The 141,998-nt window shown below is 48.2% G+C and overlaps 6 protein-coding genes across 10 annotated transcripts in view; 4 read left to right on the top strand and 2 right to left on the bottom strand.

The window, feature by feature from the left end:
- Positions 1-5,281, top strand: part of ak9 (adenylate kinase 9) — a 20,276-nt gene extending 14,995 nt beyond the window's left edge. For both annotated transcript variants that reach the window (XM_035421998.1, XM_035421997.1), the window contains exons 31-38: positions 725-871; positions 1,413-1,630; positions 2,548-2,744; positions 3,220-3,389; positions 3,921-4,019; positions 4,141-4,243; positions 4,688-4,802; positions 4,946-5,281. In XM_035421998.1, coding sequence (XP_035277889.1) covers positions 725-871; positions 1,413-1,630; positions 2,548-2,744; positions 3,220-3,389; positions 3,921-4,019; positions 4,141-4,243; positions 4,688-4,802; positions 4,946-5,157 — 1,261 coding nt within the window. In that variant the 3' untranslated portion in view covers positions 5,158-5,281. The remainder of the gene's footprint in view (positions 1-724; positions 872-1,412; positions 1,631-2,547; positions 2,745-3,219; positions 3,390-3,920; positions 4,020-4,140; positions 4,244-4,687; positions 4,803-4,945) is intronic.
- A 1,099-nt stretch (positions 5,282-6,380) lies between these two features.
- ppil6 (peptidylprolyl isomerase (cyclophilin)-like 6) lies at positions 6,381-10,801 on the top strand. Its single transcript, XM_035422002.1, has 8 exons — positions 6,381-6,537; positions 6,861-6,956; positions 7,294-7,482; positions 7,815-7,877; positions 7,962-8,109; positions 8,578-8,637; positions 9,425-9,560; positions 9,853-10,801. The coding sequence occupies exons 1-8, from the start codon at positions 6,454-6,456 to the stop codon at positions 9,962-9,964; spliced, it is 888 nt and encodes a 295-aa protein (XP_035277893.1). The 5' UTR covers positions 6,381-6,453; the 3' UTR covers positions 9,965-10,801.
- Positions 10,802-11,950: 1,149 nt separating this feature from the next.
- cd164 (CD164 molecule, sialomucin) lies at positions 11,951-21,934 on the top strand. The gene is made up of 6 exons (XM_035423091.1): positions 11,951-12,171; positions 13,587-13,658; positions 19,384-19,476; positions 20,185-20,352; positions 20,474-20,563; positions 20,951-21,934. The coding sequence occupies exons 3-6, from the start codon at positions 19,462-19,464 to the stop codon at positions 21,125-21,127; spliced, it is 450 nt and encodes a 149-aa protein (XP_035278982.1). The 5' UTR covers positions 11,951-12,171; positions 13,587-13,658; positions 19,384-19,461; the 3' UTR covers positions 21,128-21,934.
- A 15,243-nt stretch (positions 21,935-37,177) lies between these two features.
- On the bottom strand, positions 37,178-43,057 carry cep57l1 (centrosomal protein 57, like 1). 3 transcript variants are annotated; one of them, XM_035421128.1, is made up of 11 exons: positions 42,902-43,057; positions 42,044-42,221; positions 41,556-41,735; positions 41,275-41,396; positions 41,040-41,156; positions 40,578-40,655; positions 40,204-40,296; positions 39,497-39,568; positions 38,934-39,163; positions 38,211-38,355; positions 37,178-37,796 (listed from the first exon to the last, which is right to left on the bottom strand). In XM_035421128.1, exons 1-11 carry the CDS (start codon positions 42,920-42,922, stop codon positions 37,557-37,559), a joined length of 1,476 nt encoding a protein of 491 aa, XP_035277019.1. In that variant the 5' UTR covers positions 42,923-43,057; the 3' UTR covers positions 37,178-37,556. The 3 variants fall into 3 exon arrangements, with proteins under 3 accessions (XP_035277019.1, XP_035277021.1, XP_035277018.1); XM_035421130.1 differs by having other exon boundaries at positions 37,178-37,802; positions 41,556-41,723; XM_035421127.1 differs by having other exon boundaries at positions 37,178-37,802; positions 42,902-43,056.
- A 1,556-nt stretch (positions 43,058-44,613) lies between these two features.
- sesn1 (sestrin 1) lies at positions 44,614-96,999 on the top strand. 2 transcript variants are annotated; one of them, XM_035421757.1, is made up of 11 exons: positions 44,614-44,743; positions 45,057-46,204; positions 89,813-89,878; positions 90,109-90,309; positions 90,459-90,641; positions 91,294-91,524; positions 92,084-92,231; positions 92,756-92,868; positions 93,003-93,193; positions 93,583-93,727; positions 93,963-96,999. In XM_035421757.1, exons 2-11 carry the CDS (start codon positions 45,935-45,937, stop codon positions 94,047-94,049), a joined length of 1,635 nt encoding a protein of 544 aa, XP_035277648.1. In that variant the 5' UTR covers positions 44,614-44,743; positions 45,057-45,934; the 3' UTR covers positions 94,050-96,999. The 2 variants fall into 2 exon arrangements, with proteins under 2 accessions (XP_035277648.1, XP_035277649.1); XM_035421758.1 differs by lacking the exons at positions 44,614-44,743; positions 45,057-46,204 and adding an exon at positions 88,481-88,754.
- An 87-nt stretch (positions 97,000-97,086) lies between these two features.
- armc2 (armadillo repeat containing 2) lies at positions 97,087-126,620 on the bottom strand. The gene is given in 19 exon segments (XM_035421756.1): positions 97,087-97,453; positions 97,946-98,100; positions 98,869-99,001; positions 99,601-99,714; positions 100,320-100,442; positions 102,760-102,832; positions 102,834-103,070; positions 106,011-106,110; positions 106,443-106,588; positions 115,645-115,868; positions 116,393-116,495; positions 116,994-117,175; positions 118,225-118,323; positions 119,713-119,771; positions 122,212-122,368; positions 122,585-122,750; positions 124,285-124,357; positions 125,161-125,463; positions 126,365-126,620. Coding segments are annotated over 18 exon segments (2,514 nt in total). The 5' UTR covers positions 125,376-125,463; positions 126,365-126,620; the 3' UTR covers positions 97,087-97,298.
- Between the last annotated feature and the right edge of the window lie 15,378 nt (positions 126,621-141,998).

Here is a 141,998-nt window from a genome sequence, read left to right as displayed (position 1 = left end):
GCCTGTTTCAGTGAATTAAGAGACTATTCAAATTCACATTCAGGACTCAGCTTTCTCGGATTGGTTCATTTTAAAGCTTGCGGCTTCATTCCAGAAGGTTCTGTGGGCCTTAAAGTTGGATGCTCTCTCATCTCTAAGGGTTGAGTCTTTATGCTACTGAGGTCTGTTCTGATAAACAGAAGACGACCATTTTATGGTAATTTACAGAGATGGTAAAGGCCACAAGGCACTGAATGCACTGAATGTATTACTTCTGTTTGACTGCGTACATGATTTTTATTAATTGGGATCTTTATTCGCAGTCATTTTGTTCACAACAATTTATTTGATCCTTTATCTAATTGGAGCTTGAATCAAATTATAGATTTCTGGAGCAAGTTAATAAGGTTTAGCTAATATAAATGTATATTTTGTCGGACATGTTAAGTCAGTGGCCTTTACAACAACAAGCACAGCTTAGTGCTTCCAACAGTACATTTTCTCTTGATTTTCTTTTCTCACAAGAACTATCATTTGTTTCCTTTTGAACAAGTTTCATTGAGCCTGTGTCCTCTAGAGGGAAGTAAAACACAATGTGAAAGAACAAGACTTGATGCCAGGAAATTTCACAAAAGCCCCCCCCCCCCCCCCCCCCCCCCCCCCCGAACGTCTCGGTCTCGGTCTCGGTCTCGAAACCTAACAGTCACGGCGGGCGTCCCTGTGGCAACGTGTTTCTTCCCGGCAGGTTCGTCCTTGACGGTTATCCAATGACACAGAAGCAGGCGGACCTCCTGGAGGGCTGCAGCATTGTGCCGATCAGGGTGATGGAGCTGCAGCTGGACACAGTAGACGTTCTGAAGAGGGGACTGTCCGACAAGATGAAGCACCCCAGGTCAGCTGTTCACAGTCCGTACAAGCCACTGCATTCATCCTTCAGCAGCGTGTGGCAGCAGTGTAGTGTAGTGGGTAAGGAACAGGACTTGTGGCCTAAGGGTCGTAGGTTCGATTCCCAGGTTGGACACTGCTGTGCTTAAGGTACTTAACCTGCATTGCTTCAGTGTATATCCAGCTGTATGAATCAATGTAAAAACAAAAAGTTGTGTGAGTCGCCCTGGATAGGAGCGTCTGCTAAATGCCTGTAATGTAAGCATATCATGCAAACCCTGGGTGTTTGTTCAGCTGGTCTTTGAACCATGAACTATCTTTATGTTCCAAAAACCATCATGCCACGCTACTTTTTTGTAAGGATATGTATCATATTTTGTTATATCGCATACAGTATTATTTATACAGACTGCTATAATAAGCATCCTACGTTTGCTTCAGTCGTCGTCCGTACTGAGCAAGCCGTGTGTCATCTGGGTCATTTCTATTTAAAAAAAACGGCGGTGCCGAGACCCCATTGCGTGCCCAACCGTGCGTGTCACACGCAGGCCCTACCCAGTGCCGGACAGTTCCCAAATCCTCAACGTCCGCACCTCCGCCTACAAGCGGGAGCTGGCGGACCTGAGGCAGCGCTACCAGCAGCAGTACCAGAACTGGGCCTCCGTGGACGGGCCGAGGAGCAAGTGGTGGGTGTGGAGCGCAGTTCTGGAGGAGGCCAGGGCCAGTCTGAGACAGATTGAGGCCTACCTGGAGAGCGTCAGGGCAGGTAGGGGGCGCGCGCTCTGGGGCCCATCGGTGTCCAGCATGAACAGTCACGTTTTGCTAGTCCCAGAAGGGGAACTTGAGAAATTTGGGGAAAAATAAGAATTTTGTAAGAGTACTACACAGTGTGTGCGCTTGCTGGTGTTTGTAGGTGTGTGCATGTGACTGTCTGTGTGTGAGCATGTACATACGTGTGTGTGTGTGTGTGTGTATGCACATGTGTACATGTGCACCACACACAATCCTCCTGGTTGTGCATCCGCTGCAGCTAACCCTGGGAGAAACCGCACACTCTTCCTCTTCCCTCACACTCTGTGGTTTCCTGACATCTGTCTGTGTTTTCCAGGGGTGTCACGCTTAGTTTAAAATGAATTTCACAAGCCAGAATACTGCAGGTCAGGTCAGCCAGAACACTGCAGGCAGGTCAGCCAGAATACTGCTGGTCAGGGTTAGGTCAAGCACTTGACAGCAATACAAGATCATACGTGTAAGGTGACATACGCACGCAGGTACATATGGATACATGCAAATGTGAGGTAGCATGTGCAAAACAACAAGCAAGACTACAGAGGTGAAATTAATGCGGAGGTATAATTAGTGCAGGACAAAATGTAATCTTTCACACGTGTGGTGTTTGGTATGCATGACTACTAATTTAGCTTTGAATGAAGTTATACAAATAAAAGACTCAAGTTTTAAGTGTTATCGAACTGAAGCTCATTCCAAGGTGTAGGATCAAAATAACCCAGGATTTCCTTTCCAGATTTAGACCTGGCACTCCGGATAATGGATCTGGAAAAGGCTATTAGTTCTGAATTGTGCTCGGTTCGAAAGTGGTGCAGCCCGTTCATTATGTAACTTCGCAATCTGCTTTGTGATGTGAAAGTGTTCCCCCCTGATAACGCCTCTAATCTGCCGCAGGACGGGCAGCCAGCATCGACAGGCTGTGCGTCACCCCCAGGGAGCTGCAGTGCAGGCTGGGGGAGTTCGGCCAGTACTGCCCGGTCAGCCTGGCTCTCCACTGCCACCTGGTGGACTGTTCCCGCTCGCCCTCCCTGGCGCTGGCGGCAGAGTTCCGTGGACGCTACTACAAAATGGCCTCCAAGGAGTTCCTGGAGGTGCAGAACGCCCTAGTCCGAGAGATTGGAAGGCCTGGTCCTGGCGGCCTGTGGTGTATTTTTTTACATAGTCAACCACCTGATTTACCGGACCGTAGTCTTAATTAATGCACAGGAATTTGATATGCTACTGTAGTGTGCGAATATGTGGAATTTAAAAAAAAAATGTATTAAAATGTATAATGGTAATTACATTTCATGTCAGTGCATTTTAATATCTTGATATGTATATTTATATATTTCAATATATTTTGTGTATATTGCATGAACGGCATTGGCTTCCTTTGCTTAACTTGTGTTAGCATTTCAGAGATAGTTGGAAATTTTGCTGGTGTGCTGTGAATATGCAGTCAAACCTTAGTTTTAAAACTGAAGGCACAATCTATGCTTCCAGTAGTAGTAAGGGCACCTAACGTTTTATCTATGTTGATTTGAGGCTCCATCAAGATTCACTTCATTTTCAACTTTTTAACAGAAATTTCTGGAGAGTCCGGAGCAGTACACACTCCCGGGGTGTCCCCGTCCTCTCCCGCCCCCCCACCTGCTGCCGAAGAGTCTGTCGGGGCCGCAGGTGAAGGCCAGGTTTCCCCAGCAGGTAGAGATGAAGGGATACTGCCCAGTCACCTTCATGGACGGACAGCAAAGGTACACCTGCCCACTCACATTATGACGTGGCGGCACTTTGAAGTATTAAGGGATGCCCCTTGAAGTGTTGTAAAATGTTCACATGATCCCAGAAACTGCCGGATGTGTTACAGATCAATTTCTCAACTTCTCAGCTTCTTATCGCTAGCTGCACATTTTCACTAAAAACAAAGTCAAGGCTTGCTGTGATGGTCCCCCAATTTGAGTGTCGCCCTTGTTTACACGGCATTGATTTCACTGAGAGTACACTAAAGCATGAGTTGCACTGAATCTGCCAGATTGCATTAAAACTCACTAAGTGTAGCACAGTGGGTAAGGAACTGGGCTTGTAACCGAAAGGTCGTAGGTTCAATTCCCGGGTAAGGACACTGCCGTTGTACCCTTGAGCAAGGTACTTAACCGAAGTTGCTTCAGTATATATCCAGCTGTATAAATGGATACAGTGTAAAATGCTATGTAAAAGTTGTGTAAGTCGCTCTGGATAAGAGCGTCTGCTAAATGCCTGTAATGTAATGTCTTCATTCCTCCTAGATATGAAGCGCTTGTACGGGGAAACCCAGACTACGCTGCTGAATACAGGGAGAAAATCTATGTTTTTGAGAGCGAAGAAAAGCAGCAGAAGTTCCTGAGGTAAAACGTTTTTGCTTTTGATGTCTTGTTTTTATCGTTGTTGGCGGAGGTGGTGGTGGTGGCGGTGGTGTCACGAATCTGGTGCAGCGGTTTGACCTCAACCCTGCGTTCGCGTCACTAGGTCACCTGAGGTCTACTGGGACCAGAAACTGCCCCATAAACTCCCTCCGATGAAGGAGCCTGTGCACCTGACCTCTCTCCCAATGCTGGGGTACCTGGAACAGGTGAGGTTCCGCTTCTGGCTCTCACACACCAACAGGTAAAACGGCCATCGTAGATACGGTTGGAAATTTGCCCACGTTACACACAAGCCATAAGGCAGACGGTGTGAACGTCGAGCAATGTAGGCTAACCTAGAAGCAGAGTTCAAGCTAACAATGTAATCGCATTAAAAATTCATCACAGTAGGATTCAGCATATTTACAATGCAGTGCAGCATATTCCATCACAGTTGCCACTTCCATCACAGTTGGGAATGTATACTGTTAATATACTTAACATATCAAAACTATTTTTTTGTGCAATATGTATAACGGCTAACCTGGGATGCTTCATCCTGCCAGACAGGTTTGTTTTTTGGACTTGTTTCGGCAATAAATATAGATAGTGCCTCTTAATGCCCTTAAACCCTGTTATTTTGGCATAAATGTTATTTTCTTCCCTGTCAGGGTGTAGCCAGAGAAGTAATAAAAGCAATGACTGCCGTGGGGTGTTTCAAACCGAAATTTCCATACCTCAGCATCAAGAGATCAGCTCTGCTTTACCTGGCTTATCATCTGAAAGGTACGCATAGGCCTACCACTTCCGTGCAGTTGCACCCACAGATTCTGCACCAGATTCAGTTTCACATACACATACTTTTGGCTCCAAACAGGTCAATGAATAACAACGAATGACTTTTTTTTTTCTTCCTTTCTCTCTCTTAGCATTCAATCCCAGGAGCTCGGACTACGCTCGAAAGAAGTACAAGAGGGAACTAGCCAGGTTTGAGGAGAGCTGTGAACTGATAGCCTACCTGGGCGCAACAATGACTCAGACATACAAAAACCCTGAAGAGCAGCCCATTGACTTTGATCACAAGCTTCGCAAGTTCCTGTCACTGAAAGACACTGTGGAAAATGCGGCTGAGGATCTCTAACAGGATGTGACTCACTATTGTATCCCATTGCTAATGGAAATATCTTCATTTTTACCACAACCCATTTGAAGGCAGAAATAAATATTTTCCTGGTACTCAGTTATCAGGGGGGAAAAAAAATGTTCTCTTGAGTTTCCTGTTTTGTGTTTCTGGTTTTTCAAGCTCTTATCTCTTATGATACATGTCGATATTTCCAAGTGCAGTTTATAATAAACAATGAAATCTATGAATTGTCAGTTTCTGCTTGTTAATTTGATGGCATTTTAAAGAGCATGGTGGTAATGTTTTTAAATGGTCACCAATGATAACTCCCTGGAGTCCAGAGACACTCAAATCCGGCCTTCAAGGCCTGTAGCACTGCTAGTTTTCTTTTCTACCCGATGGTTAATTATCAATCACCTAATGCCACTGACTGGCCAGAGATTTAACTCACCTGGTGTTCCAGGTCAAAATCGATCCCGATTAGAGGGAAGAATGAATACCAGTAGCATTACTGACCTTGAGAGTCAGATTTGATCATCTCTGTTCTGTTCACATGTCAACAGAATGATTCCCTCCCACCTCAGCCTTTCACCCCCTACTCCCCTCATCCAGTTACTCTTCCCCACATCACTTTTTTTTGGAAGAGTACGGTAAGGGACGTTAGCGTTAAGAAGGGCCCATCATCATCTTCTTCGCCTTTAGGCAGGCACAGTATGCGGTGAAATTGTGCAAAATGTACCGCTGGTTCTTTTCTGATAAATTACCAATCTGCAATATCTAACTAATCTGAGCAAAAGCTTGCAGTATACTGAAATGATTGTTACTGTGTTTATTTAGACGGCTACAATTATGGCTTACCAACCAACCAATTTAACAAAATTATATTTGGATATATAGTTTTACAAAATGTGCAATTGAATTAAGTTTACCATGTGTCTGTACGTGTGTCCGCGAGCGGGGCAGGTGAGAGTCTCCAACGTTGTGGGGCAGTTCTCTGATGTCAGGCAGCAGATGGTACTTCTCAGGATCACAGCAGTCAATGGCTTTGTTAATTTAATGAATACTCCTCAAAAGTGAATGTTCTTTCCCTCGTGGAAGACAACGTTTCTTTGTTTTCAGAATTAATCTTACCTTACTGAGTTGTTGTTTGGAAGTTGGATGTTGCGCCACTCGGAGTGGCTGATCTTGGAACGATTCACGACCTTCGGTTCTGCTGCGACGCCAAACTCGCGCAGTCATTGTTGCTATAGAGACCGATACGTGTTTGCAGCTCAGGCATCCACAGATTTTCCAAACAAAAAGTATGAGCCTGACATGGTCATGGACTCTGAAATGCAGCTTGAGATAGTTGGTCTTTTGAAAGAGCACAACTTTCAAATCGCCCTAGGGACTGCAGAGGTAACGTGTTAGCTTGTCATCAGAATTTTGTTTGTTATAGCTAATATAGGCTATAGTCTAATATCACCAGCCATTCAAGTAAAGTGATGTTAACTGGCTAGCCTAGCTATCTGTCCAGTTTATAAATACGAGTGCAGGATGCTTGTCAGCTAGCTGAGAAGTGATTTTGCTTACGTAGTCCTTTGTATTAGCTAATTGGCAAGATATATTAACTATTGTACCAGCTAATAACATTACTGGCGAAATGAACACAAATCCTACTGTCACCAGACCTGGCTAACTGACGTTAACTAATGGATCCGGTCTTTGCCTGTCGCCAACAGGGTTTGAAACAGAAGTTTCCTGCGTCGTTCTCGGATGTAAAGATTCGTCCGTTGCATGAGTGTGACTGGCACGAATATTTAACCAGTAAGAAAAAGGTGGGCTAGCTCAGTTTATACTTAGTTATTTCATTCGTTATATAGCTACCAATTATCAAACCAACAATCACCATTCTATGTGTATTTAATCTGCCAATGTCCTGTTGGCAAGCATTATTAATATTTTCTGTTGTGCTACTCTTTTCATTCATTTGTTAGCAGTTCATGTGTATCTGATTTATTGATCTCTACTGCAAATATAAAACTTTGTTTTCTGATATAGTGTATCCCTATTGGACTCATCCTACGAGTTGCATTATTTTTAATTAAGCAGCAAGATTTAGCCTATCTGATTAACAATGATGGTTCCTTTGACCCTATCCACGTTCTTCACTAGGAACTGAAAGGTGAGGTGTGGGAATACAAAGGCAAACTGATGTGCTTTGTCAACTCTCAACTTCTCGGTGATGAAAGAGACTTGTCAAGGTGGGCTGTGGAACAGTGGGGGTTCACCTTTCGGAGACCGCACGCACTGTACCTGGCTCTGACCGAAGACTACTACACCAGACACCTACGGAGCAGTGGGGCAAGTCTTCCTTTGCCCAAATGTGTTCTCCAAAACACAACAGTTAGGATAGCGCACATTAGAATAGTCGTCACATTTGGTTCATTCACTGACTTCCCTGACTAGACTCACTCGTTGTCCTCTTGCCCCTATACAGAAATGTCACTTTGAATGTCAACCATTAAAGTAATTAATAAACAATAAAATATTAATATTAATATGTTGCTCCACAGTCCATTTGGTCAGAGATTTAGCTTTCACCACGCACACTACATGCTTCTCTCCGTTTAAAAGGATGTGCAGAAATGTTGAAGTAATACCCAGTTTTCCCCCTCTCTGATTCATTCCTGCAGCACACATTTGTATTCATGGATATTGAAATCGAAGGAGAGCCGGTTGGAAGGTTATTGTTTGAGGTGAGTGGGCGTCACGTTTTCTAAAGCAAACATTTGTTTTTTGCGAATGCACGTGTCACGGCTGATCACGGTTATTCTCCTCAGCTCTTTTCAGATCTGTGTCCGAAGACGTGCAAGAATTTCCAGGCACTGTGTGCCGGAGATGCGGGTCTGTCAGGGCGCAACATCGCGCTGACCTACAAGGGATCCGTATTTCATCGGGTCGTCCCCAATGGCTGGATTCAGGGTGGAGGTAAGATGTGTGGGGAATGATCTAGGGTCATTTTTATGTCTGTTACATGGAGAATAACAAAGCTTGCTGTGTGCAGTGTTAAATATGTGAGATTCCCACATGCAAGGGGGCGAACAAACACATTATTTTAAAATGAAGCTGGTATTCATGTTATGCAACTATATAATTTTTTTGAGATCTTTTACTATGAATAGTTATAAATTGAAAAGAAAAATTCCCAAACATAGTGTAATAACCCAGTGGAAAAAGGACAGTTATGTTTCTAAATGGCTTCATATGGTGTTTTTGAAATTCACTTTTTAGAGCAATATTAACTCATTAATAAGTGTTTAAATAGTACAGTTTATCTGTCTGTAGTCTGAATACTACATGCCCATTTGAAAAAAACTAGCAGCCAGTCATTTCTAAATCAAGAATGGGGATCACCCATTTTTAAATCTTTTCTTTGGGTGAATTCCTCTTTTGCAGATATTTCACCTGGGGCAAGAGGAAATGGTGGAGAATCAATTTATGGACCAACATTTGAAGGTACTATTAAGAAAAATAGGCAAGGAAATTGAAAGGTCAAATACATTAAAAACCCCCATGTAGGGTTGTGAGTATTTACCTCTCAGTGGTTATGAATCCTTGGTTAACCAATTCTTTAGCAGACAGACAAAAACCTACAATGCTGAGATCTCAGAATTACCAAAGGTATGTGAGACACGTTGCATTAAAATTCAATAAGTGCCAAACAAGCTAAGAAACTTAGCTGGCATCCATATAGTGCAGTCTTGACTGGACGTAAAAGGAAGAAACAATTGTGGCAGCTGTGCTTTTGGGCCGATTCTGCGTATCTATGACTCTGATATTAGGCAGAGGATCGGAATCCGGGTCAAGCTGCTGATGTGCTCCATTGGCAGGTTTTTTTTTTTGTTTTTCGGCTCAGCTGTGTGAACAATGCAGGCCATGCATGTGAAAGTACGTGGATGCGACAAGAATTTCTGGGGACAAAACTATTTAGATTAGATCCCCGTTTAGAAACTATCCCGCTGAAAAAGAAAAAAGAATCTGGCAATGCTGTGAGTTAGGCAGGGAAACGAGAAAGAAAGGGGGGAAGGAGAGAGAAAGAAAGAGAGGACCAAAAACAACAGGTTTTCAGAAATTCTGTTTTGTTAAGTAATTAATGATAATTGAAAGTAAATAATGGTAGTAAACTGCAAAAAAACATTTGCCATTCTTGAAGGCTGCCATAAACTTTCACAGTCAGTGGGGGTTTTTTGTTGCTTTTTTGTTTATCAATATGTGAATTCTGAAGTAACGTCTGTTCTCCCAGATGAAAGCTTTGCAGTGCCTCACAGTAAGAGAGGGATCTTAGGAATGGCCAATCAGGGGACTCACACCAATGGATCCCAGTTCTACATCACCCTGCAGCCTGCCCATTGGATGGACCGGAAATATGTGGCTTTTGGGTGCGTTTCCTGGCAACCTCATTCCAGCTACTACTGAATGGAGAATCTTGGTCTTTTTGTGTGTGTGCATGTGCGTGTGCGTGTGTGTGTTTGTCTGTGTATTTTTATTTGGTTTCTGAGAATGAGCAGCAGGTGATACTCGTGATTTAAAATAACCGTCCAAATACCTATGTGTGATCCAGATTCAGAGTTCTTAAAACCACTGTCCCACTGCAGTAAAATTCAGTAAAGCGAAGACGAAACAAACTGCGAGGTGAACATGTATATAACTGATATACCTCTTTTGTTCTAGACAAGTGATTGAAGGCACAGAAGTACTAAAGAAGCTGGAGGTTGTCCCCACCTACAACGAGAGGCCTGAGGACGAGTGTAAAGTCGCTGACTGTGGGGTATTTCGGCCTTGATGTTAAACTTATTTTAAAAAGCTATTTTTTGCTATAGAAAGCCAATTAAGCGCAATTACACTCAACTGCATTGCACCTTTTTTTTGTATGAGATCAAGGTAATTACACAGTAACGCTGTTTTTTATGGATTACACCAAGATGGTGTAATCCATACTGGAAGAATGATAATAGTAAAGTAATAGTGTTTTCATGACTTATGGTCTTTGGGGAAACACTATGCATGGAAGCCATTACTCGGGATTGAGAACTGACCGTGAACTTAAATGAATAAAAGTGGCAAATAATAATCCTTTGAAAGCTTTGGGTGAATAAACTGCATAAGGTTTCATGCTACACAGAGATCAGATTATGGGAAACAAAGAGGATTATGTTAATGCTAAGCTATTTGTGTCACAAATCTGGGGTAAAGGTTTCAAGTGGTGCCCAACGTTTGTCAGGGAAAAGGATGTGCCAGGAAATCAGTGACTTGGAAAAATCTGTTCATCTGAAATTGAAAGTTGTACAACAGTGCAATACGCCATTGGGCAAGTGACTGGCAACCACAGCAGAATACAAAATACAACTGCAAGTATGGAATCTGCAGATGAAAGTTTATAAAGTATGGTTATTTTACTGAGTACCTGCTTAAAGTGTCTGAGATAAAAATGTGTTCTTTGTACAACAAGCGATGTCTTGTTCTTTGTATTTGTTTAATTCATATTTTTCTCCCTTGTTCTGAATACCCACTGGGTATTCAGGCCCTACATTGTTTTCCTAACACTGTAATATGATATCATTGTGAAAAAACAAAGCATGTGGTGCAAACATTCAGTGTTAAATTAAACTTTTTTTCTTTGTTGTGTGTGTGTGCGTGAATGCTGCATCTGAAAAGGGTGATTTAAAAAGTATATTTTAAAAAGTGTAAAATCCAGGTTACAATAACGCTTGTACAGAATTTAAAATGAATCATTTTAAAATGTTAAGCCCATTTAGATTCATCGTATGGAAGGGGCTGTCAATCATAGATGACAGAGCACAGAAATAAAAAATGAATTGACTGCATGTAACAGTATACTGCACTATTGATGGCTCTGTGGGTATCCGTATATATATAGTGAAGTGTTGAAATGAGGAAGTGCTGCAGACAGCACTCAATGTCTGGTTTTCATTCTTCATCTTCTTGCATAATTGAGTTCCTCTTTTTATGCCAACCTGACAGGTTGCTTATAAGAACTGAATTCAAACTGTCTGTTCTTAAAACGGCACAATTACAGGGCTGAATTACTGATTCACTTCTTTCTTTCCTTTAGCCTCTCAAAATGTTTATGCTTTTTTCCCCCACAGACAGTTCAGGGTAACTTTAATAACTTGAATGTTTTTCACGCTATGTAATGACACAGATTGATGCTGGAGTAGTTTAGATAACGTATCTAATTTGCGGGTACTACATTTGTGCCCCAACCAGGCTTCAAACCAGCAACCAGTCAACTGTATTATAAACAGAATTATCTATGTACTTGTTTCTGGTTGTCTGTGCATAACTTATTTGTGGGAAGCCCAGAGCTTTTGCGGTTGAGTAGCCAACACTCCCATCATCCATCACCCTTGTTCTCTCTCGTCAATTATTTTTTTGTTTTTTTGTTGAAACATTCAAGTATCTGTTCGGTATGTGACAGTAAGGAATTGCTACACGTTAATATCTGCTAAGTTCGTATACAATTACGATTTGTGCCATAAAAATGGCTGACGGATGAAAACCGAGGTGACACGCAGGCTGGTGGGCAATTTAATGGCAATTAAGAAATCTTTTGAAGCGAGGCCTCAGCTAAACTTATGTTCCTCTGGGGGAAATTATTTCACACAGCACAGCTACTGTTTCTTTTATGTTGTAAATCCACGCAACAACGCAGACTGACCCGAGGAACCGTCTAGTCCGTAGCCACGAATATGTTAAAACTGCGGGGCAGGGCAGCTATTCATAAAAGCACCTATCTTCGCTGCCTCCTCCCAGTATCAGTAAAAACTGCCACATGACCTGTATAGCAGGAAGTTGAGTGGACCCACAGAAACCCCGTATACAGCAGAAATTAGTGTCTCTCACACTTTTCGGCACTTGTTACCTAGCGTGCTGTTGTAGGAAGAAGAGAAAATAGAAAGATGTACTGGAGACTTTTGTTGGTTACATTTTCACTTGCCTTGCTGCGTAGTACGACAGCTGGAGATAGTGGTAAGTTGATGTGTTGGCCCCATCTGTGTTCGCTACGTAACTAGCTTGCTAGCGCTAACTAGTTTTTCCTCTGCTAGCTAGTAGCAATCGCGCGCAGTGACAGCTAATCTCACAATATTTTCTTGGTTTTCCACGTAGTATATTTGCAACCCAGCATTTTAGCAAGCTAGTAACTGCATTTATTTAAATATTAAGTTATAATTTAAGTTTTTTTCAGTGATTTTTTTAGGCAGCAACATAGCTACGTTGCAGTTTAGTTCTCCGTTCGTTAGCCTGTTTGCCACTAGCTAGCGTTAGCTATCTTACCAGATGGCCAACAACATTCATTCATGAAGTGAGAAGTAGCTCATGCTAACTGTCCAACTAGTGATATTGTAGTATTTATTATTATACATTATTACTGTCTTGTTACAAAGATTAGTTAACTAGCCACCTTGGTTCGTCAAATTTCTTCCTAACAGCTTCCTTGCAGTTTATTAAGCATTATGTAATATATACTGTTAGCTAACATTGGCCATCGAAACAAACCAATGCTATTATTAATGTGAATTTGTAATTTAGTGTTGGCTAGCTAGCCATATCAGATTTCTCATTGCTTTTTTGGAAAAATGCGTGTTCATTAGATTGTCCGACGCGCGTGATGACGAAAACTAACACCAATAGCGGGCAGTATTTTACAAGTCCTCCTGAGAACAGGCATTGACGTAGTTCGCTAATCCCCGATGGCTGTGTGAAAAACACCTGGACAGAGTTCAGTCTGGGATGGTGGGATGGGAGGTGAAGTCCGGACGAATATTATTGTACATTGTGTATAAAGCCAAGGCTACTCAGAACTCCATTTCCCAGCAAAACTGATTTGTTGGGACCGTTTTCACGAGCACACTATAACCATAATGTGAAGGCTTCTGCTGTCACCAAGCACTGAAATCGGCCATCAGTGGGTTCAGATATGTTTGTTCGTTTTCCTGTCACAGTTGTATTAGTCATTGCTCTATCATTTAGTGGTTGGCTGAGTTGACTGGTGTGCTCTCAACAAGCATTTCAGTTATTAAACTGCAGTCTAAATAGTACAACTATGCTTCCAAAACGTGTGTTGGTTTATGAAAGGTCACACGTTATTGAAGGGTTTGCATACTAGTGGAAACATAGTCTTACAGTCTTTTTAGTAGCATGGCATATGCTTGATCTATAAGTCTATGCAGCAGACCAATTTTCTGTCAAGTGGTCTCAATTTAAACAATCACTTTAAAAATAAACCCCTTTTAAAGTGCTTTTGAGTGTTTTTCCTTCTCACGGGAGTTGGATTCTGGGCCTGTACGTTTTCCGTGCCCGTTGTTAATTTAATTCCTTGGGGTTACCCCTAAAAAATGGTGACTTTACCTGCTCAGGTTGTGTGTGCTGTTCATTTTTTTCAGGTGGCTGCTCAGTGCTAACAAGCTGTCCAGAGTGCCAAAAAAACACAGACTGCACCTGGCTTCAGTGCACAGGTAAGTGGTTTTCTTCCGTGGCAGCCCTGCTTGCGGTTTGAACGTTGTTTGCTGTGGAGGAAGAAGTGGCACTGACTGTGCTCAACGGTCGTGTTGTCATACTGCAACACGGCGCTGGTTTGAAGTGATGTGCCATAAATGTGGGACTATCAGTGGGAATACGGAGGCTCTGCATCCTGTTACATTAAATGTACAGTATTTATTTACTGGCAACGGAACCTTCCGGAGATGTTGCAAACCGTTTATCGCGTTACCTGACAGCCGCGCGGCTCGTTATCAGCATAATGTGTTTGTGGGTTGGGCCGGTGTTGCCATGGACTGGGTCTGTTGTGCAAAGCAGGGAAGTCTGAAAACAATTTTTGAACTGTGTTAAGTTGTGTGCGTTTTTTTATTTCTTACGATGTCTAATAGAGCCTTTGACAGTGGACCTTGTGAAAAATGAAGATACTCTGGTATCTGCCCACGTTAGCAAATCAAATAAATACATTTTACACACTGTGTGTAAACTGTACAATGTGAAGGTTGAGGACAAGTAATGAAAAAGGATAACACTGGTAGGAGTTGTTGATTGGGTGTTAATAACGCACACCAAGCACAGATATACTGCTTTCCACACCACTTTCTCTGGCGTTCATGTTGCTGAAATAGATTTCCCAACCACCCCCCCCCCCCCCCCCCCCCCCCCCCCTCATATTTCCAGAATATGATTTTACTCCGGTAACCATGACAACCGTAGAGGTAGATCACTGATCCTGGGGATCACCACGGGGCGGTCATTCCGGAACGCTCTTCCCGCGTTCCACCGCAGGGAGTATGAAGAAGCGCAGCTCCATATCCCCCCCCCCCCGCCCTCGGCCACCCCCTCCTCCAGAGATAGTACAGGAAGCGCAGGGATGAATAGCAGGAAACGGTGATATCCTTAAGAAAGTGGCGGAAAGAAGAAAAGAAAAGTGTGAGCAGAGAAGAGCGGGGCGCCGGGCGGGGTTGGGGAGTGGAGGCGGGGGGGGGGGGGGGGGGGGGTCAGTCAGTCAGTCAGGCTCCAGCTGGGGGAGGAATGCGTATCCCCTGGAAGCGTCTAAAGCCCAAAACGTCCAACGGGAACTGGCGAGGAAGCCGAGGTGTGCTGAGGTTTGTTTGGCGGTTCAGGTAGTTTGAGTAGTCTTCACCCAAGCAGCATGTACATTGAATACGCCCCCCCCCCCCCACCCACACACCCCCCAACCAGTTCTGCTTGTTCAGGAAAGCACATTGGTTCTGGAAAGCCCGATGCACAGTTCAGCTCTCCAGCGTCAGCTGTGGGTCACGCCTGGGTCGCCCTCGGTACTTTCAGAAGTCATTTCCTCTCGAGCGGTGTTGCATCACACCACGGCTTCTAAGTCCAAACATCTTTCCTTCACGCATGAGCTGAGAAACCTTACTGAGCTGAAAGGTCATGCCTTCAGCTGGGCTCGGTCTGTACACAACCTTTGATTGATTTAGCTGTACAGATATCGATCCACGTGGTAATTGTGATAAGACTAGGCGCTCGTTTACTCCGCGAATAAGGAGTTGCCTTAAATTTGAATATTGAAACCAGGCAGCCAGTGTTTTTGCGCACAACACAGTGAATTTGCAGATTTGAAATGAGCGATGACAGAAGTTTTGTGAGTAACGCATGGGGAAAGCTTGGCTAGCACTCGATCGATTGGCCATCGACTGTCCAGGAGGACCAGCGTGGCGGTTAGACTGAAACCTAGGAGCTGTGGCTCCAGTCGGACACGTTTCTGTTGAGGAGCTGCCTCAGACTCGTGTTAGCTGGGCGTTTGTAAGCTGGGAATTGCAGGGTTAAAGCCCAGAGTGGGTAGTGTTGGCTCACAGGCTGTGCTGAAATACCACGGCTTTGCTGTTTGTGTGCGTGAGTGTGTGCGTGAGTGTGTGTGTGTGTGTGTGAGACTGCGTGTGTGAGACTGCGTGTGTGAGTGTGTGTGTGTGTGTGTGTGTATGACTCTGTGTGAGACTGTGTGTGTGTGTGCGCACGCGCGCGCGCGCGTGAGACTGTGTGTGTGTGTGTGTGTGTGTGGTAGGGAGGTCTTTTCCCTCATTGGCTCTGCTACTTCAGTGTGCTTCTATGGATAAACTGTTGTTTGAGTGCATAGACAGATGCCCCAGGTGACCGGTGGTTTCATTGCTTTCTTGCCCGCCGTTCCCAGAAGGGCGGACTGGAAGAGGACAGCTCGCGGATGGCCGCTGTTGGAGAACGGGGCTGTTCTGCCAGTGCTGTTGCGGGGTGTGTGATTGAATCGCTCGTGACTAAGCGCTCTGCGAGACCGTGAATAATTAGCACGTCCTTTGCTTTGTCTCACCCGCCACTGTGCTTGGGTAAGGTAACCGTGGCGGCGGGAGGATGAGCCCGGCTGGGGTGAGAGGGTGTGGTAAACGGGTCGCACGCCCGCGGGATGGCGGCGTGCCCGCAGCCCTGGCGCCGGTCTCCTTACCGCCATGCGTTGCCGCGCAGGGACACACGAGGCTCAAGACCAAGGCCCCGGATTCATTACATTACATTCAGCGTTTGCCCGTTACTTTGACTAACAAATAAGCAAATATGTTTCGCTTTTTTTTGTCTTCACAAAAGAGTTGAGCGATCGCTAAAGCTAGCTTGCCAAAGTGAGTCTGTGTAGACATAGTGTAACGCTTGCAGTTACTTGTACTGTAAGTCAGAGTTAAAGACCCGTGTCTGTTGACTGAACGGCAGCAGGTGTGTGGAGGGCCATAAACGCGGGAGAGCGAGGCCTGGTTTTGTGTATTTGCTCTCGGTGGTGTCAGCCCTGTTTTGCCGGCGGTAAAACTTTTAGGGAGGACCTTAAGTTTGAGTCCCGCCTGTGCAGAACCCGTTTTCCCAGGTTGGGGGTGGGGGGGGGTGACAAGGGCAGCCTGAGGCCCAGGCTCTGCAAAATTAAGGAAAATTAGACTTTTTTTATTTTGAGTACCAAATTGAGAGTGTGCTGTGTGTTTCCCGGCAACTGGGACTTGACCCTGTTTCATGGTCACACACACACACACACACACACACACACACACAATTTGTGATCTCTGCTACCTTTTAGCAGCTGTGTACGTGTTCTCTTCCATCCACGTCGCAGCTGACTGATAGGGGGAAGGAGGGCCGTAGAGCTGTAAGAGACCGTGCCAAGTGCCAAGTGTTCCTCTGCAGCTGACGTCATTGGAAGCTAACCCCACTGACACAGAATGCCACAGACTTTAATACCGTCCCGTCGCCAGTGTGTGTTCCTGCTGTGCGATTTGCTTTAGGTCAGGGCGTGACTGAACTGGGTGATGTTTATTCTGCCCAACACGCACACGTGTACGCACACACAGACTGTGCTGTGAATCTGTAACCTGACGATTGTATGGAGTGGGAAGGACCACAGGTGGTGCATCTGGGAGGGTCATGTGACATGCTGCTGATGTGCCCGGTATTGGGTGCCACATTCCGTTTGTTCTGGACGTACCCCTCATTGGGCGGGGGGGGAGGAACAAGGAACAAGGAAGGCTGACAAGGAAGCAGACCTTCAGAATCCTTCTCCGGCACGAGAACAGACTTGCTAGCTGCTGTATCCCCCATTGCAAGGGTAGCTGCGACCTTGTGTAGCTATGCATTTTTGCCACTAAGAGATTTCACTCATGGGTAACTCTCTCAGTTTGATTTCAAAGTACTGAAATGCCCTGTCCATTACAGTTGAATGTCCATTACAGTGGACATTTTCACAGATTTTAGCCTGGCCGTTTTGAGCTGTGTAATTTGGAGTTTATTAAGGCGTGCACTACTACTACTACATAGGGCCACTCTTACTGCGTTGTGTCATTCTTTCCTTCAGTCGTTATGCTGCGTCATCCGGGCTTCTCGACCGACGCCGCTCAATTCCTATTTTTTCGGACGTGTGACTCATCTGGCGGTGGTTTAGCGGTTGCCAACGAAGCCACTGGGACCGGAGAAATGAGTCAGACGAGGGGTTAGGCAGAAGGGGGGTGGTCTTCTGCTGCGGGGACACTTATGCTGGCCCAGGCTGTGCCGTTACTCTCGATTATTCTCCTTAAGACGGAAATACTAGAAGAATGTCCGAGGAGGTACGTTTCATATTCGAGTTTCCGCGGAATGGGCGGGGGCGGAAAGATCCGTTTGTTGGTTTTTGCAGTTTTGTGACCGAAAAAGCTGGGCTATGATTTGAAATTGTGATTCTGGGAAAACGTGACGTGAATTTGAATTTTCTGGCAAATGTGGGTCAATTTCGGATTTGAATGCAGGGCCATATTTTGTCTCAGGTAAAATGCAAATGAACCAAAGTCATATTACCGACTGCTTCACGTCCCCATCAATGCTAAATGGCCATAAATACAGGGTTGCTTTAAATAACACATTTTGGCAGTTGAAAGATCGGTGTAGTCTCTTTTTTTGCCTCTGTTTTGACAGAAGAAAATGAGAAAACTTGTACTAGGCTTTGCTCATTTCACCTTGAAGTTTCACCTTGATAAAGGCCTTGTTGTAACTCCTCAAAGCCTTGCATCTTTTCCTCACAGTTCACATTACAAAGTGTCAAGTTATACTGCCCTTCTCACCTTCTGAGATTCAAGACTTGCAACAGCTCCATAGTGCTATTTTAACCAAACTTTCATCTGTAGGAATACAAGCTGGTTTTAATCTCGGGAGTACCAGTTTTAAACACGAAGAAGCAAAAGCCAAATCTTTGTAATATTGGCTAGCTAGCTAAAGTGAGTTGCACTACATGGCCAAAAGTATGTGGACACCCTGACATCCAACATTTCATCCAAAATAATGGGGATTAATAAACTAGATGTTGGAGTATTGCTGCAGCGATTTGTTTCTATTCAGCCGGAAGAGCATCAGTGAGGTCAAGCACTGATTGGGCAATTAGGCCTTGCTCACAATTGATCAATTTCCTGTTGATCCCAAAGGTGTTGGATGCGGTTGAGGTCAGGGCTCTGTGCAGGCCAGTCAAGTTCTTCCACACTGTTCTCTTCAAAACCATTTCTGTGTGGACCTCACTGTGTGCATGGGGGCATTGTCATGCTGAAACTGGACCTCCCCCAAAGGGGAAGCACAGAATCGACTAGAATGTTATTGTATGCTGTAGCATTAGATTTGTGTCACATGTAAGATTTGCCTTTACTGGAACAAAACCCAGCCCAAACCATGAAAAACAGCCCCAGACCAAGGGGTCTCCAGATGCTTTTGGTCATATAGTGTATCTCTCTGCTTATTTAGCTGGCAGCCAATGCTGACCGTACTACAGGGTTTGCTTCCCGCACATACCGTGGAGCCTGTGTGATGTATTATTATCCTGTGTGACTCATTGCAGCGCTTCCGTCCGATTGGTGCAGGCAGTACAGAACCCACTTCCTGGTTTATGAAGTGAGAGGTTCCCCCCTGTTCACGTGTCAATTGCTCTTGTTTCATCCAACATCGGTCACTGAGATATGCGAAAAGGAAATCTTCAGACTTGTAGCAAAGGCTTATCGTGAATGCCACTGTTCGAGCTGCAATTTTAGTCGTAAATCGACATTGCAGTCGGCCTGCCCTTCATTTCCATGCCCAAATGGGACTGTATAATTTCTATTTGCAGTTCTCAGACAAAGAGAGAGACTTAAATAAAAATGTAAAAAAAAAAAAAAAAAAGAATGTTTAAGTCTGGCTTGCTCTTTCTGATTAGTGTGTGTTCCCTTTGCACAGATTCAAGCCCCCAAAATGGTTCCTGCGTGAGCGCTGTGAATTCCACCAGTGTGAGCCTGGGCTGTGAGCCAGTCGCTAATGGATCCTGCTCAGGTGAGGGAGTGACAACATTTATTTATTTACTTCTCAGAAATGCACTAAATCCACTGGAGTTTGAGCTGCAGGCATTTGGCTTCTGTCAAACCCAAGGCCTGGTAACCGGCCCACAAGGTAAAGAGGAGATCCTGTCACAGGATGTAAACTAGAGACTCAAAGGGCTGTAGTACATTTATGAGTATTGTATATCTGACCTGATCCTAAGAACGTAAGACTACATAATGACATCATGTAAGACTACATAATGACATCATCAGGCCATTTAGCCCATCCGCCTGTGTGCTAAAGTGCCTAGCGCTCGCCATTTGCCTACAAACTAGAGCGTGTAGTGCTGCATCAGGCCTGGGCTTGAGCACCCCAGGGGACTTTGCCTGTACTACATTACCCAGCAGGCTGTGCCCACACAATGACAACTGTGTACGTGGGATTTAACTTTTACTAATTTCCGTACTAATGTCCCTAGTTCTGCTGAGGGAGCACAACCCTCAGCAAAACAGATCTGTTGTAGTTCTACTGCTTTGTAAATCCCTTTTATGAACTTACAAACCCCAGTCAAATCCTAATTATATGACTATTGATATTATATTGACAAGACATTATACTTAAGGTAATCACGCAGCTGAAACGCACACTCACACACACACTCACACTCACTAACTCACTCCTCCCTCCCTCCATGATTTACTTTTTGATTTTTTTTTCCAGGCGACCTCGAACCAGTTGTCCCTACGAGCGTCAAACCCGCTGCCTCTACCACTGCCAAAACGACGGACGCTCCCACTGCCAAGCCAGCTGTCACCACGGCCGCCCCCGAACCGGCAAACACTACTGCTGTCGTCCCGAGCAACGCCACCACCGCGGCTCCAACTGCAGGTAACGCTGGCGGCAGTCTGACCTTTGACCTGCAGACATAGTCTTAAAAAAAATGCTTTGAAATGACTTGTCAAACCTAAATTAAATTTTATTATTATTTATTTATTTTTTTTCCTCCAAGCTCATACAAACGCATCTACGACAGCGGCGGGTCCCACCAAGGCCCCGACTCCGCCCGCCAACACCACGGCAACGGCCGCTCCTCCGTCAAGTACGTTCACGACCGTAGTCGCTGGTTAAAAAGCGCTTATTCGACTAAAATGTGCCCATTTCAGTCCGGTTTGGATGAACCACTCTCTCTCTCTCTCTCTCCCCCTCCCTCTGTCTCTCCCCCCTCCCCCTCTCTCTCTTCCCCGTCTCTCTCTTTCTCCCCCCTCTGTCTCTCTCTCTCTCTCTCTCTCTCTCCTTCTCCCTCTCTCTCCTTCTCTCTCCCCCTCTTCCTCTCCCCCACCCACCCCCCCTCTGTCTCTCTCTCTGTCTCTCTTTCTCTTTCTCCCCCCTCTCTGTCTCTCTCTCCCTCTCCCCCTCCCTCTCCCTCTCCCTCTCCCTCTCTCTCCTTCTCTCTCTCTCCCCCCCCCACCCCCCCTCTGTTCCTCAGACTCCACCCTCACCACCCTGGCCCCGGCCCCCCCCCACCGCCGCGCCGCAGAAGAAGTCCACCTTCGACGCGGCCAGCTTCATTGGAGGCATCGTGCTGGTGCTGGGCCTGCAGGCCGTCGTCTTCTTCCTCTACAAGTTCTGCAAGTCCAAGGACCGCAACTACCACACCCTGTAACTACCACACCCTGTAAAACGTTCCTCACACTGAGGCCCGCAACTACCACACCCTGTAAAACGGGCCTCAGACTGGGGCCCGTAACTACCACACCTTGTAAAACGTTCCTCACACTGAGGCCCGTAACTACCACACCCTGTAAACAGGCCTCAGACTGGGGCCCTTGGCCCTTCGAACAGTGTTTCCGAGCAGTTTCCTTTGATTCCCCAGCACTGTTACGCATGCCGACTGTAGACTCGAACCTTAACACCCCCTAAACCCCCCCCCCACACCGCGACCCACCATTGCCCCCGGGATGTGATCTCCACGCGCTTCTGGAGGGGTCATGAGGTCCTCCGGTTGGACCGTTAACCGACTATAGATTCAAATATTCAAACTGATGGGCGGGAGCGAGTTGCTCTGCAGCCTCCCACGCCTTCCCATGGTGGTCAGTTTGAACGGCGAAGCCTCGGCCGCATTTAAACCGAACTGAAACAGTGACTGAAAAGGGTTCCAAAAAAAAAAATTTCATTTGCAGAACAGGGATTTGAATTAAATTTTTTAAAGTCACCTGCCGAAAAGGAAAGTGCAAGTGCTGGAAGAAAAGCATATAGTTCAGTCTTAAGTCCCCTGGCTCAAATTGCTTAGGAAACACTGTTTGAATTCCCTCCCTCCCCCTAGCCCCTGGTTTTTGAACGGAACGGAAGATACAGCATTGCTTGCAAGGCCCTGTCATGTCCAAAAAAAAAAAAAAAGGCTTTGAGATTTCTATGCAAAATCGGTAGATTTTTGTCAGGCCGCAGAAGTGCGTTTTTTTTTTTTTTTAAATACTGAAAAGCGATGCAGCAATGCTTTATCCTCCCTAACCGAACTACCGAATAAAACCGATGTAATAACAAAAAAACAAAAAAAAAACTGAAAAAAAGGAATGTAGGTGATATCACGGCAGATATTTCTCCTGCCTGGGAGTTGAGCTTGAAAAATGATAAATAAATAAAATTGGCGTGTTCCATCAGCACCTCGTTGTGCGCGGACTGCACGACGGCCCCACAAGCGGCCGCCTCGATGCAATAAACACAGTTTCACCCCCCCCCCCCCCCCCCCCCCCCCCCCCCCCACCACCACCACCACCATTTTACGCTCTGTAGTCAGTTAGCCCTGGCCAATCCGCTCGCAGAGAGCACCGCGAAACAAGACGCCGCCCCGCCCCGCCCCGCCCCGCCCCGCCCGACCGCTCATAGCCCAATTTCGTAAAAAAAAGCCCTGCGCCAAGGGCATCCTGGGGCAAAAATAAATTAATAAATTAATAAATAAATAAAAATAAGCATGCACCTTCTGTATGTGGACAGTGATGTGAGAAAAGTGCCTTAGCGGGGGGTGTCAGTCAGGCTGGTGATTGGTCAGTTGGGCAGGTGCTGTCCCTCACCCACCCCCCCCCCCCAAACCACCCACCCCCCCACACATACCCCATCCCAGTTCCTTTGGGTTGATGGCTCCTGTGTGGAGCTAGTGTTCTAGAACACTGACTCCAGATTAAGCGGATATCGCTGTGCTGATATTGGTAAATATATAGTGGAGAATCCCAGCTGGACTGATTTGTTTTATTGCTGATAATCATAATGATGATGAGAGTGATGACCTCTGTTGGATTTCTCTTTTTTTTTCTTTTCTTTTTTTTAACCCCACCACCATTTTCTTTTTGTTTTGCGACTGTTGACTCGTTTATCCACGGGCCAAGTAAAAAGGCACACGTGGATGCGGCTCTGTGTTTGCAGAGGGGAAAATCAGAGCAGGACGGAGGTTGGGGTTTTTTTTTTGCTGTATTGATATTTTGTTTTTCTTTTGGTTCCACCCCCCGCACCCCCCCACCCACACCCCCATGCACTTTCCCATCCCTTTGATTGGTTGAAAGTCTCAACATTTCTCTGGTCCATGAAACGGAAGCAGCTTACCTTAGTCGAACCATGTTCTGGATGCCTGCACGGTAAGCAGTTTGCCATAGAATTTGCCCAAGCATGTTGCTAGTTTTTCTGCAGGTCACATTTCAATGATAAACCCAAGTTATTTTTTTAAAATGAGGAAAAACTTTAATTTCAGCATTTCTTGTTTAAAGCAACTGAGCCTGAAAAATGGTGCGGCTTTTCAGTCGATGAAGGTCTAATTGTCAGTTGAGGCCCACGTTTGGGTGGAAGTTTTGCATCTTGATTTCCTGCACATTGTCTTTGAATCATATTTGTACATTTTCCCGGATGTGATTGTGAAATGGACAGATGAAGAATCCTTTTGAGGAGGTTGTCAGTAGAATGGCTTTGTACTGGTGTTGAGACAATCGACTCAGGTTTGTATTTTATTTTTTTTTGTTGCTTTTTTGCGCAAAGGAGCAAGTTAGGTGTTTTTGAATTCTAAGATTTCAACTGTGGATGTCTTTGGGTTTCAAACATTTTGTGAACCACTTTCGTCAATTTAGAAAATATAGAGATATATATATATATAAAACACTAATGCTTTGAAACGAAAGGCCAATGCTTAGCATGTTGAATGGAGCGTTGGCCAAGCCTTGCATCATATTGTTCTCGCGTATTTTTCTTATGTGGCCAAAATTTTACTACAAAAGCCTGTCGGAAAACTCTTTGCTAAACAAGTTGCCAAATGAAAATGTTTGCCTAGAATGAACACCAGTATAAAAAATTAATGTTAGTGCATGGTGTCTCTGTGCCAATAACAGCAAGATTGTATTGTTTATTATTAAGCACCTGGAAAAACAATTTGTGATTTTTTTTTTTATTCACCCCCTCAGTGTTTACATTGAATCAGCATTGCGCTCCATCCAAAGAGTCCCATCTGCAGCAAGTCAAAAGTACAAGAACACACTGCCGTAGATTCACCTGTAGAGTTCCACACACGCGCGTTGATGTCCTCCGCCAAGTCGCTCGTGCTAAAAGGGTTTCCGTTGTTCTTAAGAGGTAGGGTTTTATTAGGCGCTGCAGGTGCTGTATTGAAAAGTGTTGAAAGGCTTGAGAAGTTGCAAGTATACACAAGGAAATGGCTTTGTTTCCCTTTGTCACCGTATTCAGAAATTGTCGGTGTAATTTTTGCTTCTAACCTAATTGTGCTACGCATCCCATTGCCAATGTTTTTTTTTTTTTTTTAATCACAAAAAGCTCTTAAAGCCAGCGTTGGCTCTTTGTCCGAAGGTGCTGGTCAGCGTTTCGAAAACCTTTTTTCTGCTGCTTTCTGTACGTGCGGGTTTTCCTTCCTGGGCTTTGAACGTGCGGAGCACGCAGCGATTGGGTGGAAGTTTTTGTGCGCGCTGATTCCCATGGCAACCGCAGAATCGTGTGCTGTTTCTCCGAGCTTAAAAAAAAAATAAAAAATTTTTAAAAAGCCAAATAGTGGACAGTGCCAACATGCCCCCCCCCCCTCACGCCTCCACGCTGGAAAGTTAGACCGTCTCGCACGTAGTGAACGACCGTAGTTCTGTAAGTCAGGTCAAAAGTGCCTTCGTCGGCTCCGCAGGCTCGCCCTCGTCTTCTTCGGTGACGTCACAGTAGAAAACGGAACTTAAAAAAAAAAAAAAAAAAAAACGCCTTTTCACCCCCCCACTGCACCCCAAAAGAGCCCCCCAAATGAACGGGACGGGTCACGTTTTTCCGCTGACTCCTTCCAGCTGAAATTCTCTGCATACTGCATTTCCCCGCTCACCCCCTCTCTTTAGATCTCTAGTGTATGCACACGCTAACGTTGCACACTTCGCTCAGCCGGAGTGGGGGTCGGACGTAGCCCAGTGCTAGTTAACTGCCCGGCATAGCTTTGGCCCCCGCTCTTGTTCATATTTGGACACTTGACGTTGCATATGTAGCCTCAAAGCCCGCCTTACTGTTTTATGCTTTTTAAGTGTACTTTTCCATGTTTTTTTTTTTTTTTTGTTTTGTTTTTTTTTTTTTTTGGTTTGCCTTTTGTTTTTCTAGTTTTGCAATGAAAGATTGAAGATGTTAAAATCAGTAATAAAGATTTGGATATTGTTAAACAACCACTCTTTGTTTCTCATTTTTACCTTTATTGCTTGCATCACTTGATCAGTGAACTGCGTACAGACATGTTTATAGCCATTCTCTCACAATACATTTGCACACATTTACCACTCTAATTTAATGGCAATGGCGGAAGCCTTATAATCGGCTGTTGATTATCTCAGTAAAGGTACAATAAATAGTACGTATAGCAGTATTCAGAGTGAAGGGCCATTTTGTTTGTTACTAATTGTAACTGAACCTGATTTAACTGTTGGGTCTCCCACAGTCAGCCCTAGTGCCAGTCATGGGTATTAAAATGGGGAATAGACAGTAATATCACCTGACTAGAACAAAAGGGAGCTCCACCAATCGCAGAGCTTGTTGGTAACAAACAAAACAAAGCCTATGCTGATTGGTCGGTAATTGGTGTGGCTCTGTTGGTTTTTTTCAAATGTTTTGTTTTTGAACAGATACTCTCTTTTGTGACATCACAGCAGGCTTATCTTTACTGTATCATTCCTAGTGCCAGGCCATCATTGGTTTGGATCTATTTTGCAACTGAGACTCTGCGAACATGCCAAACTGAAAGGCCATAAACACATCTCATTTCTGCACACCCTTGTGACCGCGGTGTTCTGGGTGCGCTGCCTGTCAGGTGAACTCCTGCCGCGGTGTACCGTGGCAAAACCAAGCAAACATTACTGCAGCCCGGGGGCTGCCAAGAAACAGTAGCAGCAATATTTGGAAACGAGAAAAAACAGTCAACAGTGAATTTGGGGGAAATCGCTTATTAGCTTGAGGCTCTCAACTCCAGTTGTTTATTCAGCTCCAGCAAATGAATATTTGCAAGCCTGCTTGAAGGGAGGGGGGGGGCACTTGCTACAGTGCTGAGAAGCCAAGGAGAGCAGCAGGTTTCCCAGGAAAACCTCTTATGAGCTGGGTGAGAGAGCTGTCACTTCCCCTAACCTGAGAATGACTAACATGCATTCCCACAGAAGCCAAATGCCTGCCGCTCAGTCACTCTGGAGCAGCAGTGGACCACTATCAGAGCTCTGTTGCTATGGAGGACACGTGCACGGCTATCACCGCTCTGTCACTATGGAGCACCTGTGCACAGTTATCACCGCTCTGTTGCTATGGAGCACCTGTGCACAGTTATCACCGCTTTGTTGCTATGGAGCAGCTGTGCACAGTTATCACCGCTTTGTCGCTATGGAGCACCTGTGCACAGTTATCACCGCTCTGTTGCTATGGAGTGCCCGTGCACAGTTATCACCGCTCTGTTGCTATGGAGAACCTGTACACTGCTTTCACCGCTCTGTCGCTATGGATCGCCCATGTATGGCTTTTGCCGATCTGTTGCTACGGGGCACCCGTGCAGGGCCATCGCTGCTCTGGAGCACTGGGTGCGTGGCTGTAACCCCTTTCTGGGAATTAGGGGAACGGACGCAGTGCTACACCCTGAACAGTCACCTCTACCTCTGGCTTCGAATTCGTTTTTTTTTTGTGTGTGTGTTTTTTAAACAAATGGACTAATTTATGTGGACAGAAAGTGTAGCCCCGGGGGCTGCGTGTCATCCGATTACGCTGTTATTACGAAGCAGACGATTTCAATGACTCCGCACTGCGAGCCAGTAACCGAGTTGGAGGCAGGCTTATTGAGTCAGCTCCGTCTGGCGCAGAGCGTGTGTTTTCTGCGGCGGGTGATTAACCATCCCCTGCAGAGCACCGCGGAGAAGCACTTCCGTGTGCAGTCAGCGCGTGCATCTCGCTCCAAAATGGAGTCCGGTGGAACATGCAAAAACTCACCGAGTGTGAAAATTTGAAAACATTTTTTTTTTTTTTTAAATAACTGCCATACTTGATATTGGCTATTTATATATCTGTGCATAAATTGCAATGTGTTGCAGTGTCTTGGTCGCAGTACCTCAAAGACTATTTTAGTATATTCCATTTCTGTAAGGGCTATTGCACAGTTACAGTGTGCACCATCGAAAAGATTAAGAACCATGGGACTGCATCAGGGCTGAGTGCTTTAACTTGGTTTGCCATCCACCAGACACTGAAAACAGAGTCTCCATACTGCATTCTCACAGGAGCAGGCCTCTTATCTCTTATCCAGGGGGAGTGCAGGACGCGCACTTAACAGCCCGAGCTGTTATAGCCACCTCTGACAACCCTCTGCTTCTCAGTGTCAGTTTACCCACACACTTTCCCTGCTTTTATTTGTTTCGTCCTCTTCCTCCCTGCCAGTAGGACTCTTTCTCATCCATGACATCCACTGCAGCACTGCAGAGGTTTGAGACTGGCGCTGGCTTCCTCCGACGCCGGCGGTGCCAGCTCTCCCCCCCAAGCCTGGTTTGTTGTGAACTAGACACCGCAGCACGCTTGCAGGACAGCGCCATTTTTGACCCATCGCAGGTACAACTGGGCAAAATGACCCGGCGAGATTCAAACCAGTGCTGGATCGGTCAGCTTCTGTACCCAGAATTCAGTGCCTCCCTTACGGGCAACCACTCACTTCTCTTCTAACGGAGAAAACAAGTCGAAAACAAGCCGCAATATGGGACAGAGTTCACTGTGTCTTTGCGGAGAGAGAGAGAGAGAGAGGCCTTATTTGTAATATATTATGTTTTTTTACGACCAACAGATGTTATCGCTGTTCTCCTTAAGGCTGCGTATCTGCGGGACGTTATGTAAGCTTTCGCGGGGAACCCTGCCCTCCCCAGGCAGGGACTGTGTGTGTGTACGTGTGTGTGTGCGTGTGCGTGTGTGTGTGTGTGTGTGCGCTGAGTCACCGTTACAGCCACCTGCCTGCCTGCTTCTGCGCGTCTCCCAAGGCTGAGCATGCGGACACATCTCATGCCTGCCGAGTTCAGCCACAGCGGCTGCATCACATGTCACTGAGACGCTAATGCTAACTTTAAGAGTCAAGTCGCTGGAGCCGAACACGCTCCACGAAGCTTTTGCACACAACTCAAATCAATTTGTATGGTGCATTTTACAAAAATGGCTTGTCAAAATATGCATCACAGCAGACCCCAAACTATAGACCCCCCCCACAAACGCAACCCTGGGGAGACAGTGGCAAGGGGAAAAGCTCCCCAGGTCAGTGGTTTCTGTTCCTGGAGATCTACTATCATGTATGTTTTCACTCCAACCCTAACAAAGCACACCTCATTCAAGAGTTAGAGACCACATTGAGCTGCTAATGAGTGGAATCGGGTGTGCCAAATTAGGGTTGGAGTGAAAACTTGCGGGACGGCAGATCTCCAGGAACAGGGTTGGGAACCAGTGCCCTATGCTAACAAATAATAAGAAGCCAGATTCAACGGGGGAGCCTGTCCTCCCCTGACCAGCTTAGGGTTCATGGGTCAATCGGTCAATTTTGTCACGTTGTTAAAACTGGGTGTTTGCAGTAGTAGTTTACACACTTTGCATGAAGTGAGCTGATTGGATAGCCTTTGGCCTTTTGGACAGGGTAGTGCAGCGTGTTGCAGACTTCCAGACCTGTGTGCGGCTCGATTGCCACCAGGCCTCTACCGGGGACACAGCGCCAGATTTCTTGTCCACTAATTACCATACCTATCATCAGGGTGACCTTTCGGTGGAGATATCTGTCATGAGCCGCGGGAGGGAGCGCTTTTTCCCCAAAACAGAGGCCAGCAAACAAATTACATGTTCAGCAAAACGAGATTAACGCTGCCGACGGAACAGAGAGGAAAAAAAAGATGCTGTGTAGGTCGATGAGTCCCTGAATAGCAAACAATTTTGTGTGCGTGTGTGTGTACCTGTCTGCATCTGTGCACGCTGGTGCATTTCAGTGAGTGTGTGTGCATGCACCTGTCTGTATTTGCATATACTTGTGTGTGGATGCGTGGGACTAATATGTGTATGGTGTACCTATTTTTGTCTGTAAGTGTGTGCTGTGCATGTGTGAACAGGTGTGTGTGGTTGTGAGGTCATATAACTACATATGTACAGGCACACACAATTGCTTGCACGTACACAAAGGTGTGTGTACACATGTAGGTATGTGACCTCCCAAACACACACTGCAAACACAACCCATTGCTTTGTACCCAACTAGGCCCCTGTTTCATGAAGCAGGCTTACTGAGTTAGCTGGATAACTGCACTGAGTAAAACCCAGAACCCTCCCGAATCTGGAACATGGACTGAAGGAGAAAGAGCTACTCCGGGTTTTACTTGGCACAGTTATCCAGCTGAGTAATTCTGCTTCCTGAAACAGGGCCCAGGTCAGATCATACTATACATGTTGTGCATGCTGCAGGCAACGTTCAGAGAACTATCCCGTCGCTCTCTCAGCCAAACTAGCCCATTCGGTGGCTAGTAAGATTTGTTCATGTTTTTCTCCACCTCAGATTCTCCTTCAGGTTGTGGTGCTATTTTAAAGCCCCCCTTTTTCAGCTAAAAATGTCAGAATGATCCCCCAACTGGAGCCGAGGAACACAGACGAACCGACGAGAGAGGCAGGGCAGAGATCGAAAGTTCGAAAACTTGCCAGACTGACTTTCGGCACGTTATCATCGCACTGACACACGGCAACGGGAACAGGACACCTGTCTAAAAATAACCGCGGCTCAAGGTTGCCGGGGCAAAAACGGCGGCTTTATTGCCGGTTGTCCAGCGATTTACGATTTCGTCTTGGACGGGCAGAGCGGGGGATTACGGGAAACAATGCTCTCTCTTTCTCTCTCTACTTATTGCACCCGAGACGGGATATTAAAGCGGAAGCTGTAATTGGATTTCTCCTGCCCCCGATTCATTAGCTGAGGGTTCGCAGTCGACACAACCGCCGCTCAGCGCAGTAAAAAGGCCGGGGCTGAGCTCTGTTTGCAGATTCGCTTCCCTCCTCCCTCCCGCCCTCGCTCCACCTGTATTTGCAGGAACGAACGAACGAACGAACGAACGAACGAACGAACGAACGAACGAACGAACGAACGAACGGAGTGAGCGAGCGAACGAACGAACGGACGAACGAACGAACGACCGAGCGAGCGAGCGAACGAACGAACGAACGAACGAACGAACGAACGAACGAACGAACGAACGAACGAACGAACGAACGAACGAACGGAGTGAGCGAGCGAACGAACGAACGGACGAACGAACGAACGACCGAGCGAGCGAGCGAACGAACGAACGTGCGAAGCCATCGGTAACCGCGTTTTAAAAGGAACTTCCACGGCGGCTTGTTGGAGACGAGGCCCCGTTCTCGTCTGACGAGCAGGAAGTGTGCGCGACCCCGGGTCACACCACGTCCTGCTGACAGCGCTGACGGTGCACATTTTTAAGACGATAACGACAATAATCACCCGTCTGCATGTTAGAGAGGAAGCTAAGCAGTGCGCACGGGCTGTTTTTGTGCCCTTTAAGCACTGACATGGCGACTTTTTTTCTTTTTTGTTGTCCGTCCCTGAGACTGCTTCTTTGCTGACACCCAAAGACACCATGTACCAAGTAGACTTGCCAGTAACATTTAGTCACTTTGCATTCCAAGTGAGATACGTACAGTACTCGTTCTCACACTGGCTGAGGCCAGAACACACACACACACACACACACACACACACACAATCACACACACACACACACACACACAAATCTCATTCTCTGACGCTTTTTATATTCCAGGGCATTTATTCACGGTCTAATGCGAATTAGCCCAAGTAACTGGTAGGTCAGTGTTTTCATCAGATTTTTTTTTCCTCCTATAGAGACTAAATAAAAGGGCAGGGAGGTTCTCTTGTGACATAATTTAATGTAATTAGGCTAGGCTATGGGGCAGGTCAATGTTCAGCAATTAGATACGCTAACCGCGATCATTCTCCCTCCGAGCCTATTGCAGTGGAGCAGAGGTGCACGCAGGTTTTCTTTGTTGTGGTTCACACTGTCCTGCAGTGACCCCCGAGGTTCGCCGGAGCGGGTGAGGTGGGTTTTGAAGGTTTTCCGTTCGAGCGACACTGAAGCAGGTAATGACCCGTTCCGCGGCGAACAGTCCGGCCCCCGCAGGACAGGACACCGCGGGCACAGAACGTCTCCACCGCGCAGTACCGCGCACGAGGACCCTCTCTGCCAGAACACTGCCCGCCTTTGTTTTTTGCGTCAGTGCGCGGTGAGAGCGCTCAGGTTCGGCCAGAATAATTAGATTTTTCTTTCCAGCGGCCGCCGCTGTCGCCGTAATCCGGTTACGCTCGGAAACAAAGCCGGGGATTCAGAGCGTTCTGGCGCTCGCCAACGCGGGACGGAGAACCCACGACCGCCTGGGTTCCTCAGGTACGGAACCAAACAGTCAAGGTGAGCCGAGTCGGGATCGTGCAGTCCGGTGACATCACATGACCTTTTTTTTTTTTTTTACTCTAATGTTAAATTTCAATGGTCGATAAAGTGGAGTTAAGAAGTCCAGAGATACGCGCCTCACTGCTGTCAGACAAGGAACGGGGAATGAGTCACAAATTTAGGGAGTGTCTTCGCACCCGCGGAGTCCGTTTCCCCGAAGCGGGGTGGAAAACTGAGGGGGGGGGGGGGGGAACCGATGACTTTTTTCCCGCGTTGACTCCCGGAACTCCTGACGCTGTGTGTGCGCCCCCCCCGCCCCGCTCCTCAAACGGGAGGGTGCCATCGGCGTGTCAGTTACGCATTTTCGCGGGGAGGTGTCACAAGTCGCCCCTGCGTCATTGACAGCCTCCCGCGGCACCGATGCACGCTGGCAAATATGCGCCGGGGACGCGCGCGGGGGGGGGTAATTTAAAATATCGCTTTAATTACGGACGGTCAGACCCTGGCCTCAGTGGTGGGGTATCTCTTTTGAATTATCTCTCTTAATAACCGTGCGAGTGCACATGGGGCGAACGCACGTGCAAAGTCGTAAACAAATGGGATCCACAACTGCAAGCTGGACACACAGCGATACAAGCTGCAGGCTGCCCGTCCCCTTATTATGCGGTTTTGATTAAACTGCATACTGTGTGTCTGTACGCTGTGTTCGGTAATTTCCCGCATGTGTGTGGGGCAGGTCAGCGAGCAGCGCAATGGAGATTCATGGCTGAGCTCCCTGTAATACCCGTTGCCCTTCCTCTCGTTTCGATGTATCCCAGCATGCAGTGGGCGAGTCGAGATGGCCTGTAAATCCAGCGGTGCGGTCCGTGCCATAAATTTATCCCGTTAACGCGCGCGGGAGTCGGGAGACTGAGGCCTGACCCCGGGGGCAGGGCTTACAGGGACATGGGCAGCGGGGAGAGGAGTATGGGATTTGGGCACCTGGCTGCAAGAGAGGAAGGTTCAATACATGCAGCTTTCCCTGAGCCTTTTTTTAAAAATCCTCACTCGTGCACTTTATTTATTTTGATTTTCGATTGCCGTTATTGCCATGGCGATACGGGCGGGTTCAGAGATTTGTGTGCCGTGATGAACCAATCAGAGAAGTAAGTTTGCAAATGCTTGTCCATGCCAGAGAGAGAGAGAGAGAAAGTGAGAGCAGGCGGGCCTTAGAAAAATGAGGTGCAGAAAGCAAGTCAGCGTGAGCACATATCATTCCCGTGTCCTTGGGGCGTTACATCAGCTCTGCCAGCAATCCCGCATTCCTCACAAAATAATAAATATAATAAAATAACAAAGCTCACCCACCACTTTCGTTTCACATTTTCCGTTTTTTTAAAAATATACAAATCAACAAATGATGGGGCAGCTGTGTCAAAACATCCTTTTCGACAAAATTCCAGAAACGAACCGCCCGGCCCCCTTCTCAACTCCCCCCCCCCCCCCCACCCCACCCCACCCCCCCCACCCCCCACCCCCCGCTCCCCATTGACCTTCTCAGCCTAATCCCGCTGCACAGGAAACGGCGATGTTTACACGGCTGGAGAGTGCATGAGGAATGCGAGCCTGCCCGTTGACAACGATTGGCTAAAGGCTTCCCATAAAAAAAACAAGGGAGACATTGATCGCTGCTTTACATGACCCACTCATATTGGAGGACAGGCCTTATGAAACTGGTCAAGGTTAATCCACAAAACTACGGATTCGTGACCGCGGGCAAGAGGCAAACCTCTACTACACACTTCCTGGTTTCATAAGAGAGCACGAGTTCAGCCTGTGGAGGACTTGCGATTACAGCAGATGTGCAGGTAGCAGAGGAAGAGAGCATTCTACTTGGTGCTTTAAGACCAAATTAATCAACACTCTGATCAGCAGATGGGCGATGGTAGTTTAAAGCAGAGGTCCTCAAACGCAGTCCTGGGGCCTCCCTGTGCATTCTGGTTTTCGCTCCAACCACAATCGTAATCCCAGAATTTTACCAGGCTGTTAATTTTTCTTAATTAGGTGCTTTTCATGTTTTGAGGGATTCTTTTTCATGGCATACAGCCTGCCAGCATTCACAGGGGAACCCCAGGACTGCATTTGAGAGCCAGTGGTTTGGAGAAGGTCTAAGCGTTGAAGCTTCTCTTCTTTCTGCAGCCCTAATGAACCTATGGCTCAGAGAATGGCACAGAAACCAAAACAAAACACTGCAGACATGGTCCAGAGGCAGGTGATTAATCTTGCCTGGCTGTTGCATGCTGCTACTGTGCCGAAGATAGCCGAGAAAGGGAAAACAATACAGAGATAAAGAGGGACGTTATCTATCTGGGGTTCTCGCTCTTTGTCCTTCTGTGACCAGCCGTCAGCCGAGGATTTTTAACGATGTGGCGACTTGCTCCATGTTTTTTTTTTTTTCAGGGGTCACAACTTTTTTGCCAAAGCGACTTAAAAAATAAATGAAAAAATGTATTTAACACGGTCAGCAAGCACCACTAGAGCCAGAGGTGGACAAAGCTGCAATCAAATGAATGGCCACAGGGTCGAGATTCACCCCTCAATCCCAGCAAAATAAGGGAGAGAAGGCTCGTTTTTTCAGGACTAGGACGTAACCGACAACAGACCTAACGACCGTTTTAACTTGCAACAACTTGCCCTTGACCCAAGAGGACGAAACCCTAAAAATGTTCCCCCCGGAGAAGCAGTTCAGTGCTCGCAGCCGCGGCCGTGAAGGTTTCACAAGGCTTTTTCCGCAGCGGTGCTGGTTTTGCATGCGCAAAAGGTGGAGTCCACATCCTCCCAGGATCGACCGGTGCCTGGAGGCCTCAGACGGAGCCAGGGTGCGGCATTTCTTCCACGCCCGCAAAAACAGCCCCTTCTCCAGGGTCGCCCCCTCCAGCGGCTTCCCCCCCATGGTGGCCTGGGTGTGGGCCTGAAATGCATGGGTGGCCAAAATGAAGCAGGTGGGTGGTAGGTTGGAAGTGGGGGGGGGGGGCACTTATTGTACGTCGCTTTGGATAAAAGCGTCTGCCAAATAGATGTAATGTAATGTAACAGGTGGGGCAGGAACTGAAAAGCGTTAGGCCTGCATTCTGACAGGCGGGGCTGTTATTCCTCAAAAGCACGGCCTCAGAGAGCCAAACAGAGCTCTGGCGCGTGGGTGGTGCAAACGCTTACAGCAAAGAAAAAACGGGGGCGGATGTTTTCAGGTAACTGTTTTTTTGTTTGTGCGCATTTGAATCAGACGGCATTCGCCAGTCAGGTTGCATAACAGTACAGGACATATATTTAGCACGAGCTAAATTTAGTACAGGGGATGGCCGTTTCGGGGCGATATCTGATATGTGGTCTCATGACAATTCAGGAGATATAAATTATTGCTGTTGCTGGCAGAAGCTCGAGGTTCATAATGTGAATCATACTGAATCATACAGGATACAGAATTTGGCAGACACGGGGAAATCAAACGTTGTGACTGTGGCAAATAGCAGTGTTGGGCAGGGTTACTTTATGAGAGAGACGAAAACCCAGGGAGTATAATATGAAACGAACTTGGGTGCAATAGTTAACCAAAGTCTTCATTTCTGGAATGAAGAAAGGGCAAATCTATGTTTAGGGACACCATCCTTACAGACTTGCTGCAGCCTAGCAGCAAGCAAAAAAAAAACAAAAAAAAAAAAAACATTTCAGTAATGCTTGAACATTCCAGCAATGCACCACAGTGAATATATTCCCTGTGACAACCTGGCAGAACTCATAAGCGTAGGTTTCGTTTCAAGTTTGGAGGTGACACACTGCAGGACCACCTTGTCTCGAGTCAAATGTCAAAAGCATGCTGGGTAGTCATATGAAAATATTGGGGGTGACATGTCTCCCTGTCTCTCCCATCAAAGGCTACGCATGTCAGGACCGTAACATAGCGACAGGACAGAAACAGCAGCACTCCAGTAGCAACTGACACACAGCATACTAAAATACCGCACACTAATGCAGATTATGATCGAAATAGCCCGGCATTGCTCTGGTAAAGATACTTTGTTGTTGCGTTATGTCCTGGGGTTTTTGGATGGTGGATTTTAATTTTGTGATTTGCACCTCAAATGGATTGCCCAACGTGTTGTAACGTTTAGCAGAGACGTTAAATCGACCAACAGGGTTAGTCATGTACAGGAAGTCCATTCCAGAACAAACTGTGAGTTCCTCTGGAGAGTGCTGACAAAATAATAAAATTATCATAGATAAGACAGGATTCACAGAAAAAAAGCTTCAGCCACATGCAATCCTAGTCTTAGCCCAGCACAGAAAAAATGCTTCTCCACATACGCGAATTCCATGCATCCGGTAAATCGGCTTTTACAGCAGTAATGATCCACAGACCTTTGGACATACCGACATTACTTTATCTGGTGTCCTCAAACAACAGACTATAACACAGAAACATCATAAACTTTCCTTGGGGGGGGGGCGTAACGTAATTGGCACAATGACGGGTTGGTAAAAACAGATTCGTCTGAATACTCACAACTTTTGATTTCAAAAACAAAAGCTATTTGATTCCAAAATCCCACTGCAGCCTGCACATCTTTTCTATAGGCCAACGAGCAGACGCGCTGTTCTCAGACGTCCTCCTTCTCCTTCAAGTATTTGCGATGGGGATATTTTTATCCACGTATGTTTGCTTTGGATCAAGACATTTCTGCGCCTAACCCTCTGCTTGGCGGGGGGTTCTGTCTTTTCGACCTCAACCGTCCCCTTTCACATCGCTCCCACCGGCTCAAGTCAACTTCACCACGCAACAAAAGCGTAATCGTCGAGTGCCCCTGGAAACGGGTTACCGTGCTCTTCAGCAGTGTAACGTTCGCTCTCGTGCCCTCGCCATTGGGAAGCTAAATTACGGAAAAATCTCATATATTCTTTATTTATCCGCGTGAGTCCAATTGAGACAAATGTCTCTTTTTTTCAAATGACCCCTGGGAAATAAATGTGCACCATTTCATAAATGACTTATGTTTAAAGATTGTTCAATGAGCATACGTTTATTGGGATTAAACTTTTGACACTGGAAAATCAATAAATCATTGATCACTAGCCAGTGCCAGCTAGCAAGGGGCAGCTTCCCAAAAAAAATGTATATGACCAAGCTCAGGTATCGTGTTTATTTATGCTATACTACATGTATACATACACACACGAGTAGGCTACAACCACTGTGACATTTGGAAAAGAGGTTGTTTTTCTTTGATCAACATATCGTGTTGGACTACACAGCGCCATCTACTGGATAGCAAAAATATTTATACGGTAATAAATACTATTTATATCATAAGGGACCCATTTCAAAAGCAGTTGTTTCCAAGCAGAATGTTTTCAAGATTGAATCAAGATTGTTTAAATATAAAAAAATTATTTTATTTAATATCCATCCCTGCCAGTCAGTGGTCAAATAGCTTCAACTGCATAATTTTGCCCAGTCTGAAATCCCAGCCAGGTGAAATGATACACCCCAAGGAAAGATAAATCACTACCATTTCCTTTTTAAATAAAGCACCTGGATCTTTAACGGTGAAACTTAATTTACAGTCGTACAACTCCGTTACTATGTCTAGTGGAGAGAAATTGCTTTAAAATTTTTACTTATTCAGCCATGTTACTTCAATTATACTATGTGCAAATAAGTCAATGGCAAATGTCTGTACTATGTGACCACTTACACTACGCTAATCACTTCAGGACAACATTTATATTTTTAAATAGGACTTTTTATTAATTATTAACATGCACATGAATAAAACTCTGCCATACATGCAAAAATACACCCGTAATTGTGATGGATGGATAAAATAAAAATAACGACACATTCCTGGCGTTCTTACGGAGCTCAAATGGAAACGTCCAGAATGGCTCAGAATAAAATCGTGAGGCTTTAATCCGCCAGCTTTCCTGAGCAGCGAGATGCATTCGCAGCGCAGGACGAGGAAGCAAAAAAATTCAATTACCAAACTCCATTATTGATGTTGGCCCCACACAGGGACAGCACTCCGGAACAGTGGCAAACAGCCCCCCCCCGTTGCCGTGGCAGAGTGGGGTGGATGGGCGGGGCTAATCCCAGAACAGCCTCTAAGTCTCCCATATGATGTCATCTTTCTGCAGATTGGTCTGGAGCCTCACCGGCCCCTTCAGCTGCGGCCGCTCGCTCCGGTTGCCCTGGCAACCCCCGCTGCCTCCTTTGCCCCGGGGGCGCCGGGGGGTGGTTCTGGGCGCCGGGGACGTGGCCCCGCCCCCGGAGGGTCCGATCCGGCCGTCGGCGCTGGCGGCCCTCGGCTTCGGGGCCCCGGACCTCCGCTTCAGCTTCAGCTTCTGCACCTGCCCAGTGGAGCCAGAGCGGTTCTGTGCACAGCTGCCCCGACGCAGGCAAACGCAGGCATAACGCATGTGGGGCTCCTGACTTTTAGTGCAGATGCATTATGGGTCGATAACCGCCTCGTCATGAGATGCTTCCATGGCGGTTTTGGGTGATCTACCTCTTTTTTTTGGGTCTAGTTTGCCATAACGCGTGTGTGCTTGTGCGTGTGTGTGCATTTGTGCGTGTGCAAGTGTGTTAGTGTACACAACGTGTCCGTGCTGTTAAAGGGACGTAGTGAATGGAGAAATAAAGAGAGCGGCAGTGTAAAATGCACCCCTGGAGGACCCGAACAAACCCCAGAGCCATCTCACTTGTGGGTACCTGGGACTCCCCTGCAGGACAGAGTGTGTGCCCCCCGTGTGACTCACCGCTAGCTGGTGCTTCTTCAGCTGGGAGATCTGAGCTCCCTTCTCCTCCATGCGCTTCACCAGGCAGTCCAGCTCCCGCTCCAGGTCCTCCCTCAAACCCCGCTTCTGCGTGTCCTCGATCTGCTGCACCAGCTCCTGGTGCTCACTGCAACGGCAGCGTGAACGTGCACAGGCACACGCGTGTGCACACGCAAGCACAAACATATAAAGTAATGCTTCTCCTCCTGGTTCCAAAACAATAGCAGCAAAAAAAAATCCACTGATGGCAATCGTGTTTAATTATAATTGTAAAGACTTGATTTCTCAATTCAAGCAAGACCCAATAAAGCAACAGGGCATATACTGAATGCAGAGACAGAGGCCTAAGGCCTACACTGAATGACTATTCTCAAAGAATGTTACTCGAAGTCAGTGAGAGACAAATTTCTAGCAGATAAGCACAGCACATTCATTTCACAGCACATTCATTTTTTAGTGAAGGAAAATCAGCATTTGAAACGGAGGAATCGGGACAGAGGAATCCAGAACCGGTAAATCAGCTTGCAGCTCTGCTTCGGCTTCCATCCCTTTCCTGCATGAGAGGAACCCGTGCAGCGTGTCTGCAGAGGCCCCTTTCGACCTTTACACCACGATGACCCGCACAGACCGGCTACTATGTCCCGTGACAGTTTAAGGGGAGGGGGGGGGGGAGGGGCGGGGAGTGTGACGGCAGGGGGCGCTTACAAACTCATCTGTCCCAGCTCGTCCTGCAGGGCCAGCAGCACCTCGGAGAGGTTGCCCAGGACGGGGGCCCCCTTGCTGCCGGACGGGGCCCTTCGGGGGCCGCCGCGGGTCTCCGAACCGGACCGGCGGAGGGGGTGGGCGCGGTCGCAGAGGTGGGGGGGGTGGTGGTGCTTCAGCATGTGCAGGACGCTCTGCACGTTGGCGCTCACCGAGTGACTGGGCCCGGTGGACTGGCGGGACGGGGGAGAAAGACAAAAAAATAAATAAAACAGAGCCGCCGTTTAGCGATGCAAAAGCGCCAACGACAATGGTGGCGGTATCAACCGCGTATCGCGAGAACAACAGGAAACAGAGACAGAACAGTACAGTACAGTACATACCGGCATGCACCTAGCACTGGCAGCACAGCACGCAAAGCCTCAAGATAACAGTACAGATCACACAGAGGGGGGAAAAAAACGCAACAGGGCAGCCCCACGCCACCGACGATGACGCTTCAAACACTCATCCTTGGACTGTCGGGACAAGGAACACGACACCGTTTTAAACGCGGCTTTACGTACTGTTCCAGCTACGAAGGGCATCTGCTTGGCCTTGGGGAAGGGGTGAGGCAGTGGAGCGACCGCAGCCGTTTTCTGACGAATAAAAAAGCACTCGTTATAAAACCCCGCATTAAAGGCCGTGTGTGTTATTCATCTGTTTATTTTTAGCCTTCCTCCAGTTTAGCATTTTTTTCCAGGCTATCGGACAGAAGGAAAGAGGCAGTTTCAGACACAGGGGAAGTGCCATGGCCGGGCATTGAGCTGTTGGCAGCACCGAGGGGGGGGGGGGGGACTTCTGTATGGACCGAATTGCGAGTCCGACCCAATGGACTGGATTGTCACAGGAGCACACTGGTCTGTGGGTGTTTAAACATGAGAATTCTGTTCAACTAGGATCACAGGTCTATTTTAACTGTACAAACTACTCAAGTTTTTAAAGTAAATAAGCTGAAACTATGTTTATTCTTGACCCACAAATGTGAGGTTTCCTAGGCATGTACATCTTGCAATTTAGCTGCAGTTTAAAAGCAAGCTGTTTTCTTGTGCCATTTGTCACGCACCGAGTTTGTAACTGAGGCGATGAAACTGGAGAAGTGCAGTGCCACCTACTGGTCATACAACAAAATACTCTTCTGACTGGGGGGAAAGAGCTAAGGAACTCATTTCTCACATCTCATCTTAAATTAACTAAGTAATCCGACATCAATGGTTAGCACTTCAGGCCTTACCCTTGGAAGGGGCTTCTTTGTTTTTCTTTTCTGTTTGACCCCAGCAGAAACAGAGGAATACAGAGCGTGGTTCTTTTCCAGGCTTCTTTGTAGCTTGAGTCCAGAATGAGGAACAAGAGATTAAAATGAACAATAACAATGATGCATTTTATCATGTACATTTGAATTCTCATAACTGAATGGAAAATAGTTTGAGTGGAGGGGGAAAAAAAGGGCGAAAACATTCCACACACGATTTTACAAAAATGCATTAAACTCTTAAAAACTTGCTTAAATTTCAAACAGTTGAGAATCTCACAGTGGTAGTTTGTGTGTGTGTGTGTGGTGGTACACACTGACAGTCCGTGTACACCATTACCTGGGTGAAAGCTTACCTCAGCCGCCTTCTCCTGTACGAGCTTTCGCTCGTGCTCCTCCTGCTGAAGCTTCTGTTCCAGAAGCTCAATCTTCCTCTGAGAGCAGAAGTAATAGCGATAATATGAATAAGCACAGCCAACAGAGTGTCAACCTCCCTCATCATATTCTAACAGTAGCACATGACAGCTTTTACATTTACTCCTACACAGGACACTAGTCCCTCGGCGAGTGAAAGAACCGCATTTAGCATTGCAAATTCCTATTAACACACCACGTTTGGACGTTGCTGGGAGACGAGAATCACTTTCTGTAGGAATGTCAGAACTGAATTTTAAACAATCCACACTCTTCAAAATGATTCAAACTGCCATAAACACAAAAGATCATTAAAAAATGTGGAGGATTTTTCATTTTCTTTGTGAAGACACAGAAAGCATAATAACTGACTGGTTTCACCACTGAGTGAACATCTTCTCTACCTCTGCTACAGACTGGGTGCTGCTCAACTTCAGACACTCTCTTTCAAGCATCTCCAGCTTCTGCAGCTGGACCTCAACTTCCGTTTGGTCCTTCCGCCTGTCTTTATGAAGAGACTCCTGCAAGGAGAGGGGAGAAAAGGCAGACAACAGACTGGAATTACACCCTGTGGAAAATTTGGCTCTGAGATAACCCTATGATGACCGTGCTGTGAAGCGCATGGTCAGCGGACGGCACCTGCTTCTGAACGACGGCGTTTCGGTCCTGCTCCGCCTTCTCCACCATCTTCCTCATGTAGTCCAGCTGCTTCTCCAGGAGCGAGCAACGGGCCTCCGCAGACTGCAGCTGCACAGCCAGCTCTACAGGAAAGCAGATACAACAACGCAGGCCGCTAACTCCTCAGAGCCGTGTGCACGCGGGTGCACGGAACAGCACCTCTCATTAACGCAGAACCGGGGGAAAAAAAACGAACAATCCGCAGCCCGCGTTCTGCAGAGCAGCAGAAGATTCCGCGTTACCTTGGTGCGGCCTGCCTTCCCTTCCCCCGGTGTCCCGCCCTCCCGGTTCTCGCTGGGCGGTTCTTCCGGCGTCCCTGTCCGCGAGCCGGCACAACTGATTGACGTTCCTCTCGGCCTGGACTCTCTCCAGCTCAAGCCGACGCATCTTCTCCTGTAGAGTCTTCAGGGCTGCAATCACCGCTGTCACATAACCGTCGCATTCATGGTCATTCCACCCAGACAATCCAGGAACGAATCCCTGTACTCATTCTAATTTATTTATTTATTTATATATATTTTTTTGCAATGTGCACTCAGAACATGCACTCTGAACATTCTTGGGTTGATTTCAAAACCATACACATTCTGTGAATATTTGTGTATACATTTTGGAATCATTAAATACATCACAGTGCTAGCCTGGGATCAATAAATTAGCTACTTGTTCCCAAAGACACTTTGCACTAGAGGGAATGGTTTCCGGTTGCATTGAGGCTGACCAGTCTCACCTTTGCTACCAGCGTCAGGTGATGCCCGATACATATGTATGTTGAATTCCTGCAGGTTCACGTTGTTTGTCACGGGGGCCGTTGGGACATCCTTGACAATTGAAGGTGACATTCTCTCCGGAGGGAGATGGAAACTTCCAAAGTAACTGTTTTTAAAGGGGGATCCTACACTGACGTTCTGAGAGAGGGAATAGTAACGCAGCGAGGGCATACATTTAAATTAGCTAGCGCATCATCTCATAAGCAGCAATAGCTAACCAACTAGTCTAAGTTAGCTGGTTAATGAACAAGATGAACATTTGTTGTAAACGTTGATTACAATAAAAAGTGTACAATTCGTAAAAACTATGAAAATGATAGAAAAATGCTAATCAAGGAGAAACCAAGGAAACCCTTGTTTTGGATTCACAGTATTTATGACGGTAACGTTAAACATCATTAGTATCAGCTGGGAAAGTAATTCGCTAGCTAACTTTTATCAGCTCTCACACTATGGAAAACAAGCTGACGTTACTTTCTTTGTATAGCTCGTATTTATAAATTATTAGCTTGCTAACCAGTACATCCTACTGTCTAACAATCTTTGTTTACTTCCGAACTTGTTTATAAGCTAACCATCCAATAAGTTGGTAACACTGGCCAGTGATATCAACATTAAACATGCTGCCTCGATGATGGTAGCTACACATCAAGCTATGGTTAGGTAAATACCTGAAGCCATCTGTCGGAGTCAACAAATTTAGCCGGCTAGCTAGATAACTAAAAAAATGAATTTAGTCTAGCTAGCTAGCTAGCGATTAACCAGACAACTCAGTAAAACAAGAGTTGATAGCTGTATAACTTCAAGAAAGCGCTTACTTGATCCTGGAGTGGTTCCATGGCAATTTTAGGAGATCTGCTAATTTGCAGTCCTCTAGCTGGCTAATTTAGCTGTACATACAGATCCAAACAGGGCACAACGACGTTCAAATTTCCCTCTTCTGCTGCCGCTCTTGAAGTTCAGCGACAAGGAACCGACTTCCGGTGACGAAAAAGGAAGGACAAATTCAAAATAAAAGTAATACGGTGCGGCGCTCTTATTTTGTTTATTATCACTGTTATTATTTCGCCAAAATTACAGAAAGCTTTGAAAATAACATGATCCTCGGTCCCAAAATGACTTCAAAAAATGTACCATTGGCATGTTGAGCTGCAAACATATAGAAAATACATAGCCTATATATAAGGTTAAGTTACAAGTAGAAATCAAGGACATGGTGAACAAATACAGGGGTCCTATTATGTAGCTAGCATTAATAATCTAAGTGAACTACTGTAGCAAGCATTTCAAGTACCACATCTTAGAGAGCAAGCATTCGCTAGCTACACCACATGGGTTCCAGTTCAAATGTCCATTATGAGCCCATGGCCAGTGCCCATCATTGCACGAATCGGGTCCACATAGTCAACACACAAGGATTTTCCAATGTAAAACCCACAGTGCTGGGGAAACTACTTCGAAAGTGTAGATGTAGAAACTATCAATTACTTAACACTGAAAGTAGATCAACTACCCATAAAGTCTGATTATGAACCATCCGGGCCTCACATGGTCATATTTGATTGGCTCATGTTTCAGAAATGAAAGTAACTGAATGAAGACGTGTCAGTAGCAAGAAAACAAGATACTATCACTCGAAATCACCATAATAAATGTAAAAAATAAATAAATAAAATAAATGCTGTGGCATAATTTATCTCACCTTCATGCCCTGCAGTTAATCGCATAAATTATGCAATTTTGCATGACACCAAGGATAGCTCAGTTGTGGAAATTCTAATGTCATGTGGTATAAAGAAATGCACATACACTCTCTCCATTTACGTTCTTCAGCATGATCATACCAACGATATAACGCACTGAACCTCAAGAATAGTGTATCCCAAAGCCCAGGTACGCAACACGCATGTGCATGTAAGCTTTTCCGTAGTAATATGCAATGTACAATAACGTTACATAACGTTACATTAAGTATGCATAGGCCAGCTGCTGATCGGGAAGCATTCTCTTACATAATAAAAAAAACGTGAAATATAATGCAGCATAACATTTCCAAGGAGTTTGTTGCGGTTTCATTCGTGAGTGTAACATCATAACATAATTCTATACATTTCGGTAGCCTACGTTTATGGTTGCATAATGTAGTGATGCTTGTTTCTGAAGCTGTTGTCTAGCTGTTTTGAAACAATGCCACTTCTCAATCACCATTTTACAGCATTTATAAGAAAAGAATGAAACAAAAGATTGATAAACGTGAAACGGTGGGGGGCGTGTACCCTTGCAGAAAACTTCAGCTTTCCAGATAAACAAGTTAAAGGAGGGTCTCCATAGCGGACGAGCTTACATTTTTTAGTGAGCTGTAGTTTTAAGAAACGCTTTGTATCGTTTCATCTTACGGATACTGTTGACCAAATAAACCCTAAGTCCCAGCGTTCACTTTAACCCTGACCGAGAAAAACGCAACGCCCTTTACAGCGCTAATTGGTTCAGTGGCACAAAACGCCCGCCTACGATGCATTCTCTGAAGCGGTATTGGACAAATGAAACTGTCGATCCGACACCAATCTCGTGCACCACGCTCATTCTGAACGACTGCACACTGCCAGTGTAGAAGGTAAAGCGAATAGGCGCTGCCAATGAGTTCGTGGTGAAAAGCAGAGGTGAGTGGATTAGCTAATATTGATTGAATAATGCTTGTGCCTGCTTTGTAGTGAAAGTTTTGGCGATGTTCACTAATGAAAACAGCGCATACAGTTAGCAAATGTGCTAACGTTAACCTTCTTAGCTTGTCTCAGAGTTTGTTTGCGACTGAATAAAGTTGGTAGTCTAAACCATATCTTTCTGACTCTAATTGTTAAAATTGGATGAATTGATAGCTAACGTAAATATATTTATTTTGTTGCATGCTTAAATTGTGTGTGGTTTCTTTTATGTATCTGCATTCACATGCAAATCATTTGTTTTTCTCCACAGGAAAACGTGTTGAAGCAAGCCTATCATGCAAAGTGCAAAACATATCGACTATATTAGCGAACGTTAGTTCTGTTATAGTCTACTACAGCGTTAGCTGCAGCAAATTAATCGTTAGTTGTCGGCCGTTATAGCAAGCTATCTGACGTTATACACGACATATCAACCAGCCAGACAAGTATTCTAGCTTGTTAATGCACTGATATGGCAAACATTGATTTTGCAGGAATATTCATTCTACTATGTTTGGTTATTACCGAATTTTCTTGAATAGTCGAACTCTTGTGTATTTTTTTTATTTCAAATAATTTGGTTCATCATTTATCAACACTGTAATTTAAGAAGTGGAATTAATAGTAGGTGGTTTCAATCCTGATTACTCCCCGGTCATAGTCTTGGAAGTTTTAAGATATGTCCGTTATTGCAAATTCCTTGCTATCGATAGCCAGTTAACGTTTACAGAAGGCGGACAATTTTGGCCGAATGCCTTTTACTCGATAGCCTATGGAGCAAGTCCAGTGAACTAGCCGACTAGCTTAGTAAGTTAGCTAATGTGGGAAATATTAATGTTCGAGATAGACTGTTAAAGTTAGCGTGATTGTCTTGGAAGATAGCTGGATGCTGTACCTAGTCTCTTTTGCTGTGTGTATTATTACTGTTAGCAAGCGACTTATGTAACCCGATAGCAGTGACAGAACATCTAAAACATTCGAAACGTTGAGATATTTGCTAAGATTTGCATCCATCTGCACACGATTTGATGTCGACCAGCAAAAAAACGAATACTATTTAAATAGTAAAGTTAGTGCTGTGATCGCTGAGAAACTGTGAAGAAGAACAGCGTTAGTTTTTGTTAGCTTGGCTGACAGATCGCAAGCAGGATGGATGTTATTGATCCTGCGGAGCGGTGGGGCGCATTGGCCAGCAAAGACGAAAACTCCCGAGATCTGGCGATGGAAACAATAAGGCAAGAAGTGATGAGGTGCGTCGAAAACATAGGGCCAATCGGAGAGGTATCCTCGCCTCCCGCCTCCGCGGCCGTCTCTCAGTTTGAGCTGAACGCCGTGCTGGCCCGTCTGCTGATGTTGTCCAAGAGATGTCCCTACGCTGACGTCAGAGAGAAATGCGCCTGGGTGCTGCAGAACGTCCAGGTAGGAGAACAAAAACACCGTTGAGATGCATAGGGATGCGGTCTGATAGAGCATCAACACGTCATGTCCTTATTGTGCATGGCATTTTCATGTGTTTGAAAAACAGTGTTGCTGTTTTTATTTTGTTCGTGAAATAACGGTAAAGTGGGCGAAGGAACAAGGTACATACAGAGTGCGAGTTTTACCTGTTTATTCAATAAAGATGGGAAATGTACATGTTAGTTTAACGTTTGGTAACACAAATGGCACTATGACAAAACAATAGTAGAGATTTGTGTAATATTGTGTTGTGTATCCTACAACAAAGTCTCTCTTGGAGAAAACTGAGTTAATTCCTCTCAGCATTTTCAGAAACTTCTGTGTCACATTTGGCAACAAGATCATTTTAAATGAAAAAAAAAGAAACAGCCATGCTGCCCTATATTAAGGGTGTCAGGCACAATGATTAATTTATTTGAGTGTCTCTACAGTGTAGCCCAATTGCAAGGGAGTGAGAAAGAGAGAAAATGAAGCTGCTTCGCTAGCTGTAAACAGAGGGCATGCTAGTCACCAGCTGGCATTCGCAGATGATGCTCAGCCGCTGTAGAGTTTTTTTTTTGTTTTTTTTTGCCAGCAGTCATAATTGTGAACCATAGTGTATTTCTGCGTCAGATCTGACGGAGATCGCTCGCCCTTTTACACAAGGACCTAGTTCAGAAGAGCACTACAGACAGCCCGTTAGAATCATCTCTAATATGCCTCTTCTGTCTTCTGCAAAGCCCCCTATGGACATGGGTTGTGTGCGTGTGGGTGTGCGTACATGTGCGCGTGTGCGGCGACTGTCATAACGGCTTTATCTTGATATAAATGCGCACTCTCGCATTCTCATATCCTGACATTGAGCACCGCCGTCAGATCCTTTTATCTTTCAGACTCATAACTGCAGGCTGTGGGTCTCTCAGCCAGTGAAAAAGCAGGCGAATGTTACTGGCCGAACGTCAAATCCGTATTAACGCGCAGTTCGCTTTCCGCTTCTCTGTTGTTTGGATTTTGTTCAATGTCAGCTGAGATGTTCCTGTCTAGTCATACTGAATATATCCAGGGTACACGCCCCCCTCTCCCCCAAACAGACACACACACACACACGCTGTATATGCAATGTGAACCTGGCAGCTGTGGCTGTGAGCTTCGGCTTGGCTGGAATGCACCAGTGGGTTTGTCCTCCGTTTGGTGCTCTGCATATTCAGGGAGGGTTTTTATTTATTTATTTATTTATTTATTTATTTATTTATTTATTTATTTATTTATTTATTTTATTTATTTTTGTAGGCCGGTCAGAGTCTCTGGCGTGTTGTCTTCCGAGCTCCTTTGCTAATAAACACTCATGTGCGATTCATTACCCGCATGCTGACCATTCTCATCCTTGACCTGCAGCTGAAATGGAACACAACAGACTGTTTACCAGTAAGGCAATCTGAAGTCTTTGGAGCAGTCATTTCTCTGCTTCCGTCAGATTTATTATTATTGTTGTTATGTTATTATTGGTATTAATTTAGTGTGGAACATTTTAGCGTGCATTGCAATTTGTAAATGTCTGATAGAGGTATTAGGGTTTCAGGATACAGGACAGCGCTCACGGTTGTTTTCATAACCCGGGCTAACAGAGACTCTGCAGAGAAGGGACTGAACTGTTTGTTCATTGTTTTTTGCGTCTCTCTTGCTTACTGTATCGGTACCCAAAAAAATTCTGCAGACTGCGCTTCTGTCCCGTGGATTATGCGATCTGCGGCTGGAGATTGATGAAATGAGGTCGGATGTGCACTGAGAAAGGGGCTGCTTTTTTAAAAAAAAAATAAAAAATTTGCCACTGAACCCCAGAAATTCTGTGCAACATCAGGTGATGTGCTGTGACTGGATTTTGTAAACAACCTGTGATACCTAACATTTGCCATGCCATTCAGTTCATTGCTTGTGGATGTGTGGACGGATGCTAATGCAGATTTAGCATAGCATATGGTTCAGCCGCACAACACACAGCACCCACCCGCTACCTCCTCCCTCCCTCCCTCCCTCCGTATTCTGTATATTAACGGCACATTCTAGGTGTCTGTTCCATGACCTATATGCAGTTCGTACGGATGGCGGAATCTCATAATGTGTGGCACGCATAGAGTTACCGGAGACCTCCTCGCAATCCCACAATGCACTTCTCCACAGACCAGCCCAGTCCAGTCAGAGCTTAGAGGAGAAAAAAAAAAAAACTAGGTCAGTTTCAGACTGATGAAAATTATTCATAGACTTTTTAATGTTGTATTTTTAAAACTTTTATTTGTATCGCAATGCTTCTCTGAGAGTCACAGCTGTTGACCATTGGCTGTTCAGCGAAAGGTTGAGACGTTGAGGAGAGAAAGAAGTCCGCTTTATTTGGGGCTTCCTTTTTTTGTTTTCACGGATGAAGTCATCTCCAGGACCAGCTGAATTTTTTAAAACTTTGTAGTCACCGAAAGGAAATGTCACATAATATCATTAATCATTAATCAAGTACGTGTCTTCCATTTTATCACTGTTCTGTACACACACACACACATAAATATACTGACATATTCATGACATAGGAATTCTGTATATAGTGTGTGAATAGAGATTTTTTGTCATTTTTGCTAACTGTGAGCACAATATAAGAAATAAAAAATAAACCGTGTGTGTTTGCCTGTGCAGTACTGTGTTTGCCTGTGCGGTACAGTGTTTGCCTGTGCAGTACTGTGTTTGTCTGTGCAGTCTGTGTTTGCCTGTGCAGTACCTTGTTTGCCTGTGCAGTCTGTGTTTTCCTGTGCAGTCTGTGTTTGCCTGTGCAGTACTGTGTTTGTCTGTGCGGTACTGTATTTGCCTGTGCAGTACTGTGTTTGCCTGTGCAGTACAGTGTTTGCCTGTGCAGTACAGTGTTTGTCTGTGCAGTCTGTGTTTGCCTGTGCAGTACTGTGTTTGCCTGTGCAGTACAGTGTTTGCCTGTGTGCAGTCTGTGTTTGCCTGTGCAGTACTGTTTGTCTGTGCGGTACTGTATTTGCCTGTGCAGTACTGTGTTTGCCTGTGCAGTACTGTGTTTGCCTGTGCAGTCTGTGTTTTCCTGTGCAGTCTGGGTAGGCTGGGCGTTTCTAGGCAGTGCATAGTTACAGTGGGGATCTCTTACCATTAGCCTAAATACCGCACTGGCTTATTTATGGCACTGTTAGACAAGACCAAATGTAGCACTTGTGTTCCATGTTTCTTTATTTGAAAGTGTGTGTGCTTGTGCACCCCTGAAACCAATCAATTAGATGTGAATTATTAATTATTGCAGAGCCCATCACAGTAGTATGTTGGCAGCTGTTATTCATTTTTTTTAATTTTTTTTTTTTACATCCAACACAAAGAAAGAGGTATGTTAATAAGCAAAGACAAGACATGATAATGTAGAGGGTGACATTCCTCTTTGGGTCAGCAGTTGATCCTGGGTCCCAAATGCCTTTGCGAACTTTCATCGGGTAGCGGTACAAAAACACAGCGGGGGCCAATCTGTACCTGATACGGTGGTCCCGTGCAATCTCTCTGAGGGGTCCTGTACAGTCGGAGCGTGTTTGTTCAGAACGCACTGATTTGAGCTTCGCTGTAGAGGAGCGTTCGGGGCAGGAACGCGTACTGTTTTACGGTCGATGTTTTAAAAAGTCTCGAAAGTCAGCCGTCGCCTTGGGGACTGCACTGATGACTCTTTTAGAATGACCCCCTTTGTCCTGTCAGTTTATTTTTTTTCTTTTTCATGTGTGGAATGTGTTTTCCGTCAGCCGTCTCCTGTTTGATTGACATGTAGCGTCTATGACACGGTGCTCAGTGGAATCCTTGTCTCAAACCTTTTTTTGTCTGTCGAATGTTTTTCTCGGCCTTGACGTAAATCCCGCGAGTTGGGAGGTTGGGAGTCGGCCCAATCGCGGATCCCGGTCGCCGGCGAATCTCGCCGAGCGGATTATCGCCCGCACGCGCGGTGCCGCCGCGGCCGGGGCGATGACGTCTGTCGCCGGGGGGGATATTAAAGCGGCTTGACCTTCACTCTCCCTGGAAAGCAGAGTCGTAAAACCCAGAGAGCGCTCCGCTTAATTTCCGTATCCGTCCACTGGCTTTTGTGACTGTGAAAGTGTCAGTTGCGCTGGTTCTTCTGGGTAGTATTTGCTGAGCTCTGTAGCTTTGCTAGCTTTGGTTCGCTGTGTCCCGCAGGATCGTTGATGTCCCGGCAGGCCCGAAGGCCGGCGTGCATCCGGGCCGGTCGGTCAGGAGCACCTCGGCGGCCTGCGGCTCCACGATTCGCTCGGGCCAAAACGGCGGCGGCTCCGTTTGGCGGCTCTCGAGCGCCGACGCCCTCTCGCTCAAAACTCACTCCTGAAAGCGCTCCTGAATCGCGCAGGCTCCCGTGCCGAGCGGCGCGACGCGGCGTGGCGTTCCCGTCTCGCCGTGAGCCGCCTCACGGGAAGTGCGTACGTCTCTAACGCCGCTGTCGCTCGTCTTCTCGCTTGCTCGCACGCGGCGACTCCCGTCAGCGGCTCCGGCGGCCGAACCTGACCGCGGCCGCGCGCCGGTCTCTGGAGGACAGACGCAATCGGCGCTATCTTTAAAAACGAACAAACAAACGAACAAACGGCGTAAACGGGCAGGCCCCGCTATCCGCTGAGATAGGACACGCAGGGGGCGGAATGTCGGGAGGGGAGGGGAGGGGGGGGAGGGGGGGAAGTCCCCCCCCCCCCGTGTGTTAGCGGTGTTAGTGGAGCGCTAGCGTCTGAGGCTGTCCCTCCTGGCCTGTGTGTGATGTCATGTTTTCATGCGCTTGCATCGCCTTGTCCTACGACGAGAGAGTTTACCATCTTAGCAGTGCGTAAATGGATGGACATCTCAAAAAGGGATGTGTTTAATATCCAACACACTTTTTGTGTTACTACTTTTGTGTTGCTTTCAGCAGGTTTTATGTCGAAGTCACTACTTTCGTGATGCAAATATACAAAGGGAGACTTTTTAGCACAGGCTGTGTTGAAAGTAACACAAAATGTGTTGTCCTTAACTAGACACGGATGTGTGTTTAAAAAAAAAATAAAACGACACATTTTGTGTTGCGTTTTTTTCCCTCCTGGGTTTACGCAGCGAAGTGACCGTGACCTCGTCGGATCGTCTGGGTTATTTGTCTGTGTCGAGCGCAGGGAAGGTGCGTGAGGTTTGGCAGTCGGCCAAAGTCACCGCACCGCACCGCCCGCGCCTCTCTCGGGTCTGTCGGAGTGACGCACGTCGTCGCCGCCGGTTACGAGGTGAACTGGAATACCAGCAGGCCCGTGCCCGAGATAACGGTCCTCTACTGTCTGGTTCTCGCCCCCGAGTTGCTCTGTGTGCGCTCTGCTTCACGTCCGGTTCTCTTCGCACGTCGCTCGCGCGGATGTCTGCGGTGGAGTCGCCCGTCTGTGAAGCTTTAGTCCGGAGTTTAACGAGCTGTCGCCAGGGCCGCGGTGCCCCTGGGTCGTGCCTCGTGGTGCTTGTTGACAGGTCCGTGCTCGAGGCTTATTTTGGGTGCTGGGGGAAAAAAGGCGAATGGCCCACCCCCCCCCCCCCCCCCCCCAAGCTGCCCCCCCTTCCCTGGTGGCTCAAGTGGAAAAACACTGTGGATCCCCCTCAGCTGCTCAGTCACCTCTTTTCTGGGGGGGGGGGGTGGATTAAAATCTGTGTGTTTCTGGGAAGTCATTTCTATACGGGCCCCTGCACTGTGTAGTGTTGCAGTGGTTTCTTCATGCCTTAATTTCAGTGTATTTTCAGAATGTCCCTGTTCTGCAGGGGACGGTTCAGCTCAGCTACAGTGCTGCCGACCCCTGACCCCTGACCCCCGACCCCTGTGTGGAGACTGGGGCAGTGGTAGGGGTCGCGTGGCTCTCCTCCTCGGATCAGCCCCCACCCTCCCCGTACTGCCCCAATTTAGGTCACTACGGTCTGCACTGACCTGGAGGCCCCTTAAGTCCTTTAAATCGTGTGTGTGTGTGTGTGTGTGCGTGCCCATTAGGGGCCACAAAATCTGCAGACTCAGCATACTGATGTGTGTGTGTTCATGTGTGTGTGTATGTATGTGTGCGTGCGTGTGTATGTGTGCGTGTGTGTATGCGTGTGTGTGTATGTGTGCGTGTGTGTATGTGTGCGTGTGTATGCGTGTGTGTGTATGTGTGCGTGCGTGTGTATGTGTGCGTGCGTGTGTATGTGTGCGTGTGTGTATGCGTGTGTGTGTATGTGTGCGCGTGTGTGTGTGTGTGTGTGTGCGTGTGCGTGCATACACGTTTCTCCCCCCTTCCCCATAGAAGTACTATCTTAGGAAGTCCTAATGGAAATCGAAGGAATTCCCTCAGGACTTCTCTGCTTTAGAGCGTCCTCTTGTTTTGACGGCTACTTATCCTTGTATCTGTTTATCTTTTTTTTTCCCCCCTCCAAATGGGATAAGTACCGCTTCAGGCTCCTCCTCCCACCTCCTGCAACAATTCCTGGGAATTCCGGGCGTGCATTCTGGGGGGAAAAAAGCACGCAGTGGCTGGGCTGGAGGACTGAGCAGCTCACTCGGGAGGGGTGCACAGACTTAGGGCGTCCGATCAGCCCGGAGAGAGAGAGAGGCGAGCGAGCGCCCCGTCCCACCCCGCTGTTCGCCCATCCGCCCCCCCCCACGGGACCGCCAGACGCATCCGCGGCGGGGTTAGCCACCGGATCGCGCTGATGCGTCCCTGCTGTTCGGGCTCCGGGCTGTTTTCCTTTCCCCCGCCAAAGCGCCGCTCCGATCCTCCGGGGTCCGTCCGTCCGCGGCGGCGGCTTCCGCCCGTCCCGCCGAGCCGAGCGGCGCTCCCTGTATGCGGAGCGCTCCCTAAAACAAAACTTACCGGTTCGCCATGGCCACCCGCCGCACACCTGCTCAGAGCGCTGGATTCAGGCTGTCGTTAAAAAACACATTTTAAATACCCTGTCAGTTTTTTTTTCCCCCTCCTGTTAAACATCGGTACTTAGTTTTAAAGTCTATTCAGTCTGTGTTTATTGAGACGTTTTATGTTTTGGACGGTGTCCACGGCTATTAAGAGTGAATGTTTTATGCGCTTGGAGCAGGGATTAGTCTGCTGACTCGGGGGCGGGGGGGGGGGGGGGGGGTTTGGGGGGGGGGTGTAGGTAGACTGTAGCGTTTCCGTGGCGCTCTGTCTCGGGCCGGGGGTTAAAGGTCAACTCGGGGTGCGTCTGTGGTCGATTAACTCGCCTGTGCGCACCTGGAATCGTGGGCGGGGATCCTTTACGGAGATTTGATATCTGAAATGGGCTGGGATATTAAACATGGGAGAAAAGAAAAAAAAGAAAAAAATCCCAGCATGCCCCAGGTTTCCACGGCGCGTCCAGATGGTCGGGGGCCGGCCGCGTGCGGTTCGCGCAGGTTTTTTTCCACGGCCCGGCGCGGTCACATGACCTCCCTGTGCCGCCCCTCTGCTGAGTGTTTTTTTTTCCCTTGTGTACATGTCAACTGGACTGCCCTGGCTAAATATGCCTCTTTTTGCCACCGTGGGCTGCTTACACCTTGTCACATCCTGTACTGCCTTCTCATTGGTGCTCTGTGTGGGCCTGTTTGTCTAGCACCGCCCTCTGTTTATCTGCAACGAAGACACAATCTAAGGAAGGCTAATTTATCTGTTAGTTACACGGGTGCAGTGTGTTCAGTTGCTGAAGTGCCTTCACTTTCCAACCTTAGTGAAAAGCAACTCCATGGTAAAGTTCAGATAACGTTAGCCCATCATAACTCTCCTTTCTCCACAATTGCTAGCACTGTTCCAACTGTTACTAGCATTGTTCTGACTGTTAACATTACTATTCTAACTGTTATTGTGACTGTTCCAATTGTAAACATTGTTGTTCCAGCAGTTACTTTTACTTGTTCTCACTGTTTCAATTACTGCTCCCACTGTAACTGTTATTGTTCCCACTGTTACAATTGCTGTTCCTACCGTTATTGTGTTCCCATTTTACTGAGCATGCTTGCAATGCAGATATACTGGATAAGCGCAGGCTTACGGTATGTTTAAAAACAGTTATTATGAATAAATGGACTATTGGTGCTGGTGCTGCTGATCAGGGCAATGTCAGCATCAGCGATTTGAATTCATTCCCTCGTTTAAAGAGTAAAAAAAAAGAAGAGCGGTGTTCTGTTTCTCTTTTTTCTCACTCCCTCTATCTTCGTCTACTTCTGGGTTCCAGCTTCCCGCTGGAAATTTTAAGTGTTGCCTGAAGGGTTCTTGGCCCGAGCGATGGTGTTTCGCGCGCTCTGCCAGTCGCGAGAGAGAGAGAGAGAGAGACGCATTGCCTATTAATAGGCTATTAATGCATTCTGGGGCTTTAATCGTGACGAGATTCCTCAGGAGTCATCCATTTTAGATGCGTTCGGATTCATCTCGGCCGACTTTATGAAGCCTGACGTTCCTGTTAGAGATTCAGTGCGTTTCCTGCCCTCTGTTCCCTTTGATTGGGATGTTTCCGAAAAGTCAAAGTGTCTTTGAGGACTGATGATTGATGTATGTTTGTTTGGCTTCCATTTAATTAAGGTCTTTATATTAGAGTTCCCCAATTTTCAAATTGGATCAAGTCCATTTTCTTGGTATAGCACTTTTTTATAGAGAACCGTCACAAAGACGCTTTACTGTGTAACAGATGCGACATATTTTGGATCCAAAATACTGAGTGTGGGCACAGTTTAACTAAAACCAATATATCTGTGGAAAATGAAAGGCATTTGTGGCTAATGGCAATAGTCTAAACATCCAATGTATTTTTTTAAAAAATGTTTAAGAAACTGGAAACTGCAAGCACATGCTTTCAGTGATCTGAATTGATCAAGGGATTTTCTGTAATGAAAACCAGCGTGCAGTAGAGAAGGCTTCCAGGACTAAGTTTGAGAACCTAGTGCGCGAAGACACTGCAGTAAGCAGATTGTAACACAAGGGGGCGCCAGAGCTCTATGTGAAACCCTCGCCTTGCACTCGAGTCTGGAGCTGGAATTTTCCACACCGCACTCTGGCCTTCTGGTTTTAAGTGGGGGGCGGGGGGGGTGGGGGCAGCAGGGAAGGCCGTGTTCCTGCTTTCGGAGAATACCGCACGACCCAACCGATCGAATTGCAAAACAACTTGCACTGCGGAAAAACACTGGATTAACCCCAGTTTAGCCCGGTGCCTGAGGCCGCGTGGATAACCATGAGCCTGAGCAGGGAACCACCAACAACCCAGACGGACGCTGTGCTTAATTCTCCCTGTTTCCTGAGTGTTTCAACTCACCGCAACACACGTACAATAGGGGGAGAACATGGCAACCCCTTGCTTGCCCTCTCCCCCCACCCCCCCTCCCAGTTCTCTGCATTGGTGATGCGGTTGCCAGGTCCAGGGTGGGGGGTTAAAGTGCACTTTCGGGTCGGTCTCTCACAGGTTTACGAGTCCCACGGGCACCTGTGACTTCATCAGTTGGCGGAGGTTTTCCCGTTTATTATCCACCTGAGAACGAGACGTCGTAAGGTCGAAGGGCTAACGAGAGGAAGGAGTTCCAGGGCCTTCTCAGAAGCGCCTTGCGTTTCCAAAAGCTTTCGCTGGAAAACAATAACCTTATTGTTCAGTAAAGCCGTTATCTGTGTGCCTCTTCTAAGAAGTGCCGTGGACCTCCTCCCTCTTGCGTCTTTGTCGCCTCCAAAACAGCCTTGAAAGTAATTAGTTTAGTGTCAGTTCAACACCACGTTTATTTTTTAATTCAGTTCAATGCATGACTTTATTCGATACGTTTTCGAGGAATATTGTAAACCGTAGGTTGTTATCTTTATAGACTTGGCCTTGAACCCTTTTTTTTTTTTTTTTTGGCAAAGATTAAGCCCTGGTCTGATGAGGCTGTTTTGGTCAGGCAGGCCTGTGTGTATTGGGAGTGTTACAGCCCCGTGGAGAGAGGAGTGAGGGAGGGAGGGAGGGAGGGAGCGAGAGAGCGATAAATCACACACCACTGACCCCGGACAGTGTCCCAGTTTCCCATCTCTCTCCTCCCCATCCTGCTTCACACGCTCAAACAGAAAGAAGGGAAAGAAAAAGGAAAAAAAACAAAAAACTGATGACTCTTCAGACCTGCGCTCTACGGGACAGGACCGGGTGGAAAGTCCTGTCTCTTCGGGCCAAGTCTCTCTGTGTTTATAGGACGGCCGCGTCTGGGCCCGACCGGGGGCCTTCTGTTGTTGTAAATACCGGGCCGGCTGCTTGGCTGGCACGAGCCTGTCTTTTGTTAGACGTGCCTGTCTTTGCTTTGCGTGTTCGTACAGCTGCAGATGCAGCCGCTGGTGCATTTTGGTGCATGTTTTGGTGCATGGCGGAGACTTGGTCTGGAACGATCCGTTCATGCAGCTGGGCGCTTGTACCGAACGCGGCCCAGGCTAAGCTCCTTATTCCCGGGCACAGCTGTAAACGCTTTGCCCTTTTACCCAGTTCCTGGCTGCGCTGTGCCGCCTTGGCCGCTGCTCCGCACTGCCCCCGCTGGCCATGTGGAGCCACTGCATAATGTGCAGCGAAAATAATGCCTCTGAACGTCCGTTTTTTTCTGAGCGTTTCAGAATGCTTCTGTTCAAAACAGTGAGCAGTAGCGTAGAATGTTCTGCTGTATGAATGAATGTAATGTTGTGGAAATGCATATAGTACGCGGCTGTCTACAACTGTGTGCATTTTGTGTTTGCGGCGGCTTACTTCAGGAGCTGAGAGATGTGGGGGCCCTTTGTTCATTGTTGCCCTGTAAATGCCTGTGGACAGGAGCGCGTGCTGATTGGGTGTAATGCGATGTGAGGCGATGTAATGTTCCGACAGCGGCGTAGGTGGCGCCGCGCCCCTGTGTACCTGCCGAGCAGCTCACACCGCAGGTCAGGCTCGGGGCGGGGGGGGCGGGGGGGGCGGGGGGGGGGAGGAAGCTCGGTACCGTGGCGTGATCAGCGAGGCCTTGCGCACGTGCGCCAGGGAGAGGGGAAATCACTGGGTTCCTCTTTTTAAAGTTCTGCCGTTTTTTAAAACTAAAAGAAAAAGAGGAAAAAAAAAAACAGAAGCGCTCCTTCGAGTAGCCGGTGTCTGTTCTTAAAATAGAAACGGGCTTGAAGTACGTTCTGCAAGTTGCTCTGCCCGCAAAGGAATGCACTAGTGATTAATCCCAGGTCTCTGCCCTGGAGGTTTCCAAGACCGACTGTCGCTGCAGAAGCTCTGTAAATTATAAAATAGCTGTCATTTTTTAAATAATAATTTACAGTACTGTTTTTACTGCCGTACTGTATTTACATGAAAGCCTTTGAATTGATGCTGCGGCGTCCTGGGCTCCGATTGGCTGTATTGTGGGATGGGTGCGGAGGGGAGCTATGTTGGTGTTTTTGGTAAAGGTGGCGTGCGTGCCGCGTGGCCCGAAACCGCTTCCTGCCGCGTGGGAGGCGCCCCCCCCCCTCGCCCCGCCCCTCGCCCCGCGTCCCGCACGTCGGGCACGAGCCGTCTCCAGCCCTCGAGTTCAGCCGTGTGTGTTATTTTTTTTAGTGTTTTCATTTCGAGCACGGTGGTCCCCGTGTGTGTGTGTGTGTGTACGCGCCAATCCCCCTGTGTGTGTGTGTGTGTGTGTGTGTGTGTACGCGCCGATCCCCCTGTGTGTGTGTGTGTGTGTGTGTGTGTGTACGCGCCGATCCCCCTGTGTGTGTGTGCGGCTGTCCCCCTGTGTGTGTGTGTGTGTGTGTGTGTGTGCGTGCTTGTGTACATGGCTATTCCCTTGTGTATATATATGTGTGTGTGTGTGTGTGTGTGTGTGTGTGTGCCATTCCCCCTGCGCGTGTGTGTGTACGCGTAGCTGTCTCCCTTGTGGGTGTGTGCGGTTGTCTGTGTGCGTGTGTGTGCGGTGGTTCCCGTGTGTGTGTGTGCGTGTGTGTGTGTGTGTGTGTGTGTGTGTGTGTGTGTGTGTGTGTGTACGCGGCTGTCCCCCTGTGCGTATGTGTGACTGCCCCCCGGGGGCAGCAGCGGTGTGCAGGGGGACGCAGAGCGTGCGCCACTGTAATCGCGATATTGACAGCGCTGGGGGGTAGTGCACCTCAGTGACCCCAGCACAGACTTATGAGCTGATGAACAGGAGGAGGAGGAGGAGGAGGAGGAGGGGCGGGCGGTGTGGGGGGGGGGGGGGTGTAGCACGGTGGAGCTCGTCTCTTCCTTTGTTCTGCGCTGAAGGGGCTGTAAAATGGTCTGTCTGCAGTACAGTATCCCAGCACCTCCTCACCTTTCCTCCTCCTGCTGTTGCTCCATCACCGTCCGTCCCCCCCCCCCCGCCTCCTCCCTGCTCCTTGGACTGAGTCCTATGTTCCTCGAGCACAGCCCCCCCCCCCCATCCCCCCAGGATGTAATCCTGCACCTTTTTCACATGTCCCTTACTTGTGTGGACACAGGGCTGAAACGCACACACGCAAGCACACGCGCACACACACACACACACAGACACACACACGCACACACACAGACTCACACGCGCACAAACACACACACACACACACTACCACTCATGCGCACACGCATGGAACACAGTGCTGGAACAGTCTCTGCTGTGTCCTTTGTTCTGCTTGGGTTGTTTTTCTTCGCTGTCTTTGTGTTTAATGTGTGTGCTGATGTTTGCTTCTTACTGTCAATGCAGCACACGTGCACGCAAGCTCATGCATGTACAGCCCTGTGTACACACATGCACATGCTCTCTCACACACACACACACACTCATACACACACATACATACAAACACACATGCCAGTCATATCATCAAGGATAGTAAAAATGCTGCAGTGGGTGTGTGTGTGTGCACGTGTGTGCACGCGTGTGTGTGTGCGTGCGTGCGTGTGTATGTGTGTAGAATTGATGTGTTCGTCATGCTTCTGTAGTTTGTGACTCATAGCTGTGTCTCCTCGGGAAGGGGGGGGGGGGGTGGTGGGGCTGAACTGTGCATGTGTCCCATTCCTGTACGGGTAAGTAATGGGTGCTCGTGGGAAATGGTGTTTTTATTGAAAGCAGCCCTCCTGCTCTGCCGAGCGGCGGTGCAGTGTGAAACACTTCCATTTTATTATTGTGTTATTGTGTCTCACCCGCGTGTTTTATGGGGCTGCTGTAGGGGAGCCCCGCAGCGCTGGCCGATATTTACATCAACAGCCGGCCAATCAGGCAAGCAGAAAGCGGACCTCTCCGTGGGGCCGTTAAACGGAAGCCCGAAGCCCTTCCGGAAAGGTTCTAAATGGACGGCGCTTTTATGATTTCATTTGAAGGAGAGCGGGGACGCTCTGCCATCCTTTTGTGATTTCTTTATTTTTATTCAGGCGGAGAGAAAAGCAGGGCGGGGGGGGGGGGGGGGGGGTTTACAGATGGAGGTTGGGTCGCGGTATGGAGAGCGCCGGGGTGGGGAATCGAACCCCCCGAACCGGGCGGAGGAACTCGTGTATCGTAGAGAGGGGCGGTTCTGTGGACCGCTCTGCGTGGTCCTCCCCTTACGGGCTGGTTCTCACACGTTTGGATAATCCTTTGTCCGAGGCATCACGGGTCAGCCTGAGTTACTGTACTGAGTTTCCTCTGCGGATGTGTGGGGAGATCCGTTTGTCTGATGGGGTGACTCTGTCTCGCTGTCAGATTCAGCCTGTTGCCAAAAACAAAAAGAAGATGACAATTTTTTTTGTTTTTGTCTGAAGACTTCATCGGGTCTGATCCAGACCAAGGCTGTTATGAGCAGCTGCTATCTGAAGGGTGTCAGTGATGTGAAAAAAAAGAAGAAAAAAAAACAACAAAAAAAAGAATTTGTCCTCAGAGCAGCCTCCACCCCCCCCCCACCCCCCCCGCCCGAAACCCGGAATGATGAAATAATCTCAACCGCAGAAGGTGTTCAGTAGATAAACAGATAAACCCCTTTTTCACCTCGGTGTTTCTCTGTGGGTATGAAATGAGGCTGAGGTATTGGAACAGGACCCAACAGTAAACACGCAAAGCGCTTACAAGCTTACCAGCATGCTAAAATGCGCCATTCACTGATTTAATATTTTTACTATTTTTACCCCCTCCAAAGTGGTCTATAAGCATCAGTTTGGCGCTATATAAGCTGCGCTCCTCCCATTTAAGGATCGATGCCTGATGAAGGATCTTTGTGACCGAGCCTTTGCGTTGTAAACTCAATAAATTCTCAGGAGCTTTTAATTTCGGTGTGCAGATATTTTTTTACCCTTTCTGTATCGGCATTAAGTAAGGCCTTTTTTTTTAAAAACGACAGCGGTTCTTCGTGATGTTTTCCACGGCGGATAGACGTGCAGTCACTCGGGCTGAATAACCGGTGGTGGAGTAGCGGTGTGGTGAGTGTGCGTCTTGCACGTTTAGACAGACGGCCCTTTCTTTAAACGAGTGAGATAAAGGTCTTTGGCTCCGGTTTCGCCCGCCTGCTGGAAGGACGGTGACGCCGTTTGTTTCTTCTGTAACGTCTCGCGGTGGAAGAAGAAGGAGAAAACAACTTTCCCCTCCCTCGTTCCCTCCTTCCGTTCATAAACCTGGCTATCTGCCTGGAGGCTGGGAGCGGGGGGGGGGGTTTGTTTGTGTTGTAATAAACATCCGACTGTCGACTCATGACAAGCCTTTATTTAAAAAATACCGTGCGTTAGTGTTGTTATTATTAGTATTTATGATTATTGTTACTGCTGTTATGGAATTAGCAGTCATGCGGCTGGATGTTTCCACCTGCACGCGTGAGGTGCTCACGAGCGTGAGCGGGCGAAGGTGCGGGACCTCGTGAAGGGGAGCGTCTGTGTCCCGAAATTACTCGAGTGCGAGAGTCCCGAGCCTGCGGCAAGGCTTTAAAACGGGACTCTGGGGCGGGGGGCGGAGGGGGGGGGGATAGGGAGGGAGGGAGGAGGAGGCAGCGCCTCGCTGTTTTTACGACTGTTTGGGTCCCAGTCCGGTCCGCGGGCGTTCCCGTTCTTTTACGCTTTCGTGGAAGACCGCGTGAAAAAACGCACGTATGAAAGAAGGCCTCTGACAGCCGGCCTGTTCGCAGAAACCCAGCTGCCGGCGCCTCCCGGGCGGGACGGGGCTCGCTGCCCAGGCCCTCGGACCGCTCCGCGGGATTTTGGGGGTGTGGGAAGCGGGCCGAGCCACAGTCAGCCACCGCCCCAGCCTTCCAGAAGGATCCAGGACCACCAGAAAAAAAACATCTGTTTTCCCCCTGCCCTCCTCCAACCCTTACCAAAATGGAATATGCTGAAATATTGCAAATATGTGGATGTTGTAGTAAATATAATGATAAATATATTTAACAGTGGTGTATATATATATATATATATATATATATAAAGAGATATATTGCAGTGTCTGAAATATCCAGAAATCCATATCTGGCGGGGGGGGGGGGGGGGGGGGGATTAGCTGCAGCTCTCAGAACCAACAGACATGTTTCTACATTTTGATTCACTGTGAAGCACTACCTGACGGTCAGGTAGCACATGACACTGCCCAAAACACACATTGATTGATTGATTGATTGGTGTGTGCTCAGACAGGTTTTGTGCCTTTTGTTTTGACGCCCCGTTCCAGGACGGGCCGGTGAGCTAGGTCAGCTGCCGACAGAGGCGGTTGTATTTTTGGGGGATCGTTTCCACCGGGACGAGGTCACTCAGCGGCGCGTCTCATGATACTCACGCGGCATTCCGAAATGTCAGGGCGACAGGTCTCTCCCCCGGAATAAATTCTGTGCTCTGAGTGGCCGTGAATTCAGGGGCAATAAAAGAGTCCGTTGTGACCGCTTGTAAACCAGGGGAGCTTCGCCAGTCATGGAGCACCTGTGTAACTGCCATCAGAACAATGCCAACAGTGGTTGGCTAATGCCCGCGGAGAGCTTAGAAGTAAGCCAGAAAGTATCCACCAATCACCGCCAACATTGTTGTATTGGTTGCCACCAGCGTACTCTGTGATTGGTGGAGCCCCGCATTGGTTTCTACGAGTAAGGTGTCATCACAGCTGTCACATCTCGATGTAACCCTTTAAGGTGTGAAGTCAACAATATGTGATTAGAATGTTCTTGACTGAACATTCTAGTGCTGATGTCACAATCACTGCTGCTTATTGCAAACAACGGAGTTCTAGAACGCTATGACTCAGAATTCTGGAAACAAAACATTCCAGAAAACCTACTCTCTAAATGGTATTCCTGCGCTTCTGAGTGTTGCTGCCTGGCAGTCACAGTGGTTGTCTGGGAAGAGACATTTTGTTGGTTGTCTCTGTCCGTCCCTCACAGAAAAACAGTCCAGCTGCATGCTGCAGGCCAGGCTTGCTGATAGGCAGGATCAGGGCTCTCGCAGTGCCGACAGAAACATAACACGTCTGTGTGTGTTTGTTCTCTGGTCAGCATGGCTTTGGGAAGAGACCTTTGGGTGCGAGTTCTGAGACGTTCCTCGAGCACGTCGTCATCAGAAGTTTAAGCTCCAGGGTGCTATTTAAAACAAGAACATGAGATCAAGTATGTTAAGAAGATTTAATGTGTTCAATATGTTTACCGGGGTATTGTCTGAACTCCTTAAAGGGGCCGGTCTGGCTTAAGACATCTGAGAAATCTTAAGAAATCTTTCAACCTGACTCTATTTCACCTTCGTATTTACATGCATGTGTATATGTAAGTATTTTATTAAATGAATGCAGAATAGCCACGATTGAAATATGCACCGCGTCTGCTTGAATGTGCAGGTTGCCGTGGGCGGTGTAGTTTTATTTGCGTAATATGGCGGTTGTTCTACATCCCGGAGAACGGCTCATTTTGACCCATTACAGATCCGCTGTGCTTCATTGCTGACTGCCCTGGGGCCCGGGCCGCCAGGTGTTTATTTGTCCGAACAGCACTTTTTGCGGCGGGTACGCAGAGTTATGAATGACCTCCCCCACCCCTGCCCCCCACCCCCACCCCCCCGCGGTCGCTGAATAACCGGTGTGTTCCCGTGCGGCATCCGCGCGGCGGTGGGGGGGGTGGGGAGGGGGGAGGAGTCCCGAGCTTAATTACGCGGAGGCCTGACCTTCCCGCCGCCGAGCCCATCCATCACGCAGAACGGCAAAAACAACAAGCCCCTGCACCCGCCCTCTCCTCGCTCCCATTGGACCGGGGGGCCGGGGCTGCCGCTCCGCGATTGGCCGAGAGGAGACACACCTCCTCCTAGAATCTGTTTGTGTCCCGAGCGGTGTTCTGCCTGGAAAAAAAAAAGAACATAGCAGTCTAAGGATGGGTGGGTTGTTTTTTTGGCAGGAGTAAAGATTTGGGGCGGGGGGGGGAGGTGGGGAAGGGGGTGGGAAGGAGGGGGGGGGAAGGGGGTGTGCAGTCTACTGGAGGCATTTCAAGACTTCTAGGAAACAGAGCTGTTTGTTTGCCTTTTGCTGCGGCGACCGAATCGGCTAACCTAATTTAGCCCGCATCGTTGATTGAGGGCTATGTTTAACGGTGTTTTTTTATTTACCAGGGGTTGTGGAACGCTCTGTACCGCAACAGTGTTTTGCTTTAAAATTTAAAGTTTATGGCCCAAATGGGGGGGAAAAAAAAGTAAGTGCACCTTTTACCATATTTTATCACTCTGAAATCATCGCAAGGTTAAAAAAAAAAACTGCTTTCTACTCGTTTGTGCGAAAACACTTTTTTTTTTCTCCCCCACGCGGGGGAACACTGAGAGGCAGCGCCGAAGTGTCTTTCACTCAACGGAGGATACAAATTTCCCAGTGTGCATTTCTTCCCCCTGGCTAAATGAAGTGTGAATGACGCCTGTTTTTAAAGCTCTGCGGGGCAGCGGCTCTCAAACGTGGAAAGCTGTTATTTTCTGATAAATGAGAGCAGTGTTGACTATTTTATTTATGTATTTTTGCGCGTGTGTGACGTTGAGCAGTCGCTGTGTCAGACGGCTTGAAGTGGAAAAACACCGCCTTGCCCTTACCTGAACAAGGCTGAGTTATAGCCTCCCCCCGCCCCCCCCCCCCCTTTCCCCCGTGGGCTGTGAAACTGTGGTTATCTAATTCGGGTCCACCGCTCGGCCTCCGCTGTCTGACCGCGAACATCGCGCACACCCCTCCCCCAACTGCGTCCGCACCCCGCCGCCTGCCCGCCCGCCCGCCCGCCCGCCCGCCGCGACGCCTCTGACCTTTGCCCCCTTCAGCACGGCCTTAAATCATTAACCCTGCTTATTCACAGGCCGTTCTGTTCATCGATCTCCCCCCCCCCCCCCCGTGCGTTAGTGGGACGGTGTTGCATAAAAGGCCGTGTTATGCGTCCGCGTTATGAAACCCAAGAGCAGCGCGGTGTTCAGCGCCTGTTTTTCCAGCCCGTCCTCACGGCTATTAAAAGCGGCTCTGACGTGCCCCCCCCCGGTCCCCCCCCCCCCCGCCGTGGTCATCGCTGGTCACGCGCCGCGCGATTCTGCAGACGCAAGGGTAGCGGAACCTCGGGCCCGGCTGCTTTGCAGCTCTGCAGCCCAGACCCACTCCCCCCCCGCCCCCGGCTGCGCAGCTGGGTCTGCATGCCTGACCCAGAGCTCTGCAGTGGAGAACCACTCCCCCCCCCCGGCTGCGCAGCTGGGTCTGCATGCCTGACCCGTGATGTGTGCTAACTTGGGGAAAAATGTAAACTAGGAGTGCGTCTGCTAATTTGGATGCTGCGGCGTGCTCCTTAAACTTTTCAGCTCGGGGGCACGTGCGCTCCCGGGGAAAGAGTGTTATCGCCATAGAGACCTTCAGGCAGTTAAAACCGCCATTTCGTTTTAAAGAGTGGTGCTGTGCTGGCGGTCGCTGTCACTATTAGCCGCTTGTAGCCCCGTTAGCGAGGGCGGAGTTTTTAATGGGACGTTTTGTGCGTTTTGTGAACTTCGCGGTAGCCGCACGCTAACTGGGTAGGCCGTTGGCGCAGCTGCTGTTTTTCGGGTGGTGTGAAGCCTTGGGTGGGAGACAGGGAGAGGGGCAACGCTGTCCTCTCACATTTTGTTTTTTTCTTTCTTTCTCTTCACCTGTCCGGCAGCAGGAAGTCAAAGGGGGGGGGGGGGGTTGTTTGTAAAGGATTGTGAGAAAGATAAGGGGCTGAACAGGGCCGGTGTGGGGGGGGGGGGATGGGATGGGATGTTTTCAGAGATGAGAACTTTTCTGAGATTCAGCCTGCTCTTGTTTCCTCATTTCACTTGAGATTTATTTATTTATTTATTTATGTTTTTCTCCTGTTTTAGGGGTATTTTTTAAATTCTGTTTTCTTCCTCTTTCTCCTGGTCTCCTGATTTATTTCCTGATTTGCATTTGAAGCGAAACTGCTGATAACTCGGATAAGTGGCTGTTTTTAATGAGGGCCTGACCTATATTTAGCGAGCGAGAACAGGGAAGGTCTCCCTCTCTCTCTCTCTCTCTCTCTCTCTCTCTCTCTCTCTCTCTCTCTCTCCCTCCCTCTCTCTCTCTCTCTCTCTCTCTCTCTCTCTCTCTCTCTCCCCCTCTCTCTCTCTCTCTCTCTCTCTCTCTCTCTCTCTCTCTCTCTCTCTCTCTCTCTCTCTCTTTGTCGTTTGCTGTGGAAGAATGCACTTGTTCAAGGGACAGGCTGCGCAAAGGTTGCCCTGCCTGAGCTCTTCAGGGGGAACTGCTGCAGCTGAATTGTAAGCGTGTGTTGTGCGGTCCCACCGAGTCCTGCTGTTCGCCACGCCGGGTCCTGCTGTTCGCCACGCGCAGCGTGCAGCAAGTCTGCACTCGCCTCAGATCAATGCCTGTCACTCTGTTCCCTCTGCCGCTGATTTATACTCGGTTTGCGTTTCTGAAACTGACATTCGTCTTGGTTGTTGTTGTTTTTTTAAAGTGTGTTTTTACGTTCTTTTTGTTCAGAAATGAGTCCATACTTGACGGCCCGTCATGAGTCACGCAGGTGAAGATGAGGATGGGTTTGGCACGACGGGCTGCCGTAGCGGCGAACGACATCCTCTCGTACAACGGCGTTCGCGGCTTTCATCGAGTCTAGGGGACCCGGTCCCCCAGCCGCGCTGCTCTTCCGGTGAACCCCTGAAATCAGCTTTCAGGGGTTCTGCCTATTTCAGATTACATTACATCATGGGCAGCAAGAATTGGTGTTGACATTGTTAGCCCTTTGTCTAAGGTGTGCGATGACAAACATGTCATTAGAATGTTCCTTAACTGAACATTCTAATGCTGATGTCACAATCACTGCGCAGTGGAGTTCTAGAACTCCAGGAAAAAACATGAAAAAAAAAACTCTTCGAAAGGGATAGCATTTATAGCTTTGTTTTTTTGCGTGTGTGGTCTGACTAGTTCGAAAGCATTTGAAAACAGACGCTTCGAACGCTGCGCAGTGTGCACTTTGTTCACTTTGAGATCCCTCACACGTTTTTTTTCCCTCCTCAGTGTTGAGCGGGGGAATTCCGGAGGGGAAGGGCGTCAGGAGGAAGCGCCCGCCGATCGCAGCGCCCGGTGGCGCGCGCGCGGGGTGGGGGGGGGGCAGGCAGGCGCTCGGTTACGGGACGGGGTAGCGGGCCTAACGGGAGCGTACATTCGGGCGTTTGCGGAGCGTGAGAGCCTGCAGCCCCGCGGCTCTGGCGGGAGGGAGCATTGTTAGCCTGCGCAGGAAGTGGGGACGGGTGGGTGAGAGGGCGACCGCACCGCGGGGGGAAGTCCCAGCATTCTGTGCGGCTCGGGCGCAGTCGCATGGGGGTGACACCAAAACGTGCCGGAACGCATACACACACCCGCATGTATGCACACCACACACACACACACACACACACACACACACACACACCCGCATGTATGCACACCACACACACACACACACACACCCGCATATATGCACACCACACACACACACACACACACACCCGCATATATGCACACCACACACACACACACACACCCGCATATATGCACACCACACACAGACACACACACCCGCATATATGCACACCACACACACACACGCACACACACCCGCATATATGCACACCACACACACACACACACACACCCGCATGTATGCACACCACACATACACACACACACACACACTCGCATATATGCACACCACACACACACACACACACACACCCGCATATATGCACACCACACACACACACACACACACACCCGCATATATGCACACCACACACACACACAGGTGCATTATATGCACGCAGACACACAAACACTTTCATATAGACACACAAGTTCACGCTCCTACACACAAACACAGGCTTTCGTACGCACACGCACAAACTTGCTCTTGTACACACACACACATCTTGCACCATCTCTCTCTTACACACGTGCACTGTCATGCACACGCTACCGCACACGCACATGCACTCTCGCATGCTGTCACACCCACACACACACGTGCACTCTCGCACGCTGTCACACCCACACACACACACACACGTGCACTCTCGCATGCTGTCACACCCACACACACATGCACTCTCGCACGCTGTCACTCGCACACACACACACACACACACACGCACTCTCGCACACTCTCACTCGTGCACACACACACACACACACACATGCGCTCTGCTCAGACGCGCTGTTACACACACACACACACTCGCGTGCGCACACGCCCACTGCTCCATTGGCTGGCGAGCGTGGTGACGGAGGTCTCATTGTTATCGCGGGCAGCTGGCCGGAGCCCTTCCTGGAAAAACGGCGAAATGCTGAGGTAGCAGGGGCCCGGGCCCGGATGGAGCAAGTGGTCCTCGGCCTGGGGGGGGGGGGGCGCCGGGGGGGGGGGGGGGGGGGGGGGGGGGGGGGGGGGGGTGGGGGGGGGGGAGGGGGTGAAGAGAGAGATAACAGGGGGGGAGGTGGGACAGGAAGGAAACTGTGACCGAGAGGCTTTCTTCCTTTCACGCCCCCCCCCCCCCGAGGGTACACAGCCCCATCCATCATAACACAGCTGATACACACACACACACCCCCCTCCCCCCCCCCCACCTCCTCCAAAAACACCCTCCCAATCAGTGTTCATCAGGCCTGGGCACCACCAGAGGGGCGCACCCACCACCCAACCACACCCCCCCCCCCCCCCCCCCCCCACCCCCAAACCACCACCACCCCCTCCCCTCCCCCCTCCCCCTTCCTCTGTGGGCCCAGACTAGGTCAGAGCACACAGGAGGCCCCTTGCTGGGAGCAGCAAGCAGGCAAGTTGACAGCTGGTTAGAGTCATGTGAGCTGACCTGCGATCCAGGGCCCCCTTGCGCTTATGTAACAGTAGCTGTGACGACCATGGAGGTTATTTTGGAAACTCGACGTCTGTGTGTGACATTCCGAATGGTTGAATTACATATTAGTCTTTTTTTTTTAACCCCCCCCCCCCCCCCCCCCATTTCTATGTTCTTCTCTTTTCTGTCTTCTTGCAGGCATTGATGTGCTTTTTGAAGGCTTGGATTCTGTACTGGGGGGGGGGGTAATAATGCACTTTGGTTAGATGTGTATTTCCCCCAGAGCTGCAGGGATTTGGTGTTTAAGTGCAGTTTGCAAATCCAGCCGCGCTGCTCAAGTGCTTCCTGATGGGTCTTCTTTCACCCCCCCCCAAACAAAACGAGAATGTATGCAGCGTTCTTGTAAGCCTTTAATGCCAGGGTCGTTAGATCTGATGTTACATCTTCACGTCTCTTTACAATAAACTGCGCCGTCGGTGCGCTTTGAAAACTATCGCAGCGTTTCCTGAAGACGCGTTTGCGAAGGCAGAAGCGAATCAGTTCTGCTCACAGACGAGCTTCATTATTCACTGGAAAGAAGTGCGTCCTGTTCAGACCGGCAGGTTCATGGACGCATTTTCCTTTGTCTTGAAAGACAGACAGACTGTTACTTATAACGGCTCCAGTTTTTTTTATCTGCGAACGCTGGAGTTTCCGGGGTCACAGCAGAGCTCGAACGGTGTGGGAGAATGCCGTTGGACCAGCTGAAGTACAGGGGGGAATGAAATATTTGAGCCTTCGGTTAAAGGAACATCTCACAGACGGGTGAGAACGAATGGCAGCGGTAGAGAAGTTTAGCCTTAGAGAAGAACGATAAGAATAAGCGCTCCAGAATAAACGGTGGGGCTCCCATTCTGGAAGGTGTATGGTAAGGTTAGGGTTCTAAAAGGAATGATGAGGTTAAAATTCTAGAAGGAATGGGAAAGTTGGCATTCCTGAAGAAATGGTGAGATTAGCGTTCTAGAAGGACTGGTAAGGTTAAAACTCTTGAAGGAATGATCGAATTAATAGTGTATGCTGTGTGTAGTTCTTTCATTGGAATGAAGTTCTCCCCCCCCCCCCCCCCCCCACCCCCACCCATCTCTAGTGGCAAAAGCATTGTGTTCAAAGTTTATGCACGTAATGTATTTCGATGACTTGGTGTAGTGCTTGAATCTTGAATTCTAAATTTCTGTTCCTGTCTGCCCTGTTCCAGTGAGGGTTTGCTGTTGGTGTCAGCAAAAAGGAGCTCTGCCAAGTGAAGAAAGATCACTGTGGAAGTGGAACTAAGAGTTGTATATTAATAACAAAGAAACACACACACACACACACGTACATACGACCACACACACACACAGACACACACGTACATACGACCACACACACACACACACACACACACACACAGACATTAAAAGGGATTCACGTGTGTTGGCAGCAGGAATGGGAGATGTCAGTGAGTCTCGTTGCGATACGGTTTCCATGTAAACCGGCCCGTGGGGCGTGGCTGGTCGTGGAGGAATGGGGGGGGCGGGGCGGGGGCGTTGGGGGGGCGGGGCGGAGGGGCGGATGGGGGGGGCGGTGCGGACCTGGCAGGTGAAAGTGTGCAGCTGTGGCGGATGCCCCCGCTTTGCGCAGTCCAGGCAGGATGTGGCTGCCTCTGTCGCCGCTCCGCCAGCCAACCAGGAACTCCAAGAACGGAAAGCACCGGGCCTGCCCCCAGCTCCCCCCACCCCCGCTGGCCCAGAATGCATCGCTCTGTGGGCTCTGAACTCTGGTTACCCCGCTGTTGGGCTGTGCCAGATGGGAGCCGTATGAAGATATCGGCTTGTTAAGCATGTGGGCCGCCGTGTGCTCTCTGGAGCGCGGTGTGATACGGCGGTCACTGCGCGCTTATGAGAAAATAAACCAGAGTAACCTGAGAACACTGCTCCTGCTGCTGCTGCTCCTCCTGCTACTGCTGCTCCTGCTCCTCTTGCTCCTGCTGCTGCTGCTCCTGCTGCTCCTCCTGCTCCTGCTCCTGCTCCTGCTACTGCTGCTCCTGCTCCTGCTGCTGCTCCTGCTCCTGCCGCTCCTGCTCCTGCTGCTGCTGCTCCTGCTGCTCTTGCTGCTGCTGCTCCTGCTCCTCCTGCTCCTCCTCCTGCTGCTGCTCCTGCTCCTGCTCCTGCTCCTGCTGCTGCTGCTCCTAGTGCTGCTGCTCCTCTTGCTCCTGCTCTTGCTCCTGCTCCTGCTGCTGCTACTGCTGCTGCTGTGACTCCTCCGCCTGCTGCTGCTACTACTCCTCCTCCTGCTTCTGCTCCTACTGCTGCTGCTCCTGCTGCTCCTGCTCCTGCTGCTGCTGCTACTGCTGCTGCTGCTACTCCTCCTCCTACTTCTGCTCCTACTGCTGCTGCTCCTGCTGCTCCTGCTCCTGCTGATGCTGCTGCTCCTCCTCCTCCTGCTGCTGCTGCTACTGCTGCTCCTATTCCTGGTCCTACTGCTGCTCCTGCTGCTGCTGCTGCTGCAGCACCTGTTCCTGCTGCTCCTGCTCCTCCTCCTCCTCCTCCTCCTGCCGCTGCCGCTGCCCCTGCTCCTGCTCCTAAATATGTAGTTATATTGTGCCTTGTGTGTTACGAGCATATTCTGCCGCCCCATCGCTCGTTAGGGGCGGTCGCTCGCATCGTTTTCGTCGCCTCACTCTGAACGGCCCCTTCCGTCCAGCGGGATCAGAAGCGCCCCACCGGGGGGGCCGAAGGTCGCGGGCAGGTGGCAAAGACACGGACCAATCGGCAGCTTCCCTTTTTTCTTTTTCTTCTTTTAGTCGTTGGCAGGGGGTGAAAAGTTTGTGGGATGGGTGGAGGGCCCCCCCGCTAGGCCTGGAGGGGGGGGCTCTGTTCCTGCGATTCGGCGGGCTCGAAGGGGGTGTGTCCGGACCCGGCGTTCTCACAGCGCGCGGATCCCGCTGTAGCGCTAACGTGCGGGAGCACAAGGCCTCTCTTATCCAGCCCCGTTATGTAACCGTGGGCACGTAGACCGGGCCTGTGGGCGGGCATTCATTTTCGCTGTGTCATTATTTTTTTTTTTAGGTATGGGGTGGTTTCTGTGCTCCTGGTCCCTACAGATCTTCACTTTTGGGTGTGAGGTGATGGTAGGGTGTGCCCCTTACCTCCAGGTATTTGTGTCATATTTGTGGTTGGGAATGGAGTGCAGGTTGTAATGTACGTTCAGGTTGTTATGGAGGAGAAGGCTGTAAAGGGAATACAGGTTGTAATGTACATTCTGGTTGTCATGGAGGAGAAGGCTGTAAAGGGTGTACAGGTTGTAATGTACATTCTGGTTGTCATGGAGGAGAAGGCTGTAAAGGGAATGCAGGTTGTAATAGAATTGCAGGTTGTAATGGAGGTGCAGGTTCTAGTGGAGGTGGAGGTTGTAATGAAAGGAGAAGGCTGTTTTATTGGGGAAAGTAAAAGGCGCTCTATTGTTGCAGTGCCCTGGCGATTGTTCGTCCCGGGGAAAGGGGGGGGGGGGGGGGTTGGTTTGGGAAGCATCACGCCTCCCCGCCCTCGGCCGAAACATCCGCCCCGGGCCAGCTGGTGTCCTTTCCCTCCATTCTTCTCTTCCTTCCTGCTTTGGGCGGCTGTCAGAGCCGCATGCGCTCCTGGCTGCAGAGCTCACTGGCCGGTTCCCTTACAGATCTGGCTGTACTGGGGCACACTGCATAGCCACACCCCCCCCCCCTCCGTATTCTGAACGAAAAATAGGTGTGGATGAGGAGTTGAGACACCCCCTTCGCATGCTGTGTTAAATGCTACCCAAACGCGGGTTATTCTGCAGTACAAAAAAGAGTTCCTGTTCGCGGAACGGTGCAGGGGTCGTCACGGCGACTCCAGGCTGTGACGACCGCCGTCGGGTCTGCGGCGACGCCAGCGGGAATCCCGCCGGTGCGGAGCGAGCCGCTCGCGCAGCGCAGAGCGAAGAAAGAACGCGTCGGGGACACGCTGTGGCGTTGAGTCTTCCTTCTCTGAACACTGCCACAGGTCAAACCCTGCAGAGCCATCACTTCATTACATTTTGTTACATTGCAATAGATTACATTGTTACATTAGATTGCATTGCGTTATCACTACATTACACTAGATTCCATTACATTGTTACATCACAATACAGTACATTACAATTTGTTCCACTGCATTGCATTACATTGTTATATTAAATGGCGTTACATTTCATTACAGTACATTACACGATGCTACAGAGTGATTGACAGAGTAAGTGCATCCACCTCACTTGTAAGAGCAGCTGAGGACACTGGCAGGCTAGCGAGTGAATAGACAACACCACCGAAGCGCTAAACGTTAGCTAGCCGTGTTAACCTGATACCGTAATAAAAGTGGGAGCACGTACAGAGAACAGCCGTGATGATTCATACAGCGCTACAGTTATGAGTCTTTAGGCCGGCTTCTTAGAGATGTTACGAGGCTCCAGACTCCTGCCGACTTTCTCGCCTCTGGCCCTTAGGAAAGTGTTGCGGGTTCATGGTTGGGGAAGTGAAACCACAGACAACAGCTTGCAGGTTTCAATTCCAGGCTTGAACGTACATATTGGCTGTTTTGTGTTTGTGTGTGATGGTGTGTGTGTCTGTGTGTGTGTGTGTGTGTGTGTGTATACTGTGTGTTTGTAAGTATATAAGCTATATTGTTGAATAAATGAGTCTAATGCTGAACTAGATGAAGTGGCTACTCTAGCTGTGTAATGATATTGCACTGTACGTGTAGGAGGAGGACCTGATGGAATGCACCTGGGGGGTCTAGTATGTGACAGTCGCAGCTGCTTGTTCGACCTACCTCTGCTGTGTCACACACGATTCCGTCCCCTCTGGGGGAACTCTGCATACCCCCCCCCCATGAGCGCTCCGAGCCTGGGATTGTGAGGAGGAGTGCGAGGGCGTGGCAGGTGAGGGTAACCTGTCCTCCCCCCTGAAGCCGACAGTCGCCACATTGTGCTCTGAAAGGCCCCCCCGCTAACTGCTAGCTGTCGATGGCAGAACAGTGGCAGTCCTGTACTACCCCCAGTGGGCCTAGCCTCGCGCTGCTGAAAGGGCCCACACACACACACTGGGGATTGTTCCTCAAAGTCACTGCCAGGGGGGTCAAGGTGCTGCCAGCCCTAATCTATACAGTGCCCGCCCGCCGGGACAAGGTTCTTCAGCGGGACCGTCCCGTCCCATCCGTCTTTTTAAGCAGCGCCCGCTCATCGTTTTCGTCTGGGCGTGACGTTCGCGCGCGCGCTCCTCGTCTTCGTCTTCCTAAATCGCCCCGTCGGAGAGAGAGTCCGTTGCCTCATCTCAGCGTTAAAAAAAAAAAATAAAAATAAAAAAAAAACACGAAAAAGAACTGCACACCCCCCCGCCTCCTCCCCCCCCCACCCCCCGCTGCACCAAACACGCCACACGCGTGTATTTGTGCGGTTTGATTTTAATTTTTTAAATCCTTGCACCCCCCCACCCCCCCCCCTCCCACTTTGACTGCCTGTCAGTTTTTTTTGTATCTGTGTAATAAACAACTCAAGTGTGTCACGCAGATGGGCGGGCGGGTGGCCAGAGGATGTGGAATCTTAGCTCGTGCGGCGGGGGGGGGGGGGGGGGGGGCGGGGGGGCTGGCGGCTTGGCCGCGGCGGCTCTGTTGTTCGAACGCTCGCCCCCCCCACGCGTTCAGAGCCCCTCCGTGTCTCGGGTCTACACACACCGCAGTGGGGCTGTTTGTGTAAGTCAAATATTTCAATGGCCTCTATTGGAAATGAGGTGTAAAAAAAAACAAAAAGAATGTGTGAGTATGTGGTAGCTCTGTATTTCCACGTGGAAAGATTTTATACTTAGGACACTTGATGTAAGCGTTAATTATACATCAAGTATTTATAAGTAGTGCAAAACGGCGTACGTCAGCACACTGTTTTTCCACACGGGTTTAACTACTCTATTTTCGCTTTTTTTTTTCTTTTGTTTTGTGAATGAAACTGTCATGTCGGTACAGTCTGAGGAATGGAACTGTAATGGGCCTCAGGGGCAGGACTGGGGCAATTGGCACAGGGCTGCTGGCACAGACTTTAAAGCTCTCGTGTTTGATGAAAGGAGGTTACGTAACTCTTTTAACAGCTAGCTTTCCAGTTACCTTCCCTCAAAAGCAGGCCTAGCGCCTGAGAGCACCAGGGCAGGGGGGAGGGCAGGTGTGCCTTCATCCCAGCCAGCAGTCTCTGTCGGTCTAGGCGAGCCTGAGGCTTCTGGATATATGGCCTGACAGGCCTGCGGAGAGAGGGAGGAGAGAGAGAAAGAGAGAGAGAGAAAGGTTGTGATAGCTGTCTGTGTACTGGAATGTTCTTCCCCCCCCCCAGCTAAGGGATTTGTTAAGACAATGTGCCAGATTCCATGGAATAATCATTATATATTTTTTCCTCATTATAAATACATATGTACTTTAACAGAGTGCCAAACTGTAAGGTGCCATCGTCTTCCCTGTTGTTATTTTTGGCACCTGTCTTGCAGACTCATAACATTTTTATTTATTTTTTTGTAAAACACGGAGGACTTGGCCGATTTTTTTTCTCCGTTGTCGAGCCGAGCAGCGTTTTGGCTCTTGGGGGGGGGGGGGGGGGGGAGCCTGGCGCACCGCCGCCGATTTACCTGGGTGTCAGTCACCGTGACGCAGAGAACGTTCGCGGAGCAAACAGGTGCTGCCAGGAGGCAGGTAAACAAGTCCTTTCGCCTGCGGGGAAGGACAGTCGCTCTGAGTAAACAGCCAGGGAGAACATTCTGGAGCCTTAAGACTTCACCTGACCTCACAGAATTGTTATTGTCTGTCATAAAAAACATGTTTTTTTAATATTAAGATCCGTTTATGGCTCCTTGCATAGCGACACGTATTTTCACAACTCGTTCTTTTTACCTGTGATTATGTATTTTGAATCTCGAAAGAGAACTTAATTATGTTCTACATTTACTGCCAGATTGCAGAATCAACAATATTGTCCTTTTAAAAAACAATGTACTTTTGACTGAAAGTGCCCTAATCTTTTTTATATTTTATGGTTCCAAATTCTTTTAGGTGAAGGAGACAAACTCTTGTTTTGTGTTTTCGATGTTAGCTTTAGCCTGTCCCTCTGCTTTTCCTGTACTTTACGTTAGTTGGCACTGATTTTTTTTTTGAGTCCTGAACCAAATGAGGTGTATTATTAATGAACCATTTTTTGCTATTTGAGTTTGTAGTTTTTCTTTTGTTCCCTTTAAACGACCTTTAAATAGAAGCCATTTTTTTTATTAGCAGCTAGTTTCGGTGGTTTTCACTGGACGCAGCAGGCTGTGGATGACTATGAGGTAACGGTGAACTCCCCGTGGGAGCAGGTGAAGGTTGTATGACCAGCACCAGTTCACTTAACAGCGTCTGGCGCCCACAGGCAGCTGTGACCAGGGGGATGGCGGCCATCTGGCGTCCCAGATTGTCTTGTCGAACGGCGGGCGCTTTTTGGCCTGTACTGGGGGAAGCCCTGGGAACGGTAGCGTCCTGCGCTCAAGCACTCAGACAGACTGGCCGGGCGAGCGGCTCCCCCATCGTAGTGACAGTACCTGCGTTTGGCCACTAGGTGGCTGTTAACGTTCTATAAAGTAGAAGCAGCACTTCGGACAGCACAACAGAGGTTAGACTGGGTCATGCGGTCAGTGTAGGGTCTGTTGAATGGAACCCTTTTTCTCTGAAGTGGACTCAAATAGGCCCTTCGTCGTACCCTTTTTATGTGTGACCTCTTCCCCCTTCAGTCAGAACACGGTGATGTTTAGGGATCATAAGTAATTTATTCCTCAGTAGCTTTTCTAGGTGACGGTCTTTCATGGGACAAATACTTCTGAAATGTTTTTTGACTCCCAGCAGCAAGAAACATTTGAATTTTTGGGTTCAGTTTTTGCATCTGCCAATAGCTTGAAAACAAGCCTTCAATGTATGTGGCCTAGAATGCTGATGTCGGGATGATATTTTTAGTCAGACAGAAGCGCCCCCCCTCCCCACCCCCCATCTCTGTCCCTCATTGGCCTCCAGCATCAGCGGCAACAACAACAACGTTTTCGGGCTGAAGACCCATGACTCCGGCTGAGCTGGCAGGAAGCATGAGGCGGCACAGCGGGTCTGGAGTTGGCAACCTCCCCGAAACGTCGAGACAAAGCCGTCCGTTTGACAGGGCCCGAGAATAACACCCGCCCGACCGCAGAAATGTTCACCGATTGGACGATGTGAACCCAGAGGCATTCGCTCGCGCTGTTGACCACGCGTGCAACGGTCTGACACCGACTCCCTCTGTAGGAACAAACTTGTTTTCCACAGCCCTGTTGTTTCAGTTGAAAGCACTAGCTCCCGGAACCTGTTCTACTCCTCTGTGTTTGTCGGGGAGGTCGAGAGAGTTGAGTAGCTGGCAGGCTCCTCGCCTCTCTCTTCGTAAATAACCTCTACCTCCAGTTATTAATAGTTATTTATTTATTTTAACTGCTCTGGCTTGTCGGTGAACTCGTAGTTTGCGTAAATTTCTTGGATAGCAAACGCGCTGCAGTTAAACGATTTTTAGCCCCTTTGGCTAAAATGAGTCAGTTGGACCCAACGCCGAGGAGTCCTATCTGAAACTCCCAAAAAAAAAAAAAAGAATACAATTGAGCGCGGATGAAAGGAGGTCTTTTTTTCGGGTGGGGGTGGGGTGGGGGGAGGGCATTGTTTGCAGTTGGTAGTTATGTGCTACCTAGCTCTGATAATCTCATATTTTTATTTTGTGCTGTCACCTCAAGACCATGGCACAGAGGGCGGGCTACATTTTGGTCAGATTCCTTTTCGGTGCGTGTGATTCAATCGCGCCTGTGACTCACCGTTTAAGGAAAATCGCCGCGATTACTGTGATGCGCCCAGGGCCGCCCGGAAGAGGGCCTGGCGTGTTTTTTTTTGAGGTGGCGTTTGAGGTTTCGCTAAATCGCTGTACGGTAACTATTTGCACGTGTTCACTGGGGAGGCCGGGGAAGAGCGAGCCTCAGATGAAAGGCCTAGGTGCCTTTGAGGCGTTTGTGTTGTCGCGTCTGTCACACTTGCTTATGCCTAGTGCGTGTTACACGATTTTAGCAAGGCTTTTGTAGTCTCTGACTAATTTTCAAGGTCTTAAGAGATCGATCGCACCCGTGACCGACAGTCTTCTAGTGTGATGTGGTCAGAGACTCGGCCGATCCAGTCGTAAGCTCGTCTACGACTCTCGTGAGAACATCAGACTGGTTTTTTAAGTCTTTTAAGATCTAGTTTATTACGATCATGAATCCTCTGGTGTGTGAGCCCCTGTGATTTACCAGTCTTTTGTCAGTCAGTGCAGTGTGAGCGTTTCTAGGATGAAAATACCAGCGATTTTTAGGAAAGATGGTCGCTAAGCGCGACATGCTCTCCGTTGTTAGGATGGTGTTAGGATTTTAGAAGTTGTGTAAGGAGCACTAGGCATTAGCCGTAGACTGAGGTCGGGGCGGGATGTCCCATTTTAAGACACGCTAATTTCACCTGACGGGTGGAAATTAACTTCACGTTTCTGTTACACATCTCTGGGACAGCTGTTTTTATTCTTTCTCTCTTTCGCTCTCTTCCTCTTCCTCTCTCTCTCTCTCTCTCTCTCTTGTTTATGGCTTCACAGCTTCACAGGCTGTTAAAATCAGGGACCTGTTGAGTTCAGTGTCCCAGGCCGCCGCAGATATAATTATCTGGGAGATGATAAAATCTTTTCTGACAGTGCCCGGAGAGGGGGGTGGGGTGGGATATGGGAGAGGATGGGATAGGGTGGAAGGGGGTGGGAGGGGCAGGGAGGGGGGGGCGGGGTGTTTTCTTCGTTCTGTTGAAACAACGCTGCTGGACCAGAGGCTGATTAAACCGGCTGCAGCCGCGCTCGTATCGACCGGAAGGTCCCGGGAAGGAGAGGGAATCGGGAAGAGAGGCGCTGCGCACGCTGGGTTTTTATTTATTAAAAAAAAACCAGTTTCGTCAGCCGCCGCTCGCGTCCACAAACAAACCGCTGCGCCTTATTTTTCTCTCTTCCTCTTCCTCGTCGTCTCCCGACAGGCGTGCAGTTTAGCAAACAAGAGGCTGTGAGAGCGAGCGATCGGCCTCTCTTTAATCGAGGTCGCTTCGTCGAAACCACGCAGAGCGGCGGTGTCCTGCTCTGACCCCCGAGCGCGCCGGGGGTCGCGGTTTTCGTTTCCTTTCAGCGTCGACGTAACCCCCGCTCCTGTTTACCGAGCGATAGCCGGCGACGCTGTTAGCCGCCGCCAGTTTTTTTGTTTGTTTTTGTTTGTTCGTCGCGCGCGCTGTGAAAGGACTCGAGCGTGTCGTGCGATCGAACCCCCAAAAGCCGCCAAGTTCTGTTCCTTTCAGCGAGGTCCCGCCGCCTTCCCGAAAAGCACAGCGCAGCACGGGGTCTTTACAAGCAGAACCCCGCATTACACAGCAGGGGTAACCTTGCGTTTTGATTGGAGGACGCATAAACTCCTATTGCATGGCCTTTTTTTTTTTTTTTTTTTTACCTGTTTTAACTGACTTTAAGTCATAAGGTCACTGAAAATTGCCACCCTTGTTCGTTTAGACACAAAGAAAGTGTGAATAAAGCTGAAATACTGACGTTGTATCTCTTTTATTAGTGTTACATTAACATTGTGACAGGGGATTGTGACATTTAGTGCTACATGTTAACCTTCTGAAAGAGTTCAGTTTTGTTGTCTTCCTCTGATTTCCGCCACCTTCTGATCTTCTGTTGATCATCAGCCTGTTTTGTGGGTTATGCGTCTGCGTCGGTTTGCATGTTTCAGGTGTGCGGGTGTTTGTTCTCGCGCTGCAGGTGTGCGGCTGCCTCTGCCTTCGCCGCCCTGAGCGAAGGTCGCGAAGGGGAAATGGCCAATCTGTCTCGCGCGCGGCCCCGTGTGAATTATTGATCCGCGTGCTTCCAGACGCGGGTGATGTCATTTTGGCCGGAGCGGAAGTTTTTCGGTTATGGAGGCCGGTGCTCCAGCGTCCGGCCGGACGGGGCTCCCCAACCCCCAGTGGAAAAACACGGTGTGCTGGTTATGGGGGGTGGAGCTCCGGTGTTCGCCCTGCCGGGGGCGTCTCGATGGACCCGTCAGGAGCTCCCCAACCCCCAGTGGAAAAACACGGTGTGCTGGTTATGGGGGGGTGGAGCTCCGGTGCTCGGCCTGCCGGGGGGTGTCTCGATGGACCCGTCAGGAGCTCCCGAACCCTCAGTGGAAAAACACAAGGCCGAGCCGCCACGGCATTTTACAATGGATGCAGATTTCCTCACGGCACGTGCAAGAATTTACGGACCCCGTTGTTAATTAACCGAATGCCGACGTCTTCGTTTAGAGCACTTTCCTTGCACAACGCCCCCCCCCAAAAAAAAAAGAAAAAGAAAATTGAGGGTCTAGATTTAACCGTTTCACGGACGAGTGAACTAGGAACAGAAATGTTCTGGTCTTCCATGGCTGCACACATCTGGTGATCTTTTCACCCTTTGTTCAGTGGGTGACGTTCGTGCTTTTTTTTGTGGGGGATCTAGCTCTATAGAGGTATGCTAAAAAAAGGTTGTACACGACTGTGTGTGTGCGTGTGGGTATGTGTGTGTGCGTGTTCTGGTGAAGTGTGTGTGTGCGCTTGCAAGCGTGTGGGGCACGGGTGCACAGATGCGTATCTGTGCTGGCGGCGTGCAGACGTTCGCTTCAAAGCGCTTGTGGGTGTTACTGAGAACAAGTGAAAGTTCCTTGCGAACACTGTGTCCCCCAAAAGGTGAATGTCCTCAGTTGCCACTTCAGGAGCCAATAGGGCGCCTCGATTGCTTGTTTCCTGTGCCCCCGTGTTTACCGATAGCAGGACGAGGGCGGATGGTTTTATTTATAAAAAGCAGTTTATTATAACAGTGTTATTTCCGGGCCCGCCGAACAGCGCTTCATAGGCGATTCAATTATTAACGGCGGCCATTCAGTTTCTCCGTTGCCGCGGGGATTAGGTTCTGCGAGCCGCCTTTGTGACGACGGGCGGGCGCTCATCTGGTATTGATGAGGAAACGGACACTGGGAAATTTCCCAGGGGGCAGCGGGGCGTATCGCGCCTCTCTCTCCCTCTCTCTCTCTCTCTTTCTCTCTCGCCCGCCCGGCCGTTTCCGTGGTCAGAAAAGGGCTTGACGTAACCCCGGGTGCTCATGCCCAACGGTGCCACTCTGAGGCGGGGGGTATGGCGTGTGCCAGTACCGCTGGGGCATGGGCACTGGAGTCTGCCAAACGCCCTTCCACGGTTTCAGTGAAGCGGGAGGCTCCTGATGATGGAACATACCCATCTGAGCACCAGCCCCAGTGAAAGATGGCACGTCATCTCCCCATTTCTGCTAGGAATCCAAGCACTCCGTTTTACCTTTCTATGCCTCCGCGACGGCACAGCCGTGGGTCAAAGGTCAAGGTCACTGTGACCTCACAAAACATGTTTTTTTTGCCTTGGTTGACGGAGGCATACAACCGCGAGGCGGTATTTATTTTTATTTTTTTTCCCTTCGTCCTTGATGATGGAAATGTTGGAATGTGGACTGCACTTTAAAAACTCTGAAGTAGGGAATATCCAGTGCTTGGCTCTGATTCACTCGACTCTGTTGGAGTCTTTGAGTTGATGGGATCAGCCTCTTTTTGAATGACTAGCAGTTACAGATGCCCGGCTCTGTTTGTCTTGGTTGACTTTGATAAATATCTCTGTGCTGCTGAAGCTAATTGGGTGATAATACCTTTCCTGTACACTGTGGTGGCGAGGGGAAATCATATGAGGAACAAGGGATATTATTGTCTGCAGTGATCCAAGCAGTTCCCATATTTATTCATTATGATTTACAGTATCCTTAAGTGTATTTAAGGAAGATAAATGTGACTTTTAAACTAGCCGTGGGTTCATTTAAGTACAGAAGCCCGTATGGTCCAAAACAAAGAAATAAATTTACTGTCCCGCACCTCTCATTAGAAATCGCACGTGCAGACTAACTGGAAAACATGCTTACCGGAATCATTTGAGTGGACTGGCGGAGAGCTGTGGAATTTGGGTGGATTCTGAAGGTGAGGTTTAGCCTCAGTGCCACGGGGCAAGCTTCACTGGCGCTTCCTGTAATGTACCTGACCTCACCCCCCGCAACCACCCACCCCCCGCCCCCCCGCCCCCTGCCTCCCCAGCCGAAACACCTCACCTGGGTCACCTGCCGCCCAACAGCGAGGGGGCGGCCACCCTGCCCCAGATGCCGCCCGAATCCCGAAACGGGCGAGCCCCTGGGCCGGCCTGCCGAGAACCGACGGGGCTGCTGGGAAGTTTCACTTTTTTTTGTTTTTTTTTTAAACACGCGTTTCTAAAGATAGCGGAGCGGCGGTTTTATTTCTCCTTCTCAGTGCCGTTGCTCCGGGCGCCCTGCTGTGGCAGCTGGGAGCCCCTCCCCCCTGTAATAACATCCAAGGGGAACCGGCGCTTCCTCGCGTGTGGGAAAAACCTCTGGAAGCACACGCCTGGAAACTTCCGGAAGCTTCTGGAAACTCCACATCGGTAGCCAGGGAAAATGGGGGGGGGGGGGCTGGAGCACGAGAGTGTGTTTGTTCTCCTTTCGCACTGTTTCTTTTTCCTCTTTTTTAAGAAAACGTGTTCATTTTATTTTTTGTAAAAATACGCCCGACCGTGTGGCGTGGGAAGCAGGTCGCGTTCGTTTCGGGGAGGGGGCGGGGGGGGTGGGGGGGGCACCTCTGAGGCGGGCTGAACCAGAACCCCGCGTCCAGAAGCCGATGAAGACGAGCTCAGATTTAGAGAAGAGGGGGAGGAAGGGAGATGGGGGCAGGTTGGGTATGTGGGTCAGCCACAGACACCAGAGAGTTTCAGTTTGAATAGGGCCCCTGCGCTGTGTCTTCTGCCATTCGTTTACAGAGGAGCCCTGGTGGGCTACAGGTGTTCTGCCGGAGCTGGGGGGTCCTGTGGGGGCTGTGGGGGCTGTGGAGTGGGCCAGGGAGACAGCTCCCACCCCCTCCCCCGACCTGCACAGGAACAGCTCCTCTCATTGGCTGGGAGTCTGCATCAGCTTCCCAAGTGACAGTGACTGTTGGGATAGATTGTTAAATGAAGGGGTGGCCAGCAGGGGGCACTGCAGAGGCCTGCACTCATAAATAGGCTGAGGAGGGTCTGATGTTGAGAGGGGTGCAATGGGCTCCAGTCCCAAATGGACTGAGGAGGGGTCCCATGTAGAGAGGGGTGCGATGGGCTCCAGTCCCAAATGGACTGAGAAGGGTCCCATGTAGGGAGGGATGGAATGGTCGTACCAACACTCTGGGGCTTTGCAGGTTGTCAGAAAAGAATAAAGGGGGATTAAAAACTGGTTGGGCTTTTTTTTCCTACATTTACAAAATCTTGCTCAGAAAGGCTTGTAGTGTTACAGGAGGGAGTTTTCTGAGTCAGTGTTCTTGGCTGCTGCAGCGACGGATCGAGCTTGAATTTCTGGGCTTCACTAATGTTGTCCTCCAGTTATAAACTGCTTTACAATCACATACTTAACTTTTAATCACCAAGTAAACAATTCATAGAACTTGGGGACAGAGGGACTGTTTTAAACGAGGATACAGTTTAAAAGTGCTCTGTCATTACACTACATTTTCGCCAGGCTGGTGTTTTGACATAACATATCAAACATATCTTCAGTTTTAACAATAAGAAAAAAATGGGAAATTTAATAGGATGATGCTGGATATGCTATCCTTGTGGGAAAATATGTTGGTGTTTTTTAGTGACAGTAGAGCTTGTTTGTTGAAGTTTTATGCATAAAGTGCGTGGAGTTCAAAACAAAAACAGGGGTCTACTAATTATGGCTCTGGAATAGGTGTTTATATAGCAGTTCCTGAATTTTCTTGTAAAATAAATTGCCTGCCTTGTTATGAAGATAGTCACTGCCGCACAAGTTTGTGCTGTAACAGAGGTTTTCAGAGTGCAAGGGGAACAAAAAAAAAAAAAAGGGTTGGACCCTGTAACTGTTATTCTGCACTCTGATTGGTCAGCGCTTGTTGCTAGGCTTATGTCATTGTTTTTATTTTTTCTGCAAAGTGAAAAAGTCAGGTTTGAACTGGTTGAGACGACTGTGTCAGGCAACTTCTGCCACTTGTTGAACACCCGGCTTCTGCGGTTTCGCTTCGGTCCTGTGTGAAAAAACGGCTGAACACCATCAACTCACTTCAGTTTTGCCAAAGATTTTTTGTTGTTTGTTTGTTTGTTACGCCTTTGATTAAAAAGCATATACATTCATACGTCTTACAAAACGAAAGCACTGCATTTGAACCCGTTTGCCATTTTCCTGAAATGATTGTTTCCAGGCAGCTTAGAAGTGCCTGTAGGAAAACGTATCGTTTTTGCATGCGTTGCGTAAACGGTGTAAATCAAATCAAAGTAGCGCTGGGCATGTAAAGCTTCTGTAACATGCGTTTCGCCCTTTTCCCCGCGAGGACGCACGCAGCAGCGCCGGGGATAACACATGCATTTCTCTCACCCTTTCTCTTCTCTTCTTTTCTCTTTGAGGCGGAAAAGGAAACGGGTGACCCCCTTTAAAGTCACATGACCCCCCCAACCCCCCCCCCCCCAGAAGACTGCTGCTGCAGCGGCGGCGGCGGCGGCGGCGGGGGCGTGCCGTGGGATTCGCGAAAAGCTTGCAGTGTGGCGAGGAGCCGCTGTGACCTTGTGAAAAGGATGCCGGTCCCCTCTGGCCGTACCGCGAACTGGTGAATCTGCATATTAACCGAGAAGGCCGGTGGAGCCAAGAGAGGAACTCTACATATTCAAAAAAAACTCCCCTTCCCTTTGTGTTGTTTGAAAGCTGTTCTGTCGTGTTATCCTTGGGTTTTATATATATATACATTATCTTTTTCCACTTGTTTGTCTCATTTGGACGCTTCTCGAAGTGTTTCCCCTATGAGCACTCCGGAGACTGGGGAATTACAGAGTGCGTAAGGGTTTGTTTCCGCAGCTTTTGGGAGCAGCTTATAAGGGAACGCAGAACGGGGATTTTATTAAAGCTGCGCCCTCGCTTGATGTGGGTTAGGGCATGCGAGCTTTAGTGCGCACTGTAGCTGCGTTTGAATCGAGACCGCGCTGCGTTTGAATGGAGACTGCGCTGCGTTTGAATCGAGGCTGCGCTGCGTTTGAATCGAGGCTGCGCTGCGTTTGAAGCGAAACTGCGCTGCATTTCGTATTGTTCCGGGGTGTTCAAATGAGTATTACCGAACAAAACTTTTTAAGTTTCACAAGCTTCCTTGGACGAGAGCACACCTACTCCTCCCCCACTGGCTGGCATCCGTCGGCTGAAATAAAAGTTCTGCACTGCAGTGAACCCGAGTCACGTTATCGAGTGATTCACATACCTGTTCGAGCAATGTTTGGCACTGTGGGCTGTAATGTTTGGCTGAGGTGACCAGGAGGAGTGTCACAAGGTCATTTAAAGCAGGGCAGGTGTGTGAGCTGCTCTCCATCTTGATGTACACAGGTGAGCTTCCGTTGAGTGTCAGACACTTCATGTAAATGATACTCAGCAGGCAAGTGGAGTCGTAGTATCGTTTTGAGTACACACACATACACACACACACACCGGACACAGTGCTGAAGCACTCTCTTTGGTACAAGATTTGTGCTCCTTGGATTGTTTCTCTTCACTGTCTTTGTGTTTGAGATGTTTATTTCATCCTGTCCTTATTCATCCACTACACATACACACACATTTTATATATATATATATATATATATATATATATATATATATATATATATATAATTACATAAACACATACACACAGACACAGAGTTGATCTAAGAGGAGCCCTGATATTGTAAGTGTCAACCTACCGGATTATCTGGTTTCAAATTGGGATTGACAGCCTGGTGCATTGACAATTTTAGGAGAATACCGTGCATTAATGGTTCGTCCATACTTCCGTTCTTGGTGTAAGCAGGGACTGTTGGACCCCCCCACCCCATTTGCAATTGATTTTTAGATACCGTCAAACGATGGATTCATGAATTTTTTGAAATTCGTTTTTTCACATTCACATTTTGAAACTGGGTCTGCTGCCAACATTTTAATTTATATCTGTTTATCTGACCTTGTCAGCCTCCCGCCCCCACCCCCCTTCTTCAACCCAAGAAATTCAGCACATTCGTGATGTAAGAAAAAACGTTTTTTCTTCGACAACAGTATTTTCATTCACCACGCCCCCACAGTGGGATTTCAGTCTGGGCGTTGGCTGGACCATTCCAAAATAGTGACCTTCTTGTTTTTGCACCATTACTTGGCAATTTTTGTAATGCCTTTGGGGTCATATTCCTGTTGGAGCACGAATAGCCATCCTAGTTTTCACCATGTAGACAATAAAGTTACCTATTCGTATCTGTGTTTGTATTCTAAACATAGCTATCGCTCAGACTGAAACAGCTACTCCTTTAGGGATTTGCCTGTATTTGTCTCCATCCATCTTGTCCTCGATGGCAACAGTTTTCCCGGTCCCTCCTTCTGAAAAGCAACTCCATAGCATGATGCTGCCCACTGCCGGACTTGATGTTTGGGATGGTGTTTAGCTGGGTGATGGGCTGGGTTTGGTTTGTGACTTTGCTTCCAGGCCTCAAGAGCTCAACGTTAGTCTCATCAGACCACAGAAGGCCCTCAGGGTCTGTCACATGGCTTCTGGCAAACTGCTGGTGTGGCTTAATGTCGGCCTCTCAGAAGTGGCTTCAGACTTTTTACCTACTAACATCTTTGTTACCGCCTAACATCTTGGGTCTTGAAGTTCCACAGGCAGTTCCTAGGTCTTTATGACTGTGCGACTGATCTGATCTGATCTGATCTGCTGTTTCACTTGCGCGAGACCTCACAAAGTTGGTGATGTTTCTTCTGCAAACACAATCACGCATTTGAACACAGGTGAATTAAATAATCGACATAGGTGGACCTCATTATCATATTTAGTGTGATCTCTAGAAAATACACCTGGTCCAAATTAGGTTGTTAATGTAAAGGGGGTGAATAATTATTGAGGCATAGTCTGGTTTTTAATGTTATTTGGAACACCTTTAAAGAATGTATTGCATTTAGACGTATTTGCAAAAAGAAAAAGGAGAGGGAAACTGAAGATACTGTGTGTGTGTGTGTGTGTGCATGCGTGCCTGTGTGTGCTATAACTATATATTGCTATAATCATGCATTATAGTTCATTTTCAGCTGAGCATTTCAAAATGTTCTCACAGCGTAGCACTCCTCCCAAAGTGTCAGGTTGGTTTTGTTCCCCGGGCACAGTAAAGCTCCCGAAGTTTGCCACTTGACAGTAATTTTGGCAGGGCTTTAATAGGCCTAAGCCTGGTCCACACCAGCCCATCCTTGGTTTGCTGAGCCATGGAGCTTAAAGCTATTTCCCAGCATAGTGCTGACTGTGGTTCCCCAGGCCCGTTTACAGCTTGGCCAGCGGTACACAATGAACTTGCTGAATGGCGACTATCTGACTTGCAGCCCGTGCCAAACTGACGAGCTCTTACAGTATGTGGCTTGCAGCGGTCCGTCTAAAAACCGGTTTCTCGCATAGGGTTGTTATTACTATTCTAGTAGACCTGCGCACGTTATTTGTCCATCCACCTTGTTTTCTCTTATTGTTATTGGCTACATTACCTTCATTGCACAACAAATTCAGTATCAGCAAGCTGCGATGTACTTTAATGTAAATTAAGAAGATGGTCTAGAACCTCTAATCGATTCAGATGTATTGTTTTTTCCTTCGGTTTTTAAGTCTGCAGTAGGCTATGTTGAAGTAAATGAGCGTTTGCCAACACTGCTCAGTCTCCGTTTATGAAAAGCGATGTGAATGTTGATTTAATTGCACAAGGAGATTTTCACCTGCAGGGTTATTTCGCTCATACGCCCTTGACAAAGCATAAAACGTGCATATCTGCTCTGGCCAGACGGCTGTTCATGACAATGCATATAGCTTACTCTTGTTTACTGACATCGATTTCTCTGTGTAAGATTGAACACTGAACATGCTGACCAAACAATAAAATTTACATTTGATAGAGTTAACATGAGAGATGGGGAGGTTGATGACGGATAGAGCAACCTTGACATTCGTCCCAGGGATCTAAGTAATATGTTTTTACAAGGCACTTCAACTTTGGAATACGGACTGACACTTTTTTTAAAATTATTATCTGGGTTTAATTCTGAGCAGACTAGTCCTATCGCGTTTAGCTAACACGCCTGCTTGCTAGCCCAGCTGGCTAAACCGTTGTCGATCTGATTCCGTTATTACGGTTATCTTGACTCAACTGCTTGCTCAGGGAATATGAATAGACTAGGGGAAATGTAGCCTCGCGCGGACTTGTTTACACCTTTCTCGGCTTGCCAGGATTTGCAAGCGAGCTCAACTTTCGACGGTGACGTTACGAAAAGGCAGTTTGTCAACTATCCTCTGCAACTGTTTATGGTAAATTAGTTGGGACTACAGCAGCTATAACTGCCAATAGTAAAGTAGTGCGCTTTTAAGTTGTTCAATTAAATATGACGGAATACGGATCCGAGTGAAATAAACGACGCCAGCTAAACTGTTCTTTATTTAGCAGCTCTTTGGCGAATACTAGACTAGATTGTTTGTTATCTTGGTTAGTTTATGCCGAAAACGAACAATAGTTACAACAGTTTTTGAAAGCCACATTAAGTATGTTATGTAATATTTTAATGAGGACGCAATACATGAGTCAACAACCATTTCGACTACTGTATTTTCAATAAGCAGGAAATGAATGGGCACTTATTTGTCTTTTTCCTTTACTTTGCAGTGCCCCGGTAATGAGCCCGTCCCTTGTACCCCTCCTCTTTATCTAATTGGATGAGTACGAACACGCGTGGCTGTGATTGGTTATTCGAAACGTCAGTTGTACCGACTGTAGCTTATTTACCCAAGAAAGGCTCTGAGCCACCAGTGTTCTGCTTTATTATCGAGCTGCCCGACCAACGAACAGCTGAGTGTGGACGCTGTCACTGCTCCATGGATCAAAGCCGACTCCAGGAACTATTTTAAAACAGTGTTCGTTTTGATTAGAAGTAACGAAGAAACAAAAATTCCGGGTAAATAAGACGCATAATGAGACACGCCACATCAGCCAACGAACCTACGGAAAACGGATCTTTTACAGTGTCACAGTTGTTCAACATATGCGCTCATTGTGAACGTCTCAGTAAAAAGGTAAATATATTTGAAAACGCATTTCAATGCTTCGGGAAAGGAATATGTACCTAGCTACGCCGATGCATCGGATTCTTTGTTCGATTGTCAAGTTCAAGAGTCGTTTCATCGAGAACTAAGGAGCTGCAGTCTTCTCTTTGTGCTAGAGACGCGTATGCGTCCCTTAAAATTTGCTTGGAACTTCTCTGCATTGAATCAAGGAAACCTTGTTTTTTTTTGTCACTTTTTTATTTTTATTTTTTTGCTACATGGTTCGTAACTTAATGTTGTGAACGTCCGCTGTGGTTCAACTGCAGCATAAGAACAATGGTCTGCGCTCCGGCTCGCCGTTCGTTCATTCATTGCCTTGGAAGGAATGCGTAATGCATTTGAAAGAAACGACCGTGTTGCGCCTTATTGTTTGTGGCGTTGTGGAATCAGACAATTAACTTGCATGTGCACATAAATGCCTGTCAGTTTATCGGTTGACTGTCATTATCTGAATACCGTGCTGTTGTGCTTGGTAAGCAAGGACAACGGAGCTGATGTCGCCTTAGCAGTACACGTACAGTATAGGTTGCTGTAGGTGCACGTATCAAATCATCCGTCATCACTTTGTGCATCGCAAAGCTGCTACCAACTGTGACCGCAGTTCGGTTGTACAGTCTGCCTTAGCTTCTAAACAGATGTTAGTGCTAAAAATCTGTCCAAAATCACCCGAGGAGTGTAGCGGTCTGTGGAGACGAGTGAGATTTGATACTCCTTGAGAAGTACAATACTTTATGTTCTGGGCATACTGCCAAAATGTAACCTAACGCACATTTCGGATTTAATTTTATTTTTCAAAAAAAGAAAAAAAAAAGAAAGATTGATTATAATTTCACAAGGATAATTTCACCAGCAAGGCTAATTTTCTTATACACCCTTGACAAAGCATAAAAAACAGGTTTTTAGGCTAAACACAAATGGGTATTTTAGAGTTTGGGTTGATTATTTTTGACAAGACAATCACCTGGACCATTTGACTCCAAAGTATGGTACATTTAAAAATAAAAAAATAAAACTGTTTTGTCTTACAGGAAATCGGAGTGAGGATCCCAAGACCTATAGGAAGTGGACCAAGCAGATTTATCCCAGAGAAAGAGGTACTGCAACATGCACACCTATTGTCTTGGGACAGCAGGTATTCAGGGCATGCTGTAATTCAGTCTAGCTCTGTGGGCTTTTCAGGAGTTTATGCACAGGAATGAAAGCTCTTTCATATTTGTTTTCCACACTTTTGTCAATTTGCCATCGCACAGACGAACTCGGGCATTGGTGGATTTTCGTGCGTTCCGTTTCACTGACCCCCCCTTGCCCCTCTCTCCCCCGTCAGATACTCCAGGTTAGCAAAGTGGATGCTAGGACGCAGTCGATATTTCAGGACGCGTTTTCCACGATGGGACGCCTCGACAACATCTCCTTGGTGATGGGCTTCCACCCCCGCTACCTGGAGAGCTTCCTGCGGACGCAGCATTACCTGCTCCAGATGGACGGCCCCCTCTCTCTGCAGTATCGTCACTACATCGGCATAATGGTAAGGGCTCTTCGGGAGGTGGGGCGGTGATGTCACAATGAGGGGCACGATGTCACAATGGAGCGGGGGTTGGACAGGTTCCACATTATGACATCACGCTTAACATTTGCACCTGGTTAACTGTGTGTGTGTGTGTGTGTGTTTCCTAGGCTGCAGCCCGGCACCAGTGTTCCTACCTGGTCAACCTGCATGTCAGCGGCTTCCTGCACGTGGGGGGGGACCCCAAATGGCTGAACGGCCTGGAGGGGGCCCCGCAGAAGCTCCAGAACCTGGGGGAGCTCAACAAAATCCTGGCTCACCGCCCATGGCTGGTGACCAAAGCACACATAGAGGTACGTTCCTGACGCACGCGGCTGTCCGTCCTAAGGTTCGCTGATGTCACAGTGACCTGGCTAATTTATCGCTGGCTCTTTACATACGTGTAGCTATGCTACATGTCTGTGAACATGTGGCTTTCATAGAAGCTTCTGTGTAGATCAGGCGTCTGCTGCCCTGCTCCTGGAGAGCCACAATCTCCTACTGGTCTTTGTTTTCACCTTAAAATCAGCACCCAGTTCAGACCCAGGTAACCAGGTGAGGTTAGTTAACTTTAATCAGCTGCTCTAATTCATTAATTAAGTGCAGAACCTGTGGTTCTCCAGGACCAGGGTTGCAGACCCCCGTAGATCTTCATAATTGTGACAGTCTGTTTTTCACAGTCAGTGTTGAAGACCCTTGTTATTTTTTTGGCTGTCGCATTGATTGGGCAGGGAGGTTGTGAAGACCATGGTCATTTTTTTGGCTGTTGTATTGATTTGGTGGGGGTTTGAAGATCACAGTGATTTTGTTGGCTGTTGTATTGATTTGGTCGGGTGGGTTTGAAGACCATGGCTATTTTTTTGGCTGTTGTATTGATTTGGGCGGGGGGGGAGGTTTTTTGAAGACCCTTGTTATTTTTTATGGCTTGTTGCATTGATCCATTTTGGCGACCCCTTTCTTCCACAGCACCTGCTGAAGACCGAGGAGCACAGCTGGTCGTTGGCCGAGCTGATCCACGCGGTGGTGCTGCTCACACACTACCACTCCCTGGCGTCCTACGCCTTCGGCTGCGGGATCACCCCGGAGATCCACTGCGACGGGGGCCACACCTTCCGCCCCCCCTCAGTCAGCGGCTACTGCGCGTGCGACATCGCCAACGGCAACGGGGCCATGGTGGAGATGCACTGCAACCACCAGGTGAGCGGGGCCGTCCCAGTGGGAGGGGCCTCTGCAGCGGCGTCCCTGTCACTCAAGTGTCATTCCTCGAAAAAATGGAAATGGAAAAAAAGTGAACCATAGTTCGCCTGTCCAAAGGGAAGATGCGTTACACTGGAGAGCTTTAAAAAATCAAATCTATATCTGGTCTTGATAGCATTCCTATAGATTTTGTGGTGTTTTTCCACACAGCATCTATTTTTATCACTGTGCTGTTCATTAATTGGCTTTACATTTTTAAAGTGCTTTCCAAAAAGGCGAGCTTTTTCATTGCATCTGTCAGGACTGAGAGGGGTTCTTGGCGCTTGTGACTCTGGACGGGTGCTCTTGTGAGTGGCCATTAAATGGCGCTCGCTGATGCAAGATTTGCGGGAGGGCGTCCAAGCCAGTGCCTTTTTTTTTGTTTTTTTTGACACTGGCGGCGAATGGACAGACGGCCTATTTTTGGCGGAGGGCCTGGCCCGTAGCGCACGTCCCACACAGCCCCCCCCCCCCCCCCCCCGTCCACAACCGAGCTGACCCTGTTCTCTGTCCTCTCCAGGGGACGGAGGCGTCGTGCGAGGTGGAGGTGCTGATGGAGAAGATGAAGCAGCTGCAGGAGTGCCGGGACGAGGAGGAGGCCACGCAGGAGGAGATGACCACGCGCTTCGAGCGGGAGAAGACGGAGAGCATGCTGGTGGGTGCCGCAGGTACGCACCCCTCCCCTCTCTCTTTCTCTCTCTCTCTCGCTCTCTCCACCCCCCCATCCCTCCATCCCTCCATCGCCACCGCTGCTCGGCCAGACCATCTGCTCCCTTTCGCACCTCGGTCGTCCTCGCTCGCGCCGTGGTCGCATGACTCACGGGCGAGAGAAGCCGCCGCACGCCAACTCTCACCACCGAAATGGGGGGGGATAAAATAGCACCTCGGTTATTTTTTTTTAGCCGAATACTTTGGATCCAGTGAGCATCAGTCATACGTAACGTTAGGCTAGGTAATGGTTACGCAAGAGCTTTTCTCTTCATGTAAACAGCGTTCTGATTTTCTGCTTTTCAGAACCAGGAAATGAATAGTAGATGAGTTTACGCTCACAAAAAAGAGCTTTAGGGTTACACAGCAAGACCTCATTCCAAGCGCCGTCTTAGTAGACGTTCAGCTCGTGTTCAGCACTGTCAACAGGTGGATAGGTAAGTCTGTGTGCTGACCTCCCCCCTCCTCTTCCTCACCCCTGCAGAGGATGAAGAGATGGTGCCCTCGAGAGACGTTTCCCGCCATTTTGAGGACCCCAGTTACGGCTACAAGGACTTCTCCAGACGAGGGGAGCACGTGCCCACCTTCAGAGTCCAGGTACGACCTCGGGGCGGGGACCGGGCGCTGGGCTTCAGATTCGCTGTTGTCACAAAGTGGGGTTATGGGGGGGGGGGTGAACCCCCCCCACAAAGTGCCATTCGGTCAGGTAACCTGTAGTCCGTTCTCCTCAGGACTACAGCTGGGAGGATCATGGGTACTCCTTGGTCAACCGCCTGTACCCAGACGTGGGGCAGCTACTGGATGAGAAGTTCCAGATGGCTTACAACCTGACGTACAACACCATGGCGACGCACAAAGACGTGGACACCTCCACTCTGCGGCGGGCCATCTGGAACTACATACACTGCATGTTTGGCATCAGGTCAGCAGCTGAGGGTACTGATGATTTGGGGCATAAGCGATAAGGGTGGTTTCAGCTACCTCGGCTGTAAACCAGCCTGTGTGAGAAGAGAGAAGACGCAGACAACCTGGACCTTTGTTTGCATGTTTGACTGTTTACCTGAATCTGAAGTCCGTGGTCATGCTAAAGCAAGAACTCTTCTTCTAGTATCTCTACTGCCTGACTTGGGAATAGTTTTTAGCAATAATGTCAGTGCATGTGCTGTAATGTCACTTTTACCTGACCCCTTTCTGCTACTTTGAGATGATGCAGTCAATATAAAAGCATGAGGAAGTTTAAATGGAAAAAATATCCATGATCTGTAGTGTCAGTGCCAAGACTAACAGGCCTGTTTCTCCTCTCTCCCTCAGATATGATGACTATGACTACGGGGAGATAAACCAGCTGCTGGATCGCAACTTTAAAGTGTATATCAAGACGGTGGTCTGCAGTCCGGAGAAGATCACCAAAAGAATGTATGAAAGCTTCTGGAGACAATTTCAGCACTCCGAAAAGGTAGGCGGCGTATGTCCTGTGCACAGGTTTTAAATGACAAATATTTCTGGTAATGGGACTATTCTTGTATTTGGAAAAAGAAAATGGCTCTCAGGCAAAGACTGAAATGCATGATCGTAACAGAAGTTGCTCTCTCTCCCCCCCCTCCCTTTCTCTCCCCCCTCCCTCTCTCTCCCTCTCTCTCCCCCCCCTCCCTTTCTCTCCCCCCTCCCTCTCTCTCTCTCTCTTTCTGCAGGTCCACGTAAATTTGCTTCTTATGGAAGCGCGGATGCAGGCTGAACTGCTGTATGCTCTGAGAGCCATAACTCGCTATATGACATGAAGTGCTTTTTTGTTTTTGTTTTTTGTCCTTTTGTTGTTATCCGTTTTTTTTCCATTATTTCTTTGTGTGTGCTCTCGTGGACATTTCAAAGAAGCCTGAATGTGACGTAAATACTTTCACGACGGACGGCGAAAGCAAAAAAAAAAAAACAAAAGACGAAAAAACAACAAAAAAAGTCATTTGAACCTACAGCTGGACAAACTGACTTGATGGGGCTGCTCCAATTGTGCCAAAACCCCCCCCCCCCCCTCCCCAGCATCAGGGGGAGGCGCCTCGGCCCGAAGTCCACCCGCGGCTCGTCGCCTGAAGTACGGGAAGCTGAAGGCTAGCGTACGCCGTTCCTGCGCAGCGGCGCTAGCGCGCGCGTGTGCGTGTGAACCCGCCGCGGCGTCCGCGCCAGCGCGCTAGGCTAGGCTAGGCTACGCTACGATGTTTAGTCTCTTTATTCGTATTAAAAACAGTGTGACGCAGTGGCAGCTGAGACTGAGAGGCGCTACCTGGCTGCGCGGCGCGGCGCGTGCCTGAAATAGCGCACGGCCGGTAACGAGACGGGAGGAGAGAGAGAGAGAGAGAGAGGGACTCTGGGACGGGATGCTGCCATGCCCCCCTCCTCCTCCCCCCCCCCCAAAAAAAGCACAGCTGCTCATGCTAAGCTAAGCTAACACAAGAGTGTAAAAACTGTCTGAGCCTACCCTGGTGGTTTACTCCTGAGAAACCACCCGCCCCCCTCCCCCTCTTGTTTTTTTTTTTTTGAGTCTACATTGTGATCCAGTTTATATTTGACCTTTGTAGCCTTTGGAATTTCAAACGCAAAACACTTTTTGCGGAGGAAGACTGCTCCTGCTGTAGAACGACAAACAACAAACTTTTTTTTTTTTTTTGTTTGTTCTGTTATATTTTGTTCTTTTTTGACACAAAGCTTTAGTCCTGTTAAACAGTCTTCCTGCGTAAGCGCTTCCCTCCTTCGTCCCTATCCTCACTTGTCTTCCATACGAGGGGGGGGGGGGAGTGTGGGATGGGGGGGGGCATCTAACATTTTCAGTTTTGCATTTGAATATAAATACCTCTGCGAGTGCTCGTGAGCACTGTTTTTCACCCTTCAGCACCCTGCCCACCCCCCCTCGAAGATGCAACGGGGGTGGCGGGAGCAAGGGGGGGGGGGGGGGGTTCGCTGTTCCTTATCTGCATAGCTGCAGACAGGGGATAACGTGCTAGTTATTACTGTTGAAATGTAACCAGTATATGCTGTTTGTTATTGTCTTGTTTACTTCACCCGGTAAATTACTGGATTCAGACGAAGGTTGAAATGGTTGGATGGAAAAATCCAAGAGGAGGAATGTGGGGAGATGGTACATTTTTATCAGAAGGCTTTGTGTGGAGCATTGAGGTTTTCACAGAGGATGGTGTCAGTTACTGGCGTTTTTATAAAGAATAATAAAGTGTTTTCATATTTGGTGCAGAGCTCAAAACTAATTTTCTTTGATCATATCAGGTTACATAATATATCCCCCCTCTTGTGTGCAATAACACTTCAATGAATACACAAGATCTACCAAACGTGGATTCACGCACAGACATCTTCAAGGCCAAAAAGTATTTTTTGAACAGTCATGCTTCCAGTCCCAGAGTCATACCCTTAACAGTTAAATTTTGTCATTGCCTTAATTGCATAACTGGGGGACACAGAAATAATTGGGAGCGTTCATGTGGGACTGCCCCATTGTCTTTGCCCCTTACATCGGGTGTCAGTTTGTCCATCCCGTTTCGAACACGCACACTCTATACCTTCAGACCACAATTACCAAACCGTTCTATGCCATAACATATCCATAATGTAATCATAGTCATTATTCGTTTTGATTGTAGTACTGTAATTTTAATATTGAAATATAAAATACAGAACTATTGGAGTTGAACGATTCGTGATGTCTGCGTTTAAAACAATTGTAAGGACTGCAACGCTTACAAAAGCAAATGGCCTATTGGAAATTAATTTTGATCAAGGATGTCATTGTACATGAGAAAATATTCTCAAGTGACACACCTTGCCGTTTTAAAGAATACAAGCGTATTTCCAAAATGTTAAAATACTCCACAATGACAATGGTGCAACACCTATTGCATGCATTACAATAGGTTTAACCTTCACTGATTTTTTTTCTTTTTTTACATCTATGGGCAATTTAAAAGTTGAATGTGTTTTTTGCTGGGAACATAAGCCAGTTGTGAATTTCTATATCCACATAGTATATCTTTAAGAACTCGTAAGAGATATCACATGACGTCTGAAGTGGCACTGTAATAAACTGGGCACTGGGTGACCCGTATGGGTGTAATAGGACCAGAAGTGTTTGTTTTTTTTTTGGGTCCTGAGTGGGTCTCAACATGTTCCTACTGCGGTCCTAGCCCAACAACATAGCACTCTGTAGTTTATTATCCTTACAGATCAGGGAAGAACGCAAATATCCGGGAATTGGATACCTCTGCAAAAGCTACATCTGTACACTTCCTTGGCGCTGTTTCGCATTCTTATTGGCTGTTTCCAAGAACACGGTGTTAAAAACATGCATTCTTATTGGCTGTTCAAAGAGAACTGGATTAAAACACGCGTTTCATTGGCTATTCCAAGGCAAATGGGGAAACGCTTGGCAAATTATCTGCTTTCTCATGATTGATTATTCCATGTAAAATTTTTAAAATATGTGAAGTGCATCATGAGTTTGTAATTGTGGCTTTGTGAATTATATGGAAAACGTATTGTCGGATTACTGTTAGTTACATTGTAATTGCGGCCTATTACTGTGTTACTGGAAAGCAAATGCATTTTAAGTAGGGGAAGGGTGCCATTTTGTGTCATTTGATGTGATTAACGGATTATGAGGCTGTCACGAGTTTGTGTTCTGGTGGCATCTCTTTGCCATATTTGTGTAATAAAGCTTTTAAAAAGTTACGATGTTTTTAAGCGTTATTATTCAATTCGCAATGTTCTGTCACCCACACAGAAATCATTTTAAGTTATCGCCAACAAAATAAAACATTTTGAAAAAAAATGTTTATTTGTAATTTTCCCATTTTCCATTTTTATTTATAAAGTGCAAACAGTCATTTTTTGTTTCTGCAGGATATGATCAAGGAGACTGGACCCAAACACATGCCTTGTGCCGGGCTCCATACAGGACGCTAAAGTGCATAATTACTGAAGGACATGGGGGGATGGCTGTGGAGGAGCGAGCTGTATGTATGAGGCTGCTAAGAGGGGGCACCGAGGGGCTCCAGCAGGTTCCCCTGGCTCTGGATTCTGTTCCTCAGCCTCTGCGCCACAGGGAAGAACTCCAACTCCCAGCATGCCTGGTGGACCTCTCTCACATCCTCACTCATGTTCAACTGATGCATCAACTCCTCATCTGTCGATAAGCGAGAAAGCATATACAAAACCATTCCTTAAAACAGAGGAATCTGCCAACTGAATCAAACACCAAAAAGCTACAGTTGAGCTCCTAATATATTTGGCTTGCCGTGTAAAGACCAACTGAATTACAACAAGCAACACTTGAATGGATTTTCTTTTCCATACACTTCCAGTAGAACACACATAACCAATAGTATTGCACAAGCAGATTTGAGGGATGCACAGTTTCCATTTACTGAAGGCCTTTTTCGCTTTTTTTTGACCTTCTAAGACATGAGATCACAAACATGTGATTAGAATGTTCTTAACTGAACGTTCTGTTGCTGATGTCACAATCACTACTGGTAACTGAAAGCGACGGAGTTCTAGAACACAGAGTAAGAATGTTGAAAAAAACATTCCAAAAAAAGTCCGTTCTTCCAAAGGCTGAACGAGCAGCTGTTGTGTCTCTTGAGTTTGTGTGGGCGGAGCCGCGGCTCCCCGTTACCTAGGTACAGGGTGAGGAGGCGGAGCAGGCCGCCGGCCTCCTGCTCGCTGAAGCAGAGCGCCGCTCCGTCCTCGCTGCTGTTCCACAGGGTCTGGCACAGCAGGCCGGCCAGCTGCCAGTCCTCAGGCCCCAGGTCCCGGAGGCAGTCCAGCAGCCTGCCGGGGGGGGGGGACAGCGCTCACAGGGGTGCTCCCCAAATACCCTGCACCCCCAGAGTACTGCTGCAGAGGAGGGGGCGCGCACACAGGCATGCACATATACACACCCATAAACACACACACTCACACTCACACACACCTGGTACTCTGGACCTGGGCAGGGTTGCTTTTAAGGGTCTGCCCGCTAAGTAACTGTCTTTCTCTCTTCGACTGTGAGCCAGAGGTGAAAGTGCCTGTCTAATTATGTGAATGTCTAACATGTGAATCGTATTCCTGCGACTTCGTTTCACAACATTTCCACGTATAACAAATTAAAGGTAACCTGAAATTTGACCTGTTTGGCTTTGAACCAGACGTTAACCACCTCAAACGAGTGGTTTAACCCTCGCCTCCCAGCCTCATTAAAACTGCCAGGCGGGTTTTTCTTTACCTCGAATTTTAAGATGGCGGTGCCTTTTTTGCGTCACATTTCCCCCCCAACTCAATTCAGCTCAGTTTTATTTGTTTAGTGCTTTTCTGCCAAACACTGTCACAGAGACGCTTTCCAGAAATGGCCCCCACCAACCCAGCAAGTGAGATTTAAAAAAAACTCCCCAGTGGGGAAAAAAAAAACACTCAAACGGTGGTCTGTTCTTATTCCCTCGTGCACTAATAAAAGCAGGCTTTAAATCTGTACCTCAGGGCTCATGGAAAAACGTGATGTGCGGTGTAGAGTGAATCAGGGCCTAATTCGGGCGGAGGGAACTTCCCCAAAGCGGGCCTTACTTCTGGACCAGCCCCTCCTCCCTCAGAGTGGCCCTCTTGTCCCGGTCCGCCGTGAGGTTCACCAGGACCCCGCACGCTGAGAAGCACACGTCCGGGCTCTTCGAGTCCAGAAGGGTCACCAAAAACTGGTGGACTGAGCCACGCACACATACACGCACGCACGCATACACACACACACACACACACACAGGCACAAACACACAAACACAAAAACATGAAAAACACACAGCAAAACAGAGACCTGGTACAGGACATGCTACGCTAGACTAAAACCAACACAAGGATGAATATTAAGAATAAACCAGAGGAGAAGCTCGTTATAGACGGCCATTTTCCTCGTCTGTGAGGGAGTACTGCGCTCACTCCTGGCCTTTTTTACTTATTAGTTTATTTGAAAGGGACAACGGACAGTTAGTAACTGCCCCAGAAGTATCTTGACAGCTAAATTTCATCTGTAGTCCCTTGGCAGGTAAACATCCATCTTAAGCGTTGCGTGAAAGGTGAAACACGAGGGCCTTGAGTTCGCGCGGCGGCTGTTCCCGTGGAAACGTGAGGGTGAAGTGACCGTTCCGGCGGTGTGGCGGAGTTCTGCGGCGGGACACATTCCACACGGGGGGACTGCGCTCCAACCCGCGAAAACCGCGTTCCAGCTCTGGCGAATAATCCACTGTCGGGCCGAGGGGGGTCGCGTGATGAAGCGTGGGGGGGGGGTGGCGGGGGACGAGGGGGTACCTTTGTTCTTCAGGATGAAGTCGCGCACCGCCCGGGAGCGCGAGAGGTTCCCGAACACGCGCGTGGCCTCCAGCATGCCGTCCCTGCTGCTGCCCAGCAGGAGCTGCAGCATCACTGCGGCGGGTTCGAAAAACACAACCAGTCACAAGTCTCAGTCACGCCCAATGAAGACATCCACATTTGCATTTATTTGCTTAGCACACGCCCCCTGTCCAGAGGTGCCCAATCATGTTCCACGGAGGACCGAGAGTATGCAGGTTTCCCCGACCAATCACTTCACCCGCTGATTAACCAGTGCACTACATTACCACCCGACACTGTACTGCACAATGGTCCCATTTGCTAAACTGATCAGCTGATCAGTCATCAATTTCCACAATTGTGCAAAACATATTAAGCTCTGTGACTATAGAACCACAACAGAATTATGATGAATCAGGAAATATGAAATACGTGCTATTTGTACAAGTGCACTCAAATTATCAAGCAATCTGATTGCCACTGGCCGTGAAAAATCTTCACACAAATTATCGAGCTACATGATTAACGTATTGGCCATGAGACGTCATGAATTATTGACGTGCTACTTATTGATTTTCTGTGTGATACTCCTGACTGCCATTTTAAAATAATGGTGTTCCAGAGACAAGAGAAGACCAAAGACGGAAAAAAAAGATTCCTCAGTCGACGTTTGATGAAGAGAGGTGGGCGGGGCTTACGGCGAGCGATGGCCAGCTCATTGGCTCTCACCGCGGAGCCCTCCTCGCGGTAGAACGACAGGTTGTTGACGGCGGCGGCCGCGTTCACCACCAGCTCCTCGCGGTCCTCCGCTGCCCGGAGCTCTGGAACGGGACACAGACCGCGCGTTAGCGTCGCCGGGGCGACGGGGTGTCTACTGTTGCTGGGGGGGGGGGGGGGGGGGGGCGCGGCGGTAACGAGACGCGCGGTAAGGGGTCTGCTGTCTGCGCGGTCTGAGGAACGGCGGCGTATTCACAAGGGGCCCGTACGCGCTGACACACTGGCATGTGACAACGTATAAACTTAACTGTAAACAGACAGTGGCATAACTCAGGTAAGACGTCCAGAGCTATCTAAACTGTGAGCACTGTAATTCCCCATTGAAAGTGTTATTTGGGGCAGAGCATTGCACCCGGTACGTGAGGAAATCGGGTGTCTCGTGGTGTCCTGTGCGCTGAGGCGCTGAAAGGACGATTGCGGGGGTTCAGTACTTTCGCTGACGTCACACACACACACACACACACAGACATGCACTGTAGCGCCTGGTTTCAGCGGTTAGCTTTACAGTAACCGCCTCCTGGAGCGGAGCGCGCCGCTGGAACAGAGTGTGCTGTACAGGATAGCCTAGCGCGCTGAGTGACGGGCGCTTTGTTCTCACGCAAGCGGCCATTCTGGCTCAAGCGCCTGGTGGCCCTCGCATAACAACTAACTCTCTTTTCTCACCAGTTTCTCCCCATAGTGTAGCAGCAGAACAAAGAACCCTCAGGACACTGTTTCTGCCGAGTTAACTTTGTAGGAACGAAACAGAAAACTCTGTAGGTTTATCAGCGTACAGATTTAAAAGGTTTAAAATGCAATGGAAACTACAGAAATGGCAAAAACCTCTGACTTCAGGGAGCAAAGCAGACTGTATTTAGATACAACGCTGTATTTCAATACAGTGATCTGATTGGATAGCATATGCCCTCTCACAGTCTAAGCTTGTTTGGAGTGAGTCTCAGATCGATTGGCAGTTCCTTGGTGACCAGCTTGTATGGCGTACGGTGTCAAGAGTCAAGCACGCATGAAGGCTATTGACAGAATACAACCATTTCTGATGAGCTGTTTGACTCTTTAGCCATTGTCTTCACTTACACAGAAGATTTATGAAAAGTTCCATGAATGTCGCTGAATCTTTCGGTAGCGCAGTCTGTGGCGTGCCCAAATGTGCGTGCCCGTAATGTACGGTCTCCCCCCAGCTTCTGTGCTACTGTAACTCCACACAGCTGCCCGTGCTCAGACACCTGCGAACCAAACGCTGAGCAATCACCTCCTCTCGTACAATCGCCCATATATCTCACATTACGGGAATTAGAATCTCTCGGTCCGCTCTCCCTATCTGTGATTCGCGGCGAACGCAAACGCACTGTAATCCGGCTGTCGTGCGATACGTGAGCGGGGCGCACGTTTGTTTGTTTTTTTTTTTTTTTGTTTTTTCGTTCTGACAGTGACGGGAAACTCTTTATGATGACTGGCGCTTTATCTGTGGATGCCTCTGACTCTCTGGTGAGGTTTCGCTGCCTCGCCGGTTTACTGGAGTCGGAGACGTTAAAGAGCAAAAACAGGATATCGCCGCGCGCCGAGGAGCCAGAACCCGGGCGTGGGCCCGGCGGCCCGTGCGCTGTACGTGGGAGTTCAGTTATAACACCGTGTTCAGAACTCGGGGGCAGTGACAGACGCGATGCTAGGCACGCAATCCGCACCTGTCGGTTATAAAAGAAAGAGAAGAAGAACTTTCTCAACTCTCTCTCTCTCTCTCTCTCTCTCGCTCTCGCTCGCCAAAACCGCAAGCTTTCTGATTTCCTGCATTTTGTTCAGCTCAGATCCGAGAGTCACTGCAAATGTGTTCTGATAAGACGCGTGGGAAGGCAACAGGGCCCAGCATGGCAAACAAATATGAAATACAGGCTTCAATTCTATGGTAAAAAACATACATGCACACATACATGCATACAAACATATATATATATATATATATACATACATACATACATACATACATATATTCACACACATGAAAAATAGACAGGCAGATAGATTTCATAGACCAATAGCTAGACATCGAGACAGAGAGACAGGCAGGCAGAGAAACAGATTAGAAAGACAGACAGACAGACAGACAGATAGATTAAATAGACAGACAGACAGGCAGGCAGGCAGACTGACTCAGCCGACAGGCAGACAGACAGATTAAATAGACAGACAGACAGACTGTAAAATGTTCATAAAAATCAACTGTAAAAGAGGACATGTTCCCCTGCCACAGCACATTTGGTCCCTGCAGGACGAGCTCCGTCGGGAGGTGACTGGACTGGACTGGACACTGGGACAGCACAGACAGACAGACAGACAGAGAGACAGACAGACGGACGAGGGGCCTACCGAGCACGCTCAGCAGGAGCTCCACGCACTGCGCGTCAGACGCCAGGGCCGCGCCCAGACGCCAGGGCCGCGCCCACGTCGGGGTGGATGGACAGATTGGCCAGGACCCTGATCAGCTTGACGAGGACGTCCTCCCCCTCCGGCTCCGCCTCCGCGGGACCCCCGGCGGGGGGCGTGTCCGCGCCCCGGTACGACAGGAAGAGCCCCAGCAGCGCGTCCCGGGCCCCCGGCTCCGCCCACAGGCGCTCGCGGGCATCGCCGTTCTTGGCGGTCAGGTTGCCCAGTGTGAAGACGAGGCGCACCACCAGGTCCTAAACACAGCCCACATCAAACAGAGAGGGGCCAGGGCAGGAGGCGGCGTCATTCACATGCTAGTGCCTTCACCCGACACACACTGTACCTGCACACCGCGTCACACACTGTACCTGCACACCGCGTCACACACTGCACCTGCACACTGCGTCACACACTGTACCTGCACACCGCGTCACACACTGTACCTGCACACCGCGTCACACACTGTACCTGCACACCGCGTCACACACTGTACCTGCACACCGCGTCACACACTGCACCTGCACACCGCGTCACACACTGCACCTGCACACCGCGTCACACACTGTACCTGCACACCGCGTCACACACTGTACCTGCACACCGCGTCACACACTGCACCTGCACACTGCGTCACACACTGCACCTGCACACCGCGTCACACACTGCACCTGCACACCGCGTCACACACTGCACCTGCACACCGCGTCACACACTGCACCTGCACACCGCGTCACACACTGCACCTGCACACCGCGTCTCGCTAATGCCTTTACCCGACACACACTGCACCTGCACACCGCGTCTCTCTAGTGCCTTTACCCGACACACACTGTACCTGCACACCGCGTCACACACTGCACCTGCACACCGCGTCTCGCTATGCCTTTACCCGACACACACTGTACCTGCACACCGCGCCTCGCTAATGCCTTTACCCGACACACACTGTACCTGCACACCGCGTCACACACTGTACCTGCACACCGCGCCTCGCTAATGCCTTTACCCGACACACACTGTACCTGCACACCGCGTCTCTCTAGTGCCTTTACCCGACACACACTGTACCTGCACACCGCGTCACACACTGCACCTGCACACCGCGTCACACACTGCACCTGCACACTGCGTCACACACTGTACCTGCACACCGCGTCACACACTGCACCTGCACGCCGCGTCACACACTGCACCTGCACACTGCGTCACACACTGTACCTGCACACTGCGTCTCGCTAATGCCTTTACCCGACACGCACTGTACCTGCACACTGCGTCTCGCTAGTGCCTTTCCCCGTCACACACTGTACCTGTACACTGCGTCTCTCCTTCTGTCTTTATCAGCAGGCTACATACGAAAATGTCCTATTCTTTTCTCACCTGTCAAGATGTACAAATGCTGATAAAAAGTAATGTCAGACACTGACAGACACACATGCACATAAACACACACACACACACGCAGACACACACATGCACACACACAAACACACACGCATGCACACTCACACACCCTCATTCACACATGCACACTCACACACACACACGCACATGCACACACACATGCACAGACACACACACACTCACACACACATGCACACAAACACTCACACACGCACACACACACATGCTCAGTATTATTATGATTATTTGATGCCTGATTCATAACAGCAAACAAAACAAGGGCAGCAAATGTATATAAAGAGCATGCAAAATGTGCATGCTCTTTATAGCTCGGCCTGTTTCGATCGCTTGCTAACCGTCCCGCAGCTACGTGTATCACACCACCGTCTCAGCAAACAAAGGGGAGGAAGAAAGACACCCAAATTCTGGTCAGACCAGCTTTTGTCAGAAATATCTATTACCCACGAACCTCATCCTGTCTGTGTTTACAGCTTTTAGATCCCTATCTGGGGGATCTCCGTGTGGCAGGTAACCAGGGCTGGGTCGCAGGTTAGCACGGGACCACCGCTGTTCTGTGGCCCGAAACCTCCCAGAACCAATCAGGCTGCTCACAGCCACCGTGCATGTGGGTCCTGTCTGCACCTTCAGACGGAAAATGCTTCACATTTGTCTCTCGTGTGACCTGGATTCACTTTTATTGCGCGTTATAAAATGCCTCCATAAAGCAATTATGATTAGCTTTATTGCTACTGCAGGGCAGGCATGGGCTCATGTGCACAAACATTTCAGGCAGTTCTAGCATGTTATATTCACACGATTTTTTACGTTTGTGTTATTTGGCATATTAAAATACTGACACATCCTACCTATCCCCCCTTATCTCATTTAATTTTGTCAGCTTCCCAATACTCAACATTCGTCACCTCACCCCCCCCCCTCACGCCGACCCCCCCAACTTCGCCTTGTTCCAGTCGGTGTGCACTGGGAACAGAACCCCGTGAATTCGGCTGAGAGCACAGAGCTCACGTACGGCTCGTACGGCCGCGTCCGAGAACGCGACGCGTCACGGCTGTTCCCCCCGGCGACGAGAACGCGCGGCGTCTGCGAACCGTCTGCGCGCTGGAAACGCGGCGGCTTCCTGTGTGAGCTCAGAGGAACACGCCCGCCCGCCCGCCCGCTCCGCTCCGCTTCAGCGCGCCTCCGCTCTGACATCACCTCAGACGCTCCTCAGACGCTCTTATCCAGAGCGGCTCACAGACGCGCGAGCGCACACAGGTTCAGGCACACGGCAGACGCTGTGTCAGGCCACCAGCGCCGCAGCCAATAGCAGCAGCCCACAACATCAACACGAGCCTAGCACATTCCTGCACCTTAACCAACGTGAGTTCATTACCCTTGGTAGCTGTTAAAGGGAGACAAAGAGCGACCTGCATTAACCCTTTAAGGTGTGAGATCGCAAACACGTGAGCGGAATGTTCGCAACTGAACATTCTAATGCTGATGTCACAACCACTGCTGGTAACTGAACACCCGTGGAGTTCCAGAACACTGACTTAAAATGTTGACTGAAAACATTCCAAAACACCTGATGGGTTTGAGGGCATAGTAGCAAATGTAGCACGTTACATGTAGGGCTTGTAAACTCATAATGAACGATCAGAGGTCAGAGTCAGGGGGGTAAACAGGTGTTTTCTCAGCCAGCAGCAGAAGAGCATTGAACTGTGTGCGGCAAGGGGGCGAGGGGGGGGGCACAGACACCTCAGGGGGGTGGGAGGGGTCAGAAGACCTACCTGCTTCTTCTGGTGTCTCCTCAGCAGCTCTAGAAACAGGCCGTAGCAGCCGGGGACGCTGGCCAGCGCGGAGCAGCACTCGCTGTAGGAGGACAGCTTGCTGGGGACAGAGGCGGAGGCTGCTTTTAGAAGCGCAGTATAAATAGCAGCACTTCTCAGGGCCTCAGAGCGCCAGCTCACGCCGAGCGCGTCCAGAGGGCTGCAGTCGCCAAAACGCCCATTCGCTTTTAATGGGCCCGCGCGTCAGGCCCGTTTCAAACCGCGGTCACGTACACGCCAGCCGCATGACGACGGCGTGGGCTCTATTTTAAGAGCCGGGTCTGGGTGCCATCTGACCTCATACGGTGCGGTGTGACTCCCCCGCCCCCCCCCGGCCGAGATAACCCCGTCCCCGCCCCCCGCCCCCGTCCCCGCCCCCGACCAGGCCACTACCTGAATATCCTGGCGGCGTTGGTGCAGACGTCCTTGTCGCCGTGGTGATGCTGCAGGACGCTGCAGAGCTCGGCGAACCCCCCGCAGGACAGGAACGCCGGGCGGGTCTCGGGAAGGTCCACCAGGTTCCTCAGGGCCGCCGTCAGCTGGGGGGAGAGAGGGCGCGGCGTGAGCGGAGAGTGCGTTTCGTCTTCGCAGAACCGCGCCCATCTGCTCCCTCCCAGTGGGCTCACCGTTAAACAGGGAGGGTTCAGTAGAACACCTGCCGGATTATGACTGGGATTTGTGGGGTGACTATGCTGCCAGTAGAAGCCAAATATATCATCTCAGTCACAGGGTGGAATAAAACTTGCCACAATAATATATGGACCACCCAACCACCCACCCAACTCAAAAAAATTCTGGACCCCTCCCCCTTAGACGATAAGCTAAGCTAAGCTAAGCTAAGCTAACAAAATAGCCGGGAAGCCGTTAGAATGTTGAGGCATCCGGGTTTAATTCTCAACGACGCCGCTTCGCCTGACTGGACGTAAAATCATCAGCGAAACAGAACCCCGCCGCTAACTCAACGTGATCTCAGATATTTCCGCTACGCGCAGCGAGAACCCCACCTCAGCACTTCAGACTGCGACGCAATCGTCAGGGTCGCTGATTCTGCTCACTTCCTCCATCGCGTTCGATGGACACGTACTCACTTCCACCATCAGGGCCAAATTTGACATTCATTACATCAGACCCAGAACAAGTGTTTTTAAAAGTGCAACCCCCTGCCAAGTCCCTTTTTTTTTTACAGAGCACTTTACACAGGGCCACCAGACACAGTCACAGTAATCCATCAAAGACCGACGTTCATCTGCAGCGATGTCTGCTTTCAGCACGCCTCCTGTTCTCACTCATCTTCCTGGCTTCAGCTCGCGGCCGCTGTCTGCTGTCGCTCAGCTGCGCGCAGACACGACGCAGGCGATGTCCGAACAGCGCACCGACGCAGCGGCGCGTTAGAGGGTGCGTACAGGAGCCGGGCTGCGTTCGGGGTCAGCCAGGGGAACGGCCCTCGCTCCCCTGCAGAGAGAGCGCCGAGCGGAGGGGTGTTCATCTCGGGACAAAGGCCCCGCTGTCCCGGCGCTCACAAAGACACTCTCAAGGATGAGTACGTCCCGTTCCCCCGCGCCGAAAACACAGCGGCCAGGGGAACAACGGGGCCAAGATCCCGCAAACAAACACGCCTCCCGTTACACAGAGTATCCTCCCTGTACGGCACCGGCACCGCTCTCACTCTCTCTCTCTCTCACTCTCTCTCTCTCTCTGTCTCTCTCCCTCTCTCTCGCTCTCTCTCTCTCTCCCTCTCTCTCTCTCCCTCTCTCTCGCTCTCTCTCTCTCCCTCTCTCTCTCTCTCCCTCTCTCTCTCTCTCTCTCTCTCTCTCTTTCTCCCTCTCTCTTCTTTCCTCTTTCTCAGAATCTGTTGTTCCCTCTCTCTCCCAACCCCTCCCCCCCCATATCTCCCTCTGTCCCTCAGTCTCTCTCTCTCTCTCTCTCTCTCTCTCTGTCCTCCAGTCTGTGTCCTTACTCAGAGTACAGGCCCAGCTCTGTAGCCTGTGCCTCTCCAAACAGATGTTTCTGGGGCCGATGGCGGCACAACAAGGGCGATCAGCGCGAATGTGAAACCCTGAAACACTACTGAACCCTGAAAACCAGTGGCTCGGTACGACCACAACACTGCATTACATTACATTGTGTTCATTTAGTGACACTGCATTACATTACAGTGTGTTTATTTAGTGACACTGCATTACATTACAGTGTGTTCATTTAGTGACACTCCATTACATTACAGTGTGTTCATTTAGTGACACTGCATTACATTACAGTGTGTTCATTTAGTGACACTCCATTACATTACAGTGTGTTCATTTAGTGACACTGCATTACATTACAGTGTGTTCATTTAGTGACACTGCATTACATTACAGTGTGTTCATTTAGTGACACTGCATTACATTACAGTGTGTTCATTTAGTGACACTCCATTTGTGAGGGAGGGGAAGTGTGAAGACCAGACGCGACCAAACAGGGGATCTATAAGTTACCAAAGGGGTACTCCAGTAACCACTGAGTCTCGTGAGAGACGAAATAAGAAGGGGGTGCTATACTCCTAAGGGACGTATCCCAAAAAATGAACAAACCCCTAAACGGGTAACCGAGGGAGGAGTATCTAAAGAAAATAAACGAACAGGGAAAAGAAAAGAAAAAACGACTTCGACCCGAAGCAGAGAGAAAGAAAATGTCTTTTCAAAAAACAAACAGAAGAAGTTCTGAGGCCAACTAAAACCAGGGGGGAAACTGGTTAGTAAGAGGCAGAAAGGTTTGTGCCCCAACGGCGACACAATAACCCCTTAAAACCACCAGCCTCAGAATCTGGACATATACCGTCCTAATACCTTTCTCCAAAAAAAACAAACAAACTGAAGTCAGAATTCTTTTAAATTTCTTTGTTCTTAAAATCCTTACACCTTCCTCAGAAATACGACAGGGAACTGGCTAGAGCAAAACACGTTACACTCAAGCACCGTTCCACTGCCTACTGACGCTTTAAATACCCAGCCACAGGTGTGGCTGGTAATCAGCGGAAGATGTGAGCAACCCACAGGTGAAACCGATCAGAGGTAACCCTGCAGGAATGCATGGAATGTTCAAGCAGGAACAATCCTCCCACAGGAACCAAAAATAACGATTAGCCGAGTGGCTAATCTGCAAGCTCGAACTAATCGTCCCCACACACCAAAATAACGATTAGCCGAGTGGCTAATCGGAATGCTAACCACTGAGCCGGTGCAGGCACAGAAAAATGATCTACCTGCACAGAAACCGTGACAGTACCCCCCCACTAAGGACCGGCCCCAGACGGGCCCTCGGACCCACGAGAGCGGAAATCCCGGATCAGTTCAGGATCCAATATGTCCCTAGAGGGAACCCAACAACGCTCCTCCGGACCATAACCCTCCCAGTCAATGAGAAATTGTACCCTACGGCCCACGCGCCTCTCGGCCAGAATGCGACGCACCGTATAAACTGGTTCCCCATCCACGAGTCTAGGCGGAGGTGGGGTTTTGTCCACAGGGGCCAACGCGCTTACTAGAACTGGCTTAAGACGAGAGACATGAAAGGTAGGATGAATTCTCATGGACCGGGGCAGCTGTAGGCGAACCGTGACCGGGTTAATTCTCCGAAGGATCTTAAATGGACCAATAAAACGAGGAGCGAGTTTACGAGACTCCACTCGTAGAGGGAGATCACGAGTAGAAAGCCAGACACGCTGACCCACCCGATAGGAGGGCGCCGGTCTGCGGTGTCTATCGGCAAGCCTCTTTTGACTGGCTGACGAGCGTAGAAGTGAAGTACGAACTCTCCTCCAGGTGGACCGACACCGCTTGACAAATGTCTCTGCGGAGGGCACCTCGATGTTCTTCTCCAATTCTGGGAAGAGTGGAGGTTGATAACCACATTGGGCCTCAAACGGTGAGGTCCCCGTCGACGCGTTACGTAGAGTATTGTGCGCATACTCTGCCCACACGAGTTGACGGCTCCAGGAGGTCGGATTGGAAGAGACCAGACAGCGGAGAGTGTTTTCCAACGTCTGATTTGTGCGTTCCGTCTGTCCATTGGTCTCCGGGTGAAACCCTGATGAGAGACTGACCGACGCCCCCCAGAAGCGAACAGAATGCTCGCCAAAAACGCGCGGTAAACTGCGGGCCACGATCCGATACTACGTCTTGAGGTAATCCGTGTAATCGGAAGACGTGGTTAATAACTAACCGGGCGGTCTCCAAAGCCGACGGAAGTTTAGGCAACGCTATAAAATGAGCCGCCTTTGAGAATCTATCCACGACGACTAAGATGGCAGTGTTGCCATCAGAGGGTGGCAGCCCAGTGATAAAGTCCAGCGCTATGTGACTCCAAGGGCGACTAGGAACGGGCAAGGGACGTAAAAGACCCGACGGTGGAATGCGAGAACCCTTGTTCCGAGCGCAAACCGAGCAGGCCGAAACGTACTCCCGCACATCCCTCTCCATGCCAGGCCACCAAAATCGCCGGGATAAAAAATCCTTGAATCTGTGGACACCCGGATGACAAGTCAGATGCGTGGAATGTCCCCAACGCAACACCTGGGCGCGTACCCTAGCAGGGACAAAGAGACAGTTAGGAGGACCTCCACCCGGATCCGGCTCAGACCTTTGAGCCTTCCGGACCACTGACTCAATCCTCCACATAGCAGGAGCTACAATCAGAGTGGAGGGAACAATGGGTTCTGGGGAGCGATTGTCATCTGATTGGTCATAGATTCTAGACAGGGCGTCAGGTTTGATATTTTTTGAACCCGGACGATAAGTAAGAATAAAATTAAATCGGGCAAAAAACAGAGACCAGCGACCCTGCCGTGAATTCCGTCTCTTAGCGCTCTGAATAAACTCTAGGTTTTTATGATCTGTCCAGACCGTGAAAGGATGTTCCGCCCCCTCCAGCCAATGCCGCCACTCCTCCAGAGCCAGCTTGACTGCCAAAAGTTCACGATCCCCGACGTCATAATTCCTCTCCGCTGGGGAAAGGGACCGCGAGAAATATGCACACGGGTGCACCTTGTTATCTAAAGGGGACCGTTGAGATAAAATGGCTCCCGCGCCAAGCTCAGAGGCATCCACCTCCACCACGAAAGGAAGTGCCGGGTTAGGCGTGATGAGAATGGGCTCAGAACAGAACATAGACTTTAAAACCCGGAAAGCCGCGTCGGCTTTGGGTGTCCAAGCAAAATGAACGCTGGCCTCCTTCTTGGTCAGCACAGTGATCGGTGCGGCTACTGCACTAAAATTGCGAATGAAACGCCTGTAAAAGTTGGCGAATCCCAAAAACCGCTGCACCTGTTTAACTGATGTGGGTGGGGGCCAATTCTTAACTGCGGAGACTTTATCAGGGTCCATTTTAATAGTTCCCTCAGAAATGATAAACCCCAAAAAAGAGACAGATTTGGCATGGAATAGGCATTTCTCGGCCTTCACGAACAGTTTAGCCTCCAAAAGGCATTTCAAAACCTGCCTGACATGACTGACATGCTCAGCAGGAGTGTTGGAAAAGATTAAAATGTCATCTAAATAGACGAACACAAATCTCTCCAACATCTCCCTAAGAACGTCATTGACTAAGGCCTGAAATACCGCCGGGGCGTTCGTGAGGCCGAATGGCATGACTAAGTATTCAAAATGCCCGTTATGCGTGTTAAATGCCGTTTTCCACTCGTCTCCCTCTCTTATTCGCACTAAATTATAGGCATTCCGAAGGTCAAGCTTGGTGAATATAGTCGCCCCCTGGAGACGTTCAAAAGCCGAATTCATAAGGGGTAAGGGGTAGCGGTTCTTGACCGTGATATTATTAAGCCCTCTGTAATCTATACAGGGTCGCAGACTCCCGTCCTTTTTCTTAACAAAAAAAAAACCTGCCCCCGCCGGCGAAGTGGAGGGTCGAATAAAACCATTGGCCAGGGACTCTTGAATATATTCCCTCATAGCCTCGCTCTCGGGAAGAGATAAAGAATATAAGGAACCCCTTGGTGGGACCGAACCAGGAAACAATTCGATAGCGCAATCATATGTTCTGTGCGGAGGTAAAATCGTGGCCTCTTGCTTACTAAACACCTGCGCAAGATCTACATAATCGTTGGGGACATTGACTGGTAATGGAATAGTGACCGTACCCACTGTAACCAGATCCTCCATACTGGCGGAATAAGGATATTCCATTTCATCAGTCGTATCTTGTTCGCTATGGCTTTTAAAAGAACACCCCTCACCCGAGAATTCCTCTGTGGCGTAATCGCAAGGAGAGAACGAGTCAAAACACGGATCCCAGACTAGGCTCTCCTCCCTACCTGAAGAGGGTGATGCCGCAAACTGACTGATGGGAGTAACGGTCTCCTCATCACAGTAATCAAAATTGGGCTGGGAACTAGAACCAACCCCAGGAGCCTGCGTAGTCTCCTGCTGACAGTGAGACACGCATTCCAAACCCCACTGAAGGATGGCCTCCCCAGTCCCACCCCAGTTGATGTACGGTTTATGCCTAACCAACCAGGAATGCCCCAACACAAGGGGAAAGGTAGGCGATTCCACCAAAAAAAATCTGATACGCTCCACATGTTCCCCAAAAGGAACGCGCATCTGAATAAAAGCGGTGGTTCTTTCCACTAGGCCTGTGCCTAAGGGACGACCATCAAGCGCAGTAATCACCCGAGGCTGTGGCAATAGACGCACAGGTAATCCGCGTTTCTTTGCCCATTTTGTGTCCATAAAACAATCCACTGCGCCTGAATCTAAAAATGCGTTAGTGTTAATGATCTGTTTATTCCAGGAGAGTTCAACGGGTATACAGGTGCGAAAGGCTGATAACTCATGTCTCGCCGGTGGCTTACGCTTCACCGACGAGACTGATCTTTTGCCGCTAGCACTGGACAACTCTTTATGCGGTGCCCTATCTGTTTGCAATAGTTGCATATCTTGGTTCTTGATCGGAAATCAGAATCCCTGCGAACGTCCACACTGTCCACCTGCATAGGTTCTGACCTAATTCCCGAGTCTTGGGACCGAGTGGAGAAAATAGGCTTACCCAAGAGAGGTGCGACGTAAGGGGTCGTTCGACCTCTCCTTTCTTCCTTCTCTCTCTCTCGTTCCCTAACCCGGTGATCAATGCGGATAGCTCTCGCAACTAATGCCTCGAAAGTAGCGGGTGGCTCACTCGCAGCGAGTGCATCCCTGACTGGATCTGACAGGGCGTTGGTGAATAGTGTCATCAGCGGTAGTTCGGGCCAGCCTGATTCGCCGGCTAACGATCGGAAAGCTATGGAAAATTCTGAAACACTATTCCTTCCCTGCCGAAGACGGGTTAGCCTAGTGGCTGCCTCGCTGCCCGTAACATCATGGTCAAACACCCTTTCCATCTCCTCAATGAGGCGGTCTGAACTTGTCATTATGGGCGAGTTTGAACGAAAAAGTGGGTCAGCCCAGGCCAGGGCTTGACCCTTAAGGAGACTAACAATAAACGCCACCCTTGATTCGTCCGTAGCATATCGTGAAGGATGAGCTCGAAACTGTATAAAACATTGTGTTATGAACCCCCGGCATTTGCCGGATTCACCTTCGAACGGAGCAGGGAGCTGAAGTTTAGGTTCCTGATTATTTGTGAGTGCCGGTGTGTATGTCTGGGAAGGAAAGGATTGTGCTTGTATACTGGGAGCGCGAGCATCGAGTCTCCGAAGAAACTCAGTTTGGAAACGTCTCGTCTCCTCGCGTTCAAGGCGTCGCTCTTCCTCTACCCGGACCTGGTGTTCCTCGAAACCTCGCCTAAACTCCTCGGAAGCCACCTGCTGGCGACTCATAATCTCTAGCAGGCCGGTCAGAGTAGCTTCCTGGCGGCGTGACGCCTCCTCTTGTAGGGCCAAACGCTCGCACAGCTCTGCCTGTTGTGCAGTGGTGTTTATTTGTTGACTGTGCAACATTTGTAGACCCTCTGTATGGGCCGTCAGGACGGCTTGTTGAGCCGTAACAGCCTGATCCAGGCCGATGGTCGCTGGTACTTCCATGTGGCTTGAGTGTACTGTGAGGGAGGGGAAGTGTGAAGACCAGACGCGACCAAACAGGGGATCTATAAGTTACCAAAGGGGTACTCCAGTAACCACTGAGTCTCGTGAGAGACGAAATAAGAAGGGGGTGCTATACTCCTAAGGGACGTATCCCAAAAAATGAACAAACCCCTAAACGGGTAACCGAGGGAGGAGTATCTAAAGAAAATAAACGAACAGGGAAAAGAAAAGAAAAACGACTTCGACCCGAAGCAGAGAGAAAGAAAATGTCTTTTCAAAAAACAAACAGAAGAAGTTCTGAGGCCAACTAAAACCAGGGGGGAAACTGGTTAGTAAGAGGCAGAAAGGTTTGTGCCCCAACGGCGACACAATAACCCCTTAAAACCACCAGCCTCAGAATCTGGACATATACCGTCCTAATACCTTTCTCCAAAAAAAACAAACAAACTGAAGTCAGAATTCTTTTAAATTTCTTTGTTCTTAAAATCCTTACACCTTCCTCAGAAATACGACAGGGAACTGGCTAGAGCAAAACACGTTACACTCAAGCACCGTTCCACTGCCTACTGACGCTTTAAATACCCAGCCACAGGTGTGGCTGGTAATCAGCGGAAGATGTGAGCAACCCACAGGTGAAACCGATCAGAGGTAACCCTGCAGGAATGCATGGAATGTTCAAGCAGGAACAATCCTCCCACAGGAACCAAAAATAACGATTAGCCGAGTGGCTAATCTGCAAGCTCGAACTAATCGTCCCCACACACCAAAATAACGATTAGCCGAGTGGCTAATCGGAATGCTAACCACTGAGCCGGTGCAGGCACAGAAAAATGATCTACCTGCACAGAAACCGTGACACCATTACATTACAGTGTGTTCACTTAGCGAATACTTTTAGCCACTGTTCAACTCTAGAGCGAACCAGTCCTTTATGTATCTTACTGACAGCACTCAGAGTACACTTTACAGTTTAACTACATTACGAGGACAATAAAACCACAGCCAGCCCCCGGTTATTTTACACACGCTCACATCAACACTCGGGGGCTTGGTGTGTTTTTTACAGGACGTTCAGTTCAGCAGATTGGAACAAAAGTTCTATAGGACAAAATGTGCTCCATAAAAAAAAATTCCGCGGGAAGTGAATTGAGAAAAAAAAAAATCCAGACAATAACAAAAACAAATTGTGGGTGCTGCACGGTACAAAATGCTCCCGCGAATATTTCACATTTTATTCCCGCTCAAGTGGGGAAAGAAACTTCTGACCGACGACTCTCGATCTTGATTAAACGATAAAAAAGCAACACGGCCAAAAGGAAACAGCAACAGTTTGATGGAGGAGAGAGAGGCAGAAGACAAATGAGAGTCAGCGAAAAAAAAAAATGAGAGAAAAAAAGATTGAGTGTGAAAAGGAAGACAGTGAGAAAAGAGAGAGAGAGCGAGATGCAAGAAAGGAGAAGGGATAGAAACAGAGGAAGAGGAGGAGAAAAGCGAAGAGCAGGGTGTGAAACGCCCAGGGGAGGGGGGGGGGGGGTGGTGGGGGGGTCACAGAGAGTCCTGCACGGGTTCGAGGGGGCTCACCTGGACCAGGATGTGGCCGGAGACGGCGAAGTGGGCGTGGCCGGGCGGGGCCAGGCTCGCCAGCCTCCCGGCCAATCGCAGCAGGGCGGGGACGCACCCCGCGCTCACCAGCGGCGCCAGCAGGGCCCGGTTCCCCGACAGGAACTTGAGCGTCCCCACGCAGTAGAGCGCCGCCTCGCCCGCCGACAGGACGTCCTGCGCGCCCAGCACCGCCAGCAGCGAGTCTGAGGGGTGGAGACACGACACGCACGCCCGTCATCGTCCGCCGCGAAAAACGCTCGAGCCCCACTGAGTGCTCGCTCTCAAAGAGCAGCCTCGCTGTCTCTCTGTTACCGCCTCACATTCACATCTGACACATCTGACACATCTAACACATCTAACGCATCCAACACGGCCTGCAGCTTACGTTCTCAGTCACATTCGTCAAAGAGAAGACGCGCACCTGATTGCTAGTGAGGTGCTGATACTTGGACAATGAACATATTCCAGATTCTACACTCTCTTTTCTCCTTTGCTTAACAAAATGCAACCAATGATTCGGGCCTCTGCACAATGAAAAAAGGGCAAATCTCAAGGTAGAGTGTGCGTGTTGGGCTTATGTATGCTCAATAAATGTTTATTGTGCCCCACTTTCCCCAGATCAGATCAAAGAACCGTTTCGGGTGGCCTGTAAAGGCCAGGGCTGGTTGTGATCGAGTAAATCGTGCATTGTCTACGGTGATGAGAAGCAGGCTTTGGGGAGTCTCACCTACGATGGAGTTGTTTTGGAAGAGCGCGTCGTTGTTTTCGCTGCGGCTGATCTTGAAGACCAGCTTGCAGATATTGAGCAGATTGTTCCCGCTGACGCTGAGCTGAAAATAAAGAAGGGACACAAAACACAAGACGTCAGCTCTTTCCCTTCATAACTAACAATAAAAGTTCATTTTTTTAAACCGTGAGTTTTCTGACAGTGTAATATCAATTACAGTAATTTTAAGTCAACTGTAACAGTGCAATATAAGGATAAATAGCCTCTAACAGTTCATATGAGTCGAACAGGGACAATACATTCCTGACCTTTAGCAAACACTCCTGCTCAGCAGCTTTCTGCATTTTACACAGCAGGATACATACTGAAGCAATTTGGGCTAGGGACCTCACGTACAACAGCAGTGTCCTCCCTGGGAATTGAACCAACAACCTTCTGGTTACAAGCTCACTTCCTTAACAATTACACTTGCACTTCTGCCCGCAAGATGCAATCTCTATGCACTCTGTATGTACGATATCAGAGTAGATTTTCCACCGAGCGTTTAGCTGTGTCTGTGTGCGTCCTCCAGCAGGGTCAGAGACAGGACGGGCCCACTCACAGCCAGGATGAGTTTGGCCAGCTCCAGGGTGAGCCGGGCGGAGTCCACGTCGATCAGCTGGAAAAGGGCCCTCAGGAGCACCGCCCTCCGCTTGCACTTCCGCCCCAGCAGGTCGCCCTCTCCCAGAATGCAAAGCAGGCGCTGGCAGGCTCTGCAGAGTCCCTCCACGCTGCCCGTGCCATCTGAAAGGACATTCAGAAATACCGAAATCTGCACGCTAGATTCACTCAAGCACTCAGAACCAGAACTTTCTACATATGATAGAACCTTTCAGTAAATCTTCCCATTTCCAGAGGCTTACTTGTGTTCTGGTACGTTCCCTCTCAACTGATCAGATTAAGTACAATACATACAAGAGGCGCTGTACATATTGGGCCTGATTGACTTGGACCTGTAGCAAGTGCAAAACCTTTTAGCAAACTCTAACCCAATAACATGACCAATGATTGTTCATGGCATGTGTTTTGCGTCGATCATTGGTTGTGTTATTAGTTTTGCATGAGCTAAAACATTTGCACATGCTAAAGGTCTTAGTAAATCAGGCTCACCGAGTCACACAAAACTACTTTTGAAACTCGGCCATCTGGTTTAAAAATTACCTTTCGGTTAAACTTATGCAGGATGTCAGTGTTAATGGGTTAAAGCATTATGTAATATATGTATCATTGCTAAACCTTTACAGGTTTTTTTTGCCTCAAGAATTAATATTTTCTCTGCGTGGAAGAAGGTGTGGGTCAACAGAATTCCAGTTTATTTAATGGTTAACCAGAGTTAGAATCCGCCAATCTAGTTCCAACTCTAAACAGTGTTTTATGCATGAGCCAAGAAGCACTTGGTATATTTAAGGATAAATATTTAATATTTGTCTTTCAAACTCGATTCCATTCAATTTTAGAAGGACTAAAATATTTACTTTTATTAGATTTCAATTCTTGACATTTTCTCACACTCACAGTAAACATAGAGAGTTCTGTACTGAAATCATTTCATAGAAACCCCCAAACCACCCTTTTTCCACAAATAATAATGTTTATTTGGGGTGGGGTGGGCAGGGGGTGGTGCTTTTTTTGTATTTTTCTTCCATCACAACCTCAAGCCATGAAGAAATTCAAACTGCCGCAGATCATCGTTCAGATCGGCAAGATACGAACGCGATAAAGGCGCACAGAAGCGAGACGAAAATCTCTCTCCCTCGCCGTTATTTGGCGGTTTCGTTGCGAAAGGCCCTTACCCTGTGGGACGGACTCCAGCTGCTGAAGGAGGGGGGCGACTCGAGTCTCCCAGAATGCACTTTCCTCCAACTGGCCTTTCGTTTCCGCTCCTTCCAAATCTACAGCGAGGAACAGAAAAGAGCTACAATCACAAGATTCGACTGCAGAAAACAAAGACACGCTGTGACACATTATGGCTACTCATCCCAGCAGGGTTTGAATCGAAAATAGCACTAAACTGTTCGTAAAGTTCCCACGAGGACTTTTCTGTTAAATAATAGAACCCAATGCATTTCCTCAATTTAAAGATTTAAAAAGGAACTGACCCATCCCCTGCAGTCTTGGTGCTGGTTTCTGGTTAAATAAGTGACTCGTGTATTTATTTGCAGATACTCATTTCTTTTCTGTTATTCTTGGCAGAGATTATTTGTGTTATACACAAGCTTTCATAGTCCCTGCGATGGATTGGCCACCTGTCCAGGGTATATTACTGCCTCTTGCCCAATGCACACTGGGATAGGCTCCAGCCCCCTGCGACCCTGACCTGGAATAAGTGGTTTAGAAAATGGATGGATGGATGGAACACTAATTAAGAGAACTGATTAGATTTTCAGCCTCCTTTGGATCAAGACGTTGTGGCCTGTAGTCAACTAGTGTTTGTCCTTAACATTCACTTAAAAGTTCACTTTTTCTACATAAACATCAGAGTTTTTGACAAACTGTGTTTACGGGGAGAAAAAATCTTGGTTTTAACTGTTAGTCAAGAATGTTGATTGAATTACCAGCCTGTATATGAATGTATTTCATATATATACGGAAAGACAGCAACATAAAGGGCTATAAAATCTGATTAAATTTTGATGCCTTTTCACCTTAATCTAATATTAAAAGATATGTTACCGCCATGTTACTTCTACCGTGAACAATTTCCATTTCCTGACGTGCCAACGCCAACATTTTTAAATAGCTGCAGAAATGTTAGCGCTGGTTCACAAGTTCATCTTCTCAAAATAAATCGCTCTGGAGGAAGTTTCATACGGGTTCAAAGGTCACCGTTCGCATCTGCACTTCCCTGTTTTTTTTGTTTTGTTCCACTCAGACACTTCGCGATACATTTGCATATCTGTCTAACAGTCGCAGGAAGCAGTCGCCGCCGATCGCGCCGCCTGCAGCCATTGGCTGCCGCATTTAGAACGTGGGAGAAAAAAGCCCTTAGCAACAGGGCTTAGTGGTTTAAAGTTCTCAACAGAGCGCAGCTCCGCAAGACAAAAAACAAAAGGTGCGGGCGACTTCTTTTCTGAGACAGTGCCCCGAAACAAAAGAACAAATTTTACACAACAAAACTCTCACGCACCTGAAACAGTGTTCTACACGCACACCTTGTTCAGGCCAAGTAGTACACACACACACACAAACACATATACACATACGCACATACACACACACGCACACACACACACACACAGTCTTAAGAGGACGAGGTCCGTAGATGTTTTTTTTGTGCAGACCTGTTGCTGGAGCAGATGATTTTACAGGTGTCTCAGCACTGCCAGGACGGGATGTTCCACTGGATGACCGGAGACACAGACAAGAAGCGGACATGAGCACAACACACACAGCGACGTGGGCGGACTGTCGCGTCAGCGATCTGTCCGCAATTTAACAGTACCTCAAATTAAAGCGCCCAGCTACACATCAACAAATGATAATTATTAACATAAAGAGAAAGAGAAACGAGAGAAAAAAATGGCAAAGTCAAAAGCCTGCATGATGGAATTTCAGTTCACATGTAAACAATTCTGTGTAAACAAGTTGTGTCCGTTATAAAATGTTGACATAGGTCCCAAAAACGCCGCTGTCGGATCTTTAGGTACGCTGCATCACTGGAGCCCGATGTTAGCAGTGCTAGTTTTTTCCCCCTCGCAGATAATTATGAGTTACCTTCGCGCCACAAGATGTCACTGTGGTAATGTGCGAACGGCGAACGTGCCAGTTTCTTTACCTCGCTACGCGAACGACGCGGGCAGTGGCAGGCACTCCACGCTCAACATTATCACAGATCATAGATCACAGCCCCACAAAGACACACGCGTGTGCGTGTACGTTTTAGCTCTGTCTGGCTGTCTGTGTGCTTTTATATCACACTCTGAATTGTGTTTTAATGAAGAATGTCCATTTCACTTGCTGGATAAATATGAGCACATATTCTTATGATGAGGTACAACTTGGTTTGGTCGAGACTGCAATCGATTTTCTCTGAAATTATTTACCTTTTATAAAATTACTATTTAAAATCCCAAAAAAATACAGTGTGATTGTCAGGTGTGTTGGAAGGATGGGAGACCCCCTTTCAAATTCTGTATAAATATGACTGATGGTGTTTGAGACGGAAATTCACTCTTCGCTATTCATCATATTGGTTGGCCTCAAAGAGACAACACTACTTATACAAACAATTGCAATGAAACATACTGTCCTTTGTTCAATTCTGCTAGCCAATTTACAATACCGCAGGCAGAGCTTGAACGCATAGCTCAGTCATAAACAAAATGTGTTCAAAGGTTCAAAAAGAAAATTAGGATATTGGACAGGCTGCTACTTTCGTCAACACACATACTTTAAATTATTTATCAAAACACTAAAATATGGATTGCATATTGGTGTTGTCACCATAGAATGCCACCATAGTTACCACCTTGCAAACAGAAACCAGAGAGGAGGCTCCACCAATCACAGGCAACATCGGTGACAACAAATAGAACAATGTTGACATTGACTGGTGGATAATTACTTCCCAGGTTCCCTTCAGGGTAAAGCGACTCCGCGTCCCTCTCACCCCTGCGTAATTCTCCCGGCCTCAAAGCAGGAAGTCGGTCAAATGAGATTCCTCGGGAATTGTCTCCTCCTTCAGTTACGTCAGCCCTGTCACAAACAAGCTCGCCGCAAACGTGACAGCAAGGCCCGGACCGTTCCTAATTCAAGCCGGCCCCGTCCGACGCACGACCACACGCTGACCAAATTGACTTACCCCGGGATAAGTAATCCTATTTTAAATTTTCCCATTGTTTACTCCGGCGAGATAGAAGAGAGCATAATGATATTTCCAGACTCTCTCCGAATGTCACTCCGCTCGGCGCGGGGCGACAAGAAGGCACCTGCATTTCGCCCAACGTCAAAAGAAAAAAACAGCAAGCTCTGCTGAATGTTTTTCGGGGACACCCGGGCCTCTGATTGGACGCAAAGTTCAACGGCGCTCCTCTGTCTCAGCCGCGCCGCGCCCGAGAGACATGACCTCATCCCCTGTCTTCGGGGCGAGCTCAAAAAAACACACACCAGCTAACGAGCAGGCCCGGGCGAGCTCCGCGCAGATGGGCATCTAAATCTAATAGAGACCCATTTGGAGCAATAAACCCGAAGCTCTGAGCGGAATCGTCGTTCTCCGACTTCTCCGAGGGTCCATTTCTTCATCTCGGCACAAGTATGGAAATGGTATTACACGCAGGGTCCCTGTAATTGTGTTGGAAATGGAGTGTGCGAAGCGGACCTGGGTCAAATACGTATTTGTTTTGGATTCAAATGCTATTCTGGGCTCTATTGATCTTGCCTGGTGTAACTGAGCCAGCCAGAATGACCATGAAGGTGGGGTTTGCACTTTTTGAGAGTATTTCATTGGTTCCAATACACCAGACAAGCGTAGAAAAGTATTTGAATCCGAAACAAATACGCATTTGACCCAGGTCTGGTGCGAAGATGGGGCGTGCTCGTGTGTGCACATAATCCCCGCAGTCAAAGAGGAGTTTTGGTAACAGGAGAAGCTCTGAAAGGTCACTGAGACCACGTCCTGCAGCCGTATCGTATTAAGGGACACGGGGTGGGCGGGACTGTTAATGGGACCCGCCCTAAAAAGTGGCGAAACACTTGTCAGCTATGTTGCAAGCGTGAGAAGACCCAGCTAAACGACAGCGAGGCGGTCTGCAGGTCTCTCAGGGACGGGGTAAGAGGCCTACCTTTCGCCGGAGGGGGAACGCGGGCGAGCCGTCTCACAGTCTCCTTGGGAACCGGCTCCCGTTAGGCTCCTCCCCTTCAGCGGGACGCTCCCGTCGCCACACGGCGCCGGCCAGCGCTCCTCTGCAGGGGAGGAGTCCGAGGCCTTCTTTTTCGGGCCTAAACAGAACGACACGTCACCACTTCGACTTCATCATTATTTTTTTTGTTCACATATTTGTATACATATTTGGAATGTAGTGCGTAGACATATACAGTGCGCGCACGTACTATAATCTGGCAGGAAAAGCACGTTCTTCTAGAGTTTTCTCCAGAGATGTGGAGGCAGAAACAGCACGGAGGCAGCAGGCCTGCCGGCCGCTCCCGCAGCCTTACATTCCTCCGACGGCTTGGCGGGGGGGAGTCCTGTCGGGGGGCATGATTTGAGCGGGCGGGGCCGGGAGCCGCCCGCCCTCCTGCGCTGCAGAGGGTCGGGCGGAGGTCGCGGGAGAGCCGCCGGGCCGTCCGGGTCATCGTCCGGAGGTGCGGGCAGTTTGGGCTTCTGCTCCGAAAAAAATAAGAAAGAAATAAAAACACGTCATCGAGCAGAGGGATCACTGAGGCCAAAGTCAGCCCTCCTCACGCACGGCTGTGGAATCTGCACCAGCATAATAACCCAATAACCCAACACTGAAATAACCCAAGACTTTCACCATAAAGCCTGTGTTATAGCAGGGCTGGGTGAGGCAATGGACAGCACATGTCAAGTCAAAGTGAAGTCAACCTTATTCATAAAGAACATTTAAAAACAACTGACATTGACTACAGCTCTGTACAATGTGTGCAGCTTGTTTATTAGGGAATGTGACTTAATTTTAAAAAATAAACTCAAGCTTGATTCACCAGGTCAGCAATGAGACTGAATAGGGCAAGAGGGTAACCAGGAGGAGGGTGGGGGGGGGGGCATTTAAATGGACAGCACATCTCTCTGTTATACATGTTCATAATGTACACTGGGAATGTTAAACATTACACTGCAGGAGCAGCCAGCTGTAAGACGTGGGGCTCGGTAGAGGTCAGGTAGAGCGATGATGTCAAGGGGGCGATGATGAGTGCGGTTCCTTTATTGTTTTCGACGGCGCGAACGCTCAAAACAGGCAGGATTTCCGCGAAACCGAACCCGAACGCGACCGCTTCCTGGGGCGGCCGGGGGGCCGTTACAGTAAGAAGCCGGCGTGTCACTTCCTTTTTGCAGAGCGATGCGAGCGGTGTGGTGGAGCCTGCTCTCCGCAGGGTCCCTCGGCGTGAGCTTTCCGCAGACACATCAACCCAACGCCTGCCTTCTCAGCCTCGCTTTCACCGGGGAACATTCACAGACTATTTCCTTTTCATTTTTATTTATGTATTACTTACTTATTTATACATTTATTTATTTATCTATCGATCTGTCAGCTGTCTATCATTCTTTAATCGCACTGTTGTATTGATTTTTATTGTTTTCATAGATTGTTTCCTATGTGAAATGCATTGCATTGCATTCAGTTTGATGAAATGAGCTATGCCAGTAAAGATTGATTGATTGACAGATACCGGGGCACACCATGAGATCTGATCTCCGTCAGGATACTGAGCCAGTTTCTGCTCTGAACTATTTACCCACCAAAATGTTGGTTAGGTGACTGTTGATGTTGGTGAGATGACTAATCAACCTTGGCCATGAAGGTCGACATGACACTGATTAGTGGGGCGGAAATGAAAGTTCTTTTATGTCGGTAATTTGATGGGCACAAAACACCGATCGGTTATAGGCAGAAAAGTGAAAGACAAATGTGTGTCCTTTAACACGCACACAGACAATCTGAAAGATGAAAACAGACAGCCAGCCAACATTTCGGCCTGCAACGTGCGAATGATGTCATTAATGATGTCACCTGCTCTCTTTTCTAGGAGAGGCCTGTGGCAGCTGGGAATGCTGTTCTTTAATGGCAGTTGTTGCAAATCTGAAGCGACTCCAGTTTAGTCGTCTAGCAGACACACCACTCAGAGCACATAACGGCAGTTGGCGCAAGAGCAAAGAGCGAGGCTATCTGACGTACGTGTTCCAGGGGCGAAAGCCGTTTCCCCGAGTTAGGCCTCGAATCCGATTCTTCAAAATTACGAGCATAAAGGCTGAAACGACAAGAGCGCGTTATGATTAGCATGCTGCAAAACCGAAGAACACAACGACACTTCTAACATATAAAACTACCAAAGTGATGTATCCTAATATAAGTGTTCTGATACTACTGCACAGTACTGCTGGACAGAACTTGCAAAATCAAGCCAATGAAATATTTCTATGACTTTGTGCCATGCAACTTCTCACCCCTTCATAGCAATAAATAAATGCATACATTAAAAATGCACAGCAAATGTTAATCTTTTTTTGTTGGGGCCAAAACAAAAAGATTAAATATAAACTAAAAATCAAAAAAATCGCATTCATGAATTATTGCACGAAGCACAATGTGTGGTCATAAAAACGCAATATCATTACACAAAGGGTGAGACCAGCATGAACTAACTGAATGAGGGTTTTAGACACTATTACTAAATATGCACTTAAGTTTGAACGATATTAGGAGGAGGTTAATATCATCATTACAACTCCACACACCGTCTTGGGTATGTGTAACTAAGAACAACAATAGCAAAAAAAGCCAACAGTTCTTTTTAGAAAGTACCCAGGTTATGCTTGGTGCAGTGGGGTATGCCCACACAGGTAAGCAGCGCTTTCCTCGTGACCAGGAGCGTGTCTCGTAACAATCACACCTGTCCTGAGGTCTCCCTGATTGCGCGTGGCAGCTGTACCATACAATCTAATGCAACCATGTAAACCCGCGGCACACCACGGCTCTATTCCCTAGTCTAGTTTCCAAGTTTAAATTTTGCCATAAAACTGGTAACGCCGCAGTTATGATAAGTGTCCTGACCTGAAAGTAGACGGCGGTCTGGCCTCAGAGGCGCGAGACGATGTCTGTCCGAATAGGTGCCTCTGGTCATCCTTCGGAGTGAAGGGCCTTCGCGTGCTGACCGCCCTGAGGGACCGCCGGGCTTCGCTTATAATCTCCGCGCTCGTCTTCCTCTTCGGACACGGGCTCAGGTAAAAAGGCTCGCGTTTGTCGCATTTTTTCTCCACAGAAGACATCGTCCACGATTTCCGAGGTTAACGGAGTTGGACGACGTTAAACGTATTCCATAATGTCTCGACCGAAGCAGGCCCAGGTCTGCGTCCACTGCATTTGAAGAGAATAACACACAATCTGAGAAAGGAAGTTAAGAGAGCACGAGCATGTAGCTACATCTTGTTCACTTTATAGTTATTTTTATATACATGCTTAAATCCAGATTTCTTTGTAAATCACTGAATTTACACAGGACATGCATGTTATTATGATTCATTTTAGAATATGGCCTTGGTATGGAATCGAATGAAACATTTATTATGATGACGCGTTGACAGTAACGTTACAGCTGCACGAACGCTAGCTATAGAAGGCGGCTCATTCATTGGTGATACAAATACGTTCATTGAACATTATTTAATGGCAGAGCTGCTATACCTGTTACCAAAAGGCTTCGCTCTTCAACGTAAATTAGCATACAAATGAACGTTATAAATTGATAAAACAGGAGTAACGTTGTTTGTTATAAACTAGAAAGGCTTTTTGTTGTTTTCTTTATTTTGCTACTGTTGCATCTCCTCTTAACTGAAAGACAACAATACAAAATTGGTACACTGCTTCTCGCTTGACCAGCCAACTACAACACATTGAGGTTAATTTTAATGATTTTATGGCCGATGAAACATGATGGCTGTATTCTAGCAGGAGAGTCTAGTTGAGTACACTTTCCGTCACCATGGTAACCAAGCACACCGGTTGCAAGTGCACAACTGGTGATGTCAACAAACCATTGTGATAACGGTACACGCGAGGCAAATTAGCTAGTCAGCTAGATACTTACATTAATCTTAAATAATACTTAACACGTAAGTCTTGTGAAACAACCGTATAGACGGCTGGTTGCAACTGTTGATGAGACCAAGTTATCACCTCGCAAGGTAACTAACGCGAGTCTCTAGTTAGACTAACGTATTGAAAAAACAGTCTAGCCAGTTAACCAAAGTGCACTTACCATCGCTTGGTAAACAGTATAAAGGCGGTTAACTTCCGATCGTAAAAAACTATCAATTCAAAATATTCGCTCAAGTTTAGAAACTTGCTTGCTATCTACACCTCACTATTACTACGGGAGGTAACGCTAGCTGTAGCTGGCTAGCTTTCTAACAGTGACAAAGAGGGACGCACCTCCCACCCGAAAGAAACACTTTTGTCACGTGACAAGACAGTCGATTACATCAGAAGGAATATGGTACGATGTTTGTGGGATATGTGTAATTTAGCATTGTATGGGATTGGTTTTATGATAGGCTTATCAAAATCCAGTTGACTATGCTGATCATACCCAGTAAATTTTTCCCAAACTGTTAATATGATATTTTCTCACCCCCCCCCCCCCAAAAAAAACACAAAGCCAAATATGTGCACAACATGATCAATTATTTAGATTACAGTCAAAGAACAGACCGTTTCTATCATGTATTACTTTTGTACTTTTCCCTAAAACTTAAAATAAATATAATTTTTGAATTTTAAATTGTGTTTTTTGCAAAGGTTTTCAAAGTGAATACAAACAATTATGTTTTGTTGTCTTGTTGAGCTCTTACAGGAATGAGTGAAACAGCAATAGTGGTAAGATCTTGGCAAAGCCCCTGATTTTAAGTGAAACTTGTATGATTCAGATCATTTCTGCTGCTAGAAACCTGAAATACCACACCAAAGCATCAGTGATCCTTTCAGATTTGTTGTCAGTCTACGTATCTCTCTGTGTGGCTATTGACAGAATCTCAAGGTTTAAAATTGTCCTTGTATCATGCATAAATATTGCCATCAATCAGGTAACTTTGCAGATTTCTGTAGCAAGGAGAATTGGTGTCAGTGTATCTAATTATGTAATCTGACTATTTACATGCACTGGTCGGTTTCTATGGCAGCAACAACTTTTGTTTTTATTAACTGATGAATTTTTGCTGCCTTGTAATTATCTTAATTTTTCTGATCAACACAGGAATCTAGAGAGGAACAGTTGGTCCTTGGTTTTGGGGTATGTTTCACATGTTCATGTTAGCAGTTGGGTTATAGTGAGTCAAATCTGTATATTTTAATCAGTAAAACCATGAAATTGTATTCATGCATATGGACATTCAACCCATCTGTATAAACAAAAATAATCTTCTAAGCTGTTGGTTTTTCGAACATAAGCACATGCCTCCATACCTGCATAGGTGTATTCAAAGGTGCGATCAGTCATTTCATGACAAAACAAATTGCTGTCTGAATGCATTTCCATAATAATGGTAATAATAATGCTGTCATCATTATCAGGTTCTACGGTATGAATGTTTGTGGATCTGTTTCTCACAGAGCTTCTAAAGATCAGGAGGAATGACTTGGTTTCTCCATCACAGTGGAAGGATTAAAAAAATCAGCATTATTGCCTGCTTTTTCACGAATCATATCCTCCTCTGCCATGCCCTTGCATAAAAGAGATGATGCTTTCGCACATGAAGAGCAAAATGTCCTGCACGGCTCGTGCACAGGAGAGCCAGGGATTAGTCACCGAGCGGTATGAATGGAGCATTACAATGAAATTAATTGGATGTAATCAGAGGTTCCTCGCGGGTTTATTGGCCAATCAGTATTCATTTCAAGAGCGAAATCGGGGCTCAAATGGCTTTTTGCACAAAAGGGCTGTTTCTGAAGATAGTGCGTGTCCTCCGTGAGGTGGTGCGTGTGGCTGTGTTTGGCATCCCTTCAACATGGATTATCTTGCCCCGTACATCAAATGAGGGGTATTTAAAAATTTCCCCCTTTATAATCTTTACAGAGACACGCAACAAAAAACGAGATGAGCAGAATATATTGATCATCGGTATATTTGTTTGAGCAGTTTATCCCCAAGACAACAAATGGATAATGATGTATTGATTCAGTGTAGGACCAAGTGTAGTGAGGGGGAACCTTTGTTGGTTTCATTCTCAGTCTGAAGTCTCAGGTTCCAAGTGAATTTTGCACGTTCCTTTGTATTATTTGTAGACAGACGCATGACAGAGGAGGCCATTGTTTTGTGCAGCTGAGTACATTAGCAAGGCTGGTGGGAACTCTCTGTGGATAGATTGTTTCAGTGTATCCTCATGGTCCGTGTTCCTTCCTGGTTGTGTTGGAGACCATTTCCCATGATCCATTGTGCGTTGTCAAGGTGGCACTGTTTGTGTTTTCCCCTCTCCGTTAGCTTATAATGTCCAGCGTCTTCAGTACAGGGAGCATAGTGCATAGGCTGCAGTTATAAATCACTAACACAGGGGCCTTTTGTTCCAGTCTGTGGTCTTAAATGTACATTAAAGCACACAGTTCACAGTAAAATGTGTGTTTGCCTAGCAGACTCCCTGATCCATAGTGGCTTACACTCTGTTCACGCATCAGACTTGAAACCAGTTTAAACTGGTAAAGCCCCAGTTTGCATTCCTATTTGAAACCTTTAGCATGTAAGTTTCATGCCAGTTGTAAACTGGATGCACTGGATTCCTGTACTCCTGAATCGGTGGTTTCCAGTTTTTAAGAATGGGTTTGAGCTTAAAATAAATGCTCTTGCTGCTTCCATAATTAGTTAATTAAAATTTTTAAAAAAATTTTTCCCTACACCTGCTCTGGGTTTCGAGGGCTCCTACACCTGCTTAGAGTTCTGTAGGTGCCTACACCTGCTCAGCGTGCACACACACTGCCCTCTGCAGTTGACCTTTCACCATGGGCTATCGACTTGGTTGTGAATGCTATACTGCTTTGCTTTGTTTATTTGTTGCTGTTTTTTTAAAAATCCGGTTGTGGAGTTTTTCAGTCCTATTTCAAGTGACTAGCATGAAGACCGTGTTGTACATAGATACATACCTGTATACAGGTAAAAAATGTACAGCAGTGCAGAATAGCTGTTGCTTGTGGTTACAACAGCGATGGCTCCTCTTGGGACTGCAGTTTGCAAACGTCAGGTTAAATAGCTTTCCCAAGGGTACCAATGGCAGTGCCCCACCTGGGAAAGGAACCCGCAACCTTTCCCCTAACCACCATGCTGCACTGCACTGCCAATCCCATCATGCATTGCGCATATTATGCCGTCTGCAGACAATCACGCTTATCAAGCTGAACACTGCGCTGAAAAGAGTGCAGACAGCTATAGCCATACGTACATCCCCCAGATGTTCACATCCTAATTTCACTGGGCTATTGTGTATGTGCGAATCACAAAAATACACACGTGTATCTGAAGTTGGGAAATATGAAGACCTTGTATTACAGCACGACACAAACATCAATGTGCGGTATTATCATAGAAAATCTGGCTGTGGGGAAATTAACCAGCGTGCATAAACAAGGCGCTTTATGATTTCTGTTAACGTAGAGAACGGGCTGCCTTCCTTTTCTACACAGAAATGCGTTTCCAGCCGCCTGCTCGCTCGCAGTCGTCCTCCTCGTCCGTGAAATGACACGTTGCTCGGCGCGCGTCCTCCTCCGCCCGGGGTGGGGGGGGGGGGGTGAAGCGAGATTCGCCCACGCTCCACTTTTTAAACGACGAAGCAGACGGATCGCGGCTCTCTCCGTTAGTCCGGCGACCTTCGACCTTCGCTCAGACCGCAGTGACGAGGCGTTCGGACCGCGCGGTCTCGGCAGCGAACAGGGCCGCTTAACCGCCCCCCCGTCGCCACGGTTTCCCCAGCCCCGCCCTTTCACCCGACGACAAGCACTCACCGGGCCTCCGAAGACCTGGCTCTTCGTTTCACACGAAGCGAAACGTGGGTCTATTTATAAATACAAATAAATGGATGAATAAATGATGTGTGTTTCAGCTCCCGAGTTGGAGTCTGACTCATCCTAATTGTCCTTTCATAAGCTGGTCTTCGGTCGTCTCTCAAATTCATTACCCGGTTCTCTCTGTGAGCAGCCACTTCTTCACATTTTGGATCAGGAAAATTCATAAATAAAAGCTCTCCGAACTAATATTTGTCTGACATTGAATTTTTTAAAATCGTGAATCATGAAGCACAGACTGGGCTCATTAAAAAAGAATAGTGCAGAGTACTCGTGAGAGAGAAGCCAATATGAAATTATACATGAATTGTTTGCCTATTTGACTGTTTTTGAATTTGACTTATTTGACACACACAATAATAAAATTAAAAGAAGGTGACCTGGGTCACAGTTAAATGGCGGTAAATGACTTGCCAAAAAGGCAAGATTGACTACTACGAACAGATTAATGAAAACATGGGTCTGCATTACAAATGAGAGAAAATGGCCGTGCTCTCACTCTTACACCGTCTTCGTGCTGTGAGATGTGCAGAAGCGCACTGCAGACTGATCTGAAGCGCCCTGACCCGGGAGAAATTTCTCAGACATCCAGCTTTACAACCGTCCACTCGATTTGTCTGCAGCTGCTCAACGTGAGGAGACACACACAATGCACGCGTGTGATATACAGTTTTATCAATATGCATAAACGACTCTGGACAGCCAAGATACGCTTATGCATTCAGAAAATTTTAAGTGAAGATTTCATCGAAGGTTTCCGCTTGACTATAGGTGGTCGGCTGCTTCATGGCTCGTGAAATCTGACAAGATTTTTCCGTTAGACCTTTTACTCATCAAACCTCCCCCCTTTTATTAATGTGAAATATACATATAAGCAATCTTGTATTTTACTGGTTGGATTTAAATAGCTCTACATGCTTCATTCTCTTGGATACAGGGCACCTGATTGGTTTACAGCGTCAGCTGGCCCTGCCCAATCAGAGGACATCACCAAGGTGCTTCCCGCCAATGAGTGCGGCGGACGGTTTTCTGTAATTTCATTGTCACTAAGGGAGGGAAAACGTACAGCCAGGGCAGTTGGCTGTAGCCCAGAGCAGCAACGTAACGTTGCTCCTTTAAAGCCACAGAGAGATTTTATGGCTGTAGATGTGCTCTTTCAATAAAAAACAGATTTAAAAAAAAAAAAAAAAAAAGATCACTTCTCAGTGAATTGAATACGGAGCGCAAGGTGCCCACCCGTCTGACATTTTCGCGTTCGGTTTCGCGTCACGTGGACGTGTGCATGCACTCCGTTATCGTTCTACCTTAAAAGGTGTCGTGTCTCCCTAGCAACCGTCTCCGAGCGGGCAGCCTCTGGACATAAGCTCATTGATGTCGAGAATAAAACTGTCGTGGGGGTGGGGATGGGGGACGGGGAGAGGGGAGAGGGGAGAGGGGAGGGGGAGGAGGAGAGGAGAGGGGAGGGGTGCAGAATCTGCGCTCTCTTCCCTGTTGCGCAGAAACCTGGCCATTCATGATTCCTCAGGAAGGGCCGGGGGAGGGAAGAAAGGGTTCCTGCGTCACGCGGGTCCTCCGATTCATAACGTTTCGGCCCCCCCCTCCCCCACCCCCCCCCCCTCCCCTTCAGCCGGAGAAATTGTTCCGCGGGACAATACTCAGCAGTGCGATTTTCTATTACACAGAGGATTTATCAACACAATGGGTACAGGGTGACTGTGGGGGGGGGGGGGGGAGGGCTGGTTGGGGGGGAAATGGCCGAGAAGCAGACTATTCAGGGGTTCTTTTGTACAAACAAACGCCCTTTTTTTTTTTTTTAAGCTGTGTTTCACCATGTTTTTGCTCCATTCAAAATAGTTTGAAAGAAATGAAATGAAGGTCTCCAGAGGCACTGTGGTGACATTATCTTTTTTTTTTCTTTTTTTTTTTCCGACAATAACGAAAACAGCTAATTTTCTGTCTCATTCAAGACAGACTTATTACATCTACCCTCACAGTTCTGATGGGTTTTTAGTATAAGCCAGAATAACCAAAAAAACAAAAAAAAAAAGGTCATTTACTTCACACGGTTTTTGTAATTCACCACCGTTCATTGCTGCATGCTTGGTTATTTGTCTTGAAGAGCTCAACCAGGCGCAGTCCACCAAAGCACGTGCAATCAACTACCGCTGCTGCTGCATGCTCATCAGTCTGCAAATCCGGACGCTTTTTGTGCAGCTCTACGGGCATACCTGCAAGATGACTGGTCACCCGGGGTGGGGGGGGGGGGGGGTCACTGGTGTGCGATTCCTCGCTCGCTGTCATCCCGACCGACTCGAGCTCTCCCTTCATTGGGTGATGCCAGCACCAGTCTTTCATCACCGGCTGCAACGCCTAAGAGGGAACTGAGTCGGCCAGAAAGCCCCCCCCCGATCTACCGATCAGCGGATCTCCTCAGAGGATGCAAATCTGATCCGGTCCGATGGCAGCGGAACAGAACTTCGTTGTCCTGGGCGATAACCGACACACACCACCTGTTTCTCCCGTGGTGTTACCATGGCAACCGAGGAGGGAGGAGTTCGCACGTACTCCCACGGCTTGCGAGCGAGTGAGTGAGTGAGGTCACTGGTGGAATCGTAGCAATACCGGAGAAATACTGTGTGGCTTCAGGACAAATAGATGATAACTGCACCATAGAATAAATTCACTCTAGGTGTCTTATGTGTGGCTTATTTCCCCATATTATGTCTTTACCTGCTGTGTTTTGTGTATTCAGTTTTTATCACAATACATTTAGCAGATGCTCCTGTCATATGCAGCTGGATATACTCTGAAGCAATTGGGGTTAAGTACGTTGTGCTCAAGGGCACAACAATGGTGTCCTACCTGCAGGGAATTGAACCTGCAGCCTTTAAGTCACAAGGCCACTTCCCTAGCCCATTATACTACGCTGCTGGTGTACATGTCGAGGCTGCTTCTGTTTCCTGTCAGCTGCGGGATCCGTTTTCACTCGGCAGTCCATTCAGCGCCATCGAGTGAGCTGCTCTTACAGATAAAACCGAAACGAACAGAAATGCTTTCGCACAGAATAGGCCAATACGTTACTCAAGTGCTGGGGGGGATGAAGTGTATGTTCACACGTTTATGCTGAAGACTGCTGCCTGTGGACAGAGGAAAAAAAGAGCAGTCGGAATGACCCGGAATGAATAAGTGGCCTTCAGTATAGCTCCGGTGAATAGCAGCTCGATCAGTGATGTGCCAGGAAATCAGTTAAGCACCACTTCTCACCCTGCAACCACACAAAAGTACAAGATGCTAAATGCTAACGGGTATATATCATCTTAGAAGTGGCATCTCAAATCAAAGGCAAAACAAAACCGAAAACTGCATCGTCGTTTTTGAAGAAACGCTTCCAGACGAGCAGACATTATTTACGTTTGGGCTTCAAGACAATGATACAGAGTACAATACAAGTGGTGGATGGAGGCACATGCAACATGAAAGTGGCACAGGAGGTACATGTGTGACATGAAAGCGCTATAGGAACAAAGTAGAGGATGCAGACCAGGGGTGTCCAATCTTATCCGACAAGGGCCGGTGTGGGTGCAGGTTTTTGTTCTTGCTGAGCACGATGACACCTGATTCTACTTCATCAAGGTCTTGATTGAAGACCACGATTAGTTAATTAGTTGATATCAGGTGTTGTAGTGCTGGGCTGCAACAAACACCTGCACCCACACCTACCCTTTTTCGGATAAGATCGCCCCCCCCCCCCCCCGATGTAGAAGATCCAGAGGAAGGGTTCGTCTGGGTCCGTACAGCCGGCCCTTGGCTCAGGGATCCTGTGGTGCAGAGCGCAGCAGAGGGAGAAGAGTCCTCCATGATCTCTCCGTCTGCTCACTCACACGCTCTGCACCGTAAGCACGACTGCTAGGGGTGGAGAAGAGAACCAGTGAAACGGTCACCTGTTTATATCCCTAGAACGATTACATAAAACAATAACTCCATTATATAAAGAGAACAGGAGTGTAATTGTTACTAAAATACTTGTTTAGACAAATGAGTGAAAAGTAAAAACATACAGACATGTTTATATTCGCAAATATTGATATTGGGCTTAATATCAGCGAAGAGGCAAGATTTGAAAATGTAGACTATGCGGTTCATGTTGCACAGTGTGTGGCACTAGTGTCTTTTTTTCCCCCTCATAGTGACAAATTAATAAATAACAAGCTAATCAGAATGAGTGATCTTTGGGAGTAATGATCTAGAGAGAATTGCAGAGAGTCAAATGACTGATGCTTTTTAGAGCACGACGGCCCCTTGAGCTGATCCCAGGATGCAGGTCAGTCCCGCTGCCAAAAACCCTACTAACCCCTGAACCTCGACTCCTCTGGACGGCGTTGCGTGGGTGGCTTTGGAAAGGCTCTCCTTGCGTAACTGCTGAGTTTGCTTTTCACAAAGCTGACACACCTATGCGTGCCAGAATACACAAAGCCTCCCAGGGGTTCGATAACACGCGCGAAAACACAAAACGCAGCGTCCCGTTTTGGCTGGCGTTGTTTGAAAAAACATTATTTGTGGCAAGGAATCTTATGACAAAAAGGAAGCACTCTTAACCCCAAACTATTGAAACAATAGTTAAGAGTGTGCACTGTTTGTGCAAATCCTGTGGGTGGTGGCAAATTGTTGGAACAATAATTTGTTCTGTACAGGTTTGCGGACGCCGGGATTTCGCGCTGCGATCTCAAATCTGCGCCAAGTCCCCCTTGAGAGTTGTTAAAATTTGTCTTAAATAGACTGGCCTCGTTACGCAGCACACAACGTTGCGTGCAGAGTAGACTCGACGATAAAAACGGAACTTCCCCAACCTACTGAATGAGTAAGCATTTTAAAAAATATAATCACCCTTCGTCTGTCTGATCTTTGGCCAAAGGGGAGGGCAAAGGATTCAGACATTGGAATACCGAACTGCCAAACTAAAAGTACAGCCGTCGCCTTTTTAATTTCAGTAACAGGCTGAGCTACATTACATTACAGCCATTTAGCAGACACTCTTATCCAGAGCGACTTACACAACGCATTTACACTGCATCCATTTATACAGCCGGATATATACCGAAGAACCTGTGACCTTTAGGTTACAAGACCAGCTCCTTACTACACTGCTGCCTAGTTTTACCAGCCATGCTGGTGGTGTGCCTAAAACTGGGCCTAATTTGGAGTATTTAAAATTTTCCCATTAATTAGCATAATTTCTTCGTTATGGACAGACAAAGCTGAACGCATCAGATACCTTTGCCATTCTATAAATACACCCTCATTGGTGGTGGAATTTTTTTAGGTTTTTGGGTTTTTTTTAAACACCCGTCTGTCAACATCATCTGCAAATACATACTCCACTGTGGTCACCTCTAAACGCAACTGCCTTACAAAAAAAGATGCAAATGACTCACTTCCTCACAATGCAGTTCTGCAAGTACACTGCAATCCGGTGCACACGGCCCATGCAACGCCAGATAAAGTTTTGTTTTCTTTTCTTTTCTTTGTTTGTCTTTGTCTGCGCAGTGTGTCATAAGGTCAGTGTCAGGTGAGCATGAGTGTGGGTTGATCTTCATGGGCGTGGGCTGGATTAGGGCCCGTGGCCTTGTCTGTCTGTGCAATGCCTCTCTTCCCCCCCCCCCCCCCCCCCCCCGCCCACCCCTTCATGCATTGCTGTTGCGCAACCAGTGACTCTGCACTTCAGAGAAGCCAGCCAGCTGCTTCACCGAATGTGTGATGGCATCCTGCCCGTATGTGCCGCCTCTGTCTGGGTTCAGGCACCCAAGGATCCCGATGGCTGGCAAACTGAAGGCCCCTCCGTTCAGCAGAGTCGTTTTGTCGGGCCTGAGAGCCTGTCTCTCTCTCTCTGCTGTGTTTGTGTTACCGGGGCGATGATCGTACAGGAAATGGTTTTTCTGGCTTGAGCCCCGTCGAGACGAAACTAACGCCACGCGTTCGTATACGATGGAGTTGATTTAGACAGGGCCCAACGGGAATCTGTTCCTGGAATTGCGCAATACACTTTGATATTCGCTTGGTGTTCCTTTTATGGGATTCTTGATTGTGTGAGGAAAAAAACATTTTTCCTTCCACTGAAAAAAAGTAAACTTTGAGATTTGTTGTCCTTAAATCAGGATGACTGTGTTTTAAAAAGGAAACAGGCATGTGATTATAACTTTGCCCTGCACTGATAAAAACTTTAACCTTTTTTGTGCAATAATTTATCCTTTTAAATGAGAGAGAAGCACTGCATGATGGACACAATGGTCTGTACACACTGTTCTCACACCCAGTTTAATAAGGTCAGCCTTCTTAAAACATTGGCACGGTAGTAGTTTAAGTCCCCATGTCTGCACCAAGCAATACTGAATGGGTCATCGGAACCGTTTAATTGATAAAAAAGGGTGAACAAGCATTGAATTTAGAATGAATACCAGATTAGGAAAATTGTAATCATTGGGGGTTAACAGAATGAAAGTTGGTTATGCCTAAAGTCTGAACATTACTCAGAGTAGTACCATCTTCAGGAAGAGAACACAATCACTGAGTATTTTGTAGTTCAACCGTTCGTGTGTTTTTTTTTTTTTGTTTTTTTAAATATGAGCTACCACCTGTAGTCCACAGACTTCCTTTAGTGCCTGTCAGCTCTTCTTACCCCTTTGAAGAGTAGCTTTTTTTTTGGAAAGTGCTTCAAAATTGTAAGTGAATGTTCTAGAACTTCGTTGCTTTCAGTTACCAGTAGTGATTGTTACATCAGCATTAGAATGTTCAGTTACGAACATTCTAATCACATATTTGTGATCCTATGCCTTAAAGCCGGGCTCCCCAATCTGACTGGTACCTTGCATGGCAGCCTTTCACCGTTGATGTGTGAGTGTGTGTGTGAATGGGTGAATGAGAGGCATCAATTGTAAAGTGCTTTGGATAAAAGCGCTATATAAATGCAGTCCATTTACCATTTACCATTTATTTGAAAAAAGGGCCGGTGTGGGTGCAGGTTTTTGTGTTAGCCCAGCACCAAGACACCTGATTCTGCTTATCAAGGTTTAGATTGAAGGTCATGACAAAAACCCGCACCCACACCAATCTTATCCACGTTTTTTGGATAAGACTGGGGACCCTTGCCTTAAAGCGTTATCTTCACTTCCTGTATCTGGATCTTCACTTCCTGTCTCGATACCTCCTGGACAGCAAACGTCTTCTCAGTCACTCTACCGGTGCCCTGTTTCAGGCTGCGTGTGAAGATTTATGAGGCTCATTTCCGACGCTTTTGTTTACGTGGAGCCACCTCGTCATCCGACACTTCTGGGGGGGTGGGGGGGGGGGGGGGGGGGGGGGGGCGGGGGCGGGGGCTGAATCCTGCTCGTATACGTGTCTCAGGGCGAGACGGTGTCCTGCGCACGGGCCTTTAAATAATGCATGACAGTCGCATGAGCTCAGAACATGTGATTGGCCTCGTTCACGCCCTGGATCTCTCAACAATACGCAAGTCCAGCCGGGCCTGAAGGGCGGGGTTAATGGGGTGGAAACGTGCTCACCACCCACACCGGTCTGTGTAACCATGCCGACACGCACAGCTCTCCATGTTCTTAAAGTGACTCTTAATCACAGCCACCATGTAGACCAGCAATCATGTAGACCAGCCTCCATGCAGACCAACCACCATGCAGACCAGCCACCATGTAGACCAGCAATCATGTAGACCCAGTTATTGTAATATTATTTAGCGTTTTTTAATTTTTTATTGCTTGTGTTATTGTTCATTGGCAAGGGTTCATTTTGTCAGCTCCTTCAATAAATTTGTGGCTTGTGGCGTTGGCAGTCACTAAAATTGACAAAAAGTTGATTCATGTGTGTGGGCAGGTGTGGTGTGTGTGTGTGTGTGTGTGTGTGTGTGTGCTCATGCGCGCATTATTAAATGTGTTACACTAATAAAAACACACTCTAAATAAATTGAATGCTTAGTATTAACCGAGCATGCTCGGGCATGATGGTTTTATGCTGGCAAGCCCCAGTATTGGTGATTAGCATGTAGCGTGTCCCTGGAGGCTCGTTCTCACATGAGCTGGCGTTCGGCGAGTCCCTGCGGCGTTTTTCTACTGACGGAGGCGTGCGCCTGTCTGCGTTCTGACTATACGCTGGATCTATAGAGATCCCCACGAATGGCCGACAAGACAGATTTTGCAGTCGGGACTCGCTGGAGAAAAAAAAAACGAAACTACAATTTCCCTTTTTTTTTATTTTTTATACCTCCGATCTCTCCGGTCCCTGTGCTCACCAGCGAGATGATTTAGGGCGCTCTCCCCTCTTTGCCTGGTCGCTAACCATGATGGCCATTTACCCACTTGTTTCTCGTGGGGGGGGGGGGGAAGAGAAATGAGCTGGCGCCCCTGGTAGCTTAATGGCGCGGACCGTAATTTACGTGGCGCACAGGGAGGGGAGCGGCGGCTGTCTTCGCCCCCCCCCCCCCCCCCGCCCCCCCGTGACCTCGGGCGGAGACGGCGGGCGTAAAATATACGGACCCGCGGATAACCGCGACCTTGACGTGTCCGTGTCCATTCGGGGTGCCGCCGCGGTGACGGAGTAGCGCTCGCCGGGGCTAATTCCGCTGGTCCTCCCGGGGAAAAAAAAAAAAACAGTCCGGCTAGCTCAGGCGCCTCTCTCTCCCGCGCTCGTCTGAATTATTTACGGCCGGGTTGGAGAATAAGTGTCCGTGCGGTTCTGACAAATTGAGAGGCGAGCTGTATGCGAGAGCGCCGGGCCGCTCGTGAGTCATCGACAGGCACGGCGGGGGTTAGTTATGGCGCTGGTCACAGAGGGCGCAGGGATAAGCCTTCGCCGGTCTTTGCCTGACGGCTCGCGCAGCGGAAATCGCAGAAAGCGCATGATCTAATCTCAAATGCTGGTGGCTTCGCAATCGGGTGGATGTTGCGCTTTATAACGGTGAGAGAATTGGGAGGTTTGTGTGTGAGACGTGCAGCACTTCAAATGTACGTCCACCAAATCGGGTCGGATTTATTTCATTTTTCAACACGTGCCCAATTCGCGGTTACGTGCCATCTCACGCCGGCTGTCTCCGGGATCTGAATTACGGCGCTGACATTCATTGTCAGCTGATTCAGACTCATTCAGTACGCGTAAGAGAAGCTGGAAATGGCAGCGCCCTGACGAACGGGAATGTGGAACAGTCGCGCGATCCAGAAACAAAGCAGGAGCTTTAGGCATCGCCGTCACGTTTATAAAAAAAACGAGCGCACGCCTTGTTTTTCTGCTGAAATTAAACGGGGAAACCGGGCAGACCGGTTTGGACGTAGAGGGTACTTTTTCACCGCGTTAGTCACATACCCTGATTCCCACAATGGCGTGGGCGTGGGTATTGTGACGCGGCAGTGCCTTTTAAACGAGGGCTCAGCGCTGCCTGAGCTGCCTTTGTGCTTCTGACTCGGGCCTCTCTGTCGATCGCGCCTCCGCCCAGTTATCGTTTATTTCCCTTAACTCAGCAGTTTCCAGCCCTGATCCCGGTGATGGGGCGACATAGCTCAGGAGGTAAGACCGATTGTCTGGCAGTCGGAGGGTTGCCGGTTCAAACCCCGCCCTGGGCGTGTCGAAGTGTCCTTGAGCAAGACACCTAACCCCCAACTGCTCTGGCGAATGAGAGGCATCAATTGTAAAGCGCTTTGGATAAAAGCGCTATATAAATGCAGTCCATTTACCATACGCCGTTCCGTCGGTTTTCACTTCGACTCTTAATTTGGCGCGCCCGATTCTAATGGTTAGCGGTTCAGTGAAAACACCAGCTGTTGAATGAGGTGTGCTTGGTTAGGGTCAGAGTGGAAACCTACAGGGCAGTACAGGTAGATCTCTAGGAACGAGGTTGGGAAACGCTGCTTTAATTTGTCGTACACTATGCACAGCAGTGTAGTACAACTGTGTGAAACACTGTAGCCTTTTCAGCTTGTAAAACTGAATACTTTTTAAAATCAAACTGTCAGCGTATAATGAAGCCTGAGGGATATAAACTAAAGATTTGACTTTGATTGTAAACTAAAATGATAGAGGTCGTAGGTAGAATCAATTAAAAATCTTTGCCAGAACTGGAGGATGAGTGTTCTAGTCCTTGCCCACCAAAATTTTCAGAGGATGTTGCAGTAGTGTAATAGGCCTGTAGTTGTAAATGGCATTTGTAAAGGGCATCGGCAAATGTTTTTAAATGCAACACGCTGCCAGGTTTACAAAGGGCTTTTAATACCCTGCTAATTCTCTGATTAATCAAACAAAACTCAATGTTCGCTGGCTGCATGGATTGACATTACAGCAACTGTTCTGTAACCACTCCATGTTTTTTCATGCGTTTCTGCATGTGTCTTACATTTCTTAAAACAACCACTTCCTGGGAAGAGTTTTAACAGAAGTTGTAACATTCTGCTGTTTCCCTTTGATTCGGGCTGTTTTTTGTTTGTTCTGCAAACAATTTGCATTCATTACAGACAACACAACATTACCACAATCAAAACAACAAGCGCAAACACAGAAGGGATTCTGGTTTTGTTTGGATACTTCAAATGTGACAGCAGCACACAGCGTTTAGCATCCTGTTTCCACTTACCAAAAAGCAACAATTCTGTTTTATTTTGACATCTTAAAATATGATATCTACAGTATAATGTTTATTTTAATGTCAAAATGCGTCACGTATTACAAATACGTCCATCAGGGTAATAATTAATGAATGTGATTTAGTGTGAATATTGCAGCCTGTATTTCAAAATGTGCGTCATTTTCCATTAAGTGATAAAATGTTTCAGAGATCTGAAAGCGGTGACACTGACTGATAGATAGGCTGCTTTTGGAATAGATTAAAGCCATATGTTCAGGGATATGTTCCCTGTATTATTTGCTCGTGTCAACATGGGTTTTTTTTCATAAAGGTAATATATGTGTGTGTGTGTATACGGACAACAGAATAAATTGGTATGTCAAGTGAAATAAAGCTTCACTGGGAAATGACACGGAACCCTAGTGAATGGGGGCTCTAACCCTCTGTCACAGGCACACAACACAGACACTGATGTGTAGTGCCTTTTAACACTCTGCTAGTGTTGAATTAACAACGATGATTGTCCTATGTGGCTCATGAGTCGAAGGCGGTGAAATGTCTAAATGCTCATTATATTTGTAACATTATAGCACTTCAACTTTGCAAAGACAAGCCTAGGTTTTTTCCCTGTGATGATTGATGTCACTATAGTCGTGACTGTCGAAGTGGCGTGCGTGCGTTTCCTGGTCAGAATTGTGTAGCTTCATTGTTTAGGGTGTGTGTCTAAGTGTAGGCCCACTAAATATATTTACTAATGTATCTCGAAGGGTTAGATAATAGCCAGCAGGCATTACAGAAACCAAACAAAAACCAAACCGGAGGATTGTGTCGCTGAGAGGAAGACGCCATTGACCACGTTGGAAATGCGACTCCATATATTGGTTTAAATATTTTAAAACACAAGCCAAAAACTCTCGCCTTGGAACAGGAGATGTGTAACCATGGAGAACCTCTGGGACCTCATAAAGGACACCTATATTGAAAAACAACTGCAATACATTGAAAAAAGGCTTCAAATATATGTAGGCACCCATATATATTTTTGACGGTGATTTGTTTTTTAAAAATAGGTAATTAGTATATTTTTTATCCAAACATTTCTCAAAACAGCAATATACTTATAATATATTGCACATTTCAAGCAACAGTTTCTGATTTCACACTGTCGAAGGTATGTATAGTTAAATATTGAAAATATTCAGAAAATTTCAATTTTGAAAATCATTTCCTGCCC

Source organism: Anguilla anguilla, chromosome 6 (assembly GCF_013347855.1).
Source record: "Anguilla anguilla isolate fAngAng1 chromosome 6, fAngAng1.pri, whole genome shotgun sequence".
In the NCBI taxonomy this organism is placed as follows: domain Eukaryota; kingdom Metazoa; phylum Chordata; class Actinopteri; order Anguilliformes; family Anguillidae; genus Anguilla; species Anguilla anguilla.
Note: the sequence above shows the minus strand (reverse complement) of the source record. Positions and strands in the feature narration are given on the sequence as shown.

Bases quoted from the DNA above. Each gene is read 5' to 3' on its own strand.
- ppil6 (XM_035422002.1), top strand. From the start codon at position 6,454: ATGGTCATGGACTCTGAAATGCAGCTTGAGATAGTTGGTCTTTTGAAA. The intron at 6,957-7,293 runs GTGGGCTAGCTC...GTTCTTCACTAG, and splicing joins ATTTAACCAGTAAGAAAAAG to GAACTGAAAGGTGAGGTGTG. The intron at 8,110-8,577 runs GTAAGATGTGTG...CCTCTTTTGCAG, and splicing joins TGGCTGGATTCAGGGTGGAG to ATATTTCACCTGGGGCAAGA.
- cd164 (XM_035423091.1), top strand. The intron at 20,353-20,473 runs GTAACGCTGGCG...TTTTCCTCCAAG, and splicing joins CACCGCGGCTCCAACTGCAG to CTCATACAAACGCATCTACG. The intron at 20,564-20,950 runs GTACGTTCACGA...TCTGTTCCTCAG, and splicing joins AACGGCCGCTCCTCCGTCAA to ACTCCACCCTCACCACCCTG.
- cep57l1 (XM_035421127.1), bottom strand. From the start codon at position 42,922: ATGGAACCACTCCAGGATCAA. The intron at 40,297-40,577 runs GTAAGCTTTCAC...TCTGGACTCAAG, and splicing joins TACAGGAGAAGGCGGCTGAG to CTACAAAGAAGCCTGGAAAA. The intron at 38,356-38,933 runs GTAAGCGCCCCC...CTGCCGTTGCAG, and splicing joins GAGCTGGGACAGATGAGTTT to TGAGCACCAGGAGCTGGTGC.
- sesn1 (XM_035421757.1), top strand. From the start codon at position 45,935: ATGGATGTTATTGATCCTGCGGAGCGGTGGGGCGCATTGGCCAGCAAA. The intron at 90,310-90,458 runs GTAAGGGCTCTT...TGTGTTTCCTAG, and splicing joins GTCACTACATCGGCATAATG to GCTGCAGCCCGGCACCAGTG. The intron at 92,869-93,002 runs GTACGACCTCGG...CGTTCTCCTCAG, and splicing joins TGCCCACCTTCAGAGTCCAG to GACTACAGCTGGGAGGATCA.